Below are 143,197 nucleotides of genomic sequence, written 5' to 3'. Positions count from 1 at the left end.
ACATTTCAGGTGAGAACTGGCCCCAAAACACACGCCTAGGGGAGGGGCAGGGCTGGGATGTAATCCAGGCCCATCCGCAGCCACCTCCACAGGTCCCGTCCTGGGTGGGGACAGAATGGAAGCCCAGCCACGGCCCAGAGACTTGCCAGTGCTTACCCCCTTCCTGCCCTGGTGCCACTGAACCCCTGAGGCCAAGCGAGGGATCCTGCATTCATCTTTTTCTCATTTCTCTCTTGTTAAATCAGCCCAGCACTTCAGCCTGCTGAGATATTTTTAGACCAGAAAACCAGCCGAATGCTGGGGGTTAAACGACTTCAATGCTATTGCATCTCCCTACATCTGGCAGACAGAGCCTAACTTGATGTAAAATTAAAAGCCAATAAAAGTTTAACACCACTTTTTACGTGGGCAGTAAAGTTGCTTTCTTCCCGTCGTTCACAAGTGAAGCATGCTGGGCCGGTTTCTGAACACCGAGCCGCCTGGAGAGAAACCGAAGGCTTCCAAACAACGCGTCGAGGTGGAGGGACTGGGCAGGGAGCAGGGAGCGGGAGCCTGGGCGGAAGGCTGTTGGAAATGCCCGGCCTGCTGTGCCCCAGGCTGCTTCCGAGAGCCCCCAGGAAGCTCTCAGGCACGGCCAAAGTGGAAAGGGGAGAGCGCGTCTTAAAAGCAGCTTCCCACTGGGCGCTGGTGCTCGGGAGCCCCCGCACTTTCCCACGAGGATGTTCCGTCTCGCGGCAGACAGGCATTTCCTGTGGCCCTCGCAGGTTCTGTCACCCTTGCCCCCCTTCCCAGGGAATTACTCAAGATTTGTAGCCAACAGCGTCGGCCACATTTTCTCTCAGCTCCCAGTCACACTGCCATATATGGAAACACATGTCCCAGAGCTGACTCCCCAGCTAGGACACGGTCATGGGCAGTGAGTGTGCAGGGTATGGTGGCCTTCATATGCCAAGAAATCCTAAGGATGGGCTGGCAGCAACAGCAACAGGTATGAAATGTGTGTGTGTGTGTGTGTGTGTGTGTGTGTGTGTGAGAGAGAGAGAGAGAGAGAGAGAGAGAGAGAGAGTTTAAATAGCCGTTCTTGCTGCTAGAACAGAGTTGACAAATTTAAACCGAAGGCTTCATCGCCTTCAGCAGTTCTTGGACGGCAAAGTGAATTTTAACTATTTAGAAAGGAATTTCCACTCAGTGCCTAGAAGTACAGCTGCAAGGCATGATGGGAGATTTTTTTTTTTTTTCTCCCCAAAATAAAGGATTTCAGATCCTCTCCACATTCGAACACGTTCTCAGCGGAGGCAGCAAAAGCACAGGGGTAGGAAGCATGACTCAGCCACAGGGTCAGGCCTGCTCGGGAAAGCAGAAACCACACGAGCCCGGCACAGAGCGGCCTCGCAGCCGAGTCTCCCTCCTGGGAGCGCCAGGGGGCCAACCGGGAAGCCCTTCGGCTACCAAGCCCTTTGGCTAATGTAATGAATTATTCTCACACTTTTTTTTTTTTTTTTTTTTTTTGCCTCAAGTGCAATGCCCTGTTCTTAAAGGGGAATAAAAGAAAAGCAACGAATAAGAACGTCTTATGATTTTCATTATGGAAAGCCTTAGGCCTGGCCGTGCCTAATGAAAGCAGACATGGAAGGCAGCCGCGGGTTCCTCTGGGGAGATCATGGGAACGTGGGACCTCCCATGCACTCTCAGACAGGTGGGCGGTCTTCGTGACCAGCACGTCCTCCCCCACTTGACCATGACCTCCCAGCCGGGGTGCTGCTGCCACTCAGGTGGGTGTCTGAAACGGTGAGCACCTCCTGGTAAAATGCTGAACCCAGTGTAGCCCCGCCTTCATTCACACAGCCGCTGCCTCCCGGGGAGGTACAGCCCCTCAGAGCTCTGCAAAAACACTGCTTTGCTTTCACGTGTAAAATAAAAGTGTTCTCTAGGCTCGGATCATGATGAAGAGGGTTTTTTTTTTAATAGTGTGCCATGCGGTACACTTGAAACTGATACCATGTTCTATGTCAACTGTAACGGGAAAATCTTAAAAGTTAAAAACTAAAGTCCAGTTCTCCTTTATCATCGTCATTATTATCATTGCTGTGGTACCACAGGAACCTGCAAAACCTCTCACCTGCCATCTAAAGTGCCAAACAGCAGAAACAGTCTAGTAGCTCATGTACGAGTTCCAGGAGTCAGGCCGAATGGCGTGTAGTGTCGAATGCCAGCTTTTCCATTTGCCAGCCATCTGGCTCCAGCTCCTTGAGCTTCCAAAGCCTCGGTTTCTTCACCTATCCGAAAAAGGATGGTATCTCTTTTATAAAGTGGCCCTTCCTGGGGAACGCTTAGCGCATGCTTGGTACAGGGCAAGCATCCCATACACGTCCGCAACTTGATAGTCTCGTTTCATTCAAACCCTGCTGAGAGGGTTTCTAGCTGAATGAGCGGAGGTGCCGAGAGGCGAAGCAGCATCCCAGAACCCAGCGCCCAGCTGGAGTGCCCGAGGTAGGATTTAAACCACGCTCCTTCTGCCACAGTCTGAGCCCCTGGCCATGACCTTGTCTTGTTTCACCGCGGTGGCGGTCTCAGCAGGAGCCAGGGAGCCAACGCTGCCTTAAGCACAATGCAGAAACACTGAAAAGCGGAAAATCACAGCCGGTCTTACCATTTCTGGGAAGGAAAGGCAGGTGGGAGGGAGTCACCGCAGGCTCCCGGGCAGGGGGCCAGGACGCCGAGCTCGGGGCTGTGTGCTGGCTTCCGTGGCTCCTGACATGGGGCGGTGGAATTCTGGGTCTCTCTTCTCGGGAAAGCTGAGCTGGGCAAGAGCCTCTCTGGAAAATGTCACTCTCGGCCCAGGATCTCTTATTCAACATTTCCGGCTCAGGCAGCCCCCCAACCGAAAGGCGGTCGTCGTTCCTTCAACGGCAGAACCTGGCGTGACCGGAATGGACAGGCGCCCTTCACCGTCGCTGAGGCCTCACTGGGGACAAACAGCAGGAATAGCCAGGCGGTGGCAGGGAGTCTCTGAAAAATCCTCGAACACATCTGGCCCTCCAGGTACCCTGAATGAAGGCTGGAGCTTTTTTTTTTTTTTAAATCTCTGGCCCTTCTTACTACTTATCAGAGCAAAGATAACAAACCCTCCAGGTTCTAGGACTTTCTTCAGGGCCATGACCTTCATCCAAGAGCTCTTCAGAGGACACACAAGGAAGAAGAAGAAGCCCCAGGCCATGCGGACCTGCCCAGCCCTACCTGGATCCAGGCCCAGCCCTTCCCAGCATTGCGGTGGTCAACTCGGTGGCATAGAGTTTTCCTGCCCAGAATGCGGATTCCGCGACTGTGTGATGTCGGGGCTTGGGTAAAGGTGCAGAGAGAAACAGGAGCCCTGCCCATCCCCAGTCTCCAGTTTCTTTCTTGGCACGTCTGGGACCAGGACTCGTTGGCTCACAGTGTTTCCGTCCACGTCATGCGAAAGCACATACTTCACGCGTAAAGGCCCCCACATCACGCTCGCTCTTTCTTCCCAATTGATTCGAACGAGACAGAATGGGCCATAAGCTATCGGCCTGGGTCAGAGCGGCAAAGAGTAGCTCCGCATAAGTGACCCCATCCCCCTCTGTCTGTGAGTCCATTTTCTAACATTAAAAACCCCACTTAGCGCCTCTGTTGTGGCGTTGAATAGGTGGAGCGTCATTTTTCCTCCGTTTGTTTAGCTCTCCTTTGGCAAATGTCAAGCCCAAGTCTGTGTGTTTGGACTGTGGTGGATCAAGCGAGGCCAGCAGCCTCCCCGATGGGCGTTCTGTCTGCTGACAGCACCTCGCCGACCTTCCCTCCACCAGGAACTGTGACTCCTGGGAGCATCGACTCAATTCGGCTTCTGGTTGCTTTTTTCTCTTCAAGATAAATAGCAGAGGTCAGCCAGCACGGACTCCAGCTCCGGAGCTCACCCTGAGAGCTAACTCAGTTGAAGGCTTGGGGGCATTTAAAGTGAACACAGACTAAACACACTTCTGTGTTTGGTCACTTCAAACTCATGGTCTTTCCAGGGCTGTGCCTCATTCATCCCCTTCTCATCAGTTGCCTGCCTTTGGCCAAGAAATCATCATTGGTGATCCCTTTTCCAACACATGGGTGGGAGGCAGGGAGGAAGGAAAGCAAAATTGGTTCCTTTTTTTAGTTGCATTCCATTTTGCAAACAAATTGAGCACCTGCTAATGGCCAGGTATTCTGCTTGGTGCTAGGAAGAAAGGGACTAGGAATTACAGTCAAGTGAAGGAGATAGGCCAGTTGACTCTCAATGATGAGAAGTGAGCAAGTACACAAAGCATCAGAGAGCCTTGATGTGCATGTGGGAGAGTCAGGGAAGGCTTCCCGGAGGCGGTGGCAGCTATCCTAAGTCTTGAAGATTGAAAAGGAGTTCCCCAAGCAAATAGGTGAGAAGGAGATGAAGATGCAGGTAGAGAACAGCTTTTGCAAAGGTTTCGAGGCAAGTACATGGTGTGACTTATATTGCATGCAACTTATTTTTAAATATTTTAGCCTACACAGTTAGTTTTACATCCTAGGAGCAATTTGTGAACATCTGAAGTACTCTGATCAGAGTGTTTTCTAAGCTTCTAATGAGAACTTCAACAATCTTTTTTTTTTTTTCAGCTTTATTACTATTATTGACTTACTAGAGGCCCGATGCACGAAGATTCGTGCAAGAATAGGCCTTCCTTCCCCAGGCTGCCGGCACGCCTTCACTCCAGCCGGAGCCGCCTTCCGCCTCTCGCCTTGTCGCGTCAATTTGTATATTCCCTCCTTATTGGCTGTGGGCGCCACCATTTTTGTCACGGAGTTATGGTCAATTAGCATATTCCGTCTTTATTAGATAGGCTATGTAAGTTTAAAGTGTACAGTGTGATAGCTTGATACATAGATGTTGCAAAATGATTACCTCAGTAAAGTTAGCTAACACCTCATCCCCTCACATCTTTACTCTTTTGTGTGTGCTGATGAAATTTAGAGTCTACTCTTTTAACACCTTTCAGGGTTTTAATACAGTACATGTTGCAGTTACCATGCTGCACATAGACCCTCAGAACCTCATCTTATACTGGGGGTTTGTACCCTTTGACCAACAACTTCCCCATTTCCCTCACCCACCCACCTCCAGCCCCTGGCAACCACTATTCTATGCTCTGTTTCTGTGAGTTCCACTTTCTTAGATTCCTCATATAACTGAGAGCATACAGTATTTGTCTTTCTCTGTCTGATTTATTACACTTAACATAATGCCTTCAAGGTACATCTATATTGAGTTAGGCTTTCCTTGTTATGGTTAAACTAGAGGCCTGGTGCACAAAATTATTGCACTCGGGGGAGGGGGGTCCCCTCAGCTTGGTCTGCACCCTCTCTCGCAGTCTGGGAGCCCTCAGGGGATGCCCGACTGATGGCTTAGGCCCGCTCCCCATGGGAAGTGGGCCTAAGTCGGCAGATAGACATCCTTAGCGCTGCCGTGGAGGCAGAAGAGGCTCTTGCCACCACTACTGTGCTCACCAGCCATGAGCCCGGCTTCTGGCTGAGCGGTGCTCCCCCTGTGGGAGTGTACTGCCCACCAGGGGGCAGCTCCTACGTTGAGCATCTGTCCCCTGGTGGTCAGTGCGCTTCATAGCAATCTGTCGTTCTGCTGTTCAGTCGATTTGCATATTAGCCTTTTATTATATAGGATTATATACATCACATTTTCCTTATCTATTCATCCATTGATGATGGACATTTAGGTTGTGTCCATGTCTTGACTATTGTGAATAATACTGCAATGAACGTGGAGGCACAAATATCTCTCTGAAATGGTGATTTCATTTTATTTGAATGTACCCAGAAGGGAGATTGCTGGATCATATGGTAGTTATATTTTTAATTTTATGAGGAACTTACACACTGTTTTCCATATATTTGCTGCACCAGTTTGCATTCCCATCCACAGTGTATAAGGAAATTTCCTTTTCCCTACTTTCTCGCCAACATGTGTCTTTTGCCTTTTTTATAATAGCCATTCTCACAACTCTGAGGTGATAGCTCATCATGGTTTGATTTGCATTCCCCTGACGTTTAGTGATGTTGGGCATCTTTTTGTGTATCTGTTGGCCATTTGTATGTCTTCACTGGAAAAATGTCTATTTAAGTCCTTTGTCCGTTTTTAATTGGACTGTTAGTTTTTCTATCGAGTGATATGAGTTCCTTATATATTTTAGATATTAACACTTTATCAGATAGGTGGTTTGCGAATATTTTCTCCCATTTCCTAGGTTGCTTTGTATTTTGCTGATTGTTTCTTTTGTTGTACCAAAAAAAATAAAAGGCTTTTTAGTTTGATATAGTCCCACTTGTTTCGTTTTGCTTGCACCGTTGGTGTTATATCTAAAATATCTCTTCCAGGACCAATGTCAAGGAGCTTTTCCCTATGTTTTCTTCTAGTGGTTTTACAGGTGGGGTCTTACATGACAATCTCTAATCCATTTTAAGTTGATTTTTGTGAGCGGTGTAAGATAGGGTTCTAATTTTATTCTTCTGTATGTGGGTATCCAGTTTTTCTAACACCAGGCATGTGCTCCCGATTGGAATTGAACCCGGGACCTCTCAGTCTGCAGGCTGACGCTCTATCCACTGAGCCAAACCAGCCAGGGCCAAACACCATTTATTAAAGAGACTATCTTTTCCCCCATTGGGTGTTTTTAACTTCCTTGTCCAATATTAATTGACCATAGATGTGTGTGACCGTATATATACTCTGGGTAGAGCTTCAGCAATCTTTTTCTTTCATTGGCACTAGAGGGTTTGTTCATTGGTACAATGGGTTTAGAAATGATTTCTCATGTTTAAAATCAATGGTGCAAAAGATATGTGGAGAGCCAGCAATACGATACAAGCCCTCCCTGCTGACATAAACAGAGCGTAAGAATGTTGGAGGCTCAGTAGCTTACACCCTTTATCGTAGCCCACCATGCCTGAGACCCCACCTGACCTCTGTGCCTTCCTGAGCCGAGGAGGCTGCGGCCTGATTCTGACTAGGGGCTCTGATGAATGCTGCCACTAGAATACCGTCTGTCCCATGATGCCAAGTGTGTGTCAGACAGAGAGCAAAGATGTCATCAGACCGAGAAAAGAGATCGTGCCTTATTTACAGAGCCTGCTTATTCGTACGCGTTTGTACGTGCAGCAGAGTTGGGTCTGGGCCTCACTTTCCATGCAAAGGAACACCCGCCTCAGTTGGGCGGTTGTGGTGGATGAGCCCGAGAGCCCTCCCCCCCCTTAGCCGTGGAAGGCGGCAGCTACCCTGCAGGAAGAACCTAAGGATTCTAAGCCGCCAGATTGGCTGGAGTCCATTTGCCGCCGCAGGGTTCCGCGGGTTGTTTTTAACAGTGCTAGCCATCCTTCCCCACCGCCCCAGGGAGGGGGTTAGTCAAGGTGGCGCGATTCAACGGAGCAGCAGGAAGAATGAATCCCATGGAAAGAAGCCCAAGTCCCACCAGGAAGACAATGCCAGTTCTGACCAGTCAGGGTGATGCAATGACAAAAAATGAGATGACCGCTTGGCGAGGGGGAGAGCTGAGAGCAGGATGGAGAGGGAGTGAGGCACAGGTTAGGATGAGGGAGTCAGGACTGGGCCTGAGACCAGCAGGGGATTGCCAGAGTTTATGTTTGCTTACTTTTTTAAAATTCCAACTTGAAAATTCCTATTGAAGACCTTCTATTGGTCTGGCTGGGATAACGATCCCATCCCTGGTCTAACGAATATGGCTTGGAGGGGGAAGGGAAATTATAATTACTGTGTGCCACGAGCATAAGGCACCATCAACATTGATGAAAATGGGTGTCCTTAGATAATCTACCAAAGTTCTAGCCATAAAAACTAGTCCTAATAATCCCCTCTCCCCCATCCCCCCCTGGCCAGCTAACCCTTAGCAGCATGGTACAGGAGTTAAGCCCCTAGGCTCTGGAGTCAGAGAGATGTAGGTTCAAATCCCCACTTCCCCAGTTACATTAGTTGGGAGGCCTTGGGCAATGTGCCTAACCCCAGTGACTCAGTTTCCTAATCTGTAAAATGGGGAGGAAACGGTAATAATCCCTCCGTGAAAGCACTCAGAACCCAGCCTGGCTCAGATGTGAGCTCAGCCAGCTCTTCCTGCTCCCAGCAGCCCCGCGGGAGTGGGCAGCCTTCAGGAGGCAGCAGGGCCTCGGGCCACTGCCTGTTGCCAACAGAATGAGATCAGGTTAATGAGAGGAACAGACTGACCTGATTCACAGCACTCCAGTGAAGTGACCCATCTGACACCCCGGAGAGGACGGTGCCAGGGAGAGGAACTGCTTGGCACGTGATGCTTCCCAAAAGCAGGGAGAGGGGTCCTTTCAAAGCACCGGGTCTCCCCGCAGTGGAGGGCTTCTGGGAGGGAGGCACTTCTCCAGCTCTGCGGTGCTATTGCCCCCAGCCTTGTGGGTCACAGCCTGAAACCATCCCCTTTTATGGAATAACCAGAGGCCCGGTGCACAACATTCGTGCATTGGGGGTGGGGGGGGGGGGGGGGGTCCCCTCAGCCCGGCCTGCGCCCTTTCTGGATATTTAAGGGGCCCCTGTAAAGAGAATCTGGGTATAATTACCTGACTCTGTCAGCTGCCCCGTGGAAACCAGGAGGCCGACTCACTCCAGTGGCTGAATATTCAGGCTTCTGAGAGCAGCAAGTGGAGTCTCACTTGGTGGGGACTCAGACTCTCATGGGGGGGGCTCCAGCCAGGCCTCTGATCCCAAGGTCGGACCCTCCCCTTCCCGTGCGGCAGGAGTTAGCTTGGTCTTGAACACAGAGCAGAAGGAAGGACGGTGGGACCAGCTGGGCCAGGAGTCCGCTCGTCAGTAGCCTCCACGGAGGCGTTGAAATGAAGCGAGTTGAAATGAGACGTTGCACCCAGGAGGGGCGGTGTTTAGGGTGGAAGCAGATGTAATCATTCTGTGATGGGGCGTAATTTGATAACGAACGAGGAGGTTGTCGGGGAGAATCTTGAGGGAGTCCCAGAAAACGAAGAAATCCGTCTTGATGAAGGAGAACCCAGGAGGAAAAGGTACCTGAACGCAGACAGCTCACCAGCAAGAGCCCCGTGGTAAGCTGGGACGGTCTTTCTGCCCCAGCTGCTCTGTGTTGAAGTGCCCAGGCCCGCGGCCTCTCCTAACGGAGGTGCAGGGAAGAAGAGGGACCTTGCAGGCGGCTGTGAAGCACACGAGTTTCCTGCTGCTTCTCCGAAGGGCAGGCACGCCCCTCCCAGGCTCCTCGGGAAAGAGGGGGAGAGACAGGCCTACCCGGCTCCCTGAGGGCCAGCCAGGCTCCTGCTGCTGTAAGGCCCCGGGGCTGTGCGACTCCCCGGCCAGAAAAGGAGTCCTCGGGCCACGTCCCACAGAGGCGCCCGTAGCACAGTGGCTAAGGCGAGGCCAGGGAGCCAGGCGCCTGGGTTCAGCTTTCCACCTGGGGACACAGCGGGGCACGACCTCAGGCAGGCCAGGCCGCCCCAGCTCTCTGATCTCCGGGCCCTCAGGTGTACTCGGGACAGTGATTGTGCCAGCCTCGCGGGCTGTTAGGAGGCTGCGATGACTCACCACGTGTGCGGAATTCACAGGGGGCCTGGCTCTGAAAGTCTGCTCAACAAGGGTTAGCTGTTCCCTAGCCAGTGGTCGGCAAACTCATTAGTCAACAGAGCCAAATATCAACAGGACAACGATTGAAATTTCTTTTGAGAGCCAATTTTTTTTTAAACTTAAACTTCTTCTAACGCCACTTCTTCAAAATAGACTCGCCCAGGCCGTGGTATTTTGTGGAAGGGCCACACTCAAGGGGCCAAAGAGCCGCATGTGGCTCGCGCGCTGCAGTTTGCCGACCACGGCCCTAGGCCTTCGCTGTCCAGTGTGGTCACCACCAGCCACCTGTGCCTGTTGAGCACCAGACATGTGTGGGTGGATAGGTGCCGTCCGTGTCAAATACACATGGATGCCAGAAACCTTTGCAAGAAAAAGCAAGCAAAATACTAGTATCCCATTGATAGTTTTTATATCGATTATGTGTTGAGAGTGCCAAATCCTAATGAGGGCACTTGGGATATACTGGGTTAAATAAATATATGTTATTAAAATTCATTTTACCTGCTCCTTTTAATTCTTTATTTTGGTCAAAAGCACATAACACAGAATGTATCATCTTCAACATTTCAGTGTGCTGCTCCGTATGTGCAGGATGGTCACACGTGGGACACAGACCTCCCGCACTTCTTTGTCTTGAAAATCGGAAACTCTATCCCCCTGAAGTAACACCTCCCTCTTCCTCCTCAGGCAGCCCTTGGCAACCACCATCCTACTTTATGCTTCTAAGAATCTGACTGCTTTAGATGCCTCATATTAAGTGAAATCATCCAGTATTGGTCTTTTTTTTTTTTAAGGAACTCTTTTTTAAAAATATATATTTTATTGATTTTTTTACAGGAAGGAAGGGAGAGGGATAGTTTAAAACATTGATAAGAGAGAAACATCGATCAGCTGCCTCCTACACACCTCCTACTGGGGATGTGCCCGCAACCAAAGTACATGCCCTTGACTGGAATTGAACCTGGGACCTTTCAGTCTGTAGGCCGACGCTCCATCCACTAAGCCAAACCAGTTAGGGCCAGTATTGGTCTTTTTGTAACTGACTTGTTTTACTTAGCATGAAGTCCTCCAGGTTCACCCATGTGGTAGCATGTAGCAGGATTTCCTTCCTTTTTAAGGCTGCCTAATATTCTGTCCTTTTTATTTTTTTAAGATGGCTACTAGAAAACTTAACATTTTCTTTGAGCTTGAATGCATTTCTAATGGATGGTGCTAGTACAGAATCAGTGGCTCTCAACCACATCAGCTCCCATCCTTCCTTAGAACAATTAATTTGCAACACCCTCTCCTGAAATAAACGTTATAGAGATAATATAACTCATCTATTTGCATAATTGCTAAAAATCAACATAATGGCCTAACTGTAATAAAAAGATAAAGGAAAGGAATCTATAGTTTAAAATGTATTTCAACTTATGACTAGACACGAGTGCTTGAAGACAAAATAATCAGATGCTTGAATACATTTGCAGAGTCACCATTAATGGGCCAGCTATTAATGCAGAGTAATAACTCAAATTCCAGGAATGCTACTGCCTTCAGAGATGTGATTTCCTGAAATGAAACAACTCAGTCAAGTTCCAACAAAACAAAAACTGTACAACTTTTTTTATTTATATGGTTACATTCTTGTGAAACTGAGTATTAATTAAATGGAGAAAAACCATGTATGTATATATGGAAACGAGTTAGATTCTTGTAGGAATCCCTTTCACGTCCCACGTGGTTCAGGGTTCCGGTTCAGAGTTCGAGTTCTGGAGAAGGGCCGCACACAAATGAAAGGAGACTTGAAGAAATTCAATTTGGCGAAATGGGGGGCCAGGCGGTAGTCCACCTCTAGTGAGAGAACTACTCACTGCTCTGGCCCTGCCATCCCTTTTATTGAGGCTTTGGGGAAAACATCTTAGCCAGGATAAACAGAAATTTACATGTAGCCATTAGGCAGGAAATAACAGAAACTTACATGTAGCCCTTAGGCAGGAAATAACAGAAACTTACATGGGACAAACAAAGGTGGAGGCTGCTTCAGCTAACAATGTCTCAACTAAAGGGTGAGTGGTTAGAGCAATTAAGGTTGTTGACCAGCCTTCCTGGCTTCCTGTCAACATCTCTCTTTTAGTGAAACTGATTTGTTTCCGGCAGATTCTAGGTTCAGAGACTTACAGATTGTTCACTGAAATGAATATCCAGTGGGACAGTTAGAAATCCAGAGGACCCCAGAGTCATTGTTCATCGTTCAGAACTGTCCTGTGTGTTGCAGGACGTCTGGTATTCCCATACACCCTGGGTGTCTGCTGAAGACCCGTGGCGTCCTCCAGTCACTGGGACAACCAAAAGCATGCATTCTCTATTTTTCCATGCTCTGCCTCAGAGACAGCAGAGACCCCACTGAGAAGCAGACCCCACTCAGAGACAGCAGAGACCCCACTGTATTGTGAGGACCACAGGGTGGGCCCATCCATGGCCTTCAGTCCCTCAACCTAAGGCTAGCCCACCAGTCCAGCACTGACCACGTTCCAGCGCAGACATGTCCGATTGAGCCAGCCCAGGGTACCTTGCGTCTTCGTCTGGGCAGTATCAGTACTCAGACTGCGGTTCCGTCCCCAGGGCCCACTGGCTCTGGGAACTTTTCCTGCTCTGTCCATCCCTGACCATCCTTCCCTTTTTGGAGGTTCTGGAACCACCACCGAGCCCACAGCTGATGCACTTCTCAGGTGGGAAGCTTTCTTTCCCCGTGAAATGGTGAACCTGTCAGAGGCAGGGGCAGCATCTTCTGCTTCCCGCCCCTCCCAGCCCCATGACACCGCCATGCAAAGGGGTGCAAATAAATGTGACGTGAATGAAGAATCAAGGTGACAGTTAGCAGATGAGGAGAGAGAAATTTGGGATTGGGGGATACAGGGGGTCATGAGCTCACTTTCTGAGCTGGCTTGGGCATGGTCCTGGTAGAAGGACGCCTCTTTCCTAAGGAGCTTTGTTCTCCTCAATGCACACGCTGGATTCACAGAGGATGCATCATCCCCTCCCTGTCCCCCCCACCCCCACCACGGGGGGCAGATTTTGCCACAAATTATCAGAGAGAGATCAAAATTAGATGCGCTCTTCCAACTGAAAAGTTGAAGACCACGTCTCAGAACGCCTTACAGAGAAGGACTTTATCAGCCATTGGTGCCTACCAAGAGCGGAGAGGAAATTGTTTTGGCACGAAAATCCAAGTCCATTGGAGGCCCTCCTTAAAAAAAAATCTTTTTTTAAAGAAAAACAGCTCGTTCCTAAAGTTGTTTCTTCCAAATATAGGACCTACTTAAGCAAAGTTTAACCTTTCTGAGGTTCAAGTTCATTTATTCTTTGCATATACAATTTCAGCAGCTCCTTTATGTCTAAGAACAAAGGTTTGTTAAAGAGAACCCGTCTCAATGTCTCCTTGGACATCAAATAGTTCTTCAGAGGAAATGCTTTGATGAGTTAAGTGTAAATGAGTAAGAAACATACGGATTGCGTTTCTCATCTAATGCCCATGGATCTGAGAATGAAAAGGGAAAAATCTTTTTGGGAAATATGGTTTGGATTTGGGTTCTGCCTACAACACAAACACTGATTCACTTAAAGAATATGGATTTTCCTTGGGTCTCGTCCCCCACCTTCAGCCTGAAGCATTAGCAATCATTCTTTCTAAAGAATTAATGTCAGATTGTAAGGTGGGGGAGAATTTTTGATTAGGGAATTCACAGATTACCAATGTTTAAGAACAAAATCATTTGGTGACAGACTCACTTCCCACCAGACTGGTTTTTAAGTGTTTTTTTCAGAAACATCTCCCTGTTGGCTAAAGCCTATCACTAACCAGGAGGATCCAGGAGCCCTGGGTCCTGGTGAACTGAAAACACGGCCTTCTGGTAACCACGCTCAGAGGCTGGTCATCCCATTAAGAAGATCTTTTCCTGCCCTAACGGGTTTGGCTCAGTGGATAGAGCGTCGGCCTGCAGACTGAAAGGTCCCAGGTTCGATTCCGGTCAAGGGGATGTACCTTGGTTGCGGGCACATCTCCGGTGGGGGGTGTGCAGGAGGCAGCGGATCGATGTTTCTCTCTCATCGATGTTTCTAACTCTCTATCCCTCTCCCTTCCTCTCTGTAAAAAATAAATAAAATATATATTTTTAAAAAAGGTCTTTTCCTACCCGGGGGTAGATGACTTTACCGGCAGGTGGCCTTGATGTGACAATATGCATACACCACCAGGGAACCCAACTGAAGTGTTTTCTCTGGTCAGCACACGTTTTCATACAGCGTAGAGAAGGGGTACATGGCATTAGGGATGTGAAAGCAGTTGACAGAGGATGTGGCACATGGAAGGTGCTCCCTATATGTTGGTTCTGTCTGAAAAAAACCTGAAAATAGACCCCTCTGACCTCTGAGGATGGGAACTGCTCATCCCACACAGCCCTGCTAAGGGGTGGGCCTGGCTGAAGGCCCAGGCAGCCCTGACCCCCAGCACTGACCCATGCTGGGCAAACAAGCTCCATCCTGAGGACCTGAAATTGGGCGACCGAGATTTCTATTGTCCGGGCACGGGGGCACCGGGGCCCGATGGGATGTAGGGTAACCACTTCTCTCCTTGTGCACAGAGAAAGCCTGGCCACAGAGGGGAACGGGAATAAAGCAGTGACACAGAGAAAACAGAGATGAGAGGCTGTGCCCTCCTGCCCCAAACCAGAGCGGGTCCTGTCATTCTGCCTCCCAAGGAGGAGTCACTGTTTTTAACAGCTTTATTGAGATCCAGTCTGCATCCCATATCATCCACCCATGTAAAGTGCACAACCCAGTGGCTTTCAGTACATTCACAGACCTGTGCAACCATCCTCACCGTCAATTTCAGAACATTTCCATCCGCTCAACAAGATACTCCCCACCCCCCCATTTCCTAGCAGCTATCACCTCTCCTCCCATCACCCTCTCCCATAGCCCTAGGCAGCCACTAACCTACTCTCTGTCTCTACAGAGTTTCCTATTCCGGGCCTTCATATGAATAAAATTATAAACATGTAATCCTTTGGGACTGGTTTCTGTCATTTAACGTAATGTTTTTCAGGTTAACCCATATTGCAGCATATATGATACTTCATTCCTTTTTATGGCTAATATTCCACTGTATGGAGACACCACATTTGTTTTTTGTTTGTTTTTTTTTAATTTCTTTATTGATTAAGGTGTCACATATTTGTCCTCATCCCCCCATTCCCATCCCACACCCCTCCCCACGGATGCCCCAACCCCCTGTTGAACTTAACCATTGGATAGGCTCATATGCATGCACACAAGTCCTTTGGTTGATCTCTCCCCCCTCCCCCCACCCTCCCCTATTCTCCCTCTGAGGCCCGATAGTCCGATCGATGCCTCCTTGTTTCTGGTTCTGTTCTTGTTCCTCAGTCTATGTTGTTCATCATTTCCCCTAGATGAGCGAGATCATGTGTCACTAGAGATATACTTATAAGAACTGAATGTGAGACGAGCAATAATAGTTATGCTGACAGGCAAATGAATCAGTCTGTAGTGAGTTTCTTTCTGGACCAACAGTTCTTTTGAGACCCAATTTCAATGTCCACCGGTTCCTTATGTGTACATGTCAGCACTGACCCCTCAGCTCTGGATGGTGGACAAATGGTGGTAACGGAGGTCCGAATCCCTCTGGTTTGGTCTCGGCCGGACCCAGGGGCACGGCTTCACCCGGACTAAGGGGCACGTGGCCTCACCCAGACCCAGGGGGCGCGTGGCCTCACCCGGGCCCGGGACCCAGCCTCACCCGGATGGATCCAGGGGCACACGGCCTCACCCGGACCCAGGATCCAGCTTCACCCGTACCCAGGGGCGCAAGGCCTCACCCGGACCCAGGGGCGCATGGCCTCACCCGGACCCAGGGGCACACGGCCTCACCCGGACCCAGGGGCGCGTGGCCTCACCCGGGCCCGGGACCCAGCCTCACCCGGACCCAGGGGCACACGGCCTCACCCGGACCCGGGATCCAGCTTAACCCGGACCCAGGGGCGCGGAGACACCACATTGGTTTCCCATTCATCAGTTGATAAGCATTGGATCAGGTTTACCTTTTTGCTGTCATGAATAACACCGCTGAATGTTCATGTGCCCCAAGTACGTCCTGACTTTCCTTCACCTTCCCTGTCTCCACCGTGGCTTAAGCCACTGTCTCCAAGAATCTCATTCCCAGCTCTGGCCAGGTAGCTCAGTTGGTTAGGGCAGTGGTCGGCAAACTCATTAGTCCACAGAGCCAGATATCAACAGGACAACGATTGAAATTTCTTTCGAGAGCCACATTTTTTAAACTTAAACTTCTTCTAACGCCACTTCTTCAAAATAGACTCGCCCAAGGCCGTGGTATTTTGTGGAAGAGCCACACTCAAGGGGCCAAAGAGCCGCATGTGGCTCTCGAGCCGCGGTTTGCCGACCACTGGGTTAGGGCATCATCCCAATATGCCAAGGTTGCAGGTTCTATCCCCTGTCAGGACACATACAAGAAGCGACCAATGAATGCAAAAATAAGTGGACCAACAAATTAATGTTTCTCTCTCTCTCTAAAATCAATAAAAACAAACACAACTCACTCCATCATTCTTCCCTTTCTCCAACCCATTCTCCACCTCACTACCAGAGGATCTTTTAGAAATGTAAATCAGATCATGTCACTCCCTAGTTTAAAATCTGTGAATGGATTCCCATTGTGCTAGAGAAAAAAATCCATTCCAAGATAACAAGGCTCTGTGCATTCTGGTGCCTGCTGTTACACTGTCCATCTGCTCCAGTCCCTCACTCACCTCCCTCCAGGCTCATGATCTCTCTCACATCCTTAACACACTGTCCTTTCCACCTCGAATTTCACGTGGCTATCAGCTCAGTGCAGCTTCAATGTGGCCTCTTCAGAGAAGCAGTCAATGCTCATCAGAGCAAAGTGGGGCCCAATCCCAACCCCACCTCCATTGTATTCTTTCTCACAGTATTCACTTTCTCTTCATACAATTTAAAGGATTTGAAAATTCTTGTTTATTACTCATCTTTCCCAGATTATAGTCTGCCTTATTTACAGTTATATTCACAAAGCCAGAACAGCAGTGCCTGCTGTTGACAAAATGAAGGTGGGTTCTATAGGAACGAAGAGAGGAACTTTGTTTTTTAACTCCAGTTGCTGTTTCTAGTCTTTCCTGAGGCCTCACCTTGGGTACCAAGAGACACCCACCTCTGTGTTCTTATAATAAGTTCTTCTCTTCATTTGAGCTAGTTTGAGTGGGTTCTGTTCCTTACACCTCAACAATCCATGACTAACAACTTTTTTCCACCAGCTGTTCACTTATCCTTTCAAAAACGTCAGTGTTGGGCATCAATTGCTTTTGAGTTGCTTCTACATGTCTCTACACATTTATTTCCCCAAAATCTCCCCCACATATTTACAAACTGTTAACTTCTGTATCCCTTTAAAATCATTTCCATATTTGTACACCTATGTTCAATAGCATCATTGTTCACAATAGCCAAGAGGTAGAAGCAACCCAAGTATGTCCATCAAGGGATGAGTGGACAAGCAAAATTTTATGTGTATGTTCCATACTCAATGGAATATTATTCATCCTGAAAAAGGGAGGAAATCCTATCACATTCTACAACATGGATGAATCTTGCGCACATTGAGTTCTTTCATAACTGTACTCTTGAATTCTCTGTCATTTGAATCTTATATTTCCTTGTCTTGATGTTTATTTCCTGGAGGTTTTAAATTTTCTTTCTGAGCTGCCTCGCTACTTGGTTATTCATGGTTCTTGAAGGATTCCTTCTCTGTCTAAGGACCTCTGTATGAGTGGCACTTCTCAAGTCCTATATAATAAAAGGCTAATATGCAAATCCACCAAACGGCAAAATGACTGGTCGCTATGATGTGCATTGACCACCAGGGGGAAGATGCTCAACACAGGGGAGTGCCACTCATCCAGAAGCCAGGCTCATGGCTGGCGAGTGCAGCAGTGGTGGTGGGAGCCTCTCCCACCTTCATGGCAGCGCTAAGGATGTCCGACTGATGGCTTAGGCCCCATGGGGAGCGGGCCTAAGCCATCAGTCAGAAATCCCCCGAGGGCTCCCAGACTGCGAGAAGGCACAGGCTGGGCTGAGGGACACCCCCCTCCCAGTGCACAAATTTCATGCACCAGGCCTTTAGTAGATTAATATGAAGAAGTCTTTCTTTTTTTTTCTAGTAGTTGGTGCTGAAGCACAGTTTTTGCAGTTCTCTTGCACTGCTCTGCTTTTGAGATCTCTGCAGGGTGGTGGAAAATGGCCTATGTTCCATGGGAAGGTGGGCATCTCCTCTATGATCAGATTGCCTTGGTCTCAGGCCACCAACCCCAAGGGGAAATGTGGTGGGCAATGGGGTTCCAAATTCATGAAATCCCAGTGCTGTACCCTGCAGCCAGACACTCACTACCTGCAGGATGGCTGCAAAGGTGGGGGTAGGATGAGCTGGGGGATGTTTGCTGGTGCCTTTGTTTCTTTGTTCTCACAGTAATGGTGATTGGCAGACCTCTGTATCTTCACCCATCCTGGGATTAGTTGCCAAGTGTGCCTGTCACTCAGGGAAAATGTATTTCTGTAGGAGAGCCAAGATTTGAACCCATGACTATATGAATCTAAAGTGTGAGTGTGTAATTACTAGATCACATAGACATTTCTTACTAGTTCATCAACAAAGCCCTGAATGAGGCTGTAATGGGTTCCCAAAGTAGGAGAGAAAGAACTCATAAGGAATGGCTAAGAATAATTTTTAATAAGCTCACTTAAGTATCTCTCCAATATATATGAATGAAAGTTGGATATATATGAGTTGACTATGTATGAAAGAGAAAAGTAAACAGTCTAGCTGAGTCTTTGAACCATGAAATCTCAGAGTTGGAGGAGATCTGGGGGTAATCTAATCCCATCTCCCACCCAGAGCAGAGCCCTCATCTATAGAATCTGTGGTAGGGCTATTGTCCATGTAAAGGCAGCTGAGCCAGTTCCTTTGTCTTCCAGCTTTTGATTACCACAAGGTTCCCCTTTTAATCAGCCAGCAGAGGAATTCTCCCATTGGTCCCAGGTTCCCCCCGGGATCTACATCAAACAGATCACCTTTCTCGTTGCTATGGTTACACTTCTTCAGATGGAGAAAGGGAAGAGAAGATGGTCCTGCTCCAGGACCATCACCATATCCCCACTAAGTAAGGATGATACCTTATTGTTTAAATGGCTCTGAAGCTAAGAAATATTATGGAAACTTGTCCAAGGCCACATATCCTAGAAGTACGAGAGCAGAGATGTAAGCCCAAACTCATCTCTTTTCTACTCTACTACACTGCCTCCGAAAGTCAGTTATCAATATTCTCCTTATCTTCTCTTTTACAGGTCACCTAAATATCTCTCTGGTTTGTTTTTTTTCAGACTTTTTCCCTCAGAGCACATGTTCTCTAAAACTCTCCTGATGTTAGTCATTCTCTAAATGTGCTCCCATTGGCCAATGTTCCTCTAAAAGTGCAACAGAAGGCCATTCAGTGTGGCCAGTCTATCTTGACTGACTTGCTTGCCGTGCAAGCTGTCTTACCTGCCATGATGGCTTCACTGACTTTAGAAGCATAGTATCCCATCACACGTCTGGCCTGGGCTGATCTTGGTGTAGCTATGACCTCAGGTCTTTTTCACATGAGCTAGTCTCAAGTCACAGTTCATCTATCCTTTACTTATACTATTGATTCTAACAAGCCACAGTGGAATTCGTTTGGATGACTCTATGGGTTTTGAGACAGTATGCCTATGTGTTATATATCAGATGAGCCGCTTCTCACACTTGAGGTTATCTAAACATTTTAAAAGTAGGTCTTCCATGTTGTGATACAAGTTCCTGTAAGAATGTAGAACATTCCAGGACCAAGGGCAGAGCCTCCAGACATTCTAGACCCGGGGTCCTCAAACTTTTTAAACAGGGGGCCAGTTCACTGTCCCTCAGACCGTTAGAGGGCCGGACTATAGTTTAAAAAAACAAACAAAAAAACTATGAACAAATTCCTATGCACACACTGCACATATCTTATTTTGAAGTAAAAAAACAAAACGGCAAAAACACCCGCATGTGGCCCGCGGGCCGTAGTTTGAGCACGCCTGTTCTAGACATCCTATTAGAGACCCTCCATAGAATGGCTGCTAATCAATTAAGGCTTTATAGTTACAGTTGTCTAGTCATCTGTGATTCCAAAGAGCTATTCTTAATCCCATATTTCTTCATCTCCTTAACAATTTATGCAACAAAGGACTTTGCAATACACCTTGCAGAAATTTGCCCAAACCATCCTTTCTCCCAATGTGTTCTCTGGAACACTGATTTGCTCAGTGTGATCATTTTAAATAGGTTTCTTTGGTGCAAAAATTCTCAGAACCTTTAATGTGTTCATGTGCACTCTGACTCTCCAAGAGGAGCTATGATAGCATACTGGGTTTCTTGAAAGTTTTAAAAATCATTTTTAAACTTAGGAGGGATTTATACTCTGCGATTTATTCATTTATAGCATGCACTTGATCTCCCAACCTAGTAATCTTATGGAAGAAAATGATACATTAGTCTTGTATGGCTTGTTCTTGGTGAATCTTGACTAATATCCAGTAATTAATGTTTTCTTCTGTAAGGATGGTCACAGACCACCTTTAATAACCTGCTCTAGAATTTTACTGTGGATTAATAACAAGCTTGTTGGTCTGACGCTTTCCAAATCAACCTCTTTCCTCCTGTCTCCTGATAATGCTTTCTTGTTTCTCAGTTTAACCTACAATGTCTCTGAAATTCAGCACCATACTTATATGATACTAGAGGCCCAGTGCACGGATTCGTGTACTTGTGAGGTCCCTCGACCTGGCCTGCGGGGATTGGGCTGAAACCGGCACTCCAACATCCCCTAAGGGGTCCTGGATTGTGAGAGGGTGGTTTTCAGGTACGCACCCTGGAATCGGGCTCCTTCCTCTATGATTCCAGGTACATCACCCAGGAACTACAGCTGCCAAGTTACGGCAGCTCAGCAGCTCCTGTGTTGAGCATCTTCCCCCTGGTGGTCATTGTGTGTCATAGCTACCGGTCAGACGGTCGAATGGTCGGACAGTTGCTTAGGCTTTTATATACATATATATAGATTTGCCTAGAAACAACATTGTTAACACAGTTAGATGTTATCTTGGGATTCAATTCCTTTCAACCAATGCATGTTTGGCCTTTTTCAAGGTAGAATATCACCCTGTTGATGGAGAAGATATAAATGCAATCTAAATAACTCAGCACCATGGTCAAGACAGAGTCCTAACTGACCTTGCCTCAGACTTCCATGCTTCTCCCACTGCCTCCCAATGCCTTCTGAATTTTCTTTGCTAATTTTCATATTCATTTCCTTCTAGACTTAGCTGGATGGCCAGTCACTTCATACAAGTCTTTTCTGACTAACCCTATCTCTCCCTTCTTTTATTCCTTTCTTAAGTGTGTATTGACTCATCCTGTTTTCTGTATCATCTGTTCATTAAAGAATTCACTCATCCAACAAATATTTGCTGAGTACCTACTGTGCTAGGTGTTGGTATCTCAGAGTGGAAAAGCCAAAAACAGCCTTGGGATTAATAAACAGACAGGGAAAATAGACATTGAACAGGAACTAAGTTACAAAAGGGAATGGATGGTGCTATGTGTGTGATAAGCTAGTCTGGGTGTGGGATGAAAGTCTTCTTACAGAAGTGATATTCCAATTGAGAATGAAAGGATGCAGATGAGTTCATTAGGGCAGTGGTCGGCAAACTCATTAGTCAATAGAGCCAAATATCAACAGTACAACGATTGAAATTTCTTTTGAGAGCCAAATTTTTTAAACTTAAACTTCTTCTAACACCACTTCTTCAAAATAGACTCGCCCAGGATGTGGTATTTTGTGGAAGAGCCACACTCAAGGGGCCAAAGAACCACATGTGGCTCGCGAGCCGCAGTTTGCTGACTATGGCACTAGGGGACTACAGGGAAGAAGAGGAAAGGGTACACAGGGGAGCAGAGCTTGATTTTTGAGCCACAGTAAAGAGGAAAGAGAAACCACAGAAGGTTCTACAACAGGGAAAGATGTAATCAGATTGAATTCTTTTCCAAACAGTGGGCACCATTCTTTTGCTTTCCCTTCTTATTCTATATGTGACTTTGGAAATCTTGCCCCACCTCCTTTCTAAAAGTTGTCCTAGTGCTTTCCAAACACAAATGGCAGCTATTATCCAATGGCCTTTAGTACATTCACAGACACATGCAACCATCCTCACAGTCCATTTTAGAACATTTCCATCCTCTCAAAAAGATACCCACCCCCATTTAGCTATCACCTCTCCTCCCATCACCCTCTCTTCATAGACCTAGGCAACCACTAATCTACTTTCTGTCTCTATAGAGTTTCCTATTCTGGGCCTTCATATGAATAAAATTATAAATATGTAATCCTTTGTGACTGGTTTCTTTCATTTAACATAATGTTTTTCAGGTTTACCCATATTGTAGCATATATCAGTACTTCATTCCTTTTTATGGCTAACTAGAGGCCCGGTGCACAAAATTTGTGCACTCGGGGGATGTCTGACTGACAGCTTAGGCCCACTCCCCACAGTGATGGGGAAGGAAAAAGGCCCCGCTGGCATGGCTCAATGGTTGAGTGTTGTCCTATGAACCAAGAGGTCATGATTCGATTCCTGGTCAGGGCATATGCCCGGGTTGTGGGCTAAATCCCAGTGTGGGGCTTGCAGGAGGCAGTTGATCAATGATTCTCTCTCGTCATTGATGTTTCTATCTCTCTCCCTTTCCCTTCCTCTCTGAAAAAAATAAAATATATATTTTTAAAAAGGAAGTTCAATAGAAGGGACAAATTCCCTCCCACAAGTTATGGAAGCAAGTTCATTTGCTTCCATAACTTGTGGGAGGATGTGGTTTGCCAGGGCAGGAATGTCAGAGCAGGCATTGAAGGCAGCCCAAACCCTGGCGCTGGTGCAGCCAGCTGTGTGACCCTGGCCAAGTTACTTCACCACTCTGGGCCTCATTGTCTTTACTTTCCCTATATTTTTCCTAGAACATAAAAATTGCCATCTTGACCATTTTTAAGTGTAGGATTCAGTAGTTTTCAATACATTCGTATATTCATAATGATGCACATCATTTATCTCCAATAACTTTTTTTTTATCTTGTAAAATTGAAGCTACATATCCACTAAACTACAACTCCCCATTTCTCTCTCCTCCACCAGCTTCTGGCGATTCCCATTCTACTTTCCAGCTCTGTGATTTTGACTAAGTTCCTCATGTAAGCAGATTCCTACAGACTTATTTTACTTGGCAAAATATCTTCAAGGTGCATCATGTTGTGTCATCTTGCAGAATTTCGTTCCTTTTTAAGGCTGGATAATATTCTGTTGTATGTATACACCACATTTTATTTATCCACCCACCTGCCGATGGACACATGTTGTTTCTAAATTTTAGCTATTGCAGATAACGTTGCTGTGAATGTACAAATCTCTTTGAGACCCTGCTTTCACTTCTTTTGGGATCTATCCAGAAGTGCAATTCCTGGATCATAGGGTAATTCGATTTTTAATTTTTTTGAAGAATCACCATACTCTTTTCCACAGCAGCTGCACCATTTTGGATTCTCACCAGCGGTCCAGTTTTACCACATCCCCGCGGGCCAACAATTGTTATTTTGTTTTGCTTTGTGTTGCTTGAACAATAGCCATCCTAATGGGTGTGAGGGGAATCTTGGTGTCTTGACCTGTGAACTGCAGGGGTTCAACCATAGCCTGACCCTGAGCCCCCTCCTCCAAATGTCTACTTATGTCCTCTGTCTACATGTGTGTGTGTTACAAGGTGAAGGTTATGTCATGCAGGCTCTTTGCAATCCAGGCCACAACGTCCTGCTTGAATGGCTTGCGAGCCAGAAGCTGGACCGCAGAAACAGCATCTGGGAGCAGCTCTCTTTGGATCAGAGAGGAGGTAAAAATGTGCTCGTCTGCGTCACGCCCCCGGCCTCTTTAAATACAGCCCCGCCTTCGGGTTCCGGCAGCAGAAGGGACTGGTAGTCTGACTATGGGCTGTGATCTCGCAGAAGGACTGTGCAGGCCAGTGACTCCTTTCGGCTCAGTGAACCCCCGGGAGAGGTCGGATTCACATCGGCACCTGCCTGGAAAAGGCGGAGGTTGCAGGGGGCTGGAGGTGGTTTTCTTGAGGAAACGCCTTTCAAAAAACACGTAACGGCTTTGTTCAGGGGATGAAATACGTTCCTCGATGGTCTGCCATTGCCTGTTTGGAAAGCCTGTGGCGAGCAGATGCGAGAGGGAAGAACTTGTGCGTTCAAAGCAAACACAGTCCCCCAAGCAAAGCTGGTCCCGGCAGGATCCAGGGAGCAGGATGACAGGCAATTCTTTCAGTTTGGGGAAACCACCAGTGGACGTGCTTTCTGGGGCTCCTTTCTCATAAAGAGCCGCCGGGCCTGCACGCAGAGAAGGAAGAACCTCTTCCCAAGACACACGGCCCAGCCGCGTGGCCCCAGCGAGAACCCCGTGAAGGCTGCTGTCGCCGCCTGAGAACCAGAGGGGCTGCGTCTTGTCAGGAAGGAAGCGGCTCACACGGGAGCAGGAACTCCTCTGCAAACTGTCACATCCGATGGGGCAGACCCGGCAGATCCTTCTGGGGAGAGACCCCCAGGGCTGGAGACGGGCCTGCCGAGCAGAGCTCCTGGGTCCTTCTCCTCTGGGCCCTGGGCCGAGCGCCCACTTGCAATGCCCGCTGGGGACAGGCTGTCCGGGCAGGAGGTGACAGAGTCACAGAGGCCAAAGGGCGGGGGGCGGGGGGGGGGCGGGGGGTCGAGAACACCACTCTTTCCCCTTCGTTATTTTGTTTGGTGCGGTTTCTGGGACTCCCCCTGATGAGTGAGCGTGGCCCTGGCAGGGATGGCTACAGAGGCCCCAGCGGAGGGAAGGGGGTGCCAGAGGCCAGCGGGGCCCCACTGGGGGCAAGAGCTGGGTGTGGAGGAGGCTGTTGGAGGCGTGAATGTCCAGTAGACTCCCCCTTTCTGGCACAGTGTTGTGCTGTGGGAATGACTCTCAGGCCTGGTGCCCCCTGGCCACCCACGCTGGCCACTACTGCTGCGGGCTGGGAACGGACCAGACGTGCCAGGGCAGAGTGGCCAGCTGTCCACTGCCCTGAGGGCGAGCACCGGAAGCGTGGTGCCCGAGGGCTGATGGGGCTCCCGTGCAGGACAGAGCCCTCAGTCCTTAGAGAACGTGGACGGGGTGGGATGAGGCTCAAGGGGGGCATCCTGCTGGCATTGGCATCTCAGGGTCTGAGCAATTAGTTGGAAGGATTTGAGATGTGGCTTATTTGAACCCCCAGGTGAAGGTAGAGGCAGATTTCCCGTGCGGTTCGTGACATTGATGCTTTGAGTCCCCCCTCACTATTGGGGCCACGTGGCATTTACTTTGACCAAGTTTGAGAGGTAAGCATTTTTATATTCTGTTTCTTAGAAAGAACCTCTAGAATTATGAACCCCAAATGGAGGGCTCCACCAAACCCGGAGTTTTGAGTTACACCCGTGAACTGGCCTCCAAGGCAGAAAACAGGAGCATTCTTGGGGCTCTGGCAGCACCAAAGCAGGCGCCGGGGGGGGGGGGGGGGTGAGGGGTGGGGGGGGGGGGGGTGAGCCTCTGCACCTGCCCCAGCCCTCGCGCTGGGAATCAAGAAGTGGGCTCAGACCTCACCGTCAAGGAATGGATGCTCTCAGAAACTTGGAAATAATTTTCTGACTGACACTCCAAAGGGGCGCAATCAATTTCCACTATTGATGGGGGTCTATTGACTCTCAGGCAGAGGGATGGAGATGAAATTGCACAAAATAGATCCAGAGACACAGAGCCTGGGAAAGACGGACACATTTCAGAGGGAAGGCGGGGGTGGAGGGTGGGGAGGTCTGGCGGGGGAGAGATTAACCAGGGAATTTATATGCATACATGCATAGCCCATGGACACAGACAATAGTGTGGTAAAAGCTTGGGAGGGGCGGGTGTGGGATGGAGGGGTCAATGAGGAAAAAAAAACCCCAAAAAAACCAAAAACACAAAGGGGACATCTGTAATACTTTCAACAATAAAGATAAAATTTAAAAAAATATAGCAGCCTGGAATTAGATTACCTGAGCCTTTAACTTGTCAAACGTCTCATTTCCCCATCTGTAATACGAAACAACACCAGTGATCATCTTTTGAGGAATGAATTGGATAATTTGCCTAAAGCATAGTGCTGGGCACATAATTAATCTACGTGTTAGTTTACCTAAATGTGATTTTTCCTTCTTCTGGTCTGAGCAGCTGGATATTAAAGGATTTCTTAAACACAATTAACTGTAATAATTTTTTTAAAAATCAAGGGTTGGGCCCTAGCCGGTTTGGCTCAGTGGATGGAGCGTTGGCCTGCGGACTGAAGGGTCCCGGGTTCCATTCTGGTCAAGGGCACATGCCCAGGTTGCGGGCTCGATCCCCGGTAGGGGGTGTGCAGGAGGCAGCCAATCAATAATTTCCTCTCATCATTGATGTTTCTATCTTTCTCTCTCCCTCTCCCTTCCTCTCTGCAATCAATATATATATATATGTATATAAATTTATTTTATTTTATTTTATTTATTTTATTATTTTATTTTATTTTATTTTATTTTATTTTATTTTATTTTATTTTATTTTATTTTATTTTATTTTATTTTAAATCAAGGGTTGGAATAGGACAAGTGGGAAGGCAGCGGCGGAGTCCCGGTGTGAGATGCACCTTTGCCTCTGAGCTCGGGCAGCGTTGCTGCACCCACTGGGGTTGAGTGCCTGACGCGGCGGCGGCAGCGGAGGGGACTGTGCTGACTCCACTGTCCTAACCTTAAAAGGCAGCTCCGCAGCTCACGGCCATGTTATCTGGAAAACCAGCGACGACGCAGGTTCGTGCACCTGCCAACAAGCACATTTCGGAGCGGTCGCTACTCAGGGACTCTGGTCTTCTCATTTCCCATTATAAGTTAAACTTACAAACCCCAGTCCAGTCCAAGGCTGGCTGTATCATTCGGGATTCCGCAGGGAAACAGAACCAACAGGATCACATGCATACAAAATGCAGGGGTTAGGGGTGCACTGACCCCCTGCACCGTGGGAAACCCATGGACAACTCCCCCAAAGCTTAACATCTAATAGCCTACTGTTGACCAAAAGCCTTACTGAGAACAGAGTCAACTAACACATATTTTGTGTGTTATATGTATTATATTCTGTATTCTTACAACAAAGAATAGAGAAAATTAAGAAAAATCATAAGGATTACATTTACTGTATTTATTTTATTTATTCCTTTATTTTTGTTGTTCTTAATCCTCACCCGAGGATATTTTTCCATTGATTTTTTTTTTTTTTTTTTTTTAGGGAGAGTGAAAGAGAGAGGGAAAGACAGAGAGAAACATCGATGTGAGAGAAACACATCGATTGGTTGCCTCGTGCACGAGCCCTGACCAGGGCCCAGGCTGGGGAGCAGTCTGCAACCAAGGTACATGCCCTTGACTAGAATCGAACCCGGGACCCTTTCGTCCGCAGGCCTACACTCTATCCACTGAGCCAAACCGGCGAGGGCTACAGTATTTATTTTTTAGAAATCCTTGTGTAAGTGGACCTGTGCAGTTCAAACTCATGCTGTTCAAGGGCCAACTGTATACACACACACACACAGGGTCAACTGTCCATGTGTATTCACACACACAGCTCCTATATATGGATCTGTGATGGGAATTAGCTCACAGTTACAGAGGCAGGGAAGGCCCCCGTCGGCTGTCTTCATGCTGGAGATCCGGGGTGGCTGATGGTGAATTCAGTTGGAGTCCAAAGGCCTGAGCACTGGGGGAGGCGGGCAGGAGTGGGCAGCCCTAGGCTGTTTGGAAGCCTGGGAACCGAGAGCTACCATGTCCGAGGGCAGGAGAAGGTGGGTGCCTCAGCTCGACAGGAGAACAAATCCATCCTGCCTCCATCCGTTTGTTCTATTCGGGCTGTCGATGGATTGGGAGATGCCCACCACACGGCATGGGTGAGGGCCACCTGCTCTAGCCTACCGATTCCAATGCCAAGCTCTTCCTGAGACGCCCTCACAGAACCCCCCAGATGTGATGCTGTCCTAGCCGACTGGGCATCCCTGAGCCGGCTCAAGCGGACACATAAAACGAGCCATCGCTCTGAGGTGTGCCCGTCCTGTGGCCATCTCTCCCGGGCTTATCTTTGCCATTGACATTATTCAGATGCGCAAGCACAGAACCTTCTGGCAGAGACACAACATGGAAGAAGGGACCTGCGGCTAAGGCTCCACTCTCCTCCTTGCCCTCTGTGCGGTCCGGCTTCCAAAGAAAACATCAGGAAGACAGGAGGGCGAGTGCAGGAGTGAATAGGTGCTTGGGAGAGTGTACGTGCCTGCGGGTGGACACGTGTGTGATTTTAAGCATCGTATTCGCACACACGGCTCCACGGTCAGCATACTGGCTAACCACACAGAGAAAAACACCGTGGACTTTAATAGATGCCCTGGCGCGCTCGGGCTGTGCGAACGGCAGCTGGGGAACTCGGAGACTCGGGGTGTTTGTTCAGCTTTCCCCCATCATTTTGCACTGGGCGAGGCTGGGCCGAAAGGAGGGGAATGCTGAGCAGCACAGCGATCCGGATCCCGGGCTTTGGATTCCGTGGTCGGAGAAGGCGGCACCTCCCTGCCGCGGCGGGGCGCGGAGCCGCTGCTGCCCAGCTTGTGAAATGTAAGCCGGGGCTGGCCCGCCGCGGGAACACAAACTCCAACCCATGCTCGGTCGTCAGGGGACTTTGCGGCTGTCCTTACAGCTTCCGGCAGCCGTGAGCAGCCCCGGTGAGCGAGCAGAACTTTGCCTGGTAAAGGGGACAGGAAGGGAATTCCAAAAATAGACCGGAAAACCTCCTCCTAGGAAGTTAACGTTTTGGGGAGGGTCTTGCAGAGTGAGAACCCCGGGGGCTGGCTTGCAGGGGAGCGAGACCCCAAGGGCAGGCCGGGGAGGGTGCAGAGGTCACAGTCACCTCCTGTCCCATCCCTCCCGGTGACCAGTGGCGTTCCAAACCAGTTGGCAGCGAGTCATCAGAAAAAATGCTAGTTTTCGTTTTGGGAAAAAACAGCATCTCCGTGGGACGTTTCGGCACCGTTATCTGCTCTCCCTAGCAATCCGGTGGGGGGAGAACCCAGCCCCTTAAGAAATGAAAGCCATATGCACACCGTATTGAAAAGCCAACAACCCCGGGCCATTACATGATGGCTGACCGTAGGAACGCGGTATTTATGATTTACATTCTTTCCCAGACTCCGCTGTTTTTCAGAAGTGAGGAGCAGAGGTTTACGGCCTCACCAGGTCGTAAATCAGATTCCTGAGGGCAGAGGGAGCGCTCCAGGCAGGAGGCCTTGCCTTCGAGTTTGCAGGATGCACCAGAACAACAGGAAAAGAACCGCATGGGGACAGAGGGCCCTGCTTCCGGGAGCGAGAGGCACCCAGGCTGACAGGCATCCCTTGCCCCGAGCAGCCGCCGAATCACCGAATCACACCCGGGCCAACATCTGGCTCGGAGGGGCGGCCATCCCTCATGCAGCCGGCACCCGGACCTGAGTCACTCTGGCCCCTTCCGAAGGCAGGGAGACAGGGCCTGAGTCACCGTGGCTTTGCTGAGGCCGAGGCTGGCGGGAGCGAGGTGGGGCGCGAGGTGGGCGCACTGGAGTCCAGGAGCCTGGGGTGAACCTTAGGCTCGGGCTCCCCGACGCCCCCTGGTGGCGGCGTGCTCTTGTTCACCTGCTTATCCTCGAAGCCTCCAGACCTTGGGAAATGGGAGAACACAGCAAACTCACAGGATTCCAGAACACACAATGGGCTGGCCGGTGTAGCTCAGTGGTTCCCCATCAGGGCACATGCCCAGGTTGCCAGCTTGATCCTCAGTGTGGAGCCTGCAGGAGGCAGGCATCACTGTTTCTCATCATTGGTGTTTCTCTCTCCCTCTCCCTTCTTCTCTGAAATCAATAAAAATATTAAAATATATATATATATATATATATATATATATATATATATATATATATATATTTTTTTTTTTAAAGGAGAGAAAAAAAATACACATTCAGTGCTGGACACACGGTGGGAGGGGCTGTGTGAGGGGCGCCCTTTCCCCTGGAAATGAAATGCTACTCCACCCTCGCTCTCCAGGAGAGCCAGTGCTAATGTGGCCCCTGGGAAGATTCCGGGGAGGGAGGGTGCCGAGAGCCCCCTCAGTCTCTCAAAGGTTCCCGGTGCTATGCAGGCTTTTATCTGGAAGATTCGCCTGCAGTGACCCTGGTGAACCCCTCCCCCCTGCTTCTGGTCTGGATTTCATCCACTCAGAGAAGGTGGGGATCCTAAACATTTTTAAAGTGGAGCTTTCTTGCCCTAGCCGGTATGGCTCAGTGGATAGAGCATCAGCCCACGGACCGAAGGGTTCTGGGTTTGATTCCAGTCAAGGGCACATGCCCAGGTTGTGGGCTTGATCCCCAATAGGGGGCGTGCAGGTGGCAGCCGATCAATGATTTTCTCTCATCCTTGATGTTTCTCTCTCTCTCTCCCTCTCTCAAATCAATAAAAATATATGTTAGGGGAAAAGTGGAGCTTTCTTAAGCCTTTCCCAGGGTGCACTGTGAAATCCAGCACCTCGCCAGTCCAGTCCACGGTGCAGGCGGTTGGATTGCCGAGAAGGGGCGGAAACAGCTGTGGGGCGAGTAGGCGCAGGCCTGCCATCCAGGGTAGGCCGTGTGGACGGACGTGCACCCGGCCTGCGACCCCACACTGTCATTACGGCTGTTGTGTGTATGCTTCCGACATGAAAACGCACCATTTTGGTCCTTCGGGCTCAAATGTTGCTATTTTCTGTTTAATGGCAAACAAACCTCACGTCCTGTGGTTTGTGAAGCCGCAGCTCCCTTTACTCAGCACCCCACGTGCTAGGGAGACTGGTATCTGAGGCCCTGGGGGGACTGTGTGGAGGGGCGGGAGGCCAGGCAGCTCGGAGGAGCTCTTCCTGCCACCCGGGGGGGCATGATGGTGCCCGCAAGTGACAGGCCTTGGGGCAGGATGTTTTCGGAGCCTTCCCATAACAAAGGCAAACAACTCCCCCGGCCACAGAGGTTCCAGTGTGAGCCCAGCAGGGCTGAGGCCGGGTGGGCGGTTACATCAGCTGTGGCAGCAAACCTCTGGGGCAAACCCTGTTTTCTGAATGATGCCCCGTCCTCACTGCGTTTATAAGGGGGTGGATTTGCCAACGCCGGTCTCCCTGCTCCAAGAGATGATGCTGGGGACCTGCGAGTCCCTTGAGCCAGCACTGTGGGCGGGAAGCGTGCCTGTCCCTCCCCCTCCACCAGGCCAGTTTTCAACCCCAGTATTAAGATGCAGCAACTAAGCTCAGCCCTGAGCCTTGGGGCTACCTGGGCCTGCGGCACATCCTGGAGTGTTAGATTATGACAGCAAACATCTCAGGACAGACAGCTTCAAAACCGCCCAACCGAGGCCCAGAGGGACGTCGGGGCAGGCTCAGTCCCGTGAGGCTCTGACCTGGATTACAGGCAGTCTTTAGGAAGCAGGAGGCCAGGGGGACTTGTCCCTCTGAGCATCCCCACAAACTAAAAATTCACAGCCCTCCTTTTGTAGACACTCACAATTCCTTTAGATTCACAGAAGACGGCAAAATAAAAAAGCCCTAAGTATGTATTGCATCGAAGTTCAATTAAAAAATTTTTTTACTTCATCTGCAATGGTCGTAGGTCACCTGTGATTGTTGTGGCATCGGGTTTAGAATAAAATGTGACATGGGGAAGTGCTGTAAAAATCTAATTATGGGCAGGCAGACTGCGGCAGAGCGGCCTGAGCCGTGACTGACGCCGACCCCATGAGAACAAAACCCCACACCTAATTCTTTCAGCGACACACCCGAAGGAGAGGGGGGTGTGCAATGGAACCCCGTGAACTGAAGTCGTGGCTCTCCTCGGTCTTAATCATACAAGTGGGAGATGCATTTTCTGCAACAGCCTGCCTGCGGGGCTCCCAGTTTTCTTAACAACCACAAGGCTGCACAGGAAGCCCGCCTGCCGACCTGCCAGCCAGGAGCCCCCCAGGCCCAGCACAACCCGAAGGGCACGCCAGTGAAACCCTGTTTGAAGTGCTCGCTCCAGTCTGGCTTCCAATGGGTTTTTTCTTTTCCACCTCGTGTCTGGCCGTCTTTTGTGTCCAGCCTCCCGCGGTGAGCCTGCCCACGTGCACGATTATACACAGAACAACGGGGTCCGTCCAGAGGTGGAGTCCTCACAAGAGGCGTCACTTAGAAGGGCCTCGAAGCAGCTTCGGAGGGAGACCCCCAGGTGCAAACTGATGCACGTGGCAGAGAATTTTATTTTATTTCTCCTGGGCGAGCACTGTACGCACCAGTCCCAGCGAAAATAAGACGGGCGTTTACAGGATGTCTTTTATCATCAAAATGTCTAACGGGTCCAGGAGACGTCCCGGCTCTGCCGTGGGAGCAGTCTGGCAGGGCGTTACCAGGGGAAAGACAGAAGAGCCGGGGAGGCCCCGGGAAGACCCACAGTGACAAAAGGGGAAAGTGGCCACCACGCAGGGCAATGCGACTTAAGGAGGAAAATACATAAAACATTCTTCCTGCAGTCCGTCTACACTAGCGGGCTTTTAGGAGGGCAGTTTGTAAATCAGGAGCGTGTGCTCATTCGCAATCAAATAACGTCCCCTATTAAATGAGGTCTCTGAGACATGCATTCCAGTTCCATCAACGTGAGGCCCATTTCCATAGGAACGGGTGGGGAAGTAGGCCAAACCCACGGTATGGTTTCCAGGAGGAACGGCGCGGTGGGCTGGCCAGTCAGGGAAAGCGCTGGGCTCGTACCCACTGGAGCCAGGAGTGCTTACTGGAAGGGGGGAAGCCTAAACTCCAGGAAAGGCAGGGAAAGTATCTGCGGACGTTCCTGGCCGTTTCGTACAAACGGTCTCGTGTGTGCTCGCTTTCTGCACAGCCCACAGGAAAGTCAGTCACCCCTCACCCCACCACACCCCACCCGGCGCGAACAGGTGCCTCTCGCTGGCCTGGAAGGGAGCGTGCTTCTCGGGTGGACTGAGCTGTTCACCAGCTAATAACCAGCCAGAGGAGCGCGAGGCCCAACGCCCAGGAAACAGGCCGCAGCCGCTCTGGAGGGAAGGGGGTGGGGAGAATGTGCAGGAGGCGCAGCAGCACTCGGGGCTGGGCAGCCAGGTGCAGGGGACAGATTCACCTCCGTTCAGCGGACATGTTTCCACGCCTGTTTCCCAAAGGCCTGCTCGCTGGGCGCATTTCTTTCCTTTTAATGTTTTTAATTGATTTTTAGAGAAAGAGGAGGGGAGAGGGAGACGGAAACATTGATTAACATGAATTGGCTGCCTCCTGCACACCCCCTACTGGGCATGTGCCCTGAGGAACCCAACCAGACATCCTCTTGGTTTATGGGCCAATGCTCAACCACTGAGCCACACCAGCCGGGCCGGAGGGCGCATTTCTGAGACCAGCAGCTCGTGGCCTCACCCGAGCGGCAGCCCTTCCTCACTGACCCTCAGCCAGGCGGCCGCCGGAGGCCCCGACACAGGCTGTGACCCGGCGAGCATGACTCACTGAGCCCCTTCACCCCGGAATTCTTCTGCGGAAAAAGAAAAACATGACACTGCCATGGTTCAAGATTTCCTTAAAGGGAGAAAGACATGGAAACCTTTGTGCTGTGTGAAACGAGGGAACAAAAGGCCGGCTTTCAGCGGGTTTCTCCACATCTGTCTACAGCACTCACAGCCACCCGCTCCCAGCCCCTTGGAAAACACCGATTGCTGAGAAGCAGGGGAACAGACCAGCAGAGGCAGAGAAGTGAGCACCTGGCAGACAGGTCTTCGACAGGCTTTAATGTGGATTGTTTTACTTGGAACAGGAGCCGCCAGAGGTGAGGGGCTGTGGGGCGAACGTTCTGGAGCATGGCGTGGAGAAGGGAACACTCACCAGCACCTCACACGGGAGCAAAAGACAAGGTCAGCAACACGCCACGGGAGGAAACAAAGGAAATGCAAAGGCACCTGGCTGTGGGCGGGGCGTGCGCGGCCCCCCAGCAGGTCCGCTGAGCGCACTGGGGGGGAGCGTGGACAGGGAGGGTCCGACCCGGACAAGACTGGTTCTGACCGGAAGCCCGGGCTCCTGCGTAGGCGGCTACCCTTTCCTCAGACTGGTTCACACCTGCTGGGAGGTTTCAGGCCGTAAAAGGGGATGAGGTTGGCTGCACAGTAACGCAAAAGCCCTCCTTTTCCTTTGTCTAGAAGAGGGGGGCCCTCCCCTCCCCCCCGTTTTCTGAAGGTGGTTAAGCATCCTGACTTAAAAATAAACAACAACAAAATAAAACACAGACAAGCGGCCTGAGTGTAAACCAATCGAATGGAAAGGCAGATTCCCAACGCCTGGGGCGCGCATCGGCTCTGCGCTCCCGCCCTGGCGAGGGGAGAGTCTCCCGTGCCCACGGGACTCGCAGCGCACGCGGCTCTTGGCGGCGGTGAGAACAGCGACCTTTTCCTTCGAACCCGCGTCCTGCTCGCTACCGGTGACCGCATGCCAAGTGCTGACCTTAGAGACCCCGCCTTGGCAAAGGGCCCCAGGCAGTGTCTGCCTGCTGTGGCCGTGCCTGTGGGAAAGACTGACACCCTCAGATAATGACACCCCCCCGAGTCCCCTCTCCTCTTCCCGTCTGCACTGTCTGTGACCTCCTCGCGGGGAGGTGCAATGATTCCGCTTCCCTCTCAGTTCTAGGCACTCTCCGGAACATCTCGGATGAACCAGGTCTTTCATTTCTTCCCAACTCCGTTGGTGACTTTTGACTTGGAATGTCGATTTCTTCTTCTGGAAGAATGGCTTTCGTTGTTGCCTGGATGCCTGTCTTCAGAACCTGGCCAAAGGAACCGGTACAGGTCACGGTCACCGTGGGCTCGCTCAGGTGTGTGGCTGCCAGCCGCCCTAGGCCTGTGGGTGAAGTGCAGGCTCTTCCACTGATCCTTGCGCGCCACCTAGTGGCTCGTTAATAAATGAAGGCAAGGCAGGGAAACCCCAGAGCTGGGCCAGCACAGCTGGTGCCTGGGAACGCAGAGCACACAGCCTGGGGGGAGTGGGGTGGCACCCCGAGAATTCCTACACTCGCATGATGTGCAGGGTGAAGGTGATGGAACCAGAAGTGAGCGTACAAATGAAACCAAAGCACAAGGAGGGCAATGAAAAGGGAAACCACATGGGTGTCAAGTCTACCCTCGCAGCCAGAGTGCACGATCCAGGTCCCATACCTGGACACGCTACACACCCACCTCTAAACCCCCAAATGGACAGGCTTCTTGACTTTACAAAATTAAACAGATCACATGCCCTCGATCATGTGACCTGGAGGCCACTTCACAGAGCTGCTCACGACACAGTGCTGGAGCCACGCAGCGAAGATGCCACATGCCCTCAAGAGGCGCCGCCTACAAGGACAGCACACCATCGCGTGTCGGGCTGTGTGGTGGGGGAGGTCAGAGAAAGACCTCTAACCAGCTGAGTGCTGAGCCGTCAATCAGCCAGCACCGCAGGGTGGAGGTCACTCCAGGGAGAGATGTGTAAGGCTTGGGAGGTCAGCACACTTTCTGGCCTGGGCAGGCTCTGCTCTTGGGCTATGTACAGCCAAGCCAGAAGGCTGACTGTCCCAGGGCTCAGCCCCCGCCCCAGGGGATCTCACCTGAGAGAGCCACTAAACAAGGCTGAGGGTGCTGGCCTCATGGTAAGGGGCATTTGGCTTAGTCCACGAGGCTTTTACCACTCTGAAGATTTTTTCTTTTTTTACTGTTCTTTCTCTTTTTTATTGACATTTATCTCCAGCACTGCTTACTTCTCTTAGCCTTTGCAATGAAGAAGTGCAACTGATCTGTAAGGACGGGCTGTGAATTGGGGAGCCCTGGGGAACCCCTCTGCTGCTTCTATCAGCATTCCAAAACAGGTTGCCGATCAACTCCTTGATTTGGCAAAACCATCTCAATGTGGGGGTGGGAGGGGGACACAGTGCAGCGGAGTGTATGCCAGTGTCGTCCCGAGGGAGAGCTCGGAGAGGCTTAAGAGAACTCGGGAGGGCAGCCAGGACACTGCGCCTTCCTCTCCCCGGCCCACTGCTCCTCTGGGCGGTTCATCTCGGAGCTGAAACTCGGCCCGGCTTAGTTCTCGCCTTCAGTCAGGCCTCCCGGTGGGCTCAGAGGAACTGCTGTCCAGTGGAGCGTCTCTGTCATTATTTCACGTCCCTAATTCTTTAAAATAACCAGTGGCCCCAAATCTTCCCCGAGCGCTCCTTGGAGAGGCCAGCGGGAGATCCCTGACTTCACCGCTGAAATCCCTCTCCCTCGGCCGGCCTCTGGGATGACTGGGGCCCCATCTACCCCTTCGGAAAGGCGTTCCTCCGGCACCCGGTCCGTCCTGAGCCTCTCACGCAGGATAAAGCCGGAGGGAGAACACTCCCGGCGGGAAGCGGGAGGTGTGGCCGGGGCCGTCTGCCTGCCTCAGAAGAGGCAGAACGAGCGGCGCCCCCTCCTAAGCAGGTTCCCTGGGCAGGTCCTGCGAGCCCGTGGCATGTTCCTTAGGAGGAACGGAGGCCCCGATGAGGAAGCTTGAGGCCCTTCAGGGCACAGGTTTATCAACACGCAGAAGCGAATACTGGCCCTCAGTCTCCTGACTGGGCCTCGGGAAGGGCAGGACCCAGGGAAGTTTCAAACAGTGAGCAAAAGAGCTACCTTTGGTGCCTTTCCCGTGAGGCCAGGAAATGTCGGGGCTGTAGCTGCCGTCTTCACACTCGGAGTAGGTCTGGGGAGAGAGGCGGGCGGCTTAGTGAGGAACCCGGAGCCCCCCTGGGAGGGCGTGGGGGCAAGTGACAGGCTCTGCCCTGCCCCAGCGGCTCGGGTCACCACCACCCCAGGCCAGGACCTCCTCAAGCTTCTATTTCCCAGCTAGGAAGCCAAGGTCATCTCCCAGGTGATGCAGAATACGATTCTAGAAAGTACCTTTTGTTCCTTAGACTCAAGGTATAAATAATGGGCGAAGATGTTACTTTAAAAAAAATTACAGGTGACAAGACTGCTCTAGCGCTTTAAGCCCACACACATCCATCCTCTCGTTAATCCTCGCATCTACTCGAGGGGGGCAGGCAGGCGTTTTGCAAGGAGAATCCCAGGCTGGGGCCGGGGAAGAGGCCGGGACAAAGTGGAAGGGCTGGGAATAAGAGGCAGCCTTCCCAGAAGTGGCCCAGGCTCTCCCACATGCTTTAAACAAGTCCCAAACCTCTCACAGGAGGAGGGTAAGTATGCTGACATACGGACAGGAGCTACAAGCAGACAGCACCGGCAGGGAGTGACGCTGGGCTGGCTCAGTTTCCACAGGCTGAGGCCGCAGCATGTTCTCCCCGGAACCTGCTCTGGCTGCGCTCGGCCGCCCCGACCCCGTTAACGCGGCCTCTGCCCCCCCCCCCCCCCCCCGTACCTTTCCTCGGTGACCACAGTGCTCCGCGTACCACACCATGCCGTACAGACACAGGAAGGTGGTGAACGCCTGCAAGGCAAACAGCACATTAGACCAACGTCGCTGCACAAATCCCACGCCCAGAATTCTGGTGTCAACGGGAATCCCACCAGGCGGCTAGGCGCGCTCCGGCCACCGCATGGGATGGGGCCGAGGTGAGCCGGAGAGGAGCTGGGAGCATCGCGGAGGCTTTTGCCAAGCGGTTATGGAGCAGCTCCGACTGCTGGCTCTACTAGCAGAACGCAAACCGTGTTTGGACGCGGGATAAGCGGGAGGCGCTTCTGCTCAAGAGGACACAGGGTCTGCCACAGGCCACCCTGTCCCTGCCCCCCACCCTGCACCGGGGAGAGTTGTAGGGATCCGTTTGTCGCCGTCCCAGGGGAAGAGGGCTTCTGCACAAAGGGCAGTGTCGCTGTCTGGGTCCCAGTCTGGAGGGCGTTCGGGACAAACAGCCCCGTGCTGGGGGCGGAACACGCAGGTCGCTGCTGCCCGGCTTGCACAGCCTTTCTGGTGCCGATCAGCCTCGGGGGCCCACGTTGACCCGGTTCTGGCGGCTTTTGATTTTGCTGCTTGAGTCGACAGGCAAGTCAAGAGGAAGTAAAAATGCCCCGTACACTTCTCAGTGAGGTGAGAAGGGAGTGGTCCACAGGGCCCAGAGGCAGGGAAACTGACACCCTGCTTCCCCAGCATCCCCAGCACCCCGCACCACACCCTACACTGTACCCTAACTGAAGGGAAGAGCAGCTTCTACAGGAACTCAGAGCCTAAAAATGGTCACAAAACAGAAAGTCGGGAAGCTCCTGGCCGCCTAGCCTGAGTGGTGGCGGAGAGAGGAGAGAGAGAGAGAGGAGAGAGGGGGCGTGTGCCTGTAGAGTGAGGACAGGTGAGCCCGGGCAGACCCTTCAGCACCTGCAGGCTCCCCCCCCCCCACCCACACACACACACGGCAGGTGGATCAGCCTGCACCTAACGACTGCCCACTCCCACCACCACTTCAGACAGAATGCCTTGCTTCAGGCACCGTTCTCACCAGCGGCCTCCTGCCTAACCCCGCCTTCCCGCTGAGGACCTGGCACCTCGGCCCAACGTGGGAACAAGTGTGGCTTCATGGGGGAGCCTTCTCTTCTTGGGGAATGTTTTTCGTTGTTTCTAAGAATCGTAACTTTAGATCTACAAGGGTCACCACACAGGTCATTAATTTCAAGTCCCTCCTTTCACAGAAGAGGAATGAACATGGCCCTGAGGAGGACACAGCTGGTGTGTGCGGAACTGGAGCCAGGACACAGGCCTGTGGATACCCCCATCCAAGGTGCAGGAGGGCTGTCGGGATAAACAGGGCTTCATGCCCATACATCTTCGCATCTCTGCCCACTCAGCCCTCCACTCATCCAGCCCCAGAACGAAAGCACCATAGGAACAGCCAATATGCACAGCATCCAGCATCCGCCCTGCCCGGGAGGGGGGGAGGAGCCACAGTGCGGGAGGCAGGCTGGGAAATCTCTGCAGGGCGGCTGGTAGTTTAGCTTGGGCCAGCTCCTTTAAGTTACCAATCTTTACTAAGTGTCTGTGAATAAAGAGCCCGGGGCTCCGACTGGCCTCTCCCCCAGACCAGGGAAGTGGGAAGAGCAGCCCGATGGAGAGAACATGAAACACACAGGACACCAGTCCATTTACATTAAATCCACATGCAAGCTGGCATCCACCTATAGATTTGAGACGTAAAGAAAAAAGGCTCATATTCCCCCACCAAAAACTAGGCAATGAATGAATGTATTACAATTATAAAAGAAAAACTTCTTCTCATCTTTACCATATTCTAGCACAAGCTCAGATTTCTAACATACACCACCCCTGAATGGACCACCTTCAAGGTTTGGGAAGAGTGGGAGAGACCAGAGGATTTGGGGCATATTGGCCTGTGTATGTGCTAGGTTCTTTCCAAGGAGCAAAACAGGCTGACCTACGCTTCACAGGGGGGCCTTTGGGAGGATGGGTCCCTTCTCCCCAGACCAGTCGGCGGCTATGCAGTGGGGGTGGGGAGGCGGCCCAGAGAAAGGTCACTCCACTAGGCCAATGGGAAGTGAGGGCTGCGCTGTCATTTCGAATTTTGTCCACCAGAGGGCAGGTGCGAGAGGCTCGTCTGCTTCAGTCCCCAGCCCAGCCCCACCCCTGGGAGGGCAGCTCAGCAGACAGCTCTGCAGGGGGCAGGCTGAGCAGACAGGAGGGGAGCTTATCAGCACAGTCACCACACAGAGCCCACTGTGGCTGCCAAAGCACCGCTTCCCCTGGGTACAAAAGGCCCGTTTCACACTTGTCCCAGGAGACAAAAGCCTGTAATTTGGGGTTTGCAATCACACCTGTGGAAATCTAGGCAAGTACCCACTTAAAATGTCAAGGCCTAAATTTAAAACAGCAACTGTACAGATTTTGTTTAAAGAAAGGAAATAAAATAAGAAAGAGAAGAAAAATATGTGGGATGAGAGCCAAGGCTGTGGCGGCAATGAGGGTGTCAAACCGGGCTGGCCTCCAGGTCAGGACAACGCGGGCCCCAGCTCACCGCACTGAGACACCCGCTGCAGGGCGCTCTGAGCAGGCAGGCGGTCTCCTCTCCCGCTGGTCTAGTCGCTAACCTACAGCCCCGGTATGTTCTTACCCAGCGAGGGGAGTAGGAGGGGCTTCCTTCCTCGGAGTCATGTGGGGGCCTGGTGTACATAACTTAACATTCCTGTATTGAGTCATGTTCACCTCACTCCTGAGTTTGAGATCAATCTTGATCTTTAAAAAAGGCCATGAGCCCAGCTGGTGGGTTCAGTGGTTTAGCGTTGACCTATGAACCAGGAGGTCACAGTTCAATTCCCATCAGGGCCCAGGCAGCCCGGGTTTGTGGGCTTGGTCCCCAGTTGGGGACGTGCAGGAGGCAGCTGATCAATGATGCTCCTCTGATCTGCAGATCCTCCTCCCACTCTCTCTTCATCATCCTGGGGGCAGGACAATATTGTATGATTGGGCCTCTCAGGCCCCCAACAACAGGGAAAGATTCTGAGCAGGGAAAGGGATTGGGATTGGAATTCTGGAAGATCGCTCGGCGGCGGCAGTGTAGAGGATGGATCTGAAGGGCAGGATGGAGAGAACATGGGTGTGTAGACGACTACACCGGCAGCGGGAAGAGGAGGGTGGAGCTGGGCCACATGGTTGAATGACTAGCACCTGGTGACCTGCTGACTAGAGAGACAGAGGAGAGGAGCGGGGCACCTGAGGGAGGGGAGAGCTGTTCACGGGGACCCCTCACAGTCCTGCTCACTCATATCTCCTGGGAGCCCTGGCCAACTCCCCACCTCGTATGTGCTCTCTCCAGTGCTCCTTCAGCTCTGTGTACAAGTCCTTCGTGATACTTAGCACACGTTAACATCACTCCTTTGTACATATAATTCCCGTCCCGATGAGGAGACCCTTGGAGGGGCACCCTCTGCCACTTACCCTCTGCGTGACTGGGGCAAGTGATGACCCTCCCTGAGCCTTTACTCATTCATCAGTAAAAGAGGGCTAATAGAGTGCCTCCCCTCGACGTGTAAAGAACTGGGCCATTCATGAGAAGGGCTTAGAACAGTGTCTGCACAGGGTAAGCACTAATGTCTCATCCCATCATCCATCTGTGGGCGTCCCGCACCAGGTGCAGCGTTGACGAGCACTCAGGAAAAGTGTGAAGGAATAAGGAACACGCAGGGACCCGGCTAAGTGGGGGAGAGATCGATGGGAGGACCAGAAGTGCTTCATGTCCTTAATAAGGTCACAATCACAGACACCAATGCAAACCCCAAATCACCAACGTAAGGAGGCCTATGTGAAGTGTCAAATAAGTAAAACAGAGAGCAGGTCTCTACAACTTAAGGAGAGACTGATGGGGTCCCTGAAGGTGGGGTGACCAGAGCGGGCTTCCTGGGCATGGTCGGAGGCCACTGATGCCCTGGGGGCTGAGGGGGGGGCTGGACACCTGCCCACGTCCCAGGAGTCCCCCTGCCTCCACTTCTCTGTGTCCCCTCTGGCACCAGGTGAGGGCAGTCAGTCACACTACAGTTCACACACCTGAGGTCACAGCACTTGTTCCAATCTCCACGCACATCTGCACGCTCTCCTCCCAATCCCTGCATCGAGGCTCAGTGAGACAGAGTGCGAACTCTGGAGTTTCAGTACAAAGGAAACCATTGTTTCCTTTGGTTGTTCAAGCTAAAACAGGGCAGAACCGGCTCCAGGTACCCTGGCACAGTTAGAATTTCTCTCAAGTAACCCTAAAAATAGAAACCGTGAAAGGCAACAAAAAACACTTAAAAATACAAAGTTTAGTCTTGAAAAAAAAAAAAAAAAAAAAAAAAAAAAAAAAGACCTGAATCTGATTAAGCCTCCAGATTCAGCTACCAATTTACAGAAAATATAGAGGACAAAGAAATCTGTTCAATTACATACAGGATGAAACCAGGAAAATCCAGCCCGTGGGAAAACCTACAGGACAAAAGAACTGGTTTCTTCAACAAGTAAACTGCAAAGGTGAGAGAGCTAGAGCTAGAAGGGAATTATAAATTAAAAGAGACTTAAGAGGCATGCCAACAACTGTAAAAGGTGGGTACTGATTCAAATACATTTTCCTAATACAAAATTTAAGAACATTTAGTAATCCGAACTTTGATTAGATATTTGATAATGTTAAGGAATTATTGTTAATGCTTTTTCAAATGTGATAATGATATGGTGGTTGCATTAAACAAAAAAAGGCAATTTTTTCTTCTTTTAGAGATACATTCCGAAATATTACAGGTGGATCTGCTTCAAAATAATTTGGGGTGGACATAATGAGTAGGAAATAGAAGGAAACAAAACTGGCTGTGAGTTGGTAATTGTTGGAACTGAATAAATAATGGGTACATGAGGGGTCATCTACTCTATCTAGTTCCAAACGTATTAGAAATTTTCAATGATTATAAAGGAGTGCAAATTAATCTCCTAGACCAAGTGAATAAAGAATCCTAAGCTTAAATGTAAAGACTCTTCTCCAAAATAATAAAACACCTAAGTTGAGGACAGTCGCAATGTGTAAGCGAGGTAAGCTCTCACTTCCCATTAGAGGTGAGGGAAGAGTCCGAGGACGATGGAGCTGCAGGCCCAGCGCGCTGCCTGTCAGAGAGGGAGCTCACCCGGGTACCCAGGCGTGGCCTAGAGAGCCGGCCAGTGGGGCAGAATCTGCACGGTCAGATTACCTTCAAACCATCTCCCATGGCCTCTGAACTACATGCGGTACATAAATGGTTGCACAGGATGTGTATGCTATGGGCACTGTAGTTGCCCTTGTCGCTTGTGGCAGGCCTGGGATGCTCAGCGTGTGTAGATGAATACCCGCTGTAAGTAAAATGAATGCATGTATGAGGCGCCTGCAGAGGGCTTCTGACCAGGACCCGCGAAGGGGACCCATTCTGCATGCCATGTGGTTCTGTGTGTTTATTCTCGAACTTGAGACCGGTGACCATCCCTAGGTTATTACAAATAGAATATGTCTGTGAATTTCTAAGAAACCTTGGTGCACAAGAGAAGCGTGTGGTTTTTTTCCCCCCAAAGAAACACCACGGGGAGTTTAGCTAACCCTTTGGGTAAGAAAAGTAATGACTTACCACGCAAAGAAGCCAAAGCACAACATAGAGTATCTGTGTCTTAGAGAAGAGATCTTGTCCAAATTTTATGCAAACAATAGCTTCCAGGAAAGCAATGACCCTGGTTAAACAAAGAACAAGAGGTTAAATACTAATTCACATTGTCAGAGCATATACCTTCCCAGAAAAATGCATTATTCCATTAAAAAGTGCACAGGAATTGGTCATAAGATTTCCGCCCCAAACTGTGGTAGCAGGTCCCCCACAAAATGACACCGTTCTACCCCACTGCACTTCCTTCCAACATAAAATACAGCTGATGCCTGAACAATATGGGTTTGAACTGTGTGTGTCCACATATATGTGACTTTTTTCAATAAATACTGTAAATGTATTTTCCTTATGGTTTTCTTAGTAACACTTCCTTTTCTGTAGCTTACGTTAGTGTAAGAATGCATCTACAATACATATAACACTTCCTTTTCTGCAGCTTACTTTAGTGTAAGAATGCATATACAATACATATAACATACAGATATGTGTTAACTGTTTATGTCATCGGAAAGCCTTCTGTTCAACAGCAGGCGACTATTAGTTAAGTTTCGGAGGAGTTAAGAGTGATATGCAAATTATCAACTTCAGGGGTTGATGTCCTGATCCCCATGTTGGTCAATTGTGTGTGTATGTGTGTGTGTGTATTATATATACTACACAATTATCTATACACATACAAACATATATTTTATAAAAGGTTTATTTTACTATTACTCCACTTTTCTTTTTGTAAAGACTTTATTTGTTAGAGTAGTTTTGGGTTCACAGGAAAATTGAGGAGAAGGTAGAGATTTCTCTTACACTGCCTGCCCCCCCCCCCAGACGCACAGCCCCCACCCCACTGTCAACATCCTGCCCCAAAGTGGCACACGGGTTACAACCGATGAACCCACACTGACACGTCAGTATTATCTCAAGTCCACAGCTGACATTAGGGCTCACTCCTGATATTGTTCCTTCTAGGGGTCTGGACAAATGTGCAACGACATATCCACCACTACAGAATCATGCAGCGTTGTTTCCCGGACGTAAGCATCCTTTGCCCTCTGCCTATTCATCCTCCTGCCCCTCCCCAGACACAATACAATATGTTTTACTTCTTCCTTCGCTCTAAGATTAAAATTTCAGCTCATCCATTTCCATAGCATCCAGCTCGGGGGCTGGTAGCCCAGGGTGGACAGCCACCACCTGTTGGAACCTCAAGGACAGGGAACCCCCTACCTTTGCAACAGGCCCACTCTGCCGCTCAGCCTCTGGATGCTGGGAAGCCTTCCCTTGTCTCAGGCTGGTACCTGCCTACTTCTACCCGTGGGTCCTAACTCTGCCCTCCACGGCGCACAGGCTGACTCTGAGCCGGCAAGTGAGTCTTCCAGTAACTTGAAGGCAGCATTCACAGTCCCTCCAGCCTTCTAAGAATTTCTAGATTCAACATCCCCTACGTTTGCTGACAATATAAACTTTTTTATCCTCTCTTGATCTGTAAGCAATTTTGCTAAATACAAAAATGTTTAAAAAAACACTTCGTTTTATTCTTTTAATTAAAACATCAAAGAAAAAAGCCACTCTTATGTTCTAATCTCCACTTACAAATATAAAAATCAAACATGTATTAAGGTTCAGAGCTCAAGGTAAGAATGGAGGAGGTGAGGGTGACACAGCTGCCTGCGATCCCAAAGACTGCTCAACACATACTGGTTTCAGACACGTCCGGGTTAGTGCTCCCCTCGAGGGCGGATCTGCAGTCGGGGTCTGGGCAGCTGCATGACACCCGCAAAGGGAAAGGGCCCGGAGGCCCTGGGTCCGCCTACCACCGGCAGACGGAGGCCACTGCGATCAGCAAATGTGCGGGCGGCTCTAAACAGCCGGGAGCCTGCAACCAGAGCCACCTCGGCGAAACGGGAAGTCTCCTGAATGCAGCTTTAGAGTTTGGGCCTGTCTTTCCCCCTCACCCTCACCAAACAAGGTTTGGGAGTGGCTGGCCTGAGTCTGTGGAGATTACCCCAACCCCAACAAAGCACTGTTTTAGCTGAGGTACCAGGAGGCTTTGAGGGTAGGTCCGAGAGTCCCGTGGTCCTGAGGTTTAGAGCGTGAGCTGACACTAGAGGGCAGCGAAGCTCTGGGTACGTCCAGGCTGCAGTGAGGGGCAGGGTGCCCGTGAGTGAACACACAAAGAATAGTTAACCTTTAGCGGGGACTTGGACACAAGGGAAAGGGTTAAGCCCAGAAAGAAGTGTGCCGTCTGCCCTTAGGTCAGACAGAAGCTCCTGAGTTTATTGTGAGGGATTGCTGGATATTTACTCCCGAGTCACCTTTAAAAGCACCGTGACCAGCAGACCAGATCTGTGTTTCTCACACGTCTGTGATCTGAGACCCAGGGCAGAAACACACCTTTTACTGTGACCCAGTACACACACACACACACACACACACACACACACACACTGAAACAAACGTTTCACAAAGTGCTCCATCCCCTTACGCTAACATTTTTCTTCCTATTTCGCTTTAAGATGCAGGTCAGGACCTCACGGCTGACCTCATCATGGCCTGAACTTCTCAGTCACCAACTTCAGGAAGTGCTTTGCTCCTGCGCTAAGGACTCTTGGCTAAGCCACCGGCCATGCATGTGGCCTTCTCAGTGGGGTGACCGCTGAGCAAAGACTGGGTGAGAAGGGGGGCAGTGGGGCAGCCTAGAGTGAGGGGAAGGGGCAGCGTTGAGTCTTAGAGCAACATGGATCTGCAGGGCCTCCCTAGGACTTAACTATGACCCACCTGGTGGCTGAACTGAGCGCTGCTGAGGGGCAGGAGTGGGAGAGGGCGGGCAGAGCTGTGGAGATGAGAGAGGCGCTACCCCAACAATCACGTGGCCTCTCCAACCACCAGCGCTGCCCCAGGGGGACCCCAATAAAGAACATCCTTTTGGAAGGTTAACGTTACTTCTGTACAAGAATCAGTGGCTGCTGAAGCCGGTTTGGCTCAGTGGATGGAGCATCGGTCTGCGGACTGGAAGGTCCCAGGTTCGATTCCGGTCAAGGGCATGTACATTGGTTGCAGGCACATCCCCCAGTGGGGGGTGTGCAGGAGGCAGCTGGTCGATGTCTCTCTCTCTCATCGATGTTTCTAGCTCTCTATCCCTCTTCCTTCCTCTCTGTGAAAAATCAATAAAATACATTAAAAAAAAAAAAGACTCAGTGGCTGCTGCTTTGGGGCCTGGGCCGGATGGGAGCCTGTACTGGCCTGTCAGCTGGGACAGTGCGCCCTCTGGCCCCCTGTATGGGGGGAGGAGTGGGAGGCCTCCTGAACTCAGTGCAAAATGAAATCTCTCTGACCTTTCCCAAACTGACCTACTGTGGGTTGAGGTTTGATGACATTCCGTCAGGGCTCCCTTTGGTGCCATCGCTCTCTCGAATTAACAAGGGAAGCACACAAACTCTGGGCGGAGGCTGGCCAGCGCTCACACTCAGCTCCGTCTGTGGAGCCTGCCCTTCAGAGACGGGATGGGGACGAAGCCGGTCGGCAGAGCCGGGTAAAGAGCTCCTCGGTGCACGGAACAGGAAAGCAAGCAGGCGACGGCAGAGACTGGAAGCTCGGGGCTCAGAGTGTAAGCTCGGGGCGGGGGCGGGGGCGGGGGGGACCCTGAGGCTGCCACCGCCTCCTGCACCGCACAGCACTGCCCACAGCGGCCCAGGAGGCTCTGGCGGGGCTCCAGGCAGGGGTGAGCCTCTCGGCCAGCCAGGTGACCCTCCCCTCCCCCCCCTCCCCCCGCACAGTGGAAGTGAGGCACGGATAAGGTGACCCAGCTCTTACACCATCGCACAAAGCCAGGAAGCGTCCACAGTGAGTCCGTTCTGATTAGGGTGAGCACCAGTGCCTTTTTGGAGGAAGTGGTAGCCGGGTGGGTGGGGCCTCACCAGAAAGAACCCTTCCACTGCCCTCCTGGAACTCTGACCTCCCAAGAACCCGGGTGGGGCGGGGTGAGAAGAGGGCCAAGTGCGGATACCCAGCACCGTTCCGCACTTGTTCTGATGTACATTAGGGGTTGGGGCAGGATGTCATTGAAGAAAGGGATTCAGCTGCTAAAAAAAATGACTGAAAAATAACCCACTACTGCCAGGAGCGTGGGGCTGTCGTGGAGGGGCCTCCGAGTGAGGGGGCAGGGAGGCAGGATGAAGGGGCACCATCCAGGAGGAGGGATGAGGGGGGTGCTGGGAGGGGGAAGCTGCCCCAGCAGCGTGAGCACCGAGGGCCTGAAACAGAGTGGCCTGGAGGGAGGCGAGGTGAGGGTGGGAGGAGGCTGTGAAACTCGGTCACCAGGATCTGTGGAAAGGAGTAATTTTTTCCTACTATAGGTTTTCATCAAATATATGCTTTCACACTCAATTCAGAAGTTAGCATTTTGAATCTAAGTGACCTAAGGGACTGAATGTCACATACAGATTTGCTGGATGTCTCTAGAACTTCAAATGCTAAATGGCACCTGAATTGTTCATGGTGTTTAAGAACCACTGACCTGGCATATTGAAGATGGTCTCACATTTCACATGGGGGGAGGGGTACTATAAATTAGATAACCTGTGGTTTCTTTCATCACTTAAATAATAGTAAATTCAGATGCAGCAGTTGTATCCTTAACAAGACATTAAATTGTGACCATGTGGCTAAGTGTTAGTTCTCTTGGGGATAATGAACTTATACCTTGGCATATATCAAGCAGCTGTTTTGCAGGGTCTTTTTTAAAATATATATATTTCTTTTATTGATTTCAGAGAGGAAGGAAAAGGGAGCGAGAGAGATATAAACATCAATGATGAGAGAGAATCATTGGTTGACTGCCTCTTGCATGCCCCCCACTGGGGATCAAGCCTGCAACCTGGGTATGTGCTCTTGATTGGAATCGAACCTGGGACCCCCCAGTCTGCAGGCCAACGCTCTATCCGCTGAGCCAAACCAGCTAGGGCTTTGCAGGGTCTTTTTGATGTGAAGTAACATAAAGTATAGGTAAGGCCATCACAAAATGATGTCCCAAACTTGTCATCAAATTCAGATGACATTGTAAAAATCCATTTTATATCTAATTTATTTAATCAAATAAGGTATCTGAGTTCTAGGTGGGAGATTCCTTTGATTTCCTAATATTTCTTTAAAAGCAGTTTCTATACCCTCTTTCTATAATTTGCCAATTAACTATTCTAATCTTAAATCAGAAAAGGTAATGTTAATAAAAGAAACCATATGCTATCGCCAATAAATCAACAAACAACAAGTGCTGGCGAGGATGTGGAGAAAAGGGAACCCTCATGCACTGTTGCTGGATTGCAAATTGGTGCATCCACCGTGGAAAGGCGTATGGAGGTTCCTCAAAAAATTAAAAATAGGACTGCCACATGACCCAGTAATTCTATCTCTGGGTATATATCCAAAGAAACCCAAAACACTAATTCGAAAAAATATGTGCACCTCTATGTTCATTGCAGCATTATTTACAATAGCCAAGGTATGGAAGCAACCCAAGTATCTATCAACAGACAAGTAGATAAAGATGATGTGATACATATACACAATGAAATACCACTTGGCCATAAAAAAGAATGAAATCTTAACATTTGTGACAATATGGATGAACCTAGAAGGTATTAATTTTGCTAAGTGAAATAAGTCAGACAGAGAAAGACAAATACCATACAATTTCACTTATACGTGGAAGCTAAAGAACAAAATAAATAAACAAAACAGACTCACAGGCACAGAGAACAAACTGATGGTTCCCAGAGGGGAAGGGTGGGGACTGGGTGAAAAAGGTGAAGGGATTGAGAAGCACAGATTGACAGTTACAAAACAGTCAGAGGATATCAAGTACAGCTTTGGAATACCTAAATATATAAAAGCCTAAACAACTATTACGACTGGACGACCCGCCGGTAGCTATGATGTGCACTGACCACCAGGGGGCAGATGCTCAACGCAGCAGGCCCAGTGGTCAGTGCACTCCCACAGCCAACCTCCCACAGCCAGCCAACCTCCCGCTGTCCCTCTCCCGGCCGGCCCCTATCGGGACTGGGCGAGACAGCCCGATCGGCCCCGATCGCTGGCCAGGCCGAGGGACTCCACCTGTGCACGAATTTGTGCACCAGTCCTCTAGTCCTACCTAATAAAAGGGAAGTATGCAAATAACTATCACTCCGCTACACCCACGATTAGGCTGGCAGCAGGCTGGGGGCAGGACTTGGGGTGGCCAATTGGGCTGACAGGATGAGTAGGGGGCGGGGACTCGTGAGCACTGCGAGAGGACCAATGGAGCTGGCGGAAGGCGCCGGTGGCGGAACTCGGGGTGGCCGATTGCGTGGCTGCCAGTACCAGTTTTCCTCTGGCCACCTGCCGATCAGAGCGCCTCCCGATCGGAGTTCCTCTCAGGGTGACCGATCGCGCTGGCAGGAGGCGCTCCAATCAGCGGGTGGCCAGAGGAAAACTGGTGCTGGCAGCCAGGTGAAGGAAGGTCTATTGCACGAAACTTCGTGCAACGGGCTTCTAGTAGTTAATAATACTGTGATAACTATGGTGCTAGGTGGGTACTAGACTTATCAAGGGGGATCACTTCGTAAAGTATATAAATGTCTAACCACTATGCTATACAGTTGAAACTAATAAAATAATATTGAATGTCAACTATAATTGAAAAATAAATGTAAAAAAATAAAACCAAACAAGCAAAAATATCTACTAAACATTTGGAAAAGTCAAATTTGAAGCTTTTAATCTACCTTAATTTAAAGGGATTATAAAGTAATTATCTAATTCACTGTATTTTATACTTTATCTTCTGAGAATAAAAAGAACTAAGGTTAAAAAAAACCCTCCACAAATGAAAGCCATCTAAAAACATCAGCAAGCCTTCCTAGGAAAACTGCATTGAAAGGCATTCAACACAGGGTGAAGAAATAGCAAAAGCGATTTAGAGGCGTACGTGTTTTTAAACCTCCACAGTGGCAGGTACTTACCCAAACACCCAGCACTGAGTCCCCACGCGCTTGCACTGCGTGTCGGTGAGGTAAGCGTAGTACTGTCTGAAAGGACAAAGGGGGAATTCACTGAGCTTCTGTAAGCCCGGCCAGTCAACATGGAATTAAGTTACTGTGACAGATGAACATCCAGATGTCCTGCCCTCTTCCATACACTCCAGCTGCCTGGTCTAGTTCTACTCGAGGAACTAGGACGCTGGTGACTGTTGAAATGTTCCTGTGAGAGGTTAGGAGTTCGGGCTGGGTTGCAGGGAGGGGAGCCTGGTTTAAAGATGGTCTTGGTCCAGGGACAGGCTCCCAGAGCCTTGAGCCAAAGCAGCCCCAGTGCCTCAGTCCCCCTCTATGGAGGCGATTCTGAGAGTCACCTGTGCTGCCATTAACTGTCTCCTCTGGCTCACTCCAGGCCAAGGTGGCTGCAGGTAACCAGGCAATAAACACAGATATTTTCTGGCTCTCAGAAACCAGAATGGCACCTCGCAGTCACTAAATGCCAATGATTTTGAATGTTATTGACAAGATTAAAACAGAAAAGTGGGTGGGCAATGATATAGAGCTGAAAGACTTAGAGCAGCACCTACCCAACAGAAATACAATACAAGCCACAAATGCAATTTAAAATTTTCCAATAGCCACATAAGAAATGGAAAAACGAAAGATGAAATTCGCTTTCATAATCTATGTTATTTAACCCAATATATTGAAAACATGATAAAGAAATGCTCTATATTGTTTTTGTACTAAGTCTCCACACTCCGGGGTATTTTACATTACAGCACATTTCGATGTGGACTAGCCACATTCTAGTGCTCAACCCATGCCTTCAGAAGCTGCATCTGAACCAGGAGTTCATCATCGTTTTTGAGATAACAAACTTTGAGGATTTATGAAAGCCATCTATAAAGGCATATAAAACACAGAATTTTGCATTAAACTTCAGGGGATTCTCTTATACCTAAAGCTCATCCACGAACTATCATCTCTTCACCCCAAAGACCCCGCTGAAGAAGTCTAGTGATAAAGAATTCAGGTCTTTGCCCAGCTGATGTTGTCTCAGTGGTTGAGCGTTGACCTATGAACCAGGAGGTCACGGTTTGAGTCCCGGTCAGGGCACATGCCCAGGTTGTGACCTCAATCCCCAGTGTAGGGCATGCAGGAGGCAGTTGATCAATGATTCTCTCTCATCATTAATGTTTCTGTCTCTCTCTCCCTCTCCCTTCCTCTCTGAAATCAATAAAAATACGTTAAAAATATTGAATGTCAACTATAATTAAAAAAATAACATTATCTATGACTTCAGATCTACCATAAAAACATTTGTATTTTTCAATAATCTCATTAAAAAGGAAACCTCAATATCACTGCTACTCATTTTTTTTTTAATAAGCCCTGGAGATTATAAGGGGTTTGAAAATAATGTTGTGGTTTTGATTATTCACTTCTGTCACTGAGGTCTGAGCAAAACATTTTCTTCATATTATGAACATACAATTCTTTACAATGACGGCTTCATGGAAAATCTGCTAGTGTATGTGACCTCCCTATGCTAAACAGGAGAACACAAAGCAGGCTCACATGCTCGGGGACAGTGACACTTATCCAGCATTACCTCACTGTGGGCGCCGTGATGCCACCAATAAAGAGAATCCTACACCAGCTCAGCGGATGACCGGCTTGGAACACAAAGATATGTTTCAAGAAGAAGGTGTTCAACTCCGTCAGCTGAAAAGAAGGAGGCAGCAGTCAACCTGATACGTCATTCTAAGTCATAATCATACATTCCCCTATGGGAAGTCTACAACTGAAAATAACTGGTATGTTCAAAGCATTTCCAGAGAACACCTGGGTCTTCCAAGGGTCGCTACTGAGACTTGTGACGGCCGGTACAACATGGGCATCGGCCAGCGGGGGCAAGCGGGCGGTGCTGGGGTGCTAGGAGAAGCACCTGGGGCCCCAGCTTCTTGTCATGCTGCCTGGTTCACACAGTTGTCATGTATGTGACCTGCTGGGATAGTCCCGGTTCCATTCCTGGTCGGGTCACATGCCTCAGTTGCGGGTTTGATCCCCAGTGGGGGGCATACAAGGAGGCAGCCAATCAATGATTCTCTCTCATCATTGATGTTTCTCTCTCTCTCTCTCCCCCTAAAATCAATGAAAACATATTTAAACAAATAAAATAAAATAAATTACCCAAAGTGGCAACAGCCTAGACACAATTTTAAAAATCACACATTGAATTTGAAACATAAAAAAAAGCCTTGCATTTGTTCCTTGGTCCTGAAAACTATCTTTCTAAAAAGCAATCCAATGCCTAACTCATTGGGTGATGGATGCTTACTATGAGCAACTTTAGGGGACTTTTAATTTGTTCCTTATTTGTCATTCAAAGACTCAGATTTTAAAATGCCTTCATGATGAAACACCTAGCTGGTAAGCAATGTCAACTATCATCACCTCTAAATTCTTGGAAAGTTTTATTTCTTCCCCTAGTTCAGGGCATCTGAAAAGAAGAATACCTGCCAGATGATCATGAAAAGGTATATCCCGGCCACCCTCTGAAATGAAGACTTGGGGTCGAACCATCGAACGTAGGTCCAGCTGGCAGGCGTGAACTGCAGCACGGCTCTTTTGATTTTCCCAGTGGTGGTGTGGATGTCCCTGTAAGAAGAGAACAGCTCCAGTGAGATAAGAAAGGGGAAGAACAAAAACCCCAAAACAAGAAAAAACAAACCAACCAAAAAACCCTCTGCGTTGACTGTTTACAACCAGTGCCCCGCACAGAAGAGTCCTTTCTCCGTGAACTGGCTCCGCAACAAGGGCCCCTCTGCACAGGTGACGCCCTGGGGAGGTCCGGGATGACAGCACAGCAGAGCCCAGGTCCCGCAGAGCCAGGAGAGGCCTTGCTTGGTGACTGGCCGACGAAAGAAGCTGAGAGGCACTGGAGACCACCTTCTGGACCCAGGCGGGAAGGAGGAGGGGGCCAGCCAGGATCCGATTCCCACCACTGTGTGCCTCCCAGACCGGGCGTTTTAGTAAAGAGAACATGCTCCATATTCTCGCGGTCTCCCACGTCTTCACTTCACCCTGTTTCTCCCTCAGGTAAGTGAGCCGCGATTTTTAACCTTATTATTGATCCCAGAATTGATTTAATTAAACATGTCATATGCCCATGGCAGAAAGAGTCGCATATTACAGATGAGAACATGTAGGCTCAGAGAGAGAGACTGGAGGACGCAGGCTCACTCTGCAAGCCTGGGAGCGGGTGTGCACGCCAGCCCTGCCTCGCTAGTGCAGGAGAGCTGAAACCCCGGTACGCAGCAGTGAACAGGGTTAACGTACATCAGGGATCTTTCAGTCTCAGACCGTGCTAAGTGCTGAAGGCACAAGTGCAAACAAGTCAGGCCTTTATTCCTTTGGAGGGGGCGGGGGCAGTGGAAGGAAACCAGGTGTGCTCCTCATTCACTCACCTACCCATCAACAAGCATGAAGTGAGAAAACCTTACAGCAAGCACATTCTCGACAAAAAAGCAACAGCAAAACAGAAACTATCCAAAATAAACAAGAACTCTGAAGCACCTGTATTTTTAAAAAATAGCCAAACTTCGAAAAAAGATGTCGGGATAGTTGGGAATAAATAGAGAAATTTGGCATAATTGGGATCTGGAATACTTCACATAGTAAAGAAGTTGTTAATTCAACTTAAGGGAATCTATAGTTATTTGCACATTTCATAGAACTTTTAAAAAAGCACCAATGGTATTTTCTGTTGATTAGTTTGTTGACCCGACAAAATGATTCTCAAGTTGAATTTGAAGCATAAATATATGAAAATAGGGAAGCGTTATGTCAGGGTTTAAGGAGCCAGACAGTCTGACACAAATTCAGATTCAACCATTCGCTGGTTATACTATGTCCTTCAGCGAATTACTAAACCTAAGTCTCTGTATCGTCATCCCTAAAATGAGAAAAATGTAGTGTCTACCCCTCGGATTGATAGGAAGCTAAACTGCTTTATAGAGCTTGCTTGGAGCAGTATCCAGCACAGCTACGGTTTGTTACATTTATATGTACTATCTTAAATATATTAACAAGCATCCTTTCCAGTCATTGGCTAAAGAAGTAATTCTAAAATTTCTTATAATAAAAAGACTAAGCCATTAAAGAATTAGAAGAAAATACGGGTTAACATTAACCTAAACAAAAAGATTTAAAGCTTTTAAAGTTTAAATAACAAAATTACCACAAAATAAAACAAAAAGAGGATGACAAAATGGAAAATAAAGTCACATTTATGACAAATGTTAAAATCCTTAATCCAGAAAAAGTGCTAATGGAAGAGAAAAATCCAATAGAAATATACTAGAAATTTAATATCACACAATTTCATGTGTAATAAAATTGACAAAGTTTAAAAATAAAATTCAAAGCAATAGTGAAATGAACAAATATTCATTAGTGTATACAGGTGAGAACATAAATTGGAATATACTACTTGTAAGAATTTATGTCAAAAAAAATCAGGTATGTGCACAAAGACACTTATTCAAAAATGTCCACTTTTTTTATAAAAGTGAAAAGTTTGAAATAACTAAATGCTCATACAAGGGAATTGTTTAAATACCTTATGGTTTATCCATATGTTGGGATATGAAGAAACCCTTTTGAAATTACATTTTTAACAAATTTAACTGTTGGAAAATGCTCATATTTTGTTATATAAATAAATGAAGTTTTAAACACACTAAAAACGACTATTTTCATTATCACTACCGCGTGCTTTCCCTCCTTATCAATGGCATGGTTCCTGCCAGTCAAACTGAGGAGCAAGTTCGGAGAAGCAGGATAAAGAATGACGGGGTGTGCACTGTCCTCCACGGAGGCAGAGGAGGAACGCGCAACTTAAACTAGGCAGTGAGAGACAACTACCTACGTAACAAGTGAGCCAGGTCAGGAAAGGAAGGCCCATGGGAACACAGGTCACACCCAGGCCGACGGGAGAGTATACATGGCAGACCCAGGCAGGCGGGAGTATATACATGGGCTAAGGGCACTCGGTACCCTGGAGGGTGTGAAGAAAGGTACCCTGCTGAGTCCACGGAAGCACACTTTGTCCTAAAGACCATGAGAAGCTGTCATAGGGGAATGACATGGTGAATGGGACATTCTTTAAAAAATCAGTCCAGCAATGGTGTGAGGAGGCTTTGAGGGGTTACCTTGGAGACAGGGGACTAATTAATCCAGCGATGGCAGCCTGAATGCAGGCTGAGGCACACAGGTAAAAAGGAGGCAGTTTTGAGAAAATCATAAATGACTTAGTACTTTCTGAATGAATGCCTGAAATTAGGTTTCTAATCATTTATGAGTTTCAATTACTAATGTATAATTTACTTCTTGTCATCAAAGACCGTATCACAGGCTGCATCTACGACAACAGTTCTGGTTCGCTGCGAAAGCTGTGACACTGTCCAGAGGCGCGGCTCACCTGAAGCTTGCCCAGTGGTAGGTCCTCATCTCTAAGAACCGGCAGACGACCATGCCCAGCCAGATGCCGCCGCCGTTGCACAGCAGGATGTCCAGGACCACCTGGTCCCACCAACACTCAGCAAAATTAGGCAGCAGATGCATGAAGAAAAGCTGAGAACACAACAGATGATGGTGGTAAAATAAAAATAAAAAATGGAGTACCACACATACAGATAAATTTCCTTTTTAAAAAAATGTTTTTAATTTATTTCAGAGAGGAAGGGAAAGGGAGAGATAGAAATATTGATAACAGAGAATCATGAATTAACTGCCTCCTGCACACCCCCTACTGGGGATCGAGCCCACAATCCAGGCATGTGCCCTGACCAGGAATCGAACTGTGACCTCCTAGTTCATAAGTTAATGCTCAACCACTGAGCCACACCAGCCTGGCAAATTTCCTTTTAATAATACATGTTTTAGGAAAAGTTGTTGCTATGTCAGTTTTTCCTGATGTATTAAAAAAAAGGACGGTTTGTATTCTGGTTCTTATTTTTTATATTGCGAATGGTTTACAAACAGTACTGATGCAGACAGCTCATCTGTTGACAGAGGCCTTTAAAGAAATGATGGTCCCTCTTTACAAAATACTACTGATGAACTGCGCTGGCTCAGGGCAACACGACAAGGACTCAGGAGGGTAAAGGAGAGAAGTTCTCAGACCTGCCAACGAAGCACTGGCATAATACTCAAGATTAGCAGCTTGGTAATTGAAGCTGTGCATTTTAGAAATATTCCACTCCCTGTTTATTTGGGTAAAACAGGGAGGAAGCTGTAAACATAAAGTAAAAAAGCTAGACTTTGATGACATGATATACAGAACTGATAGCTTAATGGGAAATCTCACACTAACTGATTCCCAAAAATGATCATCTTTTATGAAACAGCGATGATGAGCAGGTGGCAAGACAAAATGAAATCAAGGTGCTTGATCTCAAGGGCAGGAGTCAGATGTTCATCTAGAACCACAAAACAGTGTAGGCTGTGCCAAGTGTTACCATGGTGACATAAAAGGAGCACAGTGGGGACGAGAGAGAGCCATCCTGAAAGATGGCAATTGCACAGGCTTCTGCAAGGAAGGTATACTGAAGTGGGATCATTAAGGCCAGAAACGACTGGCTTCGGGAGACAGAGATGGAGATGAGGCATTTCAGAAAGGGGAACAGTACTGTCCAGGGTGGAACAGAAGTCTACTGCACAATGTTGTTCAAAACAAGGGCAGAACAGCTGTGTCCAGGACAGAACGCCCTGCCGTGCGAAGGCCCGTTTTAAAGTCTGAAATTACAGAGAAACTGCCTGGGGTTCTCTAAGGAGGCAACCCCATAATTACAAAGTAATATAATTTCAAAGCAATAGAAGAGAATAGAATTACTCTGGAGTAATATAATAAATACTACAAAATAAAACTTCTCATGAAAGCATTTCATAGACTAAAACATTACAAATGCACGTGTATGAGGCACCTGCCTTCTTCACGTGCCTGCTGCCGAGAGGTACAAAGCAGCTCCGGCATGTGACGGCTGGGGCCTGCGCTCTGACCCAGGGGGTCACTACCCTGAGGCACATTCCCGGCTTCCAGCCACGAGGTGGAGCATCAGCTCTTCCTCGCAGATGGGCAGACGGTGATGACACATTTGCTGGAACGAAGCGGCTGTGGGAGTGGCGTGGAGGACACCGCAGCCTGGGGAGCTTCCCTGGAGAGCCCTGCTCCGCTAGGTTAGGAGCAGGATAACGACTGGCTGGGAGAACATGCTGTGCACAGGGCCGAAATGTGTTCTTGTGAATGAATAAGAGGAATAAAATAACTAAACAATAAACGAGTTCGTTCCCCAAATTTCATTTTGCTAATGGTTTTTCAAGAATATATCTCTTTCCATTCATTAAATGAGACAATACGTTTGATTACTGAGATGTAACGCTGTATCAGTAATTCATTCTTCAGCTACAATGCCCTAGTAATTCCTAAATACCACAATCCTATTTATTTCACGCTGGAAACTCGTTACTGGGTAAACTACCTATTTACTTCTAAGCAGATCTCATTAACCTTTATTTGTCTCACTTGGGATTTCAATTTCATTCTTTAGCTTTATTTCATTTGTGTGTTTTTTAAATTTTTTATTTATTGATAGATTTTAGAGAGAAACGAAGGGAGAGAGAGAAACATTGACTTGTCCTACTTACTTATCCACTTACTATGAAGCATTCATTGGTTGATTCTTGTGTGTGCCCTGACCAGTGATCGAACCTGCAACCTTGGCGAATGGGGATGATGTTCTAAGCCAGGGGTCGGCAAACTCATTAGTCAGCAGAGCCAAATATCAACAGTACAACGATTGAAATTTCTTTTGAGAGCCACATTTTTTAAACTTAAACTTCTTCTAACGCCACTTCTTCAAAATAGACTCGCCCAGGCCGTGGTATTTTGTGGAAGAGCCACACTCAAGGGGCCAAAGAGCCGCATGTGGCTCGCGAGCCGCAGTTTGCCGACCACGGGTCTAAGCAACTGAGCTAGCTGGCCAGGGCTCATTTGTTTCTCTTTAAGATTTGTGACATAGAGGCACAGTTTAAGTTAGCAAGAAGCTATTTTTTTCTCACAAAGCTGTAAAATATTCCTAAGGGGGTGTTTTCAATGCAGTTTTGTTCCCGACACTGGAGAATGGATACTTGACTGTGAACTGACGGAGCAGCTTCTTCCTCCATATGAACTATCCACAGTGCAGGGTCCAGATGACGGCCTGCCCCCTTCTTACCTCGGTTAGCTCCCAGGTGATGCTGATGGTCCAGCAGAGACCATAACTGCGGATCAGTAAGGCCTTCATGGCCCAGCCCCAGAAATGTCCAAATGCAAATATATCGAAATGGCTGATAATCCTCTCCCAGGTGATAACATGGCAGTTCACAGCATACTCCTGTTTAAAGTAAAAAGGGGAATAATTAATGATACTCTAGAAATCAACTGGCTTCCGGGATTCTGATGTTAAATAGGAACTGATGTGACCTTAATAACTAATATATGTCCTGCCCAACAAAAATGTTTTAATAACTGAAGAATCTTAAAGAAATATGGATCAGCATTAATTAGAGTTTATAAATTAAATTGCTTTGCTTTGAACTGCAAAAGCTGGGTTAAAACGAGAAGCAAAATAATTTTACAAAGGCTTACACATGTTCAAGAAGGGGTATCACATATGCTATGTCACCTGACCACAGGGCAACTGTGTTAAGATCAGTAACAAAACATAAATAAAGCCCTAGCCGGTTTGGCTCAGTGGATAGAGTGTCAGCCTGCAGACTGAAGGGTCCTGGGTTCAATTCCAGTCAAGGGTACATGCCTGGGTTTCAGGCTCAATCCCCAGTAGGAGGTGTGCAGGAGGCAGCCGATTAATGATTCTCTCTCATCACTGATGTTTCTATCTCTCTCTCCCTCTCCATTCCTCTCTGAAATCAATAAAAAAATATTTTTTAAGAAGTCCAAGAAAATTGTGGGGGAAATATATCTGAGACATCTTTCTCCTAATCTCTAAGATTTCACAGACTTCAGTGAGCATGAAAGCACTTGTTATTATTATTACCATTATTATTATTATTATTATAACTGTATAACTGAAGACTAGTCCAAAAGGCAAGTACAGGTTTTAGAGCCAAAGGGATCTAACCAATTTGTGCTCTGAGCAAAATACTTATCTATTTTAAGCTTCTATTTTCTCCTCAGAAAGATGGGGATATGACTGTCTGCCTTGCATGCGTGAGGCTTGTATAGATTCAATACAAAGTGCCCAGCCCAGTGCCTGGCAGAGTAGACAACCCCAATCAGCCCCTGCTATCACCCTCACCCCAACCGTCACAATCATTATCATTAGAAGCTGTAAGTCACCCTGCACCATCCTCTTCCTTAGAGTCCAAACCCCCACAGATTGTTCTCCCGAGACTTTGAAGTCATTTCTGGCATTCCTATTCCTGCCTTTATGTCCTTTATAAACGTTAAAGATATAGTCGGGAAACACCATTCCGAAGGGTCTGACCAATCTCAACTGCAGTAGAAGGATGACTTCTCGGACCTTTTATTAAGTTCCTTCCTACTGTTTCTTGTTCGTTAAACAGGGTCTGTCTCTGGCCCAAATGCCTGACCTCCCTTTCTGAGCATCACCAGCTCTTTCTTCAAACTGTACCAAGTGTTAGGCACTGAGGGAGGGGGTGTGGAGCGAATGCATTACAGTATAAAATAGCCTCTGACACCAAAGCACAGAGCTTCAGCCAAGAATAAAGACGTTTTGTGATTTAGTGAAGCTAATGAACGCAATGGCTACATCATGACAAGTGGCCCCTCTTGGCAGCAGGTGGGAAGGATCGTGGCGGAGGCTGGAGGTGACAGAGCAGGCGCAGTTCCACCACTGAGGACCTGTGTGTGCCAGGCGCCGTGCTAGGCCTCGTGGATAATGTTTCTTTAGTTTGCAGTCAACTCCCCAAATAGTGTGCTACCCAAAGTCCTACAGCTAACGAGTGATGGAGGCAGACACACCCAAGGCCGTCTGATGATCACGTTCACACGCTCCCTGCCACCCCCTTGGCTCCGAGAGGACTTCGCTTCCCTGACTATCCCTCAGGGAAGCCACGCCCCTCCCCAACCTGCCCAGAGACCTGTGTTTAGCTCTCTACTCAGGAGACACGGAGCAGGAGCCATTGGAATGTGCATGGGACTCCCTCCAACACCCAGGAGCCCAGCAATGCCCGGAGCCACTGACCAGTACATACCATGATGTCCGCTTCCCTCGTGGCGTAGCGGAGATTTGGATCTAGCCAGTACATGATGGATTTCACCTGCTCGAAGTTCAGGAAGAGGAGGAAAACCAGGAAGAGGAAGTAGAGCACACTGAGTCCTGAGGGAGAGAAACAGTGTCACACTGAGGACAGACCTGGGTGTCGGATGCACAACACACATTACTCCCGAGTCACTTACGGCCAAGCCGACACCGACCCTGCGCCACAGCGTGTCGAGACCCCCCAGCACAATCCGGTGCTTCCTTGGTGAGAGGCTCGTGCACAGCCCCACTTCAGACCGAGAGGGTCAGCAACACTTGTTGAGAAAAGTATGCGGAAGCTGAGACTTGAAGGACTGGCAGACAGAGGGGTGGGGTGGGAGTGGAGGGGTGAGGGCAGCTTTCAGGCCCAGAAAGGTTGCAGGTAGGTGCCTGGACAGAGAAGTGTCTGGAAGCTGGCATGTGGCTGGGGTGCCAGCAGCGAGGGGAAGGAGTGCGGTGGCCCTGAAGTGACAGCCTGGGGGCCATGGCAAAGGTTTCAGATTTTATCGTACGTGAAACAAGGAGCACTTGACGGGGTTTCAGTGGGGAAATAAGATGATCTAGGTAACATTTACGAGGCTGACTCTGGCTACTGTGTGGAGAGGGGGTGCAGGTGGGCGAGGCCAGCGTAGATAGTTGGGGGGCCAGTTCAGCAGTGACAGGTCTGGAGTGCAGGAGGTGGCCCACATGAGCCCTCGCAGGCATTACCTTCCTGTCACATCCTATCATAACTGGTTTCCTCGTAATCTTCCCACGTCATTGAAAAATAAAGTTAATCTACTCTAAGAAGGCAAAAGCCTGCAAATACCCTTCAGAAAACCAACCACCGGGGCTTTGTCACTCCTGTTTCTGTCGAACCTGCTAGAATGTATGCGTTAATATAGGCCATCTAGACACTGTGATACAAATGACCTTGGACCACAGCACCCCGGCCAAACCTGGCTCAGCACTAATCTGCAGGAGCCACTCCAGAGGAGAGGACATCGTGCTGGAATGCAACGGACCGGCTACAGCGCCAGGCCTTCCAACAGGGAGCTGCCAGTCCCAGGGCCTGGGCGGGTGTATGGGGGCGGGGGGGGGGGGGGGGGGGCTGTAGAGGAGCACTCCCACCAGGTCGTGATCCCAGGGCCTAGGCACATAGGTGTGAGGACCTCCTCGGGTTTGCACTTATGCACCAGCTATTTTTACACAAACTTTCAACTCAAATGCCCCCGCCCCCTGTACCTGTTTATTATAATTCTCTCAAAATAATTACTTCAAGATAGAAAGAAAACATTGCAGTTCATGGCTGGGCTTCAAGGTCCATGAAGAACATGCAGCACTGTGTGTGTGGAGCAAGCATGCATGAGTGCATGTGTGTTTGTGTGTCTGTTAAGGGAGGAAAGGATCTATAGTTCTCATCGGATTAGCAAAGGGCTCCAAGATCCCAAAAAGATCTCAGGTAAGAAACAAAACTGCTCATTCCCTATAGTGGACCATTTGAAATAGAGAAAGCTCAGGTGTAGCCAACTAGCTGAAAATAACTTTTAACTTCAAGCAGAAATAATAAGTCCATGAGGTGAAAGTATGATGCAACCAGAACTGTCTTTTTAAAAATGTAAATGAACCATCTCACTTCTCTGCAAAAAATCCTCCCATGATCTCCGACTGCCCTTCACACTCACAATCCTGAGTGGCCTACAGGCCCTGCAGGTTTCCGTCTGTGCCTAACTCTGACCGCTCACTACTTCCCCAGGCCTGCTAAGCTCCAGCCACCCTGGCCTGGGACACGCCGAACGTTTCCTCGCTGCGGACCACTGAGTCTCATTCTGTCTGGCTCCCACCCCCGCCCTGGCACGCTCAGATCCTCCTCTGCACGCAGGTTTTGGATTAAGCACCCTGCCTTCAGCCTCCCTCACGCACAAGCAAAGGCAGCCACCAGTCACTATCACCTCACAGGGTTTTTCTACACGTCCTAACACTTCAGCCACATCTGACTTTCCCGATGACTGGTTTAGCCGTGTGTTTGCCGCAGCTGTCCTCCCTCTGCAGGGCCCTCCTGACTGGCAGAGCGGCTCCCGGGCTGTCTGCCCATCCCAGCCTCGGGGCAGAGCAGCGCCTGCCCACAGGGCACTGGACGAAGGTCCGGACTGACCACTAAATTCAAAGGGATTTACCTTTGATCCCTGAACATTGAAAGAAAAACAGGCAATCTTGAGCGAAAGGTCCATCTTTAAGGTCCTCATGCAGAAGATTACATTTTCTGAAGTTAAAGTAATTTATTTGATGTCGTATTTAGGCAAGATAAAGCCAATGTTTATAGTTCTGAAGATGTGTATTAAATCCATTCAGGTGATGTGACTATTTGGACTAGAAATCAAATAAAAATAAGACATCCTATATTTATATTAAATGCTTTTCACTAAACTGTAGTTCAAACCAGGGCTCTTTGTCTAAAGATTTCTCTCTTTCCCAAGTTCTTCCCCATTCATAACACTGAGATTGTTGCACTTTTCAGTCCTCCTCGATGCCGATGAGACCAATGTGCTCAGAGGATACACTTGAGCTTGCACTAGCGAAGAGAAACAGGAAGATGCTTAACCCACTGTCCACCATAAGCGTCTGTAGATGCAAGCGGCAGACCTTCCCCACACGCCATGCGCGTCTATAAAAAAAAAATGTTTTCCTTAAGTGGCAGCCCTGACCAACTTTAAAATCATTTTTCGTGAGAATTTTCAGCTGAAAATATTCAAGAACACCCGAATTGTGAGTAATATATTTATTTTTATAATATTCACTGCAAACTGATCTTTTAAATTAAATTCAAAACATTGTGGCGGGTGGGGATGGTTTCCGTTTTGGACGCGTGGTAGTTAACTGGTTAAAGAAAAACAAGCCACAATCCCTATGTCGAGTCCTGTGTGTACCGTAGAGACAACAGCATAAGAAGGGAAGTGGAGCTAAAACGGTGCACATGTACGAGGATGCTGATTGTCACCAATACTTTATTTTGTGGCAAAGATTTTAATAAAAAATTTATATTAGCAACACCAAGAAGTAAAAAGCTATACAGTTTTTCCTATAGCGTGGTAAGCAAAACTGCTATAATATGCAGGAAAAAAACAAACAACACTTTTTAAGTAGCATATATTTTAAAATCTAATGGGTAACTCACCAAAAACCATTCTCCATAAGGCTGGATGAGGCCGAGTAAATGGACCTGCGGAGGTAACATAACAGGGTTAGAACGAACTCATTTCAGAGACAAGACTAAAGACAGTAAGAGGCCCTTTACTTAAATTTTTATTTTTTATAGATACTTTGAGGTCCAGGTTTAGTTTGAAATGTTTTGTCCACATTGTAACAACTATTGCCATACACATAACAGGCACCAAGTCTCCTCAAGTTGTGTGTGTTTTGTTTTTTTCTTTAGAACTCAGGTCATCATTTCCCAGGGAAACAATGTTGTAACAGTAAGTAGGTTACCTGTAAGTGTAAGTCATACAGATTGTACCTCAACACGTGAAAGCTCCCTGCTCCGCAGAAGCTCCAGGGGAAAGAGGTCTGGACAGTGTGTGTGTGTGTGTGTGTGTGTGTGTGTGTGTCTGTGTGTGTCTGTGCGTGTGTCAGGGTGGAGGGACATGACTTATTCTGAAAATGAAAGAGAAAAGACAAATACTGTGCTTTGCAAATAAGTGAGATGGGTAGTGAAACTGAAAATAAACTGAGCACTGGAGGCTGCAGGCTTTTAAGATCATGAACTGTGGTAACAACAGCTTTTACCTGGCAACTCAGTTTCCATACACAGATGCAGATCATGATCAATGAAAAGTTTCACAAGATGAAACTTACTCTAAGTGATACACAATACTTTCTCTTCTATTTTATTTCATTAAAAAAAAAAAAGGCAGAAGAAGGCAAGCAAGCTGGGTTCACTAGAGCGAATTATGACCAACTGAAGGGTTACAACTCGCCAACGTCGAACACTGTTCTAATGGGCCCCGGACCTGCCCGGAGCTGCCCGTGCCTTTGGAACAGCCTTCCTACGCTTGGAGAACTTCCAGCGTTATGCGTCCCACGTCTCCCGGGAGATGCCAGAACTTGCTGCCCAGGATTCTTTGTAACTAGGCCTGGTTCTTCAGTCGCACCCATGCCAGACTGGGCCTCAGAGCTGGCGGCAGTAGAGGTGAATGTGCACAGCCCTCCTCGCCTCCCTCTGGTGCTGGCTAGCAGGAAGAGTCGAGGGAGGTGGCACTCCTCACACTGCTGACTGTGGCATGAGGTTCCATTACAGTTCACTGCAGGAGTGACAGTGGGACAGACTACAGCCTAAGCTCACTGGGGTTTCCTCATCAGACCAGTTCTGCGTGGCATGCCAGTGTCTAGCTTTCCTGGGAACTTGTTTCCTAGCCTCCTACAACTCCTCCTCAAGCCAGCCAATGTCCGTTAACAGGCTTTCAAATCAGCACGGTCAGCTTCTGTTGCTTGCAACCGGGAATCCTGTCTGAGGCAAATATTTACCTTGTAATTTTTATTCTGGAACTCATTCTAAAATCCCTCTCTTCTTACACAGGCTAAATTAAAATATATATGAACTGCTTTCTTTTGATGAATCAAGTTCACATTAGGAAAATCTGTTACAAGTATGCCCACTATCCAATTATATTCAGTTCCCGAGTATAGATGGTGAGAATTCAGAAAGTACATCAGCTTTGAGAGAGACTTTGCTTTATCCAAATTAATCTGGTGCCGAGTTTTGGATGGCAAGTAGTGAGAGCTCAGAGGTGAGAGATACCTATAGTCTTTTTAATCATCTGCTCCTCTCTCCGAAAAGCACAATGAAGCAGAGAAGCCTGAATCCCCTTTTAGGTAACATCATAATGTGGTTAACTTTCTTCACATGCCATTGGAAAACTGACAGCTAATATTGCCATCTTTTAAGTAATTTTCTCTTCACTCTTCACTGATTGTGACTTGATGTCTCTTGACTTGTCACCATGAATGAATGACCTCCGTATTATGATGGCTATCTGGCTTGAAATATTACTTCATCCATGTCACTGAATTAACCTCTCATAACAGGGGACCCCAGCTTCTCTATGGTTTCCTCTTACAAGGTCCAACTCTAATCTATTTGGCTTGCAATAGAACTCCATGCCCAATCAACACTCAAAACCGTATGTTGTTCTTCTCAAGAACAATCATAATGTTAATTTATAATAGCCACAGTACTTTCTGAGCACTCACTGGGTACCAGGCTGAAGGCCGAGACCCCCCTATGTTTTGTCTTAGTTCTCCTAACAGCTGGGTACCATCACCCCCATTTTACATAAGAACAGTGAGCCCCAAAGAACTTGTCCAGGGTCACACAGCTCACAGGACTCCTCTCTGGTCTGAGAGCACACAAGTACTTCTCCATCAACTCTGTCAGGCCTGGGCCAGCGCAGGAGGAGAGACTGAGGAGGAGTGAGAGCCGGAGCCAGGACTGTCTCAGGGTCAGGAGAGCAAGGTGGGAGAAGCAAGCTGGTGGGTGCTGTTGAGGTCCTTCAATTGGAACTGATGAGCAAGGTCAAGAAAAGCTGCAAGGATGGGGGAAATGCCAGGCAGCTGATGGGAGATCCCTCACATCAACTAGTAGAAAGGCCCCCAAAGTCCTCTTCCACCTGCCATTACTATAAGAGAAGCCTCTGGAAAACAGACATAGCCCCGGCTTATCTGACCCCCAGCAGTTGTTCCAAAGTGAGAGGACAGACAGGTGCTTGAGAACCTGGGAGCCGAGGGGCCTTCCAGCTCGCCTTAACCTACACACAACTGCTTCAGCCCCAGGGTACTTCCCTCGGTTACTCTGTGATTCCCTGTGACAGGCCCACGCTGTTCCAGGACCTGGAAAGAGAATTTTCATTTTATTGCTGTTTGTTTTTAAGCCTTGACTTATCCCTAATTGATCTGTTTCCTCTTTTTTCTAGGTTTCCCACTTACACATCATAATATCACATCACAATGTTTCTCAAAAAAGACAACTTTTAAGAATGACCTGTCAGCTTTGCCAACTGAAATGCACTGGATCCGAAAAAGGCTTAGGAAGGTGGGTTTCAGAAGAGACCGAGTACCAAGGTGCTCTGTCCCCAACCAGGCTGGTGGGAACCGACTGTGTCATTTACTGACAACAGGTGAGAGAAAGCCCTGGCGCACGTAAGGGGAGTCGCAGCAGCCAACTTCAAATCTGCCCCCTTCTTAGAAGTGCATTTTAGTAGCATTACTCACTGAGAGAACCATCGTCATCATCAGACAGTACTATTACTAAAACATCATTATACTTTTACAAAAACCAAAAACGAGGCTGGCATTTTTCTATACCATAAGCCTTGGCATTTATGCTCACCAGGTCACCCACGCTTGGCTACTCCGTGCAAGCCGCCTTCTGAAAGCCATGCTTTCCACAGCATGGTCTGCCTAGGAGGGTTAGTACCACCTCAGCCTCCTCTGAACACTGCTTTCCTCAAGGCCTTCTGCACAGACCTCCTCTCCCAGCAAGCCATGCACAGTGTGCCTGGAGGAGCCGGGGCCCAGCCGGTCTCTCCTCCGTGCCCAGGCGGCGGAAACAGGGAAGGCACTGAGTGTGCGAAGAAAGAGGCCTGTTTTGCTCTGGATTCAGGTTTCGTACCAGGCTCATTGAAAACTACCTGTTTTCTCTTCTTCAGCAGGCCCTGCATCCAGAGGACATACGTGTAATCAGATATCCAGAGCAAGCTGAATTTCAAAAGACATAGAAGCAAAATGTCTTCATCATGAGAAGAGGAGCCTTTCAAAAACGACCTTAGAAATCGGAAACAAGGCCATTGCTTGTCTTGCCAGCAACAGTTATCCCTACTACTGAGTTTAAGGGACCAAACCCTCAGGAGGTATAATTCTTTAAACAAAAACTAGAAGTTACACTTTTGTCCTCAAGCCCTCTTAGTCTGCTTCCCTTGTTATTTTTTTTCAGCTTTACTGAGGTATAATTGATAAAGCTGGAAGGTATTTGCTTACTATTAAAGTTTAAATGTCTCGAAGAAATAAGGAAAGTAAATAAAAGCATTCCTATGCATATTTTAAACCTAAGGGGGAAAACTTATGAGAAAAAGTAGTGAGCAGTGGGCAGAGAATGAGGAGATAAGAACTTAAAAATAAATTAGAAGCCGTGAACCTTCTGGATCACCTTCAAATCTCAGGGATGTAATTGGCACCACGCTGAGCTCAGAGAAGCCAAATGAGCCTGAAGGACAAACAGAATGATAAAATCAGGAAAATCAAGAAATACTACTTCACTCTACTCAGAATACCTTACAGCAGTGCTGAGTGCTCTTTCTCTTGCCGATAAGTCAAGGGGAAAAGAGGGCTAATGCTGTGACTTTTTTTGCTGGCAGATTCGTTACTTAATTCAACATCTATCCTTTGAGAGGCCACTGTGGGCCAGGCACTGGGGTCCAGAGCAGGCTTGGGTGCTTTGGGAGGGGGTGGAAGAGGAACAGTTCAAGGAAGTCTTCAGAAGCCAGAAAAGTACACCAGTCAGTTATCTGTTGAAAGAAATCTCAAAGCCAACTGGAGACTGAAATAGGCTTCTAAATTTCCCTCCCGATATAGTGATATGATTACACTCCAATTATAAAATTACACTTATATTTGAGTGTCAGTTGCTGTAATGAGATGATGGAAGTAGCATTTAAAACAAACAAACGAACCAGATGTAAGGGAACCAGAAGAGAACGGGAGAGAAGACGGCAGGAGACCCGGCCTTCCTTCCTGTCAGTCCCGGGTCTGTCCCTCCGGGTCTGTGGACAGGGCTGAAGGAAGGAACTGGAGAGCCTCGCCTGTTACTCATCCTGTTGACTGACAAAGGATCTGTTGAGTATCCATTCCTGTCCCATGTGCCTCTGCTAAGCTCCAAGCCGAAGGAGGTAATCCTTTCTTTTATTCTTTCGGTCAATGGGATCGACTGTGAGCTACTCCTCCGGGCACTGTAAGTTCCTGCCCTCGGGGCAAGGAGAACTGAGGGCGAGTGTGCTGGAGGCTCTCTAGAAAAGGTTTCTTCCCTCTTAAAAACACAGGAAGGGAGGATGTTTTCTCCTGCTGTCAGGACACTGTCAGGACTGAGCAGCTCCCTCAAGATCAGCAGGGCAGGAAGCACAGGCTGGGACCAACATGCTGGAGATGTGGGAAACAGGAAGAGGTCCCCAGGCCACGGAACAGCCAACCCTGGAACCACTCTATCCGGGAACTGCTGGCGATGTACGAAGGGAAACATTTTTCTTATTCGTTAAGCCATTTTGAAATGGGTTTCCTATTGCCTGTGGAATAGGCACTCTGTTATAAAACCCTACGGAGAAAGTCAAGGGCTTTCTTTGTTATTCAGACTCTGAACAAAAAAATCACAGGGCTCCCTTCCCGTAGGAGTTGACCGATTCTACCACACAGGTAGCATGTATAACTCACACACATGAGCCATATGGACGCAATCATATTTAGACCTCTACTCAAGCATGCGGGGCAGCCTTTACTGGGTCAAGGATAAAAGCATTTGAAGTTGCCAAAACAGAACCATTCTGTGAATGCCATCCACTGCAGGCACTGCCCCAGTGTCTTTCAAGGAGAAGACAAATGTTGGGCTTTGTCTCTCCGATTCATTTCATTACTTAATTTGAGAATACGTGCCAAGGATGGGGAGAATGGAAAATAAGATGACAAGACTGGAGCAAGAAGAGGCATAAATATTCCACTCAGAGAAGCAGCCTTCTGGCACGTGGCTCCTGGGCGGCCTGAAGTCGGCTGGCTCCAGGAGGGGACAGCCACACAGCTCAGGAGCACCCTTCCCAGTGGCCCGGCTCTCCTATCAATTCCAAGGCACCTCCCAAAGCCACACTGAACTTAAACAGAGTCGATTACATTCCTTAGTTGAGTATCCATTCCTCTCCCATGTCCCCAACACCCCATCCTGCATATGAAGATTACCGAACTGACATTGTCCTTTTCCAGGTCTATCTGGGACCTTGTTTGGGGATGCTCTACCTCCAGGTGAGTGGTGTGTGTGAGCATGCGCCCAGAGGTGGCGGGGGAAGGAAAGGCAGGAAGAGAGTAGGAAAGGGAGGAAGTATGCAGGTTTGGATCGATCTGCTGGCCTCTGCTGGTCTTGGAGGACGCTGGCAACACAGGAGTATGGCCACATCCGCCTTCTGCAGGACCCAGGGCACACTGCCTGAGACCACACTCCTGGGAAAAGAAAGCCAGACTGATGGAGAGGAAGAGAAGCAGAGGGCGACAGGAACATAGGAGAAGACAGAGAGAAAACACCTCACAGACCACCTGATAGGAGAAACGACCAGAGCAATGCTGAGTACAGGAAAACGCGTGAACTGGGCCAGATCACCAGGCTGACATCAAGTAGCGTGACCTCTTGACCTCTTTGAGTGAATGACGATTATGGGTTCAGCCTTCTCAGCTGTGAACCGAGCAGGCTGAACTAGGTGAGCCCTATGGGATCTCCCCTCTTTGTATGTGTATGTACCACAAAGTCTACACATCCAGGATAAGAAAAGCATAAAACAAACTTAACTTTTATATTTCCAGAAAGAAAACAAAAGCACAGCTCCACATGGGAGACTGGGCAGGTTGAGTGGGCTCTGAATATCAGAAGACTTCATTAGCAAATAAGAGGAAAAACCAGCAGGAATCAAAAAATGTTACCTCCAATAGATTTTAGCCCCCAACCTTCAGGGCCTTTGGCACCTTAAGAAAAACATCTGCTAGTGAAGCCCCAAACCCAGCTCCCACTAAAGCTTCGTGGATGGGTGGCTGTAACATCACGGCTATTGAGTCGGCAGACTTCCAAAACGGCTCTGAGATCTTAGATCAAAAAGCCTTAAGAAATAGCGATTCAAAAAAAATAAGAAAAAGAAACCTTCAAAGTGTGAAGAAGTAACCCTTATGAACTAAGCAACACAGCCAGAGAAAGAGGGAGTCTTGAAGAACAGACCTGACACTTTTGGACTGATGGTTTTCCTGAGCATGTACTCTGCTGATGGACTTAAAAAAGGAGTAGGACTGGGGACAGGCGAGAAAAGAAATAGAAACAGAGGACACAGGCCAATGAGGGTCCTGGCATCAACTGATGACAAGCAAGCAGCAGGCCTTCACAGGACACAGAAGGTAAGAGCGGCTGCGGGGGGTGGCAGTCACCACCACCACCTGAATTGTCACCTACTCACCTCCCCTGGGGGCTTTGGGGGCAGCTGGCCTGTGGTGGTATCCCACCTGAGATGAGTCTTACAATCTTCTTGAATTGGGCTGTATTCTTAAGTTTCCTTTGTATGAAAAGGCCAGGATCCCGAGCTCAGGGGGACCACCACAGCCTGGTGGTTCCAGTGTGTGTGACATGATTTATATTGCAGGTGGCCACTTAGCTGGCACTACAACCTGGCACCCTTGAAAGAGGCCAGGCTACACAATGTCCAAACGATCTAACCCTGAAATTCCGAGGCTTTGTGTGTTGGAGGGGAGAAGGAAAAGAAGCTGGCAAATAGCCAAGAAGCTGATTGACATCAGGGTCTTTTCCTAGAAAGTGAATCCTACAGCAAGGTTAATTCATTCCATATCATGGACGTCTTGTCATCATGCCCCAATAATTATGCATATCAGAACCCCTGGTTGACACAGAAAGGCCCATGTTTACAATATGTGCACAAGACATGCAGGTGTTAATGTGTGTCCCTCCAAATTCTGAGGTTGAAATCCTAACTCCGAAGACTGTTGGACTTCCTAGAGACTGAACCAGAGTTACCTGATGGGAATGCTGGCTATTCTTTAAGACAAGAAGGACCCCAAAGGTGATTCAGAGGTTATCCAGGCTGGGCTGTCACTTCCATCATAAGCTCAGAGAGCCAAGGTCATGGAGAGGAGGGGAGCGGGGGGCAGCCTTCACCTTGGTTTCAAAGGGCAAGCACTGAGGCAAAGAGAATTATTCTTAAACCTTAAGGCTTCTTGATCTAAGATCTCTTAGAATTGGCCTTCCTAGGTGCTGGGCTAGCTTCGCACCCATCACCCCTCCCTTCTTTCTCATTCTCCTTTGGAACAGGAATGTCTATCCTCTGCCTGTCCCACTATAGTGTTACAGAATAGCAAGAAGCTAGGGAAAGTGCAGGAAAAAGTAATAGGGCAACTGAGATAGTTCAACAGCAGTTTGCAGCCCTCTAGTAAATCCTATCTGCCCTAAAGCAAGGATACGTAAGAGTAAATGGTTTGCACTTCTCCCCAACCAGAGGGTAAACAGTTTAAATCACCCTACTCAGGGAGACAGATACAGAAATCCAACTAGTGCCATTTGCCAACCACACCCAAGGACAGACAAATTAAGAGCATAAACCTCATTTTGGTCCATCGGCATAAAGCTGATAAATATTCTACTGATCTGCCCCTAAGACCTCCCCTAAATGTCCAGCCTTTAAAATCCCTGAAAACGACAGTCCCGGTGCACTCTCCCTTCAAGGAACATACATGCCCATGCCATTTCCTTCCGCCTTTCTCCCCCCACAGGCACACATCCCCTAACCTCTAAGGGACCCCATGAGACTTGCAACCAGGGGAGCAATGGGCAGCAGACCCCCTAAACCTGTCTCCAAGGCCCCCTTTTCTCTGACTTCCCAGTGAGCCAAGGCAGCTCAGCCTCGGCTCTCCTGTGGCTTTCTCTATGCCCTTCCTTGTTTCACTGCCCTAAGTATACGTTTGCTGCTGTCAATAAATTCTTTCTTGCTTTCCTATACTTTGTCTCTTGATTGAAATCTTTCCTTCAAGAAGACAAAAACCTGTCTCCTTGTCCCGGGAGCACATAACGTGTCCGGTTTCAGGTTCACAGCCGGAGAGAAATTGTGCTTCAGGATAAATCCTGTGTGAAGGCCCCTAGCCTATAGTATTCTGTTAGCGCAGTCTGCACTGAGTAGGACAGCAGAACCTCACGAAAAAAATACTTAATCTAAAAGCTTGAGTGGTTGGAGAGTTCAACTCCACAATGACTTGGCTATCTACAACAGTGCATTCCCTAAAGGATTCAGTCATGGCTTAATGGCTGGATTATCATGCTGCCAGCAAAAAACCTAGAGTGCTGCACAAAATAAGCAAAAATACAGAACGAAATTCCACTGCCACCCTCCTGGAAAGCCTGAAGGCTTTGCCATGGGTGATACTGTGATTTGTAATAAATATATATTTGGAACAGGATCTGTGTCCCTGTTTTTGACACAGAGCCCCTAAAACCCTTGGAATTTCCAAAGAGATGAGGGCAGTAAAGTGTCTCTTGTTCTGTTAATGAGGTGACTTTCGGAAAGCACCAGAGGTGGGGCTGGCTGCCAGTGGAGCCAACCAGGTGATGAGACGCTTGGAACTTTCAGTCCCACTCCCAGACCTAGTCCAGGGGAGAGGAGCTGGAGATTGACTCCGATCACCAATGTCAATGATTCGATCAATCGCGCCTAAGTGATCGAGCCTCCAGAAAACCCCGCGAGAATGGGGCTGGAGAGCTTCTGGGCTGTGCCCTTGTGTAGAGGCCAGGAAAGCGGTGCTCCTGGAGAAGGCATGGAAGCTCCTGGCCCTCCCCACGTACTCTGACCACATGCTTCATGCATCTTCATCGGGCTGCTCAGGAACAGCCTTTGTAATAAACTGACAGGTTCATTTAGTGAGTCAACTGGCTTCCTGAGTCCTGTGAGCCTCTCGAGCAATCAGTGGAACCCAAGGAGGAGGTTATGGGAACCTCTGATTTACAGCCGTTCTTGGAAGAAGTACAGGTAACAACCTAGACTTGCAACTGGCCTCCGAAGTGGGGTCTGAGCCCTTAATCTGTGGGACCTGACACTCTCGCTGGATAGACAGTATCAGACTGGAGGTGAATTGTAGGACATCCAGTTCGTGTCGGAGCGCTGCTTGTTGGCGGAGGCACACCGCCACCCAGCACATACACACCGGGATGGGTACTGGACTCCTGTTACCATGGTGCATTTCTACGCAGCAATCAGCACCATTCATAACAGGCTTCTCATATCACACATTACCTTCTACTGGATAAATAGAATAGAGACAAAACACAACTTAGATATTTAAAGCATGAATGGGGCTTATGGAGCATAACTCATAAGAAAGACTGAATTTCAAAATACCATAACTGTAAAAGAAGTAGGAAATAGGAAGTGGGCATTTAAAAATGGTTACAGAGAAAAATATCCTAGGAAGAAGGTGCTGAAGGGGAATAAGAAAAATGAAAGTGATTTGTAAGGGACAGTTCAGAGGAAAGAATGAATCTCAAGGATGGCAGAATACCAAACTACTTTTTTAAACAAAGTTTCTGCCTCACTCTATAATCATGATAGGGAGTAAAATTCATGGTAATAATGTCTTTTTTACCTGCTGATGAAAATTCATATCCAAACATATAATCAGCAAAGTTTAGTGTGATGAAAGATCACTATGACAACAAATTATTAAGTAATACTCATTAGAGCACTGAACCTGTCCTTAGCAAAAAGGAGTAACTGAATGACTGAGCATTTACGACTGGGCTGATGATAACAAAAACAGCAACAAGAGCAGTAGCGACATTCACTGAGAGCTTGCAATCTGTCATTCTCTTTTCAGAGAACTTAACATGCATTAATTAACTCTTACAACAGTACCTACCTGTTACCTCCATTTTGTAGAGTAATAAACTGATAGGTTCGTTTAGTGAGTAATCTGTTTCCTGAGTCCTTAACGTGGCGGCTACAGAGCTAGGGAAGTGGCAGAATGGGCAGTCTGCCTCCAGAGCCTGTGCCTCAACCATCACACAAAACCCAGATTATTTTTTTATTCCACCTTTTAGTTTCATCTTCTAGATGGCTTACAACTAAAAAATACCCAAAGGGCACAATGCATAGGAGAAATGTGATAAGTAGTACATCACTTACCGTTGGGGAAAGCTAATACACTGATGATAAGAAAGAAGAAAATAACAGAGAGGATACCCCGCCAGATGTTGTCTTCTGGGACAGAGTCATCCCTGAAAACAGAAAAAGAACACTGAGTATTCATTTTCAGATCTAAACCTAGAAGGAGTCAGAGTTCCATGTTCTAACAACCAGGGGATTGCTAAAATTTCTCTTACTGAGCAAAGTCATTATGCACACTACACACTACTCATTATCATTTCCTAAAGTAACTCAATCTCATAATAAAGTCCAGTTCTTATAAGAAAGGCACCTGGCAACCTTACACACCCACACACATTCTGCTCAGACAAACAGTTAAGAATCACTCTTCTATAAAAAATAAAAAAAAAAAATACCCAGGATGTCAAAAGGTAAGGTTTATTCTGGAGAAATGCCTTTTGGTTTCAAGAATAACTAAAGATGACCTTCATGATATAGACTGTGGCAAAGAAACTTTCCAGGAATCAGAAAGAAAGCAAAAGATTATAAGGAGGAAGGCATAATGCAATGAATTATATACTCAATCCTTGTAAGTGAGCAATTAACTAAGGGATGAATGAAAAAGGGGGGAATGTGGAGTAAAAAAAAAGGCACCACTAAAAAAATGTTAAAAGAGAAAACAAAACACCAGATTTTAAAATCATACCAGAAGACAAAAAATTATAATGAAAAGAGATGAGCTTCCTCCATGCCATGCCTGGTCATTTCTAGTTTATTACTGTATTCATCACCTCTATAACTCCAGTAGCTGAAATGACTCCATTTGTTGGTTTATATGTTGTCTGCTTTCCCTGTATAAAGTAACCTCCTAAAGGCTGGGAATTATTCATTTGTTGTATCCTCGGAGTCTGGCACATAGTAGGTCCTCAAGCAGATATTAATGGATTAATTATTGACAGGGAGAAAACTTAGTGTGTAAAACAAAGTAAAAATTCTCAAATGAAAATTTTCTTAATATTGATGGAGAAGAAGAATTAGGTTTTGACAGTTTACATTAAAAAAAAAGAAAAAAGAAAAAAAAGAAGAGCCCAATTGGCTGGCATGGCTCAGTGATTGAGCGTCAACCTATGAAGCAGGAGGGCACGGTTTGGTGCTGGTCAGGGCACATTCCCCGGGTTGCAGGCTCAATCCCCAGTAGGGGGCGTGCAGGAGACAGCCAGTCAATGATTCTTTCATATGTATATATATAGAGAGAGAGAGAGAGAGAGAGAAGAGAGAGAGAGAGAGAGAGAGAGAGAGAGAGAGAGAGAGAGGAGTCGTCTAGTAATATACTGGTATTTGGGGCTCAAGAGAAGCAAACAAAAGAGGAGAGGGAAAAGAGAAATATAAGATAGTAAGGTTTTCTGAATTATTGGTAATTACTGAGAAGCTTGGGAAAGGGAAGTTCAGCAATTCAGTTTAAAAATATACAGGATGAGTAGACAGAAAATGAGAGAAAAAGAGTGGAAGGAGATATTTTAGAGATAATGAGAGATAGCAATAAATTCAAAAATGATTATAAAAAGTTGAGTTTACAAAAAGTTGAGTGTATATGGGGAAGGACTGCAGTGAAAAACTTACAAAAGACAAACATTAAATTAAGATTAAATATCACTAAAAGAAAAAAAATGTCAAAAATATCTTAGAAGAAAACCAAGTTAGCATAAAAAAATTTAAAACATCAGAATACATGAAGAGGTATGGAATGAAACAATATTACCTAATTACCTAATTAAAGACAGGTCCTGGGATGTTGTTTTATAAACAGAAGTTAATGCAGATATCAACTTCTGTTTATAGTAAGTTTCTGCACTCTATTTAATAATTTCCAGACTTGCAACAGGATTGAGCATAAGGCACTAAAATAAAGAGATCACACAGGTAATACTGTCTCTTAGATCTTCATATGGCCAACCAGCACTCACACCGATGCTGGACAAACAAGGCTTGACTGTTAGGTTCACATAGATCTGATTACAAAACCAAACCTCCGAGTGAGACAGACTTCCTCCTGCGGAGAAATGCAGTCCTATATTAATGGGCACTCTAAGGACTTAACATCTGTCCAGAAGTTCTGAACGCAGGCCTAAGAATGCCAGCCTGATGAGAATGCCAGCCAGAAGAGGACCAGGTTACTTGTGAGGCCCTCTGGCTTAGGAGGGAAGCCAAATCCAATTCCCAGGTACATCAGCTTTTGCCGGAGAATGGCTACACACAGGGAGGGGGGAGACACAGCGCCCTCCTTCAGACCAGCATCACACTACTGATACTGGTAATGAGGAATACAATAATAATAGCTCTTCTTTATCAAGCATCTACTGTGTGCCAGGCACTGAATGGCAGTTTATAAACATTATCTCCAATTGTCAGACTCATTTGCAAAATGGGGTATTAACCAAAATTTTCTATAGTTAAGCATGAAAAGCAACTTAGCTGCAGAGACCATAAGACCACATCGGTGACTCCGGAAAACCCAATTAGGGGATAAGAACTAGTTAGCTCCGAACATCCGCCATTATCTCCTCTGCACTCAGAATGCTTGCTGTGCATGATAGCTCCCTTAATCTTCCTATCAGCCTAGAAGGAGGAATAATCACAATCTGCATTTTACGGATGGGACCTGGCTCCAAAGTTCAAAGTTTTCTCCCCTGTAGGAGGCTTGCGGCCAGAATGCCTGGGCCAGAATTCTGGCTTCAACACTCATCAGCCTGTGTGACCTTGGGCAGATTACCCAACCTCTCTGTGCCCTGGTGTCCTCCCCTGTATATCAAGGATAATAATAGTCCCACCTCACAGGGTTGTTGTAAGGATAAAATAACTTAACACATGCACAGTACTTAGAGCCCGGCACAGAGGAAGTGCCAGCTATTAGTTCACAACGTCTGAACGCTCTTCATTTATGTCTGCTTACTCCCTCCTGTAGCTAATGCCTAGCTGTGGGATTGGCATTAGCCTGGGGCTAAGAAGACAAAAATGAACAGACACTGTCCTTATTCTTGAGAGAATCACAAACAAAAGGCACAATGAGACATAAAACTAAATTATTATCTTAGCCAGCTTTAACCCTTGTCCATCTCCTTAGTCCCAAGTCAAGGAGAAACTTAGCTTGGACAAGTTGAAATCCCTTGGGCACAGCAAGCTGCAGGGAGGCAACCTCTCCCGGGTGAGTGACAGCGCCTGTTGGACAGGCTGACTCCACCGTTCTATCGCCGGGTGCCTCTAGAGGAGAGGTGGGCTGCTGTGAATGGGAGTTAGTAGATCCTGTGTTTTCAAATCTCAAGTTGGAGTTTTTGAAACTAAGGCTATTCAACATTTTCAAGGTTACCAACCTCTGTAAGCAGAGTAATAATCACTATACTCTGAGCTTGAGACAAAGGTTCTCCTTGCCCCACGTGGGCAGAACAAACTTTTAAGACACATGCCCAAGCATTTAAGTTATAGAAATACTACTCTCAATGGTAGCAGAATGAGCTTTTGTAAACCTTGGGGAGAATGACTCAATAGCATCTGGCTTTATTTTTAATGACAGCGATAGGGACAGGACATTTAAATGCTATGATTTAACAGTGGGTTGGCCTAGTTGCTATTTAACAAAAGTACTTGACAAATCCAAACTTGTCTCAGACTTCTGCACGAGATGTCTAATCCGTCCCAATCCCAAATTCTTGCTGTGCCTCTGGAGCATGTGACATGACCCAGGTACTGTGGTTCACGTGCTGGTAATATGACACACCAAAAGTGTTCTGACAGTATGACAGCCCAAACGTATTCCACCTCCTCTTCTCTTACACTACTAGTCTTTGAAAAATAAACTGGAAGACATATTTTTAAAGTTATACAGAATTGCACTGAACGGTCATCCAACTAAAATCTGTTATAAATAGAATCTGGTATCAGAGATAATCATCACAGAAGAGAACAGAATAAATAATTTTCATTTAAGAAGTCACAACTTTCCATCTTTTTAAAAAATATATTTTTATTGATTTCAGAGAGGAAGGGAGAGGGAGAGAGAGACAGAAACATCAATGATGAGAGAGAATCTGCTATTCTCTCTCAGTGATAGGCTGCTTCCCGCCCCCCCACTGGGGATGAAGCCAGCAACCTGGGCATGTGCCCTTGCCCGGAAATGAAGTCACATTCCACAGGCCGATGCTCTATTTGCTGAGCCACACTGGCTAAGGCTCAATCTTTTTTTTGACCAATATAAAGGTTTATTTAACAAAAGCGTAATGTGAAAATGTACACGACTCGATTTTTATACTGCAGTAAAACAGGTGCCTTGGAGAGGGGACGGGAAGCAGCTGATTTCTCTGGTGAACACAGCCATTCTTCATCCTCCTTCCAAGCTTTCTAACATGCTGATACTACTTCCTCGTATTGCCACCATTCCAATCCTCTGTTGCCCACTAGCTGCCATCTCTACAACACCAATCTATCACAAGTTTCATAAAGGGATCAAATCTCCGCAACATTCCTTGATATTTCTGCCACCATTTAATTTCAAGGATAACTTCTTGTCCATACCTTTATTAAATGGGGAGGGTGAGCTTTGCTCCTGGCGTCCACTCAACAAGCTCAGACACCTCCGAACGAGTGCTTTCCATTTTTATGGAGGAAGATAGAGCTATCTCTGTAATGTCCCACCTTAAAGGCCTACGAACCATTACAAGACATGAATAAGATATAGTAATTACTGATTGTATTAATGGTGCTTATGATTTTACATAAGGAGAAATTTATTATTAGTTAGTTCCTCAGTGTGTGATTTCTGTCTCTTTATGAAATTAGTGAAAGAAATAAAATTATCAATTTTAGAAAAGGCCATAGTTTGAGATTCAAATTATGCCTTTTCTTTACTTTTGACAAGCTGTTAAAATTCATATTTATTTCTTATATATGTTCACTGTTGCAATTTATCAACTGTTTTGGCAGAATATGCTGTAAAAGGGAAATTCCAGAAGAATGTGACTTCCTGTATCAGAAAAGAGGAAGGGAGATCTATTCTGAAGGGGTCTAGAATAATATTAACGATAAAAGGTTGAAGCAAACTACTCATTCTTATTTCTCATTATTTAAAAATATATATAATTGCCAACCCACATATGAGATGAAGTTAAACTGAAGTTAATATGAAACAGACAGGTGTATTATCTAAGCAAAGCAATGTCCATTTTTCCAATGCCTTTATCCTTTTTCTCAACTACATCCTCAACCATAAAAAAAAAAAATTTAGAAGGTATTGGTATACAGTAAAACGATTTAATGATAACAACAGCTAATACTGGGCACTTACTATTTGCACTGTGCTAAACACAGATTATCTAAAAATAAAATTAAAAATAATTGAACTCTCATGACAGACAATCCTGAAATATTACTAGGTGTTTTTTTTTCTTACACAGATAAGGAAACTGAAGCTGAGCAAAATTAAGTGGCCAAAAAGCTATTAAGCTGTAAAATCAGTTAACAAGACGAAATATTTGAGGGTAAACCAAAATTAGGACAAGACTGATTTCTCTCCAAAGCTAGAAATGTGCTCCTGGACACTATTGCTTTTAGAGAGGAAGGGAGAGGGAGAGATTGGACCCTGTGGGAAGGTCTGGTCTTACCCACAGCACAGAATTAGCAGGAGATATTATAATAATAGTAGCTGCATCTTCAATCATTAAGAGTGACTGTCACATATGCTTTACAGCTTTAGGTAGATTCAATGCAAATAAACACTTAACAAAATAAAAACCAAGAGTCAAAAGAATTATGGAGGTAAGGAACAAGTATAATGTGGGAAGAGAGTATTAGTTTTATGAAAATCTGAAAATCTGCAATGATTCTCAAGGGAGGTACCACTGGCACCTGTGTTGCATATACACACACACATGGGTGTATATAGAGGGCAATTAATTCCTTGTTGTTCAATGCTGTCCCATGGTGTAGTACATTTAGCATTCTCTCTTTTTTTTTTAATTGAACTCAGAGAGAGGAAGGGAGGAGGAGAGAGAGAGGAGAGAGACAGAGAGAGGAAGACAGAGAGAAATGAGGCTATGAGAGAGAAACATCCATCAGTTGCCTCCTGTACATGCCCCAACCGGATATGGAACCCGAAACCTGGGTGTGTGCCCTGACCAGAAATCAAACCCGCCACCTTTCAGCGCCCAGGAGAATGCTCCCATCAACTGAGCCACACCAGCCAGGGCACAGTTAGCATTCTTACCCCCGCCCACAAAATACCAGTTCTCCCAAAGCTTGTGATCACTGCACTTTTTCTGCTGACCTAGACTGACAACCATTGATTGTTGGGTTAAAATGCTGGAAGAGAAGTAACTGACATTAACTGTGCATCCTGCACCAGATACTCTGCTAAGCACATTCACACATATTCATTCAACCTTGATAACCCTATATGAGGTGAAAATGTTATCCCCATTTTACAGGTGCGAATCCTGGGGCTTAGAGAAAGGTTGAGTAACTTAAGAACCCATAGTTTTTGCCTGGCCAGTGTGGCTCAGTGGTTGAGTAACGACCTGAGAACCTGGAGGTCATGGTTCCAATCCAGTCAGGGCACAACCCCAGTGGAAGGCGTGCAGGAGGCAGCCGGTCAAAGATTCTCTCTCATCATTGATGTTTCTATCTCTCTCCCCACCTCTCCCTTCCTCTCTAAAATCAATAAAAATATATTTAAAAAATAAAAAAGAACCCACAGTTTTGAAACCATCTCGCTCCAAAACCACATTTCTTTGGGTTGGTCTTGTAAGCCATCATGGTGTGTGGTAGGGATGCCTCTTTCTTTAAAGACGTTCATTCAGAAGATATACATTTTTGTAAGTTGGACCCACGGGGTTGTGTGTCCTTATGAACTAGGGATGAATCAGTTCCCTGGGCTGGGGCTGAGGGGGCCACATGTTCCTGACAAAGTGTCAAGAATTGGGCTGAGTAGCAACTATGCATAGGTGTGTCTATTGGAAGTACTGAGTGAGTGTGTGAGTGAGTGTGTGTGTGTGTGTGTGTTTTCAGGGAGGTAAGAGTTGTGCTCTACTGGGTGAGGTTTATGTGTTTTAACACTCTACAGCATTGACTGTGCACCGGGGTCGTTACAACTGCTTGACACCATCTAATTGAGCAAGTATGTTGGGGGATTAACGGTGCATGGCGTCTGCGCAGCAACGGACACAAGCGGCGATGGGTACTGGCTGTGCTGCAAGGAGGAAGGTCCACCGTGACCGGTGTCGCCAGACTGTGTCGGGTTTGAGGCTGGAGAAGGGCTGTGCTAGATGATGCGTGGACAGTGCATGCGGGAGGTGGAGTGCACCTCGCATGTGCATTTTTCCCAAGGCGGGGGAGTGCCCGACACGGAGCAGTTCCGCGGGAAGGGGTCCGCTCGTGGCCTGGGCCTGGTGCGTGGAGCAGCCGTGGGCCGCGGTGTTTTCGGGGTGCAGGGCTATGCCCTGAAAAGTGGTGCATCGAGATGATTCATGCGGTGCGCTGGTGGAGACGCGGCCCGGAGAGGAGGGGGCCGGTGTCGTGATGGGAGTGGGGAGCGAGGCTGAGTGCGGCAGGAGACGGGCATCGTGCTAACCCCGCGAGGGTGCCGGGGTAGCCCGAGGCGCCGTCCGGGGAGGTGGGAGAGGCAGGGGGGGGGGGTGGGGGCTGGGGTCGCGGAGCGCGCCGGTGCCGGGGCTGCCGAGGGAGGGAGGGGCGTGCTGCCCGCCGCCCGGCCGGCGGAGGAGCTGCGTGGGCGGCGGTCTGCGAGTGCGCGGGGAGCGGCCAGCCCGCTTCCCCTCCCTCCCGGCGCCGCACCGGGCCGCGCTCCCCGCCGCCGCCGCCTCCCGCCCCTTCCCTCCGCCCAAGGGCGCGCCCCCCGCGCGGCCCGGCCCGGCCCGGCCCGCCTCACCTGGTGAAGGCGAAGTACATGAGGCTGACGATGGTGAAGCTGAGCAGGGTGATGGTGTGCGGCCGGTAGAAGAAGTCGATGGTGATGTCCTCCACTTGCTGCTCGTTGATCATCCGGAAATGCATCTTGTAGTTCACATCATCCTTGCTCAGGGTCCTGCTCCCCACGCAGGACGCCATGGCCCGCCTCCCCGTCCTGCCGCGGCGGCGGCGGCCCCGGCCCTGGGAGGCTGGGACCCCGGAGGTGACGAGCCGCAGCGCGAGGGAGGCCGCACGGCGCGGCCGGGTCTGGCGCCGAGGGCCCGCCGAGAGCCGGAGGAAGGACGGGCGCCGGAGGGCGGGGTCGGCGCCGCCAACGCGGCCGCGGGGGGGGGGGGGCGCCGCCGGCCGTGCCCCGGCTAGCGCCGCGGGACCGGCATCTCCGTGCGCGTCCTGTGTCCTCACCTTCCCGGGGGACGAGGCCGAGGGGAGTGGCGAGCGGGAGCAGGGACGCTGTGGGCCCCGGCCCGCTCCCTGCCCCGCGAGCCGCCCGCTCCCCCCCCGCGCTCCCTCCCGGATGGTCTCGCCCACTCCCGCGCAGCCCACGTGGGCGCGGCAGCGCCGGGTGCCGGCCCAGCGCCGGGCGAGCTGGAGTCGGGGTGGTGGGACCCGGAACGCTTAGCGGGCCACCGTGACCGCCTCTGCGAAGCGAACCGCAGGACCGGCCAGGCCTCGCCGCAGGTAAAGCGGGGCTGGTGGGGCGCGAGGGCGCTGCCCCGGCCGGGGTTTGGGTCCGGACTCGGCCTGGTCCTGACTCGGGGCCTTGTTGGGTCTTCGCGGCCCAAATGAGGAGGATGGTTTTGTTTATACCCGTGGCCGGTGACACCAAAACCATGCTTGTTACTTAGCCCGCTTTGCGGAGGGCGGGAAGTTTAGTGTCTGTCTGTCTGTCTGCGGAAGCTCGGTGTGGATGGCCAAATGGACACTGAAGTAGCCTGGGGAGGGCGCCGAGCAGTCCCCGTTTCATCTGTCACTTATCAGCCTTACAGGTGGAAACCTTGAACCCTCAAAAAACAAACAAACAGCATTTCCGTGCCAATTCCTATTCCGAGGGAAGCACTAAGGCCCACAGTGGAGAAGTATGTAATATTTCAATGGACTAAAGAATTCTTTAAGGCGTTTTTTATTTGCTATTCCTGATGAGAGAGTCCTGTTCAAAGACTGTGGTCACTAGGGCTTTTATACACAAACTAGAGGCCCGGTGCAGAAATTCGTGTGTGTGTGTGTGTGTGTGTGTGTGTGTGTGTGTGTGTGTGTTGTGGGGAGGGGGGTAAGGTGGAGGGGGGTGGGGGGAGAGTGTCCCTCAGCCCAGGCCTGCACCCTCTTGCAATCTGGGACCCCTGGGGGATGTCCCACTGCCGGTTTGAATCAGGCCTAAACTGGCAGTCGGACATCCCTCTCACCATAGGGGACTGCTGCTAGCCTGCCTGCCTGCCACATCGCCCCTAACCACTCTGCCTGCCTATCTGCTCTCCCCTAACCTCCTCTACCTGCCCCCGCCACCACGCTTCATGACATCCAGAAGGTCATTTGGCTGCCGGGTTTAATTAGCATATTACACTTTTATTATTATAGGTCATTATTATAGATGCAAACGTCTTACCCGCTGTGTAGGCAGGTAAGTTAACCGTAGTTGCAATTGATTTATTTCAACCCCGCAAACATCGGAGCAGTGCAGGCTACTGGGGGATGATCATTAGGAGGGTGAACCCAAAGATGAGACCCTGCTCTCCTGAAGGAGCAGCTAATCAGTTATTAAGAAATACACACAGCAGTGACCTGATGTAAATAAAAAGAGAAGGATTGACATGAGTTGTGTACATACAGGTATCTTAATGACTATGGGTGGAATTCAAAAGCTAATCTGCCTTTTGTGGGAGCGGGTATTAATTTGAGCCTGGAAAGGCTTCAGAGTGAGGGGGACTTCAGGAGTTTGCTTTGAAATATAAGGAAATTCTTAGATAAACTTAGAAGTCAAAACATTTTACAGCTAATAGGGACCTTGGGGTCATCTTATTATACCTGTAACCTTTTAAAAATCTATTATTGAAAGAATGGTTAGTGAACCCCCATCCTGGGCCAGACAATGTGCTAGAAACATAGTCTTGCCAAGATAGCCTACGGGAGGTCTTCTGGCTTCCAGTTTAGTGGCTTAGGACTTTGCTGTGTAGGCAGCGGTCGGCAAACTCATTAGTCAGCAGAGCCAAGTATCAACAGTACGACGATTGAAATTTCTTTTGAGAGCCACACTTTTTAAACTTAAACTTCTTCTAACGCCACTTCTTCAAAATAGACTCGCCCAGGCCGTGGTATTTTGTGGAAGAGCCACACTCAAGGGGCCAAAGAGCTGCATGTGGCTCGCAAGCCGCAGTTCGCTGACCACTGGTGTAGAGAATGAATATCGTAGGTTTGAGGGAAAACATGACAGGTTTGGAGGCTCATTTCCTAACAAAATTTAACAAAAATCATCTATCTCACAGGCAATAGTGAATGCTTATTTCTTTTAAAAAATCATTTCAGAATGACAGTCTGGCTTTGTTTATTATTAAATCCCTTTCAGGAGACTTCAAATTAAGCATTTTCTATTTGCGATTGTGGGGGGGCGGACTCCAGTTGTTCAATGGACAACTGTAAAATTTCGGTGCATGCTTAGACTCTGAAGTATGTGGTCTAACTTGGAGCATAAAACAAGCTGAATTCCAGTATATGGAAAACCAAAGCAAAAAAATTGTGCTCAAATCATTTATATTTGGTTGTGTGATCAATAATAATACCTAATAACATTTGTGGAGCATTTTCCATATGCTGGACTCTGAGCTATGTTTTCTATGTATTAAATTATTTAAAGTAAAATTATGTATGCATCAAATTTACCTTTTCAATTAAACTGGCTAAATATAAATTCCTTCATATTCCTTTCAACCTTTTATCAACCTTTTCTTATAAGATTTTTAAAAGTCACTTTAAAAATCTTCTTAAAAGTGACTGTTTTTCCATCATAAATATACATGTATTCATTGCCTATTGCTTACATATCTCTCATTTAATTTTGCTCTCTAGTTTGACTTTTAAAAAATATATTTTTTATTGATTTCAGAGAGGAAGGGAGAGAGAGAAACATCAGTGATGAGAGAGAATCATTGATTGGCTGCCTCTTGCATGCCCCACACTGGGGATATGCCCTGACCGGGAATCGAACCGTGACCTCCTGGTTCATAGGTCGATGCTCAACCACTGAGCCACACTGGCTGGGAGTTTTGACTTTTTAAAGACTTTTCTTTTTTTCCTACAAACATAACTTGACAGAACTGATTTTGTCCAATTACCTTTTGAGTAACAGCTGTATCTGAAGTAATCATCAGTGTTTAGCCCTGAGGATGAAGCAAGAAGCAACTTTCTAGATAGTAATGATTTATTTAAGACAAAGTATTCATCGTGTAGAACATCATTTGTGAGATTTGTAGGGAAGTGGATAGCCTATCCTTACATAGCCATAAGATGGGTTATATTTAATATAAATCAATAATGTGTTAGTTTTCTTACTGTTTTATAACATTGCTTTCAAAGATTTACCATAAAGTCTCTCTCTCTCTCCCCCCCTCCCTCCTCTCTCCAGTACTTGTAGAAACTGCATACTATCATAGGTAAGTGGTTATTTTCAAGAATGTAACAATGTTTCCAACATTAAGAATATGACTAATACTGTATACCATGAAAATTTTATAAACATTTTTCATTAGTGTATAGGTTATATCAAAACAATCATATTAATTACACTAAGCATATTGATAATCATGAAGCAATTATATTGGTGCTTCTTTGTTATTAATGCATGAATCGTTATACCTCTTAATAAATGCAAATTTCCTTTTCACATTATTTTTTTATTTTTCATGTCTAGTGTTAGTAATACGTATAACATCTACAGTGTTTTGTATCATATGAGACAGTGTTGATATGTAGGTACTGACAGTTATCATGTAAACTTACAGTATTGACAAATACAGTACTGTAAGTGTATTTTTTCTTCCTTACGATTTCTTAATATTTTCATTTGTCTAGTTTACTTTATTGTAAGAATACAGTATGAATACATATAGCATACTAAATGTTTGTTTATCAACTCATTATGTTATTGGTAAGGCTTCTTCTGTTCAATAGTCGGCTATTAGTAGTTAAGTTTTGAAGAAGTCAGAAGTTATACCTGGATTTTTGACTACAGGTGGTGGGGCATGGTACCCTTAACTCCCATGGTGTTCAACCGTCAGCTGTATATGCATCACATACATTTGAATAATTCAGTGTTGTTTTGATCAGCAATCTGTTTCTTAAATGTCCTATAAACCCAATTTCAAGAACACTTACTTGCATCGCCTTACTTCCTTTAGATGATTAAATTAACAGAGATTATTGTGTTCAGCTATAATTTGAACGTTTACAGATTTTTGTTTTCTTACACCAGTGATTTTGTTGTTTTTAAATTGTAAAGCATATCTTTATTTTTCCAGGTTAGAATTTCCTGTCTTGGTTTGGAAATGAAACTACCTTGTTTTTTACTTTTCTTGTGTTTAAGAAACATCTGACTATTTTAGTCATCTAAATTTATTAAATACCCTTTAATTTGAAATAAATAGTCTCCAGTTTATCTTTTGATTGTCTGAATATTGTCTTAAACATTTAAGTAAAGTACGTTTCTATATTTTTAATGGTTATTCATATATCCTTTGCAGGCAACTTTAAGAAAAATGGCCCTGTCGGCCCAACAGATACCCAGATGGTTGAACTCATTTAAACTGAACAGCTTACTTACTGCTGCACAACTCAGAAATCATTTTCAGAGACAAACATTGTTGCATAGACTTTCTGCTCAGCCTCAGGTGTCCTCTGACAATTGCTTTCTCCAGTGGGGATTTAAGACTTACAGGACTTCCTCCAAATGGAATAATAGTTCCCAGTTTACCAAATCAAGTGGGCAAGAGATTAATTCTGCCCAAAGCACTATGCTTCCTTCTGTGAATGAGCGGTCACAAAAGATACCCGACTTTGATTCTGAGCTGTTTCTAGAAGGTAATTCTGAACTTTCAGAAAAGTCCCTTTTGCTCTACTAGTAGATTGAATAAGCTACCTGTTTATAGTCTTAGCCTATTATTGCAAGTCATATTTCGTACCAGGCAAGAAAAATTACATTGCCAGTTCTGTTTACTTCTACTTTGCCTCTATTTTACTAAGATAAAATGTTTGTAGGGTAATATGTATAAAATTACTTTATAGCTCTGTATACAACATTTGCTTCCTATATACTTTATTTAGATCAAAATTTATTTTCAGATAACTAGGTTTATTAGGGTATGATTTATATCAATAAAAATGTATCCTTTTGGGGTATATAGTTCTATGAATTTTAACATATGCATTTAGTTATGTAATGACTACCACACTCAATCAATACAACAGTTTTATCACCCCCAAAAGCTCCCTTGTGTCACTCTTTAGTCAGTCTTCTCCCTCCTGCTACTCCTATTCTAGGAATATTTCTATGCAATAATATTTCACTGCAAATGAGATATTAGGTTAAGAAGAATATGAAAGACAATGGGGGGGAAGAGATTTGGGAGGCCAGGAGGAGAGACTGGCTATAAGAAATTAGAAAGTGTGGTGATTAGAGGCAAAAAGAAAAAAAATCAGTCCTTATTTCTTAGGTAGGTTATAGTTTTCAGTATCTTCCATAATTGTTTAAGACTAAAACCTCAGAATCAAGGGTGTACTAGAAAGAGTCACTTAACTGTAGATTAAAAGTGAAGGAAAGGGGAAGGACTTATCTTTATGGAATAGAAGTTTTCCAAGAAATTTCTTATCTTGGAGGAAGAATAGTCGATCTCTAAATGGTCTAACCTTTCCTATTAGAAGGTAGAAAATATTTGTACTTCTTAGCTGTTTAATCTTGAAATGATCCCAAGATTTATAAATAAGCCAACTAGGGAAGCCAGACATTTAAATACACACATAAGAATAGCTAGAATGCAAGTTGTTGTAGAAACAGTTTAAAATGTACAGATTGGAGAGCTAACTTGCTTCTCTCTTTCCATATGGCTGGCTTCACAGATCTGGACGATGTGCCTCCATTGTCTCCTTTGCAGCCAATTTCTGAGCAGGAGGCTGTTCGGATTATTGCAGACCCTCCTTTGCCCCCAGATTCATTCACACTTCGAGACTATGTGGACCATTCTGAGACTCTGCAGAAGTTAGTGCTTCTAGGTAAGTCTTGAGTATACTCTTCATTTCTTTTTACTTGGTTTAAATTAAGCATTTATAATCTATCACAGTAGCACATACACATGAGCAGAAGTCAAAACTGTGTGAATGGCTTCTAGTGAAAACTGTACTCCCGCTTCATCCTTCCTGACATGGCATCCCCTTCCCCAGAGGGTCCTCTTCTTTAGCTCTTTCTGTGTGCATTTAACCCGAAATGTTTTTGTAGTTATTTACAGTGCTGCTGCTTGGCTCATTCGTTTCAGACATCAGTTGATCTCTTATATATACACACATGTTCCCCCTGTTCTCGTCAATTCTCCCAATGTACATAAATAAAAGCCCAGGGACCAGAATGGTGGAATGACTGGAATGACCGGTGGCTATGACGTGCACTGCGGCAGCCAACCAACCTGACCAGGGCCCCATCAGCCCCACCCCTGGCCGGCCCGGCCCCAGATTGGTCCCCAACACCCTGATCGGGGCCGGGGCCAGCTGGCCAACCACCGGTGGCCCCTCCCCCGGGCCAGCCTGGCCCAATGGATCCCCATCGGGGCGAGCCAGCTGGACCCCACCCATGCACAAATTCATGCACTGGGCCTCTAGTATAGTTATATTAACAAGTTTTAGATAAGTCTTTAGTCAGTGCTTACATAATGACCATAAATATTCCTCACTGCTCTCCAGGAAGTGTATTATGATTCTTTTCCTTCCTGTAAAACTTTTCATTTTTTCATAATTAATAATTGTCTTGTTTTTTATTAGTTTTCTTTGTTCCTCAGGCCACATTTTCCCCACATCTTCCAGTGGCCTCTCAGGACAGTTTTTCCTACAGTTAACCCTACAGATGATGTATTTGTTCCATTTCCCCACTACCCCAACCTTCCTCCTGGAGCCGACTGTCCCCCTGGATTTGATGGGTTCTCTCTAGGACTGCTCCATAAGTATCTGAGCTTGTTGACACAGAATGCGCTTGTTTTGGATAGTTAAAGGCACTCAAGGGATCTGTGAGCTCTTAATTAGTCCTCTTGTTTTCAGTCTAGCACCTTACTGCAGCCTTCTGCTTTTTCCATCGTCTATGGGTCTGGCACTTGTCTTACTTGATTTTCCCAAATGATGAACCTTCTTTCTCCTGGAGGATTGAGAGGACAGGTAAGTATGGGATTATCTCAGATCCATCTAGTTTAGGTCCTCACTTTTCACTGAAAAGTTGAGAGCTTCCTAACTTGATAGTCTTCTCATCAGCAATATTGCCCTGATAATCTCTCTAAGGTTAGTGCTCTGTCTAAAATGCAAATAAATTCAACTGTCAGTAACCTACCTGAAATCCTTAAAAGCTTTTCCATGGCTTCAAAGTTCTTCCTGGTCCCCCACTGACCTTTTTAGCTTCACTGCTTGCCACCCTTCCTTTGGTTGGTTATCTTGGGCAACTGGAGAACTTAATTCAAGTTCAAGTAACTTCTGAAATATCTTCTCTGACCTTCCAAACAGAGTGGCCCTTCTCTGGGCTCACCCCCTGCTTGCTCCGATCCTAGCACTAATAACCTAGTGATTGTTTACTCGGGTCCTTGTGCAAGCGCCTAAATGTATAGGGAATGGCCATGTTCTCAAGAAGCTTCACGAATTCACAAGCACCTAAATACACACACCCGAATAGCTAGAATGCAAGGAGGAAAGTGATAAGTCCCATATGAGGGACACAAATAAAGCGACGTGTGGGTTCAAAGGGGAGAGGAAGATGACCTCTGCTGCAAGCAGGGGAGCCAGTGTCCCTCCTCTTAGAACAGCTTTCCCAGCCTAGTGATCGGTGCTCTGGGTAAAATAACAGATAACTGACAGTACACCCAGAGCTGTGGAGTATGCATCAGGCATCCCTTCATCTGTATGCTGATACTTCAGGTGCAGAGGTAACTTAAATGACAGGACTGGAGAGGAGCCATGATTGCATCGTCAGTATTTCTGAGGACCTGGTGATCTCCTTCTCTGTTTGCTTCCCAGATCTGTTTTCTGCCTTTCTCTGCCTGTTCTCCATCCCAGGAGGCTAACGTCTGTGCACTAGGGTTCCTTTGCCAGCTGGCTTCTGGGCTGCTTGAGCCCAGTGGGAGGCACCTGCAGGAGGAGAGGGAGGCAGGTAGGAGTATTTTTTTCCTGTTCCCTCCCTGCTCTGGGTCATGTAACTGTCTCCTCCATGACAACAGCTCCTACCGAGAAACCCTTTCTTAATTGCTTCCAGCTCCCTTGAAATGTGGGTAATACTTTTCCTCCCTGTGTCTTTAGCTGTAGGGGTGCCCTCATTTGTTCTCTTAATTCTGCTCACACCACTGTATAGAGTCCCTCCATTAAAGTTGTTTTCATTTTAACGTTCTAGGGCAATTTCCTTTGCCTGCCAGACCCTGATTGATACAGTAAATATGTGTAACACTAACCGAACACAACAGTAATGTTTGTAGTTACTGAAATGATGGGATAAAGCCAACTTAGACTGTGGTCACCTAGAAGTTAGAATCATTCTTTATTATTCATTTTGTATATCCCCAGAACCTACCAGAAGGGCCTGGTCCATAGTAGGCATCTCATGACTATTTTTTCAAGTTAATGAAATTGTAAGCCCATGATTTGTGCTGATAGCAGTGTGCCCTCCTGATGAGATTCAGCTCTCCTTTTGCTGTGAAAAAGCAGGTTTTCAAGATTTTTGTTTCAGCACAGTCAGGGTGTGACAGCTCATGCTGAGTAAGGCACTTTAGCACATGTAAGCTGTAATATTTAGTTAAATTTGAAGCCTGAATCCTTTATGTTATTTTTAAAGCATTCCTTCCCCCATTTTGCACAGATTTTTGAAATTGGTTTTTAATTTATTTATCTGTCCATTCAAAAATTTCATTTTTTAACTTAATATTTTAAATTGCCAAAAAAAATTATATCGAGTTGTTACAAGTGAAAATATTACAAAAGAAAGAACTCTTAACCTCTCTACATTGTCAGTTCCACTTTTCCAAAGGTAACCCTCATCAATTTATGGAGTGACTTGCCATTCCTTTTTCTATGCAAATATTACTATACTGAAAGCTATACATAGGTTTTGTAGTTTTATGAAGTCAAACTTAATATTATTTTTTAAATTCTGTGTTTTCTTCTAGTAGTTTTAAAGTTGGTATACTTTAGGTTTATATCTATATGAAATTAATTTTCGAATCAGATATAAAAGGAATTCTTAATTTTTTCCAAGTGGTCCCATTGTATTCTACTGAATAGTTTTCCCCTTTTGATTTGAATGCCGCTGTCATTGTAGGCCAGATTTTTAGTTCATCCTGGCTCTGTTTCTGGTCTTCATTCTGTGTGTGTGTCTATAGTCTTTTTCTGCTTTCAACCATCTTACGTCAATACCTGTTTAATACCCAGAAATTTGAATTTAGAATTATATACGGATCTAAAAATATCAAATTATAATTTTTCTACTTGTAGACACCATTGAAGAAAGAATGTTTTTATTTCATTGCTTTTATATTTTAGACTTCAAAGTTGCATCTATAAATCAGTTTGAGTTATTTTTAACCTGGTGAAATATGTTAATGAATATGAAATTTGAATCTAAAATTAGGGTCTTAAATGTTTATTCTAAAATAAGGAATAGGCCTTTCCTATTCATGTTTATTTTTTTAAATCACGTAAAAGGAAAAAAATGAGAGACTAAAGTGCTTGGTTTTAATGAGAATTTTGAATTACAGGTTACTTTGATTCTCTGCCTAATTAATGCTGACACCTAATTATATCCATAACCAAAGAATGATTTTTAAATAACAACTTGATATTTCCCCTTTTTACTCTTTCTCCTTGTGTGGTTTACTTAGATCACCGAGGATTGTACGAGTAGGTGAGGGTTGGAGATTGTGTCCTTTCTGCTCTGTGGGGTACTTGAAGGCTGTGGTGTTCACCTGCTCTCGGACAGACGTTTCTTGAGCTCCTTTAAGATGCTTGCCTCTGTGCTAAAGACCTGGGGGTTACAATGATGCGTAAAACATAGGGTCCTTTGTATTCTCCTATGGAGGGGATCATAAGCATATTTTAAAGTAATGCTTGTAACTAAGAAAATGATTTTTTATAAAGCTCCAAAGAAACTTAATTTTATTCATATGGTTTGTTACCCTACAGAATTTCCAGTTAGGTGATTACTGTGGAGCTCATTAGGGGCCCATAAGCACCCTTCAGACTGTACTCAGGAGACCATGGAGGATGGCGATGGTCCTAATCTGACTTAATGACTTTGTTTTGAGTGGTAATTTAGCCCTAAATACACTGTTTTCCTCTATATATGACTTTGAAATAAATACTGTTTTCCTTTTTATTTATTTTTATTTCTGCAACCAATTTAGTTGAAAATACTTTGAAGTTTCCATTGGCCTTTCTCAGTTCTCCTTTGGATAGGTTGTTGATCTCCATCACTAATTTCTTAAACGTCTGTGTCTGAAGTTTAATGACTGAGTTAAGCAGTTCTCTTCAAACATTGTTTGTATTTATTACAGGAGTGGACTTGTCCAAGATAGAGAAACACCCAGAAGCAGCCAATCTCCTTCTGAGACTGGATTTCGAAAAAGACATTAACCAAGTCCTCCTGTTCCTTAAAGATCTGGGTTTAGAGGATAGCCAACTGGGAGCTTTCCTGACGAAAAATTATGCTATTTTCTCGGAAGACCTTGAAAATCTTAAAACCAGGTAGGATTTTTAGAATGATTCCCACATAACCCATGAAGTGATTCTGAAGGAAATATATGTATTGCTTTTTTAAGTCTCAGCTGCATAAGAATCAACCGAGAGAATGAACATGAATATTATTGTTTTGTTTGGACTTTGACCAAAATTAAGAATCTAAAACAGGTGTTTGTTTGTTTTTTAATTCAACAGCCCATTCTTATTTTTATATGAAAACAAAAACTTCTTGCTGAGTCAGTACTTAACTGTTTCTCTTTGGAAACTGGGATAAGTTTTCTTTTAAATCCATTAACAAATGTCAGGATTACCTGAGAGTGCATTTAAAGTTAAGAAAGTCTGAATGTTTGTATTCTTTACTAGCTAGTTTTTGAAGGTAAACATTTGACATTCTCTCGGCAAATTATTGTATAATTTGCTTAATCATTCTCATAAGTTAGCTATTTTAGTACCTTTTTTTTTTTTGGTCTTTCAGTACCACTTCTATAAACACCTTTGTGCTTCATTCAACATTCAAAGAATTTATTGAATCTGTGATGTGAATGCAGTGAGGTAGTATTGATCTATGAGATAAGGATTCTGTTAGGCATTGGGAACACCATAGAGAACAAAACAGCCCCGGTCGTGATTCACACTCTGAATTCATCAGCACCCCACCTCTCACCTCAGTCACTCCCTGTACTCCCAGGTTTGCTGAATGGAGCGCTGTTACCTGTGGCCCCACTCAGAAATGCTGGTATTAACTTGGGCCACTCTTTCAGCATCCTCATCCAATAAGTCACCTTGCTCTGTTGATTTTACCTTTTTATATCTCTCAAGTCAGCCACTGCGTTTCTCTTAATCTTCACTTCGAATGCTTTACCTCAAGTCTTCATCATTTTGCACCACGATTACTGCAGCCATCTGCTAGCTGGTCTGCCTCCAGTTCTTCTCCCCCAGACTCTTCTCACTCTGATGTTGGGCCTCACCACATTTCAGAGAGCTTTGCAGTTCCTTAACCTTCATAGTTTGATGGCCTTTTTTCTGCACCAGGAAAAAACAGAACAGCACGTTCCTTATATTGAACAATTTGAGCCCTTTATTATAAATATAAAGCAAAGCACTGGGCTAGACTTCAGTCATGTAAGACAGTCATGCTCTCTTCCTTCATGGGACTTCATTACAGTTCAGGGGAGGGGAAGAATGACTCCAGGAAACTCAGTCTGACATATCCACATCTCCTCCCGCTGTCTGGAACACTATTGTCTTCCAGACAGCCAGGAGGAGATGTGGATATGACAAAAACCTACTTGCCCTTCTTGCTCAAGATTAATTCCAAGGAATCGTGCATACCAGGAGGTGGGGGTCATTGGGAGCCATTACAGTACTTCCTACTGTAGTACTATTATAAAGGCCCCATTTTATAGGGGAGGCACAGAGAGGTTAAATAATGTGCTCAAGATTACGTAGCTAGTGGCAGGCCTGGGATTCAAACCCAGTTAGTCTAATTCCAGAGCCCTGGCTACTACACCTGGCTGTACTGTCACTTTACTTTTAATTCTATGAAGGAAACTTAAGTGTAAAAGGAGTTTGTTACACATGCTCCTAACAACTGAGGAGTATTCTCATACAGATGGTAGTCAAATGGTTCCTAAACCTGGCTGGTAAATTAAACTGGGGAGCATTTTTAATATTAATTTGAATATTTTAATAGGTAATTTATCCACATGTACTCAAAAGGATGTACAATGAAAAAGAAGCTTTATTTAATTGAGCTTAGCTTCTAGCGTTGGTTTATGTACAGCATTCTTATTTTCTAGAATTTCTATAACAGCACTGATTTCATATAGTCGTTTTCTTTTTAATGAAGAAAGTCTTAAAGTCTTCTAATGTCATACCACCTCGCACAGCAGGATTTTAGTTGGAGATTATACCTATTGTCCTTTTTATCTGATCTCTGACTAAAAACATTGGTTTCCTAAATATAGAAATAGGAATGGTTCATAAAACCCAGCATCTGTATCCTGATGCGGGTGGTACTTGTCTTTTGTAGTCCTAAACTGGTTAGTGTGAAACAGTCCCACTTCCTCAAAGCACCACTTCCAGTGTTGCACACACTACAGTTGCCTTTCAAACTAGATGTGTGTTCACTGTGTTTATAACTGTGGTTCCTTTACCCAACATGCCTCACCCAGCATTTTTTTCCCTAATCAACCACATCCTGGGATCCAGTGTATAAATTGAATATTAAATGTCTTGTGCATAACTATTCTAAAGGATCTTATTTTGTGTACTATATGCATCAGATGAGTATACATTGCCATATAATGTATAAAGAAAGTCTGCCTACTTACTCCTGTCCCTCATCCTCCTTCTAAGAGCCATCCATGGAGGCAGCTACTATTATCAAGTTGTTTGTTCAACCTGCTAAGAATGTTCTACTGTACACAAGCATATATGCATTTCTTTGTACACGCATACACATGAGCACACATACATACAACTGGTAACATTTATACATACTTCTAGAGGCTCGGTGCATGAAATTCGTGCAAGAGTAGATCTTTGCAGCCCCGGATGCCTTGGCCCTCCCACCCAGCCCCGGCTGCCTCAGCCCTCGCAGCCCCGCCTTCGTCCGGAAGGTCATCTGGGTCTGACGGTTCAGCATTCGGCTGATTTGCATATTACGCTTTTATTATTATATATTCTGCACCCCACTTTCTTACATTAGCTATATGTTGCAGATAGTTTGATATTGGTGCTTCCTATTCTTTTTTTATCCCTCGTGTAGTTCATACTTTGAGTCTGTGTAGTCCCTTATTTGTAAACATGCTGGTGGTTTGTGGTCTTTACTGTTTCAGTGAGGCTGCAGTGACTCTCCTTGTATAGACATCATTCCACACATGTTGGAGTGTATCTGCAGGAAAGATCTCTAGAAATGGGTGGGGGCGATTATAGGTCAAAGAATGTGTGGGTCTGTCATTTTAATAGGCATTGACAAATTGTCCCTCATATAGGTGGTGGTTGTCCAATTTATACTCCCAGCAAAATTGTACAGAGTGCCAATTCCCTATTATCCTCACTAAAATGGTGTTACCAAACTTTATGATTTCAGTTAATTATATAGATAAAAATATTGTCTTATTGTTGTTTTTGAAATGATGTTTTGAACATCAAATGTTTGGAGCATTTTTCATATGTCTATTTTTTGTCTTTTTTTTTTTTTTTTTGTAAGCATTTTTTATATATGAAGAAAATGTGTTCTTTCCCTGTGACATGTAAATGTTTTCCGAAGTAACAGTCATTTGAATATCTAAAATAATAAAAGCGTAATATGCATATTGACTGAACGGCCAAACAGCAGAACAACAGTCCGGACGACCACACTATGACACACACTGGCACCAGGCCAGCCAAGTCAGGTGTGATGCAATTGTTCCAGGGGCCCCGCCATCGCCCCACAATCTCCCCACACATGGAGGCCCAGGCCACTGGCCGGTGGAGTGATCTATCGTGGAGCGGGGGGCTCTGCAATTGCCCCAAAGAGGGAGGCCCAGGCCACCCTCTGCAGGGCGATTGATTGGCGGGCTCCGTGGAACTGGGGAACAGGGGGTGTGTGGCAGCGGACATGGGCAGGGCCAGGCCAAGGCAGGTGTGGGCAGGGGGCAGGGCTGTGAAGCTGGGCCACAAAGCCAGGGTTTCAAAGCCAGTAGCCAGGGGAAGGAAGGCCTACCCTTGCACGAATTTCATGCATCGGGCCTCTAGTAAAATATAATGTCTGATACATGGTATAGAAATATCATAAGCGTTAAAGGGAGGCATAGAACTTAGTTGAAATCTCAATTTGCCATTAAGTAGCTGGTAGTTTTGTAAGTTATTTAATTTCTCTGTATCTATGTGTTTTCAAATGTAATATGGAAACTTTATCTGGTTCAAGAGGTTTGTGTGGGGTTTTTGTTTTTGTTTTCTTGGTAAGAATTAAACAAGATAATGTCCTAATATATTTTAGACATTTACTAGTAATAAAACTGACTTTTACTCTGTTTATAGATTTTTAAAAATCAATACTGTTATTTTATAGTCAGACTTTCTATATTTCACTACCTTATTTTGGTTTCCGGAAATGTCTTCATTGTTAACAAAATACATATTGAAAGACTACAGTAAAAATTAGTTATGAAAATACATACTTAGTAAATGCACTAAAATTCCTTTCAGTTTCTCTGAGATACTGAAATAAAATTCCTCTCATACTTAAGAGTCTTTCTTTGTAAAAAGAATTCTGAATCTATTTTCTTAATTTGTGTATTTTCTCTTCTTAGACCAAAAAAAAAAAATTCTTAAACAGAATCCATTTCTTTTTTTTTTTTCTATCAAGTAACTAAGTCAAATTAACTGAAAAGGTAATTATTTTCTGCTTTTAAGTGTAAATGGGGACCATTCTAGAGTTGGATGGATGCTTGATTTAACCATATTTGGGCCATTATTGTAGAACTAGAGGCCCGATGCACAAAATTCGTGCAAGCAGTTTGGCCCTCACAGCCCCGGCTTCATCCAGAAGGTTGTCCGAAAGGTCATTTGGCTGTCCAGTCTAATTAGCATATTACGCTTTTATTGTTATATATGGGATTTTTTATTATTTTATTTTATTTGGGGGGGTTATGGAAGTCTTTTTAAAAACAGTAGTTATTTTGAAAAGTAGCATGCACTAGTAAATGTTTATCACGTGTGTGTATTTGTGTTTTTTTAGAGTGGCTTATCTACAGTCAAAAAATTTCAGTAAGTCAGACATCACACAGATGGTCAGGAAGGCGCCATTTTTGCTGAGTTTTTCAGTGGAAAGACTGGATAACAGACTGGGATTTTTTCAGAAAGAACTTGAACTTAATGTGAAGAAGGTAAAGAAAAGGGGAGAAATTTTGTATTTAAAAGTCAGCTACATTTGGTAATTGTTAAATCTCATGTTTCTAACAGCTATGAATGAAGAAGCCTGCTAGCTTAAACATGTAGCTATATTATTTTATAATATTCCATCTAATTGTTTCCTTTTGTTTTTAGTATGTTTTTTTTCCTCAAACAGTTTTACGTTTACATATTTATGGGGTTCCTAGCCCTTTTCTGAGGGTCATTTTAGAATTTTTAGTTTTGTATTTTCTTGAAACTAATTTGGTTTCCCAAGCTAGTTGCACACATGGTAATGATAGACTGTTTTATAACTGCAGACTAGAGATCTGGTGGTTCGTCTTCCAAGGCTACTAACTGGAAGTCTGGAGCCCGTGAAAGAGAATATGAAGGTAAGGTGACTTTAGGCTTTTGAGAAATCAGCTTCTTTCTTGAAGTGTTTAAGTCCTCTGAAGAGAATAGATTTTGCTATTGTCATCTGAAAGAAAACTATATTACAAATGTTCTTTCTAAAAAGATGAAAACAGAAAATGAGAAATATCTAGCACGCTATTTGTTTTAGGTGATAATATGTTCACATGTTCACCAGGTGTTACATGAGTAAGTCACCTTGCAGACACAGATGCCTGTAATCCTAGGTATGTGGGTGGTCCCTGGAAACTGCTTCCGTTGCCAGAACGAGAGCCTTTGTCTATGTCGCGCAGGTGGGAGATGAGTTTTGGAGACTGGATCCAGAGGCTTCTGTGGAGGGCAGTGGCCGGCACATTGCTCTCCTTACGCCTGTGCCCATGGCCGGCTCTGGTTCTATCACAGAACATACCAGACATTCTTCTGTTTTTTTCTCCCAGCGACTGCACAGAGCCAAGGGCAGCTGACTAGTTAGTACACAAAGCTGTAGTAATATTTGAAATCACTACCTAAGGCCTCACAGTGTTTTCTGAGGTGCTCACAGTGTTTTATATTCAGTTGTAAAAGTTGTTGGGCACCTGCCTCCACTCTATGCTCGAGGGAGGCCCTGCTCTCATGGAGCTTCCAGTCTAGTGGGGAGAGCGTGCGCAGTGATACAAGCCGGGGACTGGTGGGGGCGCTCAGCTGCTCACAGAAGACCGAACCCACGTTTGGGTGTGTAGTTTTTTCATCTCTGTCTGGAATTTGGACATGTAGTGTTTCAGATAACACTTGGGAGCAGAGGCTCAAAAAGCACTTTGAAAAGCTTACTGTATGGTAGGTGCCCCGGCCAGCGGGGTCTTCTAACGGGGGTACCGAGGCGGCGCACCTAAGAGAATGAGAGACAGACAAGGGACGCAGAAGAATGGAGGCAAGACAAAGGGGTTTCTGATCAAGCCTCCAAATTTTATTCTTACAGCGCTCCTTATATGTGGTTTCTAGAAGGGGAGATGTCTAGGGGAGATGGGGGCTGAAAGGATCATGTGGACTTAGATAATTGACTAAGGTAGTAAAGGGTGCTGACTATAGATAAAGAATATGGCGGTTAAAGGGCAACTATGGAAAGAATGCTTTGTCCTCAGGCAAGAGGAGGTGGGCCTAGTTTCTGTGAGTTTCTGTTTCAGTAACTTGCTGAAGTAAGGTCAGAGTTAATCCTTTGACCAACTCTTGGTTCCTGACATCTCCTCCCTCTCTGTTTAAGAAACGGGAGTGGGCATTAATCGACCGAGGAGACATTGACCTGGTTCCTCCCGTGGGCTTTGCATACCCACCGTGTGTGGCTCTTGACATCTTTTGGGGAGGAGAGGCAGAGCCATTGTTTTTATCGATGTCAACCTCTATGCAAACCAGGTATACTCTCAGGGAAATCCAGAGGAGGTTGGAAAAATATCCCAACCTTCCCTTGCAATGCTTTGCTCTGCACTCGGTTCGATACCCATACCTCTGGCTCTGGCTAGAGCATAGGTAAGCATCCCTCTGGTTAAGATGCTGTCCCCATAGGGAAGGAGCGAGTCTGGGTCCGGAGGTGCTCGCGCTCTTGGTAATCCGAGTCCCACCTATCGGCCATTTCCAGGCGTTGATAATGAATCTGAATGGGTTTTGCTAAAGCTGAATCTATTTGCTGTTTTACGAGGTCGGTTATTTTTCTAAATGCCCAAGGGCCAAATGTAAGAATAAGGAGAAAACCAACAAGGGGACCAAGGATGGGGAGGAGGTAGGGGAGGAGTCCATTAAGTCCACTCCAGAGCGGGTTCTCAAATAGCTCTTTTCGTCTCTTGACGAGGTCTTCTTGTAGCTTCTTGATCTTGTCTCGGACGATGCCAGACTTGTTGGCGTAGAAGCAGCATCGTTCCTGTAGAGCCAAACATATCCCTCCCTGTTCTGCCGTGAGCAAATCCAACCCTCTTCTATTTTGTAATACGACTTCTGCTAAAGAATCAATTTGGTCCTGAAGATCACTAATGGTCCCTGAAAGAGCTTGGACATCATCAATTAATTGATTAGAGAGTTTTGTGTAGGAGTGTATTGCTACTCCTAGACCTGCTGTGCCGGAAGCTACGGCTCCAGAGATCCCTAGACCAACGAGTAAGGGGATGAATTGGACAGCCCGTTTACTACGCCCAGCAATGTAATCAAGACTGGGTAAGGGAACAGGCTCATCCCCTGGAATAATGGAGATGTCTGGGAGAATGTTAGCTTGTAAGCAAAGTCCAGTCCAATTTGTTGGCAGGGCTGTATAGGCTAGATTATTGCCACAAAGGAAAACTTGCCCGGGGGCAGGACATAGGGGCTCAGAGTAGTCAGTGATTTTGGAGCAGTTAGAAAAGGTTATAAATCCCACATCTAGATCATAACTGTCATTTTGGAATGTTCTTTGATAGCAGATAGAAAGGTTGAAACCTACGGGTTGAACCCTGAAGGGGACATTAAGACTACAATTGGTACCTTCAGTGATGGAGGAATTGGATGCCGGAATAGCTGTAGGCATGGGAGTTCCAAGAGTCATGCATAGCCAGCAGTCTCCAGCAAGGTGAGGGTTGGAGGCTTTAAAGCTATGAAAGAAGTATTATTTAGGATTTTAAAAATCTGTAAAATGGCAAAAAGTTCTACAAGCTGGGCAGATTGGAATGGGGATTTAGTGCTGTAGCACTGTGAGTCTATAACATATGCTGCCATGCCGGAGGAGGACCCATCAGAAAAAACCAAGGAAGCTTCTTTTAAAGGGGTGATGGAGGTTACTTTAGGGAAGATGAATGGATGTAGTCTGGTAAATTGAAGGAGTTTATGAGAGGGGTAGTGATTATCAATATTACCCTGAAATGAAGAGAGGGATATAATCCAATCATCTTCATTTTGTGAGAGCCAGTTTATTTGTTCCTTGGTGTAGGGGAGAATGAGTTGGTCAGGATCTCTGCCGAAATATTGGCGACTTTTTTCTCTACCTAATTTTATGAGTTTAGTAACTAAGAAGGGATATGTAGTAAGAACTTTAGACGGGGAAGAGGGTAGGTGGATCCATAAGAGGGGGTTATCTTGCCATAGGACTCCCGTAGGGGTATGGGGTGTGGGGCAGATGATGAGCATAAAGGGTTTATTATAGGCTATGAATGTGATGTGTTGTTGTTGAATGGCTGTTTCTATGATGTGGAGTGTTTTTCCTGCCTCTGGAGAGAGTCGGCGAGGGGATAAAGGATTAGAGTCTCCTTGTAATGTGTCGAAGAGGGGTTTTAGTTCTTCTGTTGTTAGTTTAAGATAAGGCCTGAGCCAGTTAATGTCACCTAGGAACTTTTGAAAGTCATTGAGGGTTTGTAAATGGGATGTTTTGAGTTGAATTTTTTGTGTGGTGATTTTGTTTGTGTTTAGTTCAAAGCCGAGATAATAGTAAGGGTCTTTTAGTTGAATTTTGTTTGGGGCAATTTGTAATCCGAGAGAGGAAAGTCGATGATTTAATTCCTGACTACATTTAAGTACCTCGAAGGGGGCAGCCCCTGCTAATAGGATGTCATCCATGTAATGAATGATATAGATAGAGGGCCATCGAGGCCTGAGAGGGTCTACGGCCTGTGCGACAAATTTCTGACACAGGGTGGGGCTATTTGCCATGCCCTGAGGGAGAACCTTCCATTGATAACGTTGCATAGGGCCTTTAAAATTAGTGACTGGGAGGCTGAATGCAAAACGTTCTCGGTCTTGGGGGTGAAGAGGGATAGTGAAGAAACAATCTTTTAAATCTATAATTATTTTAAAATGATTAATGGGAATGGCAATAGGAGAAGGGAGCCCAGGTTGAAGGGCTCCCATTGTGAACATGGTTTTATTAATTTCTCTAAGGTCTTGTAAGAGACGCCAAGATCAAGATTTCTTTTTAATTATGAATATTGGAGTATTCCATGGAGAGGTTGTAGGTTCTAGATGTCCAGCGGCCAATTGCTCCTGTACTAACTTTGAGGCGGCTGTAAGTTTCTCCTTAGTTAATGGCCATTGATCTACCCACACAGGGGAATCAGATTTCCATTTGATCTTATCTGCATGGGGTACAGGAAAGTCAATGACCGTCATGGAAAATTTTGATTTCCTAGTCCTAATCGGTCATTTTTGGGTGTTATAGAAAGTGGTTGTTTGATGCCTTGATTATTTTTTCCTAGTCCTTGTCCAGGTAAAAAGCCTTGGTTAAGCATTTGTTGGGTAATAATTTCATTGGGGCTACACATAATGAGCTTTAATTGAGATAGAATGTCTCGTCCCCATAGCTTAACAGGTAGTCCTGGGACAATATAAGGTTGGACTTGCCCTGAGTTACCCTCAGTATCTTTCCAGGTTAGGATTTTTGCGCTCTGTTTTGGGTTGGTAGATTGGCCAATGCCTTTAAGATGTGTTACAGAGGCTTCGAAGGGCCAACTGGGGGGCCAGTATCGGGTTGATATTACCGTGGCGTCTGCCCCAGTATCTACTAAACCTTTAAAAAATTTTCCGTCTAATTTAAGAGTGAGTAGTGGCCTCTCAGTGGTAATCTGTTGAACCCAATAGATATCAGAGGAACCAAAGGCAGAATCCAACCTAGGTTGTTGAATATTACTTTTATTGGTGGAGTTTAGGGGAAGTAAGATAATTATTTTAAAATGATTAATGGGAATGGCAATTCTTTGTCCTTTGGAAATGGATATGGGCCCTGAGGGGGCTGAAGCTAGAATGGTAATCTGTCCTGTGTAATCATTGTCAATGACCCCTGGGGTAACCTGAAGGCGGGCCAAGGAGGAACTACCACGCCCTAAGATTAAACCAAATGTTTCTGGAGGCAAGGGTCCAAAAGCCTCAGTGGAAATAAGTTGAATGCCTTGATCTGGTATTAATATTGTATCAAGGCGGAACAGAGGTCCAGTTCTGCGCTTCCTGGGGTGGCGCGACAGAGGGAGCTGATGCCTGGGCGGGAAGGATCTGTTTCGGGACGAACCTGATGGCCCCTTGGTTTGGTACCGTATTTGGGGCCGGGGGCTGGCCCCTTGAGGAGTTTCCCTGCCAGGGTGGAAGGGCTTTACCCTCGATATCTGTTTTTGAGTGACATTCATTAGCCCAGTGGAGACCGCGTCGGCACCGAGGGCAAGCGGTCTTTGGGGGAGCCCGTGGTTGTTTGCCACTGGGGAAATACTTTATGAAGTGTCCTGGCTGTTTGCAATTAAAGCAGGTTTTTTGTTGTGTATTTGGCTGTTTTTGGGTATAATTTTCTAGAGCCACTCCTATAGCCAATCTAATGGCGTGGGAGGTACCTATTCCGGAGCAGAGTTTAATATAATCAGAGAGATTGCCACATCGATAAGGTCTTATCGCCTCTTGACAGATAGGGTTGGCATTCTCATAAGCGAGATGCTTCACAAAGGCACTTTCCGTTTCACCTCCCCCAACTAATCTTTCAGCGGCGTCCGTCCGTGAGGCGGCTGATAAAATCACTGTAAGGCTCGTCAGCCCCTTGGCGAATTTTGGCTAGCGAGGTAGTGGCAGAATCCTTAGGGGGGAGATGGTGCCAAGCCTTAAGACCGGCGACTTGGATTTGGGCTAGTAAACCAGGGGGAAATTTGGCCTGGACTTCATTGGTTTCATAGGGGGGTCTGCCAAGAAGTTTATCTCTGGTCCACGCGAGCGGGAGTTTTTACTTTCATTATTACGTTGGGCTGTTTCTCGGCAGATTTCAACAAAGTCTGTACGCCAAAGGACATAATCACCTCCTGAGAGTGTGGCTGGAGCTACGGATAGCCAGTCATTAGGTGTGAGCCATTTGTCACTTAAGCTTTCGAGAAGGGCGATGGTAAAGGGGGCCGTAGGGCCATAGTTACTGACCGCGGCTTTAAGATCTTTAAGATGTTTAAGATTAAGGCGGCGGTATTTTTGTTCAGATGTGTTACTCTGGCTAGGGTTGGGGTCTTCAATGTCTGAAGCTTCATTGTCTGAGTCTGGATTTTGAGTTTGAGAGTCAGAGCCTTCTTCTTCTTCCTCAACGACCATAGGGCGGGAACCCTGACTGCGGGTGACAGGAAAAGCGTGGAGGGTGGTTTTTGATTTCAGGTTTTTTGGGACGGTTTTGGAAGGGTTTGGGTCAGTAGAGAGGGTGATAAGTTCTGCCTCGAGGGCTTGGACTTCTTTAATAAGCTGGAGGTGTTTTCGTTTTTGTTGGAGGATTTCTTTTAAAGAGGATATGTCTCGGGTAAGAGAGACTTTAGCTTGTCTGATGGGGTCAGAATTAAAGGGTAGATTTGGAGCTGTAGCACGGAAAGGAGGAGGACAGTAAAAAGTGGGGGGGTTGTATGGTGGGGGTTTGTAAGCTTTATTAGGAGGCTCTTGAAGAGCAGGAGCAGTGAGACCCCAGGGATCTTCACCGTCGTGGCAATGAGCAGCCTGTTCATCAAGGGTTTCTTGATCTTCCGGGGAGAGTTTATCATCTAAGGGGGTCTTATTTAAACCTTTAAGTGAGGGATAGATACTGGGGACCTTAGTGCTAGGGGTAGGATGAGTTTCTTTGATTTCTTCCATAAGATCCTTTTGAGGTGGGTCTTCTGGCATATTTACCGCGACCGACGGACAAGCCGAGGGTGGGCGGGAACTATCTTTTAAGACTGTCTCTCCTGTTTTTATTATATCTTTTATATCAGGATCTAGAGGATGAACTTTAAGAATATCATGTATAAGGTTCCAGTAAGAGAAGGCGGATACAGGGATTTTCTCTGGGCCAAAAGTCTCATAATAATCCTGAAGGGCGTCGCCCACTCTTTTCCATCGCTTTGAATCGATGGTGCCCTCTAGTGGAAACCAGGGATATGTTTCATGAATAAAAGAGAAGAAATGTCTAAGATCCTTTCTTTTTACCCTTACTCCTCGCGTCCTGAGGGACTCCTTGAGCCCATCGAGGAATACCTCGTGAGAACTGAGAGAGGTGCCCATGTTGATGTGGGAGCTTCTCAATTTTTTGCCTCCTCCGCGTAAGCCTCTGGGACGTATAAACCCCGTGCCAGGTCAGCCCTGAGTTTCCGTTGCCTAGGACAGTTGTCTCGTCAACAATCTCTGTTTGCCCAAAGGCCCCTGCTCGCGTATCATAGGTCGGGATGTATAAGCCCCATGCCAGGTTAACGACCACTAAGACAAAGCAAGCTCAGGGTTTGCAAGAGACGTGACGAGGAACCGACCAGAGACAAATTACTCCTCAGGGTGATTCAGAGTTCTCGCTCAGCCAGATCGCAGTACCCTTAACTCTTCCCGGATCGGCGAGACGAGTGCTTATTAGCGGACTGTAGGTTGAATCGAGAAGCTCAAAGTGTAGGAAATCCGTCAAAGGGCACAAAAACTCATTCTCACAAGGAATTCACTCTTAAATCTTTGTCTGAAAAGATCATCTGCAAAACTCAACTGCGATCATACTCACGGACGGGCAGCTCCGCGGCGATCAAGGGGCGAGTCTTCACTCACGGCTAGTTCCGCGGCGACTCAAGAGGGTGTCCGGCCGGACCGATGTGCAGATGTTCCCCGGAGAGCCGACCCTCGGGCCCCACGTCTGGGCGCCAGTAATGCCCCGGCCAGCGGGGTCTTCTAACGGGGGTACCGAGGCGGCGCACCTAAGAGAATGAGAGACAGACAAGGGACGCAAAGAATGGAGGCAAGACAAAGGGGTTTCTGATCAAGCCTCCAAATTTTATTTTTACAGCGCTCCTTATATGTGGTTTCTAGAAGGGGAGATGTCTAGGGGAGATGGGGGCTGAAAGGATCATGTGGACTTAGATAATTGACTAAGGTTGTAAAGGGTGCTGACTATAGATAAAGAATATGGCGGTTAAAGGGCAACTATGGAAAGAATGCTTTGTCCTCAGGCAAGAGGAGGTGGGCCTGGTTTCTGTGAGTTTCTGTTTCAGTAACTTGCTGAAGTAAGGTCAGAGTTAATCCTTTGACCAACTCTTGGCTCCTGACAGGTAGGGCCCAAAACGACAACCTGACCGGGTCTCCCAAGCCACCATCATTCTGCCGCCTAATTATGAGAGCTCCTTCTGGATCCTCCCATGCTGTGAGGAGCTCATTCTCAGGAGAGGGGTTTGAAATTCAGGTTACCCCAGAAGAAGGAAGCTACGATCCCGTGAGGGCAGTGGCATAGCTGTCTCCAGACTTTACGGTCCTTATTTTAAATATTAAAAGAATCAATGTGTCCTCTGGCATAGTACCAAGATAACTTTCTATTCATGATTTATAGCAACTCTACTTTCTTTTAGGTTTATCGTCTTGAACTAGGTTTTAAACGTAACGAAATTCAACATATGATCACCAAAATCCCAAAGATGTTAACTGCGAATAAAAGGAAACTTACGGAGACTTTTGATTTTGTGCACAACGTGATGAACATTCCCCACCACATCATTGTCAGGTTCCCACAGGTAATGCGCACAGCTGTGACAGCCGTCCTTGCCCTCCATCTGCCGCTGCTCTCCAGCATCATGCTGCTCGCTCGTGGAAATGCCTTGCTGTTTGTGAAGGAACTGGACCAAATACAGTCTGGTTCTGAGAGTTGTGTGAAAGTCATATATTTCTTTTGCCCATCAAGATAACACTGTGGAGCAAAGACTCAAAAAGCACTTCGAGCCCTAGCTGATTTGGCTCAGTGGATAGAGCATAAGCCTGGGGACTGAAGGGCCCTGGGTTCAATTCGGGTCAAGAGCACATACCTAGGTTGCGGGTCCATCCCCAGTGTGGGGCATGCAGGAGGCAGCTAGTCAATGATTCTCTCTCATCATTGATGTTTCTTTTTCTCTCTCCCTCTCACTTCCTCTCTGAAATCAATACAAATATATTTTTTAAAAAACATACACACATAGATTTGAGTCACCCCAAACTCCAGATTCTTGAAACCCCAGTTATAGAACTGTGCTACTGTATTGGGACTCTTAGACTCCTAGTGGTCTGGGTGGTAGTGCTGGGAAAACAAAACAAAACTTATCAATGGAAAAATACATTGACAGTAGGCTGTGAAGTGATATAGACTAAGTTTCTGACAGGTGCGTTTAAAATTCTGGTGAAACTAATTGTCTCAAGCAAATAACAGTTACTGTTGGCACAGCAATTTTATGATTAATTAACATGGAAAACAATTATAACTTAATAGGTATGGTTAATTTGTCATGCAGAGCAGAATGGTGGATGGTAAAGAATAATGACATGAGGAAATTTCTCGTTAAGGAAAGACGTTATATTCAAGATTCCATAAAACTTTGTCTCCCCACTCCATCTGCGCTTCTCTGAGGCAGGGCTGGAGTCCACATCAGGGAACAGGGAATCGGTAGTTCTCAGACCAGGTTTTTTTTTTTTTACTCCCTGATAATTTAACACGTTAAGCACCCTATCAGTCACCGGTGACTGACACTATCCATCCGGAAGACAAAACAGGCTGGGCGCTTAACGTGCTAATGGATCATTAACAGAATGAAATTTTCCTGTCTCTGGATTGATTAGTCAGTGTTCTTTGACTACAATGTAGCCCTTAATTTTTTTATAATTGTTCTGTTTGTAAGTTTTGAGTCCCTTTTTAATCATAATTTCTTAGTGGAAGCTATAAACCTTGGGCATTTATCAGATTTACTGAGCATGTGGTCAATACATTTGTTAGCCTATTAAAATTTTTAGCCATATAAACATTTTGATAGTTCATCTTTCAGTGCATACTTTTTTAAAACTCTTTTCTTTTGCAGGTATTTAATGCAAGGTTGTTTAAAGTCAAAGAAAGACATTTATTTCTGGCCTATGTAGGAAGAGCCCAGTATGATCCAGCAAAAGCTAACTACATCTCTCTGGACAAATTGGTGTCAGTGCCTGATGAAATATTTTGTGAAGAGATTGCCAAAGCCTCAGTACAGGACTTTGAAAAATTCTTAAAAACTCTTTAGTTTTTGATGAATGTTAAAATGTAATCATGTAAAATAAAAGTATGTATTAATAAATTAATATACTTCAAAATAAAATGCCTTGAATCTCAATTGATACTGGAAACAATTTCTTGATATTGTAAATTTGGGTACACTTCTGGTAGATCTTTCTTAAAGATCTTAAGAAAGTGACTTAATTCTTTGACTCAACCATTTCCTTCCTTCTGGGGAAGGAGAAAACTCACAATATAGCAAGCTTAGAGAAACAGCCAATTTTACTATATATAGGCTGGCACTGTCATTTCTGATGAAGATGAGAAGCGGAGGATTTTCCTCTTAAAGTCACAGGGCTTTTATTTATTTTTATTTCAGAGAGGGAGGGAGAGAGAGAAACATCGGTGATGAGAGAGAATCATTGATCACCTGCCTCCTGCACACTCCCTCCTGGGGAATGAGCCCCCAACTCGGGCATGTGCCTTGACCTGGGATCAAACTGTGACCTCCTGGTTCATATAGGTCGATGCTCAGCCACTGAGCCACACCGCCTGGGCAGTCACAGGGATTTTAAAGTGGTTTTATCACAAGACATCTGTATTTTTCTTTAAAATGTTAAATGAGTTTCTGGAACATACTGTATTTATTTAATATCTACCACTCACCTAATGCTACAACACACATGTAATTTTGGACTATTTACAGTGTCGTCTTCCCAAGCACAGATACTTAGGGTTGCCCACAGGTGGCTACTGATAATCTGGGAAGGAAAAAGCATAGGGAGGAAAGTAGATGTCAATGAGACAGTAAAAGGTCAGGACAACCCTTCCGAGCCAGCTTTCTCCTCTCTCCAACAGGGATCATCATAGTACTTAAAAATTAGAATTAAATGAGAGAATTGAACCAGAATATGTCCAGGCCATGCTTAGCGCGTCGCTTGCCACAAGGGCGCGATTAATATTGCCCCAAGTCCCACAGCTCGTCACTAACAGAACCCAGGATACGGCCCCGGTGCCCTCATTCCTTCCCCAGGGTTTTTCCCATCAGGTCACGCGGAGCGCTTCTCGGAACCGGGCGCGGCATACAGCCGCTTTACTCCGTTGCTAAGGACGCCGGCGGGAAGGCCCGCACGACAGCTACCGTACGCCGCCGCCGGAACTGCGCCTGCGCGGGCGTCCTCCCGAGCCTCACGACCCGAGCTGAGGCGCCTGCGCACTGGACCCCGCGCGCCCTCTGGGGCTTACCCAGTAGGCAACGCTTCAGTCTCGGGTCAAAATGGCGAGCCGGCCTGCCGGTAGGTAATTGGTGTCCTCACTGCTGGGCATCGCCGCGCCGAACCTTTTATTCTCTCAGCAGCTTGCTTCTCCTCCTCTGCTCTCTCTCCGGGGCCGGTTCCGCGGCAGGAGGGAAGGGGCGGCTCCGGTCCAGCGTGAAGGCCGCCTTCCGCCTGCCCCCTGGCGACCCCGGCCAGGCTCGCCTAGGGGCTTGGGGTGCGGACCGGCTCGGCTCTGGGTGAAGGTGCCCGCGGCGGCTCCGGCACCCCTGGCGTCCCACCCGCCTGCGCTGGGTATTCCTGCCGCTTGGCCTTAGGAGAGTTCAAGGGCACAAGGACATAACTAGGTGACTTTCAGCCAAAAGGAACGGAGTGCCATCTGTGAGCCAAGTGCCGTCAGGGGCATGAGCGCGATGCATGCTCCCGAGAGGCGGGGTGTTAGTGTGCCCTTGACCCTGACACCCGGGGCCAAGCGGCCGGAGGACATGGGGTTGGAGGCAGCATTCCCACACTGGGAACCAGAGGGAGCTGAGCAAAGGCGACAGGGGAGCTTCGGGTTTACCTTCTCCGGGACCTCAGCGTGGCCTGTGGATTGGAAGGAATCTGTGTTTATGGGAGGCACCGAGACAAACATCTGTTATTGACTAGAAAGCTGAAATTACCGGAATATTTAAAACAGAACGGGGACATCAAATAGAATTTTTACCTTTTTATTCTTCTTGTTGCCAATCTCTGCCCTCTGACGGTATATATTGACGAAGCTGTTAAAAAAAATACTGGTCCCTTTCCCTGCCCTCAGTCATGGTGAAGCTGTTCATCAACCTAAGCGACATTGAGCTTTTTTTTTTTTTTTTGGCGGGGGGGGGGGGGGACCCTTGAGAGTCTAATATTTAATTTAACTTTACGAATATTGAAGGCGCTCTGCCCCTCGCAGTGCTTGGAGCTGGATAGACCTGGCTGGCTTCGATCTAGGGCTGGGTGACTTCAGTGAGGCTTGTTCCTCCTTTTCAGGGACAGGCGTGTCATTCTCACCGGCACGGGCTAATACACTCACAAGGAACTGATTTTCCACAAGTGTGTTTGTAGATTGTTGGCTCTTTGGTACTTGTTTTGCTAGAAGCCACGTTATCCACGGTGCTTAGTTTCCAAGGAGAGTTCCCAAAGGCTTGTACTCTGATGCACCAAGGAGGAGGGGCAAGGAGGGGTTGGAGGAAAAGGAGTTTGCTTGGCAAGGGGCTAACCCGAGACAGAAATTTAAAGGCGATTTTCAGCTTTCTCTCTCCCTCCCCTTCTGTACCACATTTCTCCTGTAAACGTCAGGCACGATCATGTTAACTCCTCAAGGAGTTTTAACATTACCCGTTTCTTCTCATCCGTTTTCAAATACCCATTCCTTTGGTGGAAAGCTTGGAGGGGGTGGAAAATGAGCTGCTTTTGCTGATCCTTTTTAATGTTAAATGACTAAGTAATGGTTATCAAAATCCTCCCAGAAATACATAGAGTTCTAAAGAGGGTAGCCAATTAATAAAAAGGTAATGTAGAATACAAATTTTGGAGGATGAGGGTCATTTGGACCGCCCCCCTATCCTCAAATTTCACCTGATTTTCTTACAACACCAACTCCCTTTGAAAGGGAAGTTTAAATTTGTTACCTGTAATCTGTTTCTGAAACTCCCAATAATTGAGAAGTTCTGAGTTTCTTTCCCTTACCCTACCGCTTTAATTCTGATAGTTGCCGGGGGACATAAAGGAATGGCACGCTTGCCTTTGAGTGGCAGTAATTGTACTCGTAAATCTTTTGTACATTAGGTGTTTGAGTTTACCTTTTTTCCCATGACTTGCCCAACTTTTTGTTTACCTGCAGGTTTTTTTTTGCTCATAGATAAAATAAGGAACTTTTATCTACAGTATATAGAGTATACACTGTTAAAAGGAAATACCTTCCTATGCTTGCACTCTCTAACAGGTTAACCATCAGAAAGCGGTTGCTTACCCATCAGCATTTTCATATAGTACAATAAGTGAATTGTAGCAACTAACAGTGTGACAATATCAGTTGCAGCATCAAGCCGGTGGCTGGACGGTATTCGAAAATGGTATTACAATGCGGCAGGATTCAATAAACTGGGTGAGTATCTGCACTTCCTTCTTCTGTTTTTTTCTTTTTCTTTTTTCTGAGAGTAGTATTTTTGCAAAAGTCATTATGGGTCCAAAAAAGTAGCTAATTATGCTTGTGGACCTTAGAAGGTGTTAAAATTAGGTCACATTTTATTGTTATGTTAAATCACATCCATTCTTTATTATTTTGAGAAGAGAGGGATGGACTTGTCTGAAATGTTTGAGGTGGAAATAATTTATGTTCTTGAAATACAGTAGCTGGACTTTTTCCTTCGTATACGCTTCCTCTCCCAACTACGCCACTTAGCATTTAAAATTTAAGTTCTGTTTACTTTGAAAGTAGAGATTTTCCCAAATTGATTTGTGTTTAAAAACAAGGTAGACATTTTAAGATTTGTTTTAGATAAAATGTGAATTCTGTGGCAATAGATTTTAAAAGGCTCGTATATTGTTTCCATAGTACCATTTTAGAAATAATCCACTATATAACCCATTATTATGTATGAAATACATTGAGCTTGATCATACCTAACTCTTGATATTTCACCCGTCTTAAGTTTATAAGTCATAAAGATATTTTACTCATTTTTTAAAAATTCCTGATTTGTGAGACACATATTCAATCTCTCTTGTTTCCTGTCATAGGGTTAATGCGAGACGATACAATACACGTGGATGAAGATGTAGAAGAAGCCATCAGAAGGCTTCCCGAGAACCTGTACAACGACAGGGTGTTTCGCATTAAGAGAGCACTGGACCTGTCCATGAGGCAGCAGATCCTGCCCAAAGAGCAGTGGATGAAATATGAGGAGGTAGAACAGCTTCTGTGTATCTGACAGTATTGGCCACTAAGGATTGGGTATTACAGACAGAAACATTCATTTGCATAGCGCTTTAGGGTTCTTAATGTTGTCACAAATAAATGTCCTTATGACTGTACGGTGAGGTGATAGAGCAAATGTTAACTTCATTTTAGAGACAAACATTGGGACGTAAACGTGAAGTGACTGTTCCAAAGTCACTAAGGACTTTCTAATATATAACATCCAGGTCTTTTCTTTCCCAGGCTGTGGTTCTCCCTCTGCACCCTGCTTCCCGCTCAGATGGGAAAATGCTGTTCATGTGATCAGCCCACTGAGTGGCCTCTAGCTCCCAGGAAGGACTCTGAAGCAAACCCTTGCCCCTAAGTGCATTGAAACTAGGCAAAAGCTTACAGACTCTCATTTCTTTTGCTTTTCTGCCAGACTTTCCTCCCATAACCTATCAAAGCAATTGATTACAATATCTTCCTGGGTTTTAAATTTTAGAAAAGCAGACAGTTCTTAGTCTGCTAGAAAATACTTTTTTAAGTTGGAAATGAAATTTTCAATGACTTTTTTCTGTTGTTTAAGACCTATTGACTGTTTGAAGTATACCAGTATGCGATGGTGATGGTAGCATATGATATTTTTCTTTTATTCGTTCTTTAGGATAAATTCTACCTTGAACCGTATCTGAAAGAGGTTATTCGGGAAAGAAAAGAAAGAGAAGAATGGGCAAAGAAATAATCATGGAATCAATCTGTGGATGCATCTGTCCTCAGTATTTTAATTATGTTGGTTAAACTTGAAATGCACAGTTTAAAACCATCTGGGTTTCAAATATATAAATAAATGTCTATTATAACTTTTGTTGGAGTTTTTGAATTCTAAACTTTATTCTTAATAACTACTGAATTTACTTATCTGTTAAATTCTTTTCAAACTTACAAGGTATTCTTCAATTAGTGTTTAATGGCCTCCTGAAGCTAAGAGAAGCCATTTTTTAAAAGTTGTATTTTTATTCTTCAACTGAGGGTATGTTTATTGATATGAGAGAGAGAGAGAGAGAAACATCAATGTGAGAAACATCAATCGGTTGCCCTCCTCATGTACCCTGACTGGGGATTGAACCTGCAACCTGTGTACATGCCCTGACCAGGAATCAAACCCACAGCCTATTTGGTGCATGGGGCAACGCTTCAGCCAACTGAGCCATGTGGCCAGGGCTACGAAGCCATTTTAATCAGTTTCCGTCACTGGTTGGGTAACTTCTTGATTTGCTGAGAGAGAAAATATTCTTCCAAATAGAATTGTCACCTTGATATTGCATTTGTAGATTAGCAAGATACCTAGTAGCCTCTCTAGGGCCTAACTTGCAGGAATGGAATGGAGCAAGAAACAAGTGCCATCATTTTATCTGAAGCAAATTGCACTTGAGCAGACTGGCTCTCAGACTGCAAAAGTTACTGAGTGAGAGAGAGAGGATCCACCCCCTGGTGTGCCGGCATTGAAACCACCCTTGTGCCCTCGGCAACCACTGCTCTCAAAATGTAATTGAGTTCGCATCCTATCTTTTAAAATTGTGTATACAGCCCAGGAGGGTCTGTATGAGGAATATGTGTTGTGTGTATTAGAAAACAAAAATCAGACAAAAATATAAAGACATTATATTTTCTCCCCATATCCCAGAGACTTTCTACTTTCGAAATGATGGTTAGAAAGTATATTGTGAGCGTTAGATACTAATAATAGTTTGAAGTTTTAAGGTTATGGTAATTTTAAGAAATAAATATTAAAACCATGCAATGATGTCATTGCCACCCCTAAATTCTAAAATGGTTTCTGTGGAGGAAGCGTGCCTCGAAGCCCAGCAGTGGGAAAGGGACCCTGACACCGGCAGCCTGCACAGGGTTCTTCAAGCCCCTGCTGTGTAGGGAAGGATCTTCCCTCAAAGAGCAAAACAGTGAAAAGTTTTGTGTCAGGTAAAATTCCTAAAACTAAAAAGCATGTGTGTACATAAGTTTGTTTTCCACAAAATTAGATACGTTGACACATGTATTTATGTTTGACTTTCGCAACATGAACATAATGTCTTAAAAATTTGCTAAAATATTAGATCAAATTTCCTAAGAGCCTCCCTTCTCTTTGATATTCAGGTTATTTTCTGAAATACCTATTCTGAATCATGTCAATATTTTTTGTTTGGTCTGAGTTGCCTAAATCTTCCTTTGACGTAAAGGTTTTGGTTATGGTAAACACAGTTCTTTTTTTTTGTTTGTTTTGTTAATCCTCACCTGAGGATATTTTTTTCCATTGATTTTTAGAAAGTAGCAGGGAGAGAGACAGACACATCGTTGCCACACGCACCCCGATCAGGTCAGGGATCAAGCCTGCAACCGAGGTGTGTGCCCTTGACTGGAATAGAATCTGAGACTCTGGTCTGCGGCCAATGCTCTAACCACTGAGCAAATCTGCTTGGGGCAGCAGTTCTTTAATATGCTTAATATTTTGTAAGATTTGTGATTTGACTGCAATACACTTGAATTTCATGTTTGGAACAGTATTGTAAACCACATCGAAACTGATAAAGATAGTGGTCGATGACAATGTTAAGGGACATCTTAGTGAGGGACTATTTGCATCAGGGTCAGTTGAAGAATAAATATTTTTGTGTCAGGATGCTTCCTATCAGACGTACAAGTAGGTAACAGATAAATTCTCAGACAACCAAGCACCGCCCAGTATTTCAATGCTCCAGTTTCTTTCCTCTCTCAGACCTTTTCAAGTAAACCTGAATCTCATACATGGTTGATTAGTGTTATATTCATATAACCTATTTGGCTCATCATCCTGTAGACAGGATAATAGAGTAGTAATTCATAGCCAATTCTAGGTACCACTACCCAGATCTGAATCCATTGACTTACTGGGTTTGACTTCTCTGTGCCTCAGTTTCCTCAGCTCTAAAATGGGGCTAATGATGGAACCTACTTTAGAGGTACTCAGGACAGTTCCTGGCACATGGTAAGCACCATTCTGACTTGCTAAAGGATTCAGTAATAAGAATGAAAACAGGGCCGAAGCCTACAGTTACTATAGCCATAATAATCCTATGTTCATAAACAGGATGATGCTAACATCGACCTATGTATGGCTTTGAAAATAACCAAAGAATTTAGAATTTAAAAGCCAGGTGAAGTTCAGCTAGAGTGGCCCAGTTGGTTGAGCACCGTCCCATGAACCCAAGGGTTACCAGTTTGATTCCTGGTCAGGGCACAAGCCTTGAGTTTCTGGTTCAATCCCCCTTGGGGTGGGATAGGGTGGGAGGAGGAGGGGGGAGGGGTGTAGGAGGCAGCCAATCAATGTTTCTCCCTCTCCCTTCTTCTCTAAAATAAATAAAAACATATTTGAAAAAAATAATAAAAGCTAGGTGAACATAAAACTATACTAACTAAGTACTTGAAAGTCTGGTGGGTTTACCCTTTGGGTGACATAAGTTTTAAGAACTAAAGTATCAGATATGAATTTACTTAAAGGGTGAATGGGACATAACTAGAGAATATAGGGGAAAGGTCTCTATTAAAATAAGGTACTAAATTCTGCCACTAGGTGGTGATGCACTACAACTTTACAACTTAAAAGTACACCACACCACAGTGAAGATTTATCCTTTCTGTACCCTCACCAACTCCCTCCCCTTCATTTTTCAGGATGACAACACCTTAGAGGTTTATGGCCATCAGGAGAATTTACTACTAAGCTATATACTGATGTAATGAAATCTAATATATGCTGTGCAATGAATTATGAGATGTTATTTAGTTTCAGGATTTTATTACTTCAATCAGTTATGACCATATTTCCTCTTATATGATTGCTCACTCTTTAAACATACCAGATGACTGTATAAGGAACACCTAATAAAGTCTATAGATGTTAAAAATCTAAATGTTTTAATTTATTTGCCATAATTTGTTTAAATTCTGGTTATACCGGTGTTCATATTAAAAGCCATAACATATTAGAATTTGAGATGTCAGGTCGGATGGTGCCTCTGAATTATATTTTGTTAAGAAATTTTATTGTATGTATTAGCAATTGAGCAGAGAAGACGAACTGAATAATTCATTACAAGGTAATTTTCAGCATAGATTCCAGAAGCCTGTTAGTATTTGAGGGACTTAGGTATTTTGTATTAAGACAAACTATTTAAGTTATTCTGGATTCTGACTATATCTCCCCTACAATTGAAAAATGTATTTGTTTAACTTTGTATTTTAATACATTTGTCCATTTCTGCATAAATGCCAAAAAGTAATTTAAAAATAAATCCCTATGAAACTTCTGGTAACATTATTCAACTGAATCATTGCTCTGTTAGTATTCTATTTTAAAGAACATTTTATAAATACACATGAAAATTGTATTTACAAGCCAAACCCCCCCCAAAATAATTATTTCTGTTACAAAAGAGTCGGTTTCTAATTCCTTTCTTATGCATGCACTTAAAATGTGGTTTGCCACTAAACTGAAAACTAAAATGTGATACCAATGATCTAGGCAAATCATTAGCCTTTACAGATTGGTGCTCCTTAGCTATAAAATGAAAGGTTTTGACTACAAAATCTTTAAGATTCATTTCCACGCCAAACCATTCTGCGTCTGTAATTTTATTTATGCACTTTATTGTTAGTATGAACTAATATTGATGGGAGTATCAGACTCTGTTCATATCTTCTCTGCAAACTTCTGGCATAGCTATTACACCTATAGAAGTAAAAATCAGGCTTAAAAATATCATTTTACCATTATTCATGGGGTTTTTTTTGGGGGGGTGGGGGGTGCTTTTTATGTGCCAAGCTAGGCAGAAGCTAGGTGTGGGACAAGGCTTCTCAACATTGGCACTATTGACATTTGGGGCTGAATAATTCTTTATTGTGGGGGCTTACCTATACATTATAGGATGCTTAGCATCTCTAGTTTCCCCCATGTTGTGACAACCAAAAATGTCTCCACACATTGCCCAACGTCCCTTGGGGACAGAATTGCCCCCAGTTGAAAACCACCAAGAGAGAAATCAAGATGGTGGACACATCTATATGTAAATAAATATGTAAATTAACTAAAAAATATGCACCAGGTGAACTAACTCAGCCCTCAGCCTGGAGGGTGATCAAAGAAGACCTTTTGACAACCTGGCTGAGTTTGTAGAGTAAGCAAAGCCAGTCAAACCAAGAAGGTGGTGAAGTGCTTTACAAGAAGAAGAAAATAAACAGGACATGCTCAGAAGCATGGAAGTACGGGCATATGGAAGAACAGGCATTGCATTGATCGAGTGGCGAATATCTGGGAGATTAAACTTGGAAAAGTATATGCAATATGGCAAGATGTTTGGATGCTGTTAGCAGGAAAGTGTTTGGATAGATTCTGGGAAGTGAAAGTTCCCAGAATTTTCATAATTGGTTAAAGTGGATGAATTTTAGTTTCTCAATACCAAACTGCCAATTTGCTTTTCAGAGTTTTGTAATAATTTATGCTCTTCTAAAGAATTCTTGAGGGCCTTTTTCTTTACACCCCTGCCTGCATTGAATGCTCTCATCTTATATAATAAAAAGCTAATATGCAAATCAACCAAACAGCAAAAAAACGACTGGTCGCTATGACGCACACTGACCACCAGGGGGCAGACGCTCAACGCAGGAGCTGCCCCCTGGTAGTCAGTGCGCTCCCACAAGGGGAGCACCACTCAGCCAGAATCTGGGCTCGCCAGCGGGCTCATGGCTGGTGAGCGCAGTGGTGGTTGCAGGAGCCTCTTCTGCCTCCACGGCAGCGCTAAGGACCCCTTGGGGTCCCGGACTGCGAGAGGGCGCAGGCCGGGCTGAGGGGACCCCCCCCCCTCCAGTGCACAAATGTCATGCACCGGGCCTCTAGTCTATATATATAAAAGCCTAAGCGACCGTTATGACCGAACGACCAGAACAACCAGTCGACCAGTCACTATGAGAGTGAAGTGGGGGGAGAGGTGGGGAACCGTGGGTGGCAGGGTGCCAACGCAGTGTCAGCGTCCAGCATCCGTTTCTTCTGTGTCCGGCCTGATGACCGTTGCCTCCTCTCCCGACCCCACTGGAGCCTTCAGGCCCCAGACTGGGATGGGGAACTGGGGGTGGGTGGCGGTGGACACAGCCCCTTTCCCTCCTCTCCCAACCCCACTGGGGCCTTCAAGCCCTAGAGTGATGGGGAACTGGGGGGAGGGGGTGGCAACGGATGCAGCCCCTTTCCCATGGGGGCTGAGGGCCGACTTCCTCCTTGGGGGTCAGTGGCCAACCTCCCATGCCCCGTCCCCCCAGCCAGCCAACCTCCTGTGGTTCCTCCTCTCCCCCCACCACCCCGCCCCCGTTTCTCCCTCTAGCTGGCAGGCTCCGATCAGCCCTGATCTCCGGCCAAGCCTAGAGACCCTACCAGTGCACGAATTCGTGCATTGGGCCTCTAGTTAAAATTAATCTCTGTGGCCCCGCCAGTGTAACTCGGTTGGGCATCGTCCCGTGCATGAGGAGGAGATTGTTGGTTTGATTCCTGGTCAAGGGCACATGCTGGGTTGCGGGCTGGATCCCTGATCCCCAGTAGGGGGCATGGAAGAGGTAGCCCATTGATGTTGCCCTCTCACATCAATGTTTCTCTTTTCCTCAATCTCTAAAAATCAGTAAACTATTTTTTTTAAAGGATAATCTTTGTGAGTTTAGTTGGAGAGTTTTTTGTTTAAATTTGCGTTTCTAAGATTGAGTAAACATTTTTCCATATGCTATTATCAAGTTGTTTTTCCTTGTTAATCAATCCTGTTCATGTCCTTTGCCTATGCATCTATTTTTACTTTCATAGCTTTTTCCTTATTTCTTTAGTTTTCTTCCTAATATCCCCCACCCCAAATTTGGGTCAATTCTTATCTATTTGTATGAGAACTTTATATATTTAGATAGTATTTCTTTTACTTAAATTTGCTAACAATATATTTTCTTGTTTTATTGTTTTAAATTTGTTTTGGTTATTTTTTTGGCAACTTTTCAAATTTGTTCATGGTGGTTCTTGTCAAATGGAAGCTTCCATTTTTTATGTAGTGCAATCAGTCCTCTTTCCTGTGGTTTTGCATTTAAGGACATACTTTGAGAAGTCCTCCCTTTACTCCAAGGTTATATAAATATCCAGTGAGGTTTTCATTTAGTACTTTTAGTTATAAGAAGTAAAATTATAATCTTTAATCCCAGTGGAATTTAAGGTATATGGTGTGAGCAGAGTGTGTGTGTATGTGTACATATGTCATTTTAATCCTTGCCCGAGGATATGTCTTTATTGATTTTAGAGAGAGAGAGAAACATAAATGTGAGAGAGAAACACCAATTGGTTGCCTTCCCATATGCCCCAACCAGGGATCGAATCCACCACGTAGGTATGTGCCCTGACTGGAAATCGAATCTGCAACCTTTTGGTGTACTGGACAACACTCCAATCAACTGAGCCTAGGGCTGGGCTCTATTATTTTAGAGACACTAGAAGGTCCAATTATCAATTTTTTAAGAGATATTAGAAGGCCCAATGGCATGTGCAAGGGTGGGGTGGGGGGCGGGTAGAGAGGGAGGTATGGAGGGAACCCACTAAGGAGGATCCTTTAAAGGGGATGCAGGCTGGTAATCAGCCCCTTCTGTGTAAGACTGGTTGCTGTGCTGGATATTCCAGAGGCACTCTACACTTCTTCACTCTGCTCTGCACCCCCAGATGCTGACCTGTATGAGTTGCATGTAAATAACACCCTTGCCGCCTGTCTTCTGGCTTGGACTTGGCCAATGGGAAGTCACCTGCAGGGGATGGCAGACACGAATAGGAAAATGGTGGAATTTGCTCCCCAGCCACCCTAGGGGATCAGAGGTTGGCCGTTGGCTCTGTTCCTCCGCAGAAGGCCACTTTCTGTCAACCAGCCCCTCTCAGGATTCCTACAGTTTCTCCCTCCCCACGCTCATCCCTGTTGGTTCCACAGCCAGTCCTTTATTAGTAGTCCCTTCCCTGGAAGTTTCTCAGTTGTCGAATTGGGTCCTCCCAGGACCCTGAGTCACACAGAGAGAGCTGGGCTCTCCACAAGGTTTTCCCAGTGGGAGCCCCAAGCACTGCCACTAGGAACCGGTTTGTGGTCTGTCCCCAGGAAACCTCACAAGCCTTCTTCTTTAAGGTTGGCCAACTCATGGCTCCGAGTCAGCCCTCAAGAGACCACACACGTTCCTGTTGAAGAGAATGGCTTTCCAAAGCCCATCTCCTAGCCCCCCGCCCCCAGCTCCCCCCCACCTCTTTGCCTGATGAATCTGCTTCCAATCAGAGACTTACTCTTCTACGCAATTTAATTCAGGGAAATGCAGTGCCAAAAAGATGCTGTATGACAGAAAACAGAAGGCTCGCCCATCCTGACATACCACTGCTGCATAGTCTGTCTGGACAAACTCTTTTTTCCTGTTTAACTCCCTCTTCCCCAAACACACTCTGAAAAAGGTCACCTCTAACACTTGTCCTTCCTGTTCCTATATCCTGGGATGCCACATGCAACCCTCATTATTTATCCTCTCCACTTGCCGGAGAAATTCTCTTTGATCCCCAGACACTTGGCATTTCTATTTTCTTTGAATTTACGAAGCACTTACTGCTTTAACCAGCCATTTGTTAATTGACAATAACTAATACTATTTACCTAGTGTTCATTTCGTGCCATTGGTGGTCTCATTATTCCTTAAAAATCTCTCTAAGGCAAGTACAACTATCCACTTTTCATAGAGGCTCAGAGATATTAGGTAACTGGAACAACATCAGAGTTAGCAGGTGAGCAAACTGAAATTTAAATTTTGTCCCCCTTGAAATTGCTCTGCTGTCTTTTCAATGTATGCTGTCACATACTAACCATCTTTACATTTACAATTTCATTCTGTGCTCAACTTTACTTACTAGAGGCCCAGTGCATGAAATTTGTGCATGGGGAGGGTCCCTAGCGGCTGCCAGCTGGGGCCTCCCTTCCCCGGCTGCCGGCTGCTGACAGGGACCTTCCCTTGTTCTGCGCTGCCCCCTGGTGGTCAGCACACGTCATAGCGAGCAATCGAACTCCCAGTAGGTTGAACTCCCGAGGGAACACTTTGCATATTATGCTTTTATATATATAGATACTTTTTTAATCTCGTTCAACTAAACAAAATATTTAGTTTTTAAAATCATGTAATCCTACTTTTTCTGAGGAGGTGACATTTAATTATTACCTAAGTGTTGGAGAGGAGCCACCATGGGAAACCATCCTGGTTCTCAAGTTGGGCTGCACAGAAAATCACCTGAGAAGCTTAAAAACAAGCAGGCAACCCAGACCAAAACAGCTTGATGCTTAGAAACCGCTAGAGATTCGGAATTGATTGATTTGGGATGCAGCCTGGGGTGCAGATGGATTCAATGTATAACTAAGGCTGAAACAGACTGGTCCCGGAAAGATGATTCACGGCAGAGAGAACAGCAAGCGTAAAGGACGTGTGGTGGCAATGAGCTGGGAGCAGCCAAGGAGAAGCTGATGGAGAAGGCCATCGTGTTGGATCTGAACGGAGGAGGGGGAGTGCAAACCCTGGGGTCAGGACGGCAGGCGTAGCCAGCTGGTGGAGGGCATTTTAGACCAGGGGGAGGGGTTTGCATTTTACATGAATACAACTGGAAACCCTGTAGGGTTTTAAGCAGAGCAGTGAGTGGAATGTATAAAACTCATTCTTTTTAAGGAAGCGTAACCCTCCAGGTTATGGATGTCCCATAATTTACTCAACCACTCTCCTGTTGACGGACACTTGGTTTGCTTCCAATGGAATGCTATAACAAATGGAGCTGCAGTGGGACTCCTCGTGCACTTGTGCTTTTGCATTTTTATAGGACAGAGTCCAAAGGCTTAAAGAATTTAGACAGGGAGCGTGGTTGGTGAGGGGAGAACAGCCTTTAAAACTCTCTGTCATGCAAGGGAGAGAGATCTCTTAAACCCAAGTGCCTCCAATATGTGTTCCACACAAGCCTGGATAAAGCCAGGTTTAGCAGACCATCAGGATTTTGCAGGCAGACACTGGAGTGTCCACAATAACACAGAGGTGTGAGAAACACAGACACACCCAGCGTTACCAAAACGGACATTTCATTTCCCCTTAGGTTTTCATAATACCATAAATTGATTACATTTGCTCCGCTTTCAATTCTGTCCAAGAGATTTAGCTAACATATTGTATGGTTTGTATTTTATGTTCACATAAAAGTCAGCTTGTTCAAATCTGTCATAGACCTGAATTTCTCTTTTAGATACTATTTAAAATGTCCATTGTCTAAAGACAAGGAGCCTAACATGTTTCTCTAAATATTCAAAAGTTCTTTATTTCTTAAGGCATTTCTACCTTTTTGCACAAACCAAGGCACATCAAAATTAAAATGGTTACCCACAAGGGAGCTCACATTAGGCTGTAAGCTGATTTCTCAACAGAAACACTTTAGACCAGAAGGGATTGCCATGAAATATTCCAAGTGATGAAAAGTAGAGACCTACAATCAAGACTACTCTACCTAGCAAGGCTAGCATTTAAAATTAAAGGAGAAATAAAGAGCTTCCCAGAAAAAAATAAACCAGCAAAATGCTAAGGGAGTTAATTACCACCAAACCAGTATTGCAAAAAAATGTTAAAGAGTCTACTTTAAGAAGAAGAAAGGAATAAAAATAGAAAAAGAGAGGAACATAGGTATAAAAAGTGAACTGGCAGTAAATAACTACCTATCAATAATAACTTTAAATGTAAATGGCTTAAATGCTCCAATATAAAGACAGAGGGTAGCTGAATGGATACAAAAACATGACCATATATATGCTCTCTAACAAGAGACCCTCCTCTTGACTTTGAATTCTTTCTTAGTCAGAACTCAAGTACTGAGGTTGATGAACCCAGCTCCAATGCCAGCAACAACTGGTGACATTTTCACTGCCAACAGAAAGAGACTTGACTTTGGGTGGTGAGTGCATGGTGCAGTATGCAGATGATGTGTGATAGAAATGTACACTTGAAACCTGTATGGTTTTCTTAACCAATATAACCTCGATAAATTCAATTTAAAAAGTATGCATGGACATATAAAAACTAAAATAATAAAAACACTAATGAGATTAGAGGTGATTTTAATCCTTTAATGTGTAGCTTTTCCATATTTTCAAAGAATTGTTTTTATAGTCAGAACATTAAAAAATTAAAGGCATTGGGGAAAATTATGGTATTAGGAAAAAGTAAAGAATAAGAAATATGTATACAGTACAAATTTTCTTAACCAGGGGTATACATGAGAACCATCTGGGTGCCTTTTCTGCAGTACACATACTCAGAGGTTCTAAGTCAGTATGCAAATATATATACAGTCAGAATCATCTAGTTTAAGGATCACTGATACAGTGTGTATTCCCCTTACATAAAAAAAAAAAAGCAAACTCCAAACCTTTCTCGGTGCCAGCGCCTTATCTCTCTTCATTTCTTCATCAAGTAAGATATTTAATGTGCCTTCAGTTCTCTTCATTTTTTTTCACCTTTCTTTTTTTTTTTAATTTTTTTTTATATATATATTTTATTGATTTTTTTTTTTTTACAGAGAGGAAGGGAGAGGGATAGAGAGTTAGAAACATCGATGAGAGAGAAACATCGATCAGCTGCCTCCTGCACACCCCCTACTGGGGATGTACCCGCAACCAAGGTACATGCCCTTGACCGGAATCGAACCTGGGACCCTTCAGTCCGCAGGCCGACGCTCTATCCACTGAGCCACACCGGTCAGGGCTCACCTTTCTTTTACTTTTTAATAGCATGCATGTTACCAGAAAGCGCTATTCTCTCTGAAGTGTATTTTGGAAATCTCTCACTCTTTAATATGTGTTGTGTCATTGTTGTCATCTATAAAGTATTTTGGATGGAACTTGCTGGCCAAGCAGTCCTGGGTAGCAGCCATTGCTGCTTTCCCGCCATTTGAATAACGTTAAGTACCCAACTATCAAAAAGTTGCCTTCATAGCCCCTTCTTGGAATTCTGGGAGCAGTTTGTCCACTGCAGAAAGAATAAGTCCTAAATTGCCCTCCGGAGCCAGGGTCAAATCTTAAAGCCCTTAAACTAGAAAATTGCAAGACTAGGTTACTTAACTTCGTGAGCTAAACTTGGTAGAAAAGCAACATACTCAGATGCCTTTTCTTGGGTGTGGGAGGGCGCTTCCTACTGGAAATTGATTGAGAAGCCAAAGCACACGCTGAACCATTGGCTGGAACTTGTCTCTGGGGTTAGAGAGAGTGCCTTGTGTCTATACCTTACTCAAATATTTACAGCACAGATGGGTGAGCAAAAAGAAGGAACAGTTTTGGGGCAATGGTTCATTTGTCTTTTTTCTCCCCAAATTTCTTTTCTGTCCAATACACACTGAAAGTTTGGTATTAAGATTTTGTTAGCTAACTCAATAACAAATACTGAGATCTAAAAACATGGCTTAGTTCACTGACCTCTATTTTAATCTTTTAACTGTTGAGACTGTTATCTGAAGATCAGGGAAAAGTAAGAAAGCTGATTTGCCAATGAACAGCTGTTTCAAATTATGACTTGATTAATCTAAAAAGCAAAATATCAACATTAGACCTTAACACTTCAACTTGGAGCCTGGTTTTGGGGCTTGACTGGAGTTATAATTTTGATTCCATAGCTTCATCATTCCTAGGAGAAAAGGGCCTATGGACTTTAGTTCAGAGATTTAAGATAGGGATTTGAGAGTAGAGGGATTGATGAAGACAGCTGTTTTAATATCTAAAGAGATTCTTTCATTGGACAAAAAAAAAAATCTGTATTTCAATTGTAGAGGTTGTGCCTGAGTTAAACAAAAGTAGAGATATAGTATTTTCGGTTTTCTCTCTGACAGTTTAGAAAAATCTTTAAGTTAAGCTTGACCCACCCAATATTATCCTTATATTGGAATGTTGACTTCCTTTCAATTATGAAAATATTGGTAATAACTTATAAATTATAGCATTTCTGCTGTGAATCAACAGAAGTAGCTTAGTCCAGTCAGAATCTTGAGACTTTGTGTGAGGTTTGAATGCACTGGAAGTTTCAGGAAGAAGATGAAGACAGACCTTGACTAGTTGGAGGAATGGGATGGTCTGAGTAATGGAATTCAACACTCCTAGCTAAGTACTTCTATGGCCCCGGCAATGAAACATTGCATACAGTGGTGAACAAAACAGATAAGCTGTCTGTCCTAGTGACACAGTGACATGAAATAAGCCTTTTGGGAATAGTGTGGGAATTAAACGCTTTGTGAGCTGAGTCCAGGCCTTCACAGTCTCTCTCTCTCTCTTTCTCTCTCTCTCTCTCTCTCTCTCTCTCTCTCTCTTTCTCTCTCTCTCTCTCTCTCTCTCTCTTTTTCTCTTCTTCTCACCCCTCCCTTCTTTCTCTCTCTCTCTCTCTCTCTCTCTTTCTCTCTCTCTCTCTCTCTCTCTCTCTCTCTCTCTCTCTCTCTCTCTTTCTCTCTCTCTCTCTCTCTCTCTCTCTCTCTCTCTCTCTCTCTCTTTCTCTTCTTCTCACCCCTCCCTTCTCTTTCTCTCTCTCTCTCTCTCTCTCTCTCTCTCTCTCTCTCTCTCTCTTTCTCTTTTTCTCTTCTTCTCACCCCTCCCTTCTTTCTCTCTCTATCTCTCTCTCTCCTCTCTCCCTGTCTCTCTCTCTTTCTTTGTATTTTTTTTTTTTTTGGTGTTGATGAAGCCTTATAGAATGGCACCTGCTATAAACTGAATGTCTGTGTCCCCCCAGATTAATCTGTTGAGCCCTAATCCCCAGTGTGATGGTTTGGAGATAGGGCTTTTGGAAGGTAATTAGGCCATGGGGTGGAGCTGTCATGCTGGGAGAAGAGACATGAGAGAACTTGCTTCCTCTCTCTCAACTCTCACCAGACACCAACCTGCTGGTACCTTGATCTTGGACTTCCCAGCCTCCTACACTGTGAGAGATAAATATTTATTATTTAAGACATGCAGTCTTATAGTATTTGTTATGGTGTTTTTTATAGCAGCTTCTAATAGATCTTTTGGTTGTGTTAGACCACAAACTGAATCCTACCTACATGTCTTTGGTAGGTCACTGGAGAGAGAGGTATTTCTCACAGTTCAGGAGGCTGGGAAGTCCGAAATCAAGGCCCAGGCAGGTCAGTGCCTTGTGATGGCCCGCTCCTTGGTTTGTAGATGGCCGTCGTCTTGTAGCTTCCCATGGAGAAAACAGAGAAAGGGGAAACACGTTCTCTCATGTCTCTTCTTATAAGGGCACTCATCTCATTATGCATATTGATGTCCAGCATCAACACCTCCATCGTATCCACATTTGAGGGCATTTGCTGTCTTTGCATTCTCTCCCATTAACAGCAATGCAACGTCAAGGCACCTCTCGGGCCTTTCTGATTGGTTGGCTGACATGCGGGCAGGTAGGGGCCCTGTGTCTGGCTCATCACAGAGACGTGTACTCTTGGCAGCACCTGGCCCAAGGAATGAGAGCTGCTGCTGCTCTCTGCTCGTGTGGTTCTCTCTGCTCCTCTAGGTAGCCCTCATGTACAGCCCTTCACCCCTGGGAACAAGGGTGGGGAGAAGCGTTGCCCCATCACTTGGCTGTGGGTCACATTCTTTTACTGAGGGGCAGGCCAGATCTGTCTGGGATTGTTTAAGAGCATGGTCGACTGAAGTCAGATTGTCTGCGTTCAAATTCCAGCTCTGCCATTTACTCGCTGTTTAGTTTCTCATCTCTAAAAAAGGAAGATAATGATAACATTATTAGTTTCATAAGACCGTGTGATTAAGTAGGTAAGCACATAGAATGGTGCACGACACTTAGTAAGCACCTAGTACATGCTGGCCATCATAATTTCGCAAGTTGTGACACAGAAGTAAACATTAACCTTGGCCTTCAGATTTCTAACACTAAAACATTCTTTTTTACATTTAGACTCCTTTGTCTTTTTTTTTTTAAAAAATATATTTTATTGATTTTTTACAGAGAAGAAGGGAGAGGGATAGAGAGTTAGAAACATCGATCAGCTGCCTCCTGCACACCTCCTACTGGGGATGTGCCCGCAACATCCCTTGACCGGAATCGAACCTGGGACCCTTCAGTCCACAGGCCGACGCTCTATCCACTGAGCCAAACCGGTCAGGGCTAGACTCCTTTGTCTTTCATGCCAGGAGGGGGGATAGAGTATATTTTACTAACTTGGGAGAAAATCAGCTGCAGGGGCACGTGATCTGGAAGGCAATACCAGGAAAGGGGATCTGGGTACCAAGAAGTCAATATCAACTCTTTCAGACTGACCAACTGGTGTGAGGATACCTAGGACCCTGCTCCCTTCCATTTTCCCTTACTGGCTCGCCCTTTTAGGGGTACCGAAGGATAAGGAAAACTGAGGGAAGAGGCAAGGCTCAGTTCTGGTGCTTATGAGCGACTAAAGAACAGACTTTGGCCTATGAACGGATCTTATTTTTTCATCCACCCTGCTCTCTCCTCCCCCACCTAGCCACTGGTGCTGAACTATCAACAAAGGATTGCTTGTCTGTTGGGCTTCAAGGGGGAAAAGTCCTAGATTTGTACATTTGTAAAGAAAAAAATGATCTGGCTCACATCTTGGCCTCCTGTTGTCAATGGCAGATCAGCATCTTCCAAAGTCCCCTGACCACAGAAAGCCGAACTTCCCAGCCCTAGCTTTCCGAGTAAGGTGAGACTGACCTCAGAGATTTGTATTTATCACCGGGTTTTGCCAAACAAACCAGTTTAATGAAAAACATGGAACTGAGACTGTTTTCACAGGGCCAAAACCTGAACAGTAACAAGAACAGAAACTTGGCATTTGGGTCTCCATTTGTTTCTGAAATGCTTCTCTTGTCTACCTCCTCCCTTCCCCCAGGAGTGTTTAAACCGTTGAATAAAGATTTCATTCAAAGGGAACTGATTGGCTCTCCCACAACCCGGGTGGAAGATGCGTCACTGGGCGTCATTGGGAGGAAGGTGGTGTTGCTGGCACCTTTTATGTCTGGAGATCAGCTTTCCCTTTTGGCTGAAAGTGTTTTGTTATTAGAGTTTGTTTAAAACTGGAATCCTCAGCGTCCCCTTCTGAACCATCAGCATCTTTTAAAGCAGCAAAGATATTTCTTTTCTAAAGAAACATCAGATCTGGCCTTAAAAAGCCAGACCATGTCTGTTGGCCTGTTTTCGTTTTCTAGACAATAAAGTTTTCAGACTTTTTGAAGTCTTAGAAATTTAACTTTAACAATAATGAGAACCTCGGTTCGGAGGTATGTTTCAAAGATATAAGCCAAATGTTAACGCACAAAGTACAAGTCTTTGTAGACAATAATCTCTGTTAAAGGGGACCTTAAGAATGATAACTTGATAAAATATTAGGGGTGATAAGTTTGGAGATGGAAGTTAAGGGGCTCTAATAAAATTTGGCTCAAGCCAGCAAACCTTTATTGCCATTATATTGTTAAATAGCTTGCTTAGCAAATGGTAACTTAACCAGATCAGGGACGGAAAGGTAATGGAATTGAGGGGAAGATGGAGAGAGAGAGGAATTAAGTCTGACCTTGGAGTTGTAAATTCTAGCAGATGGTGGGATGGTGATGGAATTGATTTGGGGATAGAAGATGGTAATAATATATTGCATGTGTTGAGTTTGTGCGCCTGCATGACATCCTCACCCAACCATAAACTCCATGAAGACAGTAAGACTTCTCATGTATTTTTGTACCTAGAACACCTACTAGCCAATAAATGTCTGATAAATGGTTGAACCAATGCATTAATGGCACCATGTGGAAATGTCTACTGTACAGATGGGAAAGTGCTTCAGAGAAGGCCAGAATCTGCAATACTGGGAAAACCCACACAGAGATGATAATTGAAGCCCTGTGAGCAAATACAATGGCGAGTGAATGTGAGTCCGAAGAGAAAGGCCTTGAAAACCAATGTGGGAGATTACTCCTGTTTTCCTAGTGTCAGATCCCTAGGCACCCCCAAGTCTTCCAGACCACTAGGGCAGGGGCCCTGCCGGCCTTTCACAATTGCCAGACTGATTTGATTAGAAGTCTGAGAATTAGAGGGGCCTGAGGTGTATGTGGTCCCTCCCACAGGATACGTCCATCGAAAGATATGTTAGTGGAAAAAGCAAATCTCATAGGAATTATGCCACACACATGATTAGCAGGTGCAGCAAAAGACATCCATCCAACCTTTTATTTGGTGGAATCCTAGAGCTCCAACAATACTTTTAAAAATATATATATTTTTATTGATTTTTTATATAGAGGAAGGGAGAGAGATAGAGAGTTAGAAACATCAATGAGAAACATCGATCAGCTGCCTCCTGCACACCTCCTACTGGGGATGTGCCCGCAACCAAGGTACATGCCCTTGACCGGAACCGAACCTGGGACCTTTCAGTCCGCAGGCCGACGCTCTGTCCACTGAGCCAAACCAGTTAGGCCCAACAATACTTTTTATGTCATGTTCTCTCAAGGCAGATGAGACAGTATCCTAGTGGTGGGATCAGCTTCTCTTCCAGGCTAATGGAATAAGTTCTCCTTGAAGTCGGGGCACACAGGATCAAGTGCAGTTCTCAGCTTAGAGGCCATCAGAACCAAATATTTTGTGCTAGCGTGACATCTTGAAAACCAGGAAGAGTCTCAAATGAAGTAATTGCAAATTCCTCTCCCCACTCTGCTCCCATTAGCCAAACACTGATCATTAATGTGGGGTCAAGGCACAATTCCTGCTTATCCCTGAGTAGCAGGCTTACTAGTAAGTTCCCCGCCAGCCCCTGGGATTATTCAGACAAGCCAATCACATCCTCTCAGTGGAGCCAGGGGCCACATCACTATCCTGATACCTCAAGCCTGCCTCCCGCAGCCCCTGGTGTCCCACTCTGTTCCCAGTGCAACCCTGTGTGGCCCTGTGTGGCTGTGAGTCCGTATGACTAATAAAATGCCATCTTACCTGTCCAGTGTCGAGTGTCACGGTTGGTCCTCTTCATAACCCTAGGGTAGAAATGACTCCTTCACCAATGGAGTACCTAGGAGGTGATTAAAACAGGCCCCTCCAAAGGTATTGGGCAGCTGGATTCACCAGCTCTAATACCCTGTTCACAGAAGCTGCCTCTACAACATTTCTAGCAAGTCCCACCTTCAGTGCCACTCATTACCCCAGTAGAACATATTTACTAGTAATCCATTCTTAATGCCCGTTTACAAGCCAGACTGTAGAATTTGGAGCCCTTCTAGTAGCTGTTTCTAGCGTGTAGATGCCTTATAGGGTCTTCCAAATGCTAACTATACTAGTATTTCTGATAGGGAAATCCTAGGGTATAGACTACATATACTAGTATATCATCCTGTCTATTCTGGATTATTCTAAATTGAATTACAGGCAATATAAATAATTGATGTTGTTTTAATGATAAAATCAATTGGCTTGAAATTTTTTTCATATAAGGTGGATACTTAACATACCTTTTTCTCCATCTGTGGGAATTTGGTGGGTGGGTTTATTTCCCTCCTAGTCAATTTCAAGTGATAAAACAAGAGCAAGAGAGACTCCTTTGAAGTTTGGTGGTGAAATGAAGGAAAGTGGATGCAAACTTGAAGGGGGTGGAAAACTTAAGAATTTTTAAGAATTGGATAAATGTATATGTATTTGTTTGCAGAAGAGAAGGAGCCAGTAAAGATAGAAACAGCAAAGGTGTCAGAGATAAATAAACTGTGGGCCAAGGTGTTAAGAAAGACGGGAAGAGAATAACCAAAGAACAAATATACATATATGCAAAACCAGATAATAGTATGGTGAAGTCCTGGGTGGGGCAGGGACTGGAGGGAGGGGGGTCAAGCGGGGGGAATTGGGGGACATCTGTAATACTGTTAACAATAAAATTTTAAAAATTGTAACTTTGCTGGGCAAAAAAACACACACACGAATTTAAAAACATGGGACCTCTTTTATCAGCTATCTGAGATAGTAGCGTTATGGACTGAATTGTGCGCTCCCAAATTCATATGTTTAAGCCTTAATCCCCAGTACTGCAGAATGTGACTGTACTTGGAGATAGGGTCTTTAAAGACATAATTAAGGTAAAATAAGGTCATACAGGTGACCTTAGTTCAGTATGTCTGGTGTCTTTGTAAGAAGAGGAAGATCAGGACAGACACGTGCTGCGGGGAGACCATCTGAAGACACAATGAGAGGAGGGTCATCTATAAGCAAGGAGAGAGGCCTCAGAGGAAACCAGCCCTGCCAACACCTGGGCCTCAGACCTCTGGCCTCCAGCACTGCGAGAGAATGAATTTCTGTTGTTTTAAGCCACGAAGGGTGTGGTAATTTGTTCCAGAGGCCCCAGGAAAGTAATAAGGCCCCAGAGGTTATATTAAGGAATTCGACTTATCTTATGAATGATACGGGGAAACGTTGGAGGGCTTGAGTAGTGGAACCACATGATCTGACTTTTGTTTACAAATCACTATGGGAACTACATTGGGGTGTGGGGTAGAGGGGCAGAAGCAAGGGACACCAATTAGGAAACAATTGTTAGAGTTCAAGTGAGCAATGATGGTGGCCAGGGTCAGGGTACCAGAGTGAAGGTGGTGAGAAGGGGCCGGATTCTGAATATATTTCAAAGGTGAAGCTGGCAAGAGCTCCAGTAGACCAGGCACATGCTGTGAGAGAAGGAACACTCTAAGATGTTTTACTTCAGCCATTGGAATAAGAGAGCTGCCACTCCTGAGATGGGGCAGAGGGCAGTTGGAGCTGGTTTGGGTAGTTGAAGGGCCAGTTAAGTGCTCGGTTAGGCTGTGTTATCACTGAGCTGCCTATTACACATCCAAATGGAGATACAGAGGAGCAGCGGGTATGCGGACAACTAGAGTCCATGTGAGGGGCTCAGACTGACAAGTAAATTGAGGAGTCCACAGCACACAGGTTGTATTTAAAGCCGAGTACCGAGTAGTTAGCTCCTTTCTTTTTTTTTTTATTTTTATTAATCCTCACCCAAGGATATTTTTCTATTGATTTTTAGAGAGAGTGGGAGAGAGAAACATTGATGTGAGAGAAACACATCCATCGGTTGCCTCCTGCATGAGGTCCTGACCAGGGGCCCGGCCGGAAAGGAGCCTGCATCCAAGGTACGTGCCCTTGACTGGAATTGAACCCGGGACCCTTTGGTCTGCAGGCTGACACGCTATCCACTGAGCCAAACCAGCTAGGGCACGAGTAGTTAGCTCTTAAACAACAGGGCCAAGCGGTTGTTTTATTCAGTGTTGCTTTCTTTTATTTGACAGGAGCACCACACGGCAAAACCTTTATTGAGTCAAAGCAGCACAAACAACTGCCTCTAGATGTTTCGGCTCCTGATGTGTCCTTTGTGGACTCTGAGTGCATGGACCACAGCCACCGGGCTAATAGCATCATCTGGCAACGGCTTTGACTTCAGACTTAGGAAAATGTAAAATATTTAAAGATCAGTCATTTTATCAAATCAGTCTAAGGTTCCCTCCTCTTGCAACCCACGTCCCCCCTTCCCCCTCCCCTCCCTCTCCCCTCCCCGGTCTCCAAACAGCCCTCACTGCACACAGTTTGCAGAAGAGCTGTCTGCTGCTGCATCTTCCTCACACTTGCAACAGTGCACCTCTAAGCAAAGCAAGTCTGTCATTGAGACCTGAGGATTGGAGTGTATTTTCACATCCCTTGTTTTTTTTTTTTTTGTTTTGTTTTTAATAATAAAGTGGTGAATGCTTTAGGTTAAGTCGAAAGAGCTGCAAGAGAAAGTTAACCTCTGAGAGAAGCATGTGGCTAATTTAAAAATAATAACAATGACTTGAGCCACACAATCACTGCTTTATATAGCACTTTACATTCACAATTGGTTTCAATAACTGTCATGTTTATTATCATAATGACTTCCACCTTATTCCTCTTGACAGGGAACCTGAAAATATCACGGACCAGGCGTAAAATAAAGTAAAAAAATCAGGGAACGTAAAATAGCTTACTTAGAACACAATCTTCTAATTTTTCTTCATTAATTACAGGACTTGATATGGGTCAAGTATCCCTTTGTTTAAATGTAGCTGGGGGAGGCAACAAAGAGGAAGAAAGAATAGAGACATGGATGTGAGAACTGGGTTCAAATCCCGAGTCTGCCCTTCACTAGCCGTGTGACCCTGGGCAAGTCACATCAGTAATCTGACAGTGAGTCTCCTCCCCTCATAAGCGGGGGCCATTGCACCAACCTCATAAAGCTGTGAGGATGAAACGAAGCCTTACACCTAAGGCACACGGCAGAGACCCGTCACGGGGCAGACACTCAGTAAAGGTCAGTTGCTTCGCTGCACACACTGCTGCTTTGCATCATCAAGTTGTGCCCTAGGCCCGTGGTCGGCAAACTGCGGCTCGTGAGCCACATGCGGCTCTTTGGCCCCTTGAGTGTGGCTCTTCCACAAAATACCACGGCCTTGGGCGAGTCTATTTTGAAGAAGTGGCGTTAGAAGAAGTTTAAGTTTAAAAAAATGTGGCTCTCAAAAGAAATGTCAATCGTTGTACTGTTGATATTTGGCTCTGTTGACTAATGAGTTTGCCGACCGCTGCCCTAGGCCTACTGTTACCTGGAGGTTGAAAAATAAGTAAGACACATTCTGGCTCTAGAGGCTCTCACAGTCTCTTAGAGAATTCATTCATTCATTCAACAAATATTTATTCAGTGCTTATGATGTGCCAGGCGCTGCTCTAAGGAGAGACAAAATCCTTGTACTCCAGGTGCTTACCTTTTGCTGTAGATGACACATCACAAAGGAGTGGATCGTTGCAGGTAGGCAGGGATCATGCTATAAAGAGAACAGGAGCCCTGGCTGGTTTGGCTCAGTGGATAGAGCATCGGCCTGCAGACTGAAAGGTCCCAGGTTCGATTCCGGTCAAGGGCATGTACCTTGGTTGCGGGCACATCCCCAGTCGGGAGTGTGCAGGAGGCAGCTGATCGATGTTTCTCTCTCATCGATGTTTCTGGCTTTCTATCCCTCTCCCTTCCTCTCTGTAAAAAAAATCAATAAAATATATTTTTTTAAAAAAGGGGGTGAGTGAAATTGGGTCTCTAAAGAACTGTTGGTCCAGAAAGAAACTCACTACAGATTGATTCATTTGCCTGTCAGCATAACTATTATTGCTCGTCTCACATTCAGTTCTTATAAGTGTATCTCTAGGGACACATGATCTCGCTCATCTAGGGGAAATGATGAACAACATAGACTGATGAACAAGAACAGAACCAGAAACAAGGAGGCATCGATCGGACTAGCGGGCCTCAGAGGGCAGATAGGGGAGGTTGGGGGGAGGGGGGAGAGATCAACCAAAGGACTTGTGTGCATGCATATGAGCCTATCCAAAGGTTAAGTTCAACAGGGGGTTGGGGCATCCGTGGGGAGGGGTGTGGGATGGGAATGGGGGGATGAGGACAAATATGTGACACCTTAATCAATAAAGAAATTAAAAAAAATATGTCCCTTCACAAAAAAGAAGACTTAAAAATGTTTCATGGTAGAGAAGACATGGATAACTTTTTAAAATTAAAAAAATGTATGTTCTTGCAAAAAAAATAAAATAAATAAATAAATAAATAAAAATAAAAAAAAAAGGGGGTGGGGAGAGAACAGGAGCTAGAAGACAATGGTAGGGTTGCTATTTTGACAGGAGGTCTGAGGTAGCCTTTCTGAGGAGGGGACCCTTAGAAGAAGCCTGAAGGCAGACGGGGCGTGAGCTGTCTGGATCTGCGGAAGAGAGTTCCCAGGAAGTGAAACGCTCTGTGGTGGGAATGGCGGTAAGATGAACTGAGGAGGAGACAAAGTAGGGCGAAAATACTGGCAGTAAATGTGGGTTTCTGTTTCGAGCCATTAGGTTGCAAACTGGGTGGTTGTCTGAGGGGAATTTTTAGGATAGGTTTTAGGCAAGGTTGCAAACATGGGCTGGTACAGCTTATGCGATATGCCTCCCTCTAGATACCAATTACTCCAAGAAGTCAGGTTCGGTTCTTTAATCTGGTCAAGGGTTAGTAGAGAAAAAGGGTAAAATCATGGCCATCCCCAGCTGGTACCGAGAGAGTAGGCTAAGGACAGAGCCTTTGCTTAGACTACCTTTGGGCACCTATAAAGCACCTTTGTCAGCACCTATTGCCATGGAAACTACTTCACCCATAGCCCCAAATCATGACTTATATTCTTTGGTTAGCTCATTGCCACCACTGAGGAAAGAAAAACAACCAACCAACACTCTCACCACCTTTCATCACCCTAGGCACATAACACATGCCCAATAATTATTTCTTGGTTGCACAAATCAATCTATTTTTTTTCCTCTAATCAGAAATGAAATCAGCCCTGTCCAGTGTGGCTCCGTTAGTAGAGCATCATCCTGTGGTCACAGCTTTGATTCCTGCTTGGGGCGCATGCCCGAATTCTGGGGCTCATCCACAGTGGGGGCCATGGAGGAGGCAGCAGATCAAGGTTTCTCTCTCATTGCTGTTTCTCTCTTCCTCTCCCTTTTGCTCTCTCAAATCAATAAACACATATCTTTAAAAAAATGAAATCATAATCTATTATTGGATGAAGCTCAAACTAATTCTGGTGGCTAAAGTCTGATGATGAGATTACTTGGCCAATGCATAGTCAATTCAAGTTCAAGGTCATAAACTATAAATGCCTTGCAAAAAAAACGACTAAAAATTTTCTAGGTCATATGCATTTATTAGCCCATGTTTTCAACAGAAGTGACACAGGTGGGACCATAATTTAAGTCAGCCTTTTAAATTTGGCTGTGGAAAGTCATTACTCACTCTGGGCAAAGAAATGGTAGGAAGGCAATGGAGCAGAACCCTTGGCAGTTGAGAAACTAGAGGTATTAAGACTTATCAGCTGAGTTTAACAGCTGAAAAAATTGATAGTATAGTGGCTCGGTCAGTGTGCCAAATTTAAGGACATCATTAGGGATTAATAGTGATAACTTTCTTATGAATTTGTCCAAATACCTCAAAGCAAAAATGGTTCAATTTTTTTCGACCAAGCACTCAGTGGAAAGCAGAGGTAGCAAAGAAAGATGACTAAGCAGTAGAACTCTTTTTAGAGAAAAGTGAAAATGTGTCCAAAGTACATAGACAAGGAGCAATATTAGAGTCAGCCCGAAGAGACCCAAGGAGTTACAACTGTTTAAATAAAATTGCCATTTTATATTCACAATGGGCCAGATTTTATCCCAGTATAGCTCTGCAGGAATTCTTTGGAAAGGTTCCTAACTCTAGAATTACTTGGTGAGAGTGAATTGGGGCCCTATGAAAATGATACTTGGTGATGATTTTATGCAACTGCTTTTTAACCACCTAATAGACATAGAATTACTTACTTTTCTACTAGTCCCAACATTGGCGAAACCCTGGGACAAACACTCGGCAAATCCCATTACACGTGGATTCAGCTTTTCTTTCCGTTTGATAGCTTTTGTGGAAAGGAATTCCATTGGGTTGTGTATTTGTCCAACTATCCCAGCATAAATATTCATTTCTACAGAATATGTGCACTATGCAAAGCTGGCCCAGCCGTGTAAGCCGATAAAAGTCCAGCACATGCTCTAAGGCTCACTTGAGTAATGAGAATAAAAACAAGCCAGCAAATGTCTATATAGTTAGAGAATCAGACCGCTTCTACAGTTGCCTCTTTTCTTGCTATGGGCAGCAAATACCAAGGAAGCTTACCAGTTCCCTCCTGCTTCTTCCATCTGTCGGTCCTATTGTAATTACATCCTTTCCTCTAATACTTTTAAATGTTCCAGCCAATTTAGTCTTTTTGTTTTTTAAAATATATATTTTTATTGATTTCAGAGAGGAAGAGAGCGGGCGAGAGAGAGAGAGACAGAAACATCAATGATGAGAGAGAATCATCCATCGGCCACTTCCTGACACCCCCCCCCAACTGGGAAGATAAACCTACAGAGGGACCCCCCCTTTTAAGCCCCCCTCTCCCTCTGCCCTGCTTAGAACAAATCTGTAATAAAATTTCCCGGGCATACAGCCTTTGGAGGGGCTTTCTTCACCTGCTTGCAAAGGGAGAGACACCCATCACTTGGTCTCATATCTGGGATGACCGTGGCCTCTCGCCTGTCCCTGCCTACCAGGTCCTGTTGTCAGGTGTGAGTTACTGTGTACTCGCAGGGCTCCTCTGAGCGCGATGACAGTCTACCCCAGGGAGGTCACACAACACATTTCTCCTGGAGGATATGACTCTAATCAATTTCAGACGTTGCCTTAGAGATCCCTGAAGCTCACCAGGAACCATCTGAATGTTCACTCCCACGGGATTGTGACCCAGGACACCAGAGAACTTTGAAATTGAACAGTCTATGGGCTTAGACATCGCTATTCCATAGTTCTGGGGCTAGTTAAATGCAATGTACTTTCTGTTGTCGGATGCGCTTGTGTTTGTCTATCATGTGGAATGGCAGGAAAGAAAACACATACTGATTTTTGCACGTGTATACTTTTTTATGGTCTCTAAAGAAATTAAAGAAATCAGAGCCTCCACTTGCTCTTGCCATATGGAATACAGTGCGAGAAAAATTTACCAGTCTGCAGTTTCTGGTCTTAAATCTTATCTATGAATTGTGGTTTTTTTTCTCATACAAATGGAAACCCCTGAACATTTAAATGGGGGACTCGCTTTTCCCTTGAATTGTAGCTCAGTGCAGTGACCCCTTTCGCTGGATTAGATTGTTTCCATTTCTCTCTTTTTTTAAAAAAATATTTTTTATTGATTTCAGGGAGCAAGGGAGAGGGAGAGAGAGAAACATCCATGATGAGAGAGAATCATGGATCAGCTGCCTCCCGCACACCCCTCACTGGGGACGGAGCCCGCAACCCAGGCATGTGCCCTTGACCGGAATCAAACCGTGACCTCCTGGTTCACAGGTCGACGCTCAACCGCTGAGCCACGCCGGCTGGGGCTGTTTCCATTTTTCTAGCCAGGAATATTTTTCCCTGTCATTCAGGTTTCTTGCAGGAAACGGAGTAGGTCAGGAGGAGAGATATCCACCTGACTTTGTGTGGATGAAGAAAGTACAGCATATTCGTTCAAGGGCAAGTTTGGAAGTTGGGCGGACGTGGAAGGGAATCTTGCATTCTCTGCTTTACCAGTTCTGTAATTAGGGCAAGTCATTGAGGGAGGTGGTGTTAAAGATGGGTAGGAAGGCGAGCTTCTGGATCTGACAGCTGGAGTTGAAATCCGGGTTCTGCTACTTATTCTATGACCTTGGACAAGGGACTTTACCTTTGTGAACCTCAGTTACTTCTTCTGCAGACTAACGCTTACTTCACTGGTGGTTGTGAGGGTTAGTGAAATAAAATATGTAAAGCTCTGAGCACCGTTTCTGGCACATAGTAAGAATGCAATAAATGTAAGCTTCATCCTCCTCCTCATCATCATCATCCTCATCTTCTTCATCATCTGTAGCTTTAGGAATTGGGGTATGAAGATCACACAGCTGGCTACTGATAGAATGTAAAAAACTCTTTGTTGCCTTATTCCCAGCCAAGTGATTTTCCTGTTACGTCAAAATATGTAGCTTTGGGAGAAGATGGGGCAAGATGTTAAATAAATAAGGGTGGAGATGATGATGACGATGATGTTAGTGATGACGGTGATTATTTGAAGCAGTGGTTCTCATCTTTGGCTACATATTCAAATCATCTGCGTAACTTCAAAAGTACTGAAGGCTGGATCTTACCCCAACAATTCTGATTTCAGTGGTTTGGGATGCAACCTAGGGAATGAGGTTTTAAACTACATTCCCCTGGTAATTCTATAACGTGCAGCCAGGGTTGAGAACCACTGGTTTAGAGGCACCTCTTGTGGCTTGCTTAACATCACTAATCACAGAGAGATGTAAATTAAAACTACAATATCACCTCACACCTGCCAGAATGGCTGCCGTCAATAAATCAATAAACAACAGGTGCTGGCAAGGATGTGGAGAAAAGGGAACCCTAGTGCACTGCTGGTGGAATGCAGAGTGGAGAAGCCATTATGGAAAAGAGTATGGAGTTTCCTCAAAAATTAAAAATGAAACTGCCATTTGACCCAGCGATCCCTCTTCTAGGAATATATCCTAAGAAATCAGGAACACCAATCAGAAGGAATGTATGCACCCCTATGTTCATAGCAGCACAATTTCAATAGCTAAGATCTGGAAACAGTCCAAGTGCCCATCAGTAGATGAGTGGATAAAAAAGCTGTGGTACATCTACACCATGGAATACTATGTAGGCTATGAAAGAGAAGGCTCTCTTACCCTTTGAGACAGCATGGAGGGACCTGGAGAGTATTATGCTAAGGGAAATAAGCCAGTCAGAGAAAGACAAATATCACATGATCTCACTCATATGTGGAATCTAATGAACAAAATAAACTGATGAACAAAATAGGCCCAGAGACATGGAAGCATGGAACAGACTGGCAGATCTCAGAGGGAAGTGGGGAGAGAGGGGCCGGAAATGATTAACCAGAGAACTTACATGCATATATGCATAACCCATGGACACAGACAATAGTGCAGTGAAGGCCTGGGGCAGGGTGGAAGGAGGGAAATGGGGGAGAAATAGGGGACATCTGTAATAATGTCAACAATAAAAATAAATTTAAAAAGTGAATATATTAAAAGCACCTATATATTCAACACCTAATACTCAATTCTCTTATTATCATTATTTTCCCAGGAAAGAATGTTAGTTTTACCACTCTCTTGTTTTATTTCTAACAATTCAGAATTCCCAGGCTTTTATCATAGACAATAACGTCAAACTATGACCTATTAAATTCATAAAAACACAACTTTTGTGAAAAAAGCCATTCCCTTATTTTTCTAAATATTTCTGATGCTACACCATAAAAAAAAAAAAAGAAAGATAAACTTGCCCCTTTCAAAAAGTGGCTTAATTTACCTGAGTTACATGTTGTGCTCTGACCTGTGCTTTCACTGTAGAATTCTATCTTAAGAAGTGTTTTCTGTTTGAATAATATTAGAGAGATGGTACAGTACAGTCCCAGGAGCCACTAGGAGAAACCCCATGATAAGAAATTCCTTTTAAAGTCCAACTCTTAGAAAAATTTCTACTTCCTTTGGGGAAGATAGTGTGTGCTTTTGTCTTCAAGGGTTGAGTAACAGCCCTAGCTGGTTTGGCTCAATGGATAGAGCGTCGACCTGCGGACTCAAGCGTCTTGGGTTCGATTCCAGTCGAGGGCACATACCTGGGTTTTGGGCTCGATCCCCAGTGTGGGGTGTGCAGGAGGCAGCCGATCAATGATTCTCTTTCATCGTTGATGTTTCTATCTCTCTCTCTCCCTCTCCCTTCCTCTCTGAAATCAATAAAAATATATTAAAAAAAAAAAAAAAAGATTGTTGCCGAAACCGGTTTGGCTCAGTGGATAGAGCGTCGGCCTGCGGACTCAAGGGTCCCGGGTTCGATTCCGGTCAAGGGCATGTACCTTGGTTGCGGGCACATCCCCATTGGGGGGTGTGCAAGAGGCAGCTGATCGATTTTTCTAACTCTCTATCCCTCTCTCTTCCTCTCTGTAAAAAATCAATAAAATATATTAAAAAAAAAAAAAGAGTTGAGTAACAGATCACGTTCCCCCTTTCACCTAAGCAGCCAGGAAGCCAGGACGGAATATTTAACTCATAGAGAGCAGCTATAATGGTCTGCATATTCACATTTGTCTTTTCCTTTAGTCTAGGCTTCATACTCTTTATTCATCTTCACTATGATTAATCTCTAGGAGGATAAAAACTTTCATTTAGGGCCCGACTGGCATAGCTCAGTGGCTGAGCATCGACCTATGAACCAGGAAATCAAGGTTCGATTCCGGGTCAGGGCACACGCCTGGGTTGTGGGCTGGATCCCCAGTAGGGGGAGTGTAGGAGGCAGTGGATTAGTGATTCTCTCTCATCATTGATGTTTCTCTCTCTCCCTCTCCCTTCTTCTCTGAAATCAATTTTTTAAAAATCTATATTTTAAAAAGTTTTATTTTTTTTTATTTAGGAAAGGGCAGGTCCGATGGAGGCTGGAGAGTCAAAACCACAGCCTGATGGTATCACAGGGACAACCTGGAGAGGACCCCGTTGCCACAGCCCCTGCACGAGGGCCTGGGTCCCTGCGGGTGCAGGCCTGAGTGGGAGCTTCACTCTGACAGGAGCAGACAGTGCACAGCCCCTCAGGGCCGGGGGAGCAGTGCAGAGGGGGTGCCTGGCCTTGCAGACATTGGAGGAGACCGCCCTGCCCCCACTCCGCCTCCCAAGGCGAGGAATTCCTCCCACGTGGGGAAAGGTTCGGGTATCAGACCAGCCCCGCCCCCAATGCACTGTGCATTCCTTTATTTTTATCTGGGTGCTTTCTAAATAGGGACACCTCAAAGCCTTTTGTGAAATGAAGCGGGCAATGGATCAATATATACAGAACAGCTGTGAATGGCTCCGGCCCACAAGGTGAAAAAAAAAACACACACCTTTCGTTTCCTTATTTTTCTAAATAAAAATCTGCTCGGGGCTCTGCTCTCTAGTCGGTGAGACATGCATTGGAAGTTAGTGCATTTGAAGTTAGTGCTCCCTCCTCAGTCTTTGGACCATTAGCTGTCAGGAAATGGGAGGGGGCAGGACTCATTCTCTGGGGAGCGCTCCCCCGTGGTTGCCATGGAGATGCCCGTTTCCCAGGTGCCAGGGCCCACCCACCCTGCCATGAGCAGCTCCTCTGGTAGCACCCACTCCCCCTGGGCCAAGATCTTGCGCTGCATTTGCTCCCGGGCCGCCCTGAGGAGCGGGCGGACGCAGTGTAGTTACCTTGGATGGGGAGACTCCCCTCCGGGCGGGAGGAGGTCGGGCTGTGCAGTGGGTTGTGCAGGGCGCAGACACTGGAGGCCGCGCGCAGGGCGGCAGCCCGTCCCCGCCCCAGACCCCTGCTGGCGGGTTTGACCATCTTACATCCAACGGAGTGACACACACACGCAGCACACCAAGCCCCTTCCAGCTTCGACTCAGCTGGGATGTGGGGGGGACGCTGCGTGGGGGACCCTGGGGCACCGCTCTCCCCAGTGGGTGGAGGGCAGGGGCGTTCTGTGTTTTTGACATAAAAGGGGGCTGGTTTGAGCAGACTCCTCGCAGCCAGAAAGTCCCCAGGATGATTGTGGTCCACGAGGCTGCGTTTCCAGTGTCGGACCTGCCCCACCCCAGGAAAAAAACAGGTCAATCGAGGCGCGCGGAGACCGGCCCTCTCCGGGCCGCGTTAGAGAGGCCCGCGTTGCCGCCTGAACACCAGGGGGCGCCCTCAGCCTGGTTTCTGGATTCCGGACGCTGCTCTCATCATCAAGAACCTGACAGATGTGACAGGGTGGGATAAAA

At 45.9% G+C, this 143,197-nt stretch overlaps 3 protein-coding genes, 1 long non-coding RNA gene and 1 pseudogene across 17 annotated transcripts; 2 read left to right on the top strand and 3 right to left on the bottom strand.

Annotated features, from left to right (window-relative positions):
- Positions 1-33,710: 33,710 nt before the first annotated feature.
- Positions 33,711-82,589, bottom strand: PTDSS1 (phosphatidylserine synthase 1). Of its 12 annotated transcripts, none has more exons than XM_054708763.1 (15): positions 82,268-82,589; positions 74,377-74,468; positions 67,599-67,667; positions 66,218-66,295; positions 63,588-63,632; positions 60,387-60,511; positions 58,385-58,543; positions 55,591-55,742; positions 52,625-52,766; positions 51,718-51,830; positions 50,091-50,156; positions 43,063-43,162; positions 37,367-37,435; positions 36,625-36,694; positions 33,711-34,769 (listed from the first exon to the last, which is right to left on the bottom strand). In XM_054708763.1, exons 1-15 carry the CDS (start codon positions 82,444-82,446, stop codon positions 34,669-34,671), a joined length of 1,560 nt encoding a protein of 519 aa, XP_054564738.1. In that variant the 5' UTR covers positions 82,447-82,589; the 3' UTR covers positions 33,711-34,668. The 12 variants fall into 12 exon arrangements, with proteins under 12 accessions (XP_054564738.1, XP_054564740.1, XP_054564739.1 ...); XM_054708765.1 differs by having other exon boundaries at positions 63,588-63,634; positions 66,250-66,295; XM_054708764.1 differs by having other exon boundaries at positions 67,611-67,667.
- Positions 78,614-79,226, bottom strand: LOC129147288 (small nuclear ribonucleoprotein G-like; annotated as a pseudogene).
- Positions 82,590-82,857: 268 nt separating the features above from the next.
- MTERF3 (mitochondrial transcription termination factor 3) lies at positions 82,858-108,584 on the top strand. Of its 2 annotated transcripts, none has more exons than XM_054708778.1 (9): positions 82,858-82,986; positions 85,922-85,949; positions 87,036-87,372; positions 88,408-88,560; positions 93,075-93,264; positions 97,988-98,135; positions 98,460-98,531; positions 106,830-106,991; positions 108,300-108,584. In XM_054708778.1, the coding sequence occupies exons 3-9, from the start codon at positions 87,051-87,053 to the stop codon at positions 108,492-108,494; spliced, it is 1,242 nt and encodes a 413-aa protein (XP_054564753.1). In that variant the 5' UTR covers positions 82,858-82,986; positions 85,922-85,949; positions 87,036-87,050; the 3' UTR covers positions 108,495-108,584. The 2 variants fall into 2 exon arrangements, with proteins under 2 accessions (XP_054564753.1, XP_054564754.1); XM_054708779.1 differs by lacking the exon at positions 82,858-82,986 and adding an exon at positions 83,329-83,384.
- On the bottom strand, positions 101,032-106,062 carry LOC129147289 (uncharacterized). Its single transcript, XR_008554653.1, has 2 exons — positions 105,995-106,062; positions 101,032-101,138 (listed from the first exon to the last, which is right to left on the bottom strand). It is a non-coding gene; the product is annotated as an uncharacterized LOC129147289 (long non-coding RNA).
- Positions 108,585-109,678: 1,094 nt separating the features above from the next.
- On the top strand, positions 109,679-113,527 carry LOC103292328 (cytochrome b-c1 complex subunit 7). 2 transcript variants are annotated; one of them, XM_008148525.3, is made up of 4 exons: positions 109,679-109,761; positions 111,797-111,868; positions 112,504-112,670; positions 113,328-113,527. In XM_008148525.3, exons 1-4 carry the CDS (start codon positions 109,743-109,745, stop codon positions 113,403-113,405), a joined length of 336 nt encoding a protein of 111 aa, XP_008146747.1. In that variant the 5' UTR covers positions 109,679-109,742; the 3' UTR covers positions 113,406-113,527. The 2 variants fall into 2 exon arrangements, with proteins under 2 accessions (XP_008146747.1, XP_054564756.1); XM_054708781.1 differs by having other exon boundaries at positions 109,720-109,761; positions 111,707-111,868.
- Positions 113,528-143,197: the final 29,670 nt, after the last annotated feature.

The sequence above is a fragment of the Eptesicus fuscus genome, chromosome 19, assembly GCF_027574615.1.
Source record: "Eptesicus fuscus isolate TK198812 chromosome 19, DD_ASM_mEF_20220401, whole genome shotgun sequence".
Taxonomy (NCBI): domain Eukaryota; kingdom Metazoa; phylum Chordata; class Mammalia; order Chiroptera; family Vespertilionidae; genus Eptesicus; species Eptesicus fuscus.
Note: the sequence above shows the minus strand (reverse complement) of the source record. Positions and strands in the feature narration are given on the sequence as shown.

Bases quoted from the DNA above. Each gene is read 5' to 3' on its own strand.
- MTERF3 (XM_054708778.1), top strand. From the start codon at position 87,051: ATGGCCCTGTCGGCCCAACAGATACCCAGATGGTTGAACTCATTTAAA. The intron at 87,373-88,407 runs GTAATTCTGAAC...CTGGCTTCACAG, and splicing joins TTCTGAGCTGTTTCTAGAAG to ATCTGGACGATGTGCCTCCA. The intron at 93,265-97,987 runs GTAGGATTTTTA...GTGTTTTTTTAG, and splicing joins CTTGAAAATCTTAAAACCAG to AGTGGCTTATCTACAGTCAA.
- PTDSS1 (XM_054708763.1), bottom strand. From the start codon at position 82,446: ATGGCGTCCTGCGTGGGGAGCAGGACCCTGAGCAAGGATGATGTGAAC. The intron at 74,469-82,267 runs GTGAGGCGGGCC...TTCTGTTTTCAG, and splicing joins ATGTACTTCGCCTTCACCAG to GGATGACTCTGTCCCAGAAG. The intron at 51,831-52,624 runs GTATTCTTCTTT...CCTTCTTTTCAG, and splicing joins TTTTCATGATCATCTGGCAG to CTGACGGAGTTGAACACCTT.
- LOC103292328 (XM_008148525.3), top strand. The intron at 111,869-112,503 runs GTGAGTATCTGC...TTCCTGTCATAG, and splicing joins GGCAGGATTCAATAAACTGG to GGTTAATGCGAGACGATACA. The intron at 112,671-113,327 runs GTAGAACAGCTT...TTCGTTCTTTAG, and splicing joins AGTGGATGAAATATGAGGAG to GATAAATTCTACCTTGAACC.